This window comes from Symphalangus syndactylus, chromosome 18 (assembly GCF_028878055.3).
Source record: "Symphalangus syndactylus isolate Jambi chromosome 18, NHGRI_mSymSyn1-v2.1_pri, whole genome shotgun sequence".
NCBI classification, from domain to species: Eukaryota; Metazoa; Chordata; class Mammalia; order Primates; family Hylobatidae; genus Symphalangus; species Symphalangus syndactylus.
In genome coordinates this window covers 68,194,679-68,307,333 of record NC_072440.2, presented here as the reverse complement: position 1 = coordinate 68,307,333, position 112,655 = coordinate 68,194,679, and the positions used below count along the sequence as shown (strand labels likewise).

The 112,655-nt window shown below is 54.2% G+C and overlaps 5 protein-coding genes across 13 annotated transcripts; 1 reads left to right on the top strand and 4 right to left on the bottom strand.

The window, feature by feature from the left end:
* Nucleotides 1-23,225: 23,225 nt before the first annotated feature.
* LIF (LIF interleukin 6 family cytokine) lies at nucleotides 23,226-29,539 on the bottom strand. Its single transcript, XM_055253236.2, has 3 exons — nucleotides 29,449-29,539; nucleotides 27,517-27,695; nucleotides 23,226-26,825 (listed from the first exon to the last, which is right to left on the bottom strand). Exons 1-3 carry the CDS (start codon nucleotides 29,465-29,467, stop codon nucleotides 26,415-26,417), a joined length of 609 nt encoding a protein of 202 aa, XP_055109211.2. The 5' UTR covers nucleotides 29,468-29,539; the 3' UTR covers nucleotides 23,226-26,414.
* On the top strand, nucleotides 28,749-29,765 carry LOC129468112 (uncharacterized). The gene has a single exon (XM_055253235.2). The coding sequence runs from the start codon at nucleotides 28,974-28,976 to the stop codon at nucleotides 29,688-29,690; it is 717 nt and encodes a 238-aa protein (XP_055109210.2). The 5' UTR covers nucleotides 28,749-28,973; the 3' UTR covers nucleotides 29,691-29,765.
* Nucleotides 29,766-45,635: 15,870 nt separating this feature from the next.
* Nucleotides 45,636-50,118, bottom strand: OSM (oncostatin M). Its single transcript, XM_055253800.2, has 3 exons — nucleotides 49,568-50,118; nucleotides 47,805-47,947; nucleotides 45,636-47,269 (listed from the first exon to the last, which is right to left on the bottom strand). The coding sequence occupies exons 1-3, from the start codon at nucleotides 49,599-49,601 to the stop codon at nucleotides 46,688-46,690; spliced, it is 759 nt and encodes a 252-aa protein (XP_055109775.1). The 5' UTR covers nucleotides 49,602-50,118; the 3' UTR covers nucleotides 45,636-46,687.
* A 17,906-nt stretch (nucleotides 50,119-68,024) lies between these two features.
* On the bottom strand, nucleotides 68,025-72,633 carry CASTOR1 (cytosolic arginine sensor for mTORC1 subunit 1). 6 transcript variants are annotated; one of them, XM_055253300.2, is made up of 9 exons: nucleotides 72,334-72,633; nucleotides 71,654-71,724; nucleotides 70,306-70,493; nucleotides 70,088-70,220; nucleotides 69,757-69,883; nucleotides 69,195-69,308; nucleotides 68,948-69,030; nucleotides 68,764-68,858; nucleotides 68,025-68,608 (listed from the first exon to the last, which is right to left on the bottom strand). In XM_055253300.2, the coding sequence occupies exons 1-9, from the start codon at nucleotides 72,444-72,446 to the stop codon at nucleotides 68,540-68,542; spliced, it is 993 nt and encodes a 330-aa protein (XP_055109275.2). In that variant the 5' UTR covers nucleotides 72,447-72,633; the 3' UTR covers nucleotides 68,025-68,539. The 6 variants fall into 6 exon arrangements, with proteins under 6 accessions (XP_055109275.2, XP_055109276.2, XP_055109280.1 ...); XM_055253301.2 differs by having other exon boundaries at nucleotides 69,757-69,880; XM_055253305.2 differs by having other exon boundaries at nucleotides 72,420-72,574.
* Nucleotides 72,634-74,955: 2,322 nt separating this feature from the next.
* Nucleotides 74,956-110,700, bottom strand: TBC1D10A (TBC1 domain family member 10A). 4 transcript variants are annotated; one of them, XM_055252516.2, is made up of 9 exons: nucleotides 110,412-110,700; nucleotides 87,765-87,864; nucleotides 82,647-82,754; nucleotides 78,657-78,763; nucleotides 77,867-77,981; nucleotides 77,723-77,788; nucleotides 76,866-77,055; nucleotides 76,596-76,750; nucleotides 74,956-75,794 (listed from the first exon to the last, which is right to left on the bottom strand). In XM_055252516.2, exons 1-9 carry the CDS (start codon nucleotides 110,618-110,620, stop codon nucleotides 75,318-75,320), a joined length of 1,527 nt encoding a protein of 508 aa, XP_055108491.1. In that variant the 5' UTR covers nucleotides 110,621-110,700; the 3' UTR covers nucleotides 74,956-75,317. The 4 variants fall into 4 exon arrangements, with proteins under 4 accessions (XP_055108491.1, XP_055108494.1, XP_055108492.1 ...); XM_055252519.2 differs by having other exon boundaries at nucleotides 87,765-87,885; nucleotides 110,412-110,699; XM_055252517.2 differs by lacking the exon at nucleotides 110,412-110,700 and adding an exon at nucleotides 88,127-88,179.
* Nucleotides 110,701-112,655: the final 1,955 nt, after the last annotated feature.

Genomic DNA, 112,655 nt, shown 5'->3' with positions numbered 1-112,655 from the left:
CCAGGCCCTTGCCAGGCCAAGAGTTGAGTCAGACTTCAGTTCACCAACATGCTGCTGGGGTGGAAGAGCCTGGAGAGCCAGAGGGATCTTGTCCCGGCTCCCATACGGCAGCCAGTGCTTTGTCAGGCCCAGGGTGGGTGGGTGAGAGGGAGAGAGGGAGGGGAGGAGGGGGGCCCCCGACGGGAAGGCTCTGATTCTGCCAGCGAAGGTTTTTGTTCTCTGGAATGCCAGGCCAGGGCAGTCAGCTTTGCCAACAAGAAGACTGGCCTCCAACAATAATGTTTTTCCCTGGGTTTTCTAGAATGCATCAGCTGCTTTCTAATTTGAACCATCAGGAGAAAGCTCATATGTGCTGAGTCTCAGAACAACCGTATAAAGAAAACTGCTCCCCAGGCTTAACAAGAGCTGGCCTCTGAGGGGCTTTGGCCAAAGGGCCCCTGAACAGAAGGCTGGGAGTGCCTCCCCGAGTACCTTCCCGTCCAGCCCAGGCCCTCGGTTGGCACCCTCCCCGCGGCACACCAGCCACTGTTCTCTCCAACTACACCCAGGAGCGCCGGCTGGGCACCAGAGCCCATGCGAGGCTCTCGGAGTGATCATTGTCACTGTTACTGAGGTTCACGTGGATGATCACGTGCTGCAGGCCAGCAACATGCTGAGTACTTCACATTTCATATCCATCTACCAGGGTCCCGTTCCACAGAAGAGAGTGGCAAGACCCGCAGAGAGGAAAGGACCTTGTCCAAAGTCCCCCGGCACTGAAGAGTTGGGCTTCCAGCCCCAGGTCTGCACTGACAGTTCCATAGCCAGGCCTCACCCCCTGCAAATAAAAGAATTAAGACTCACCACTTCTAGGCCAGGCACAGTGGCTCACACCTGTAATCCCAGCACTTTCAGAGGCTGAGGAGGGTGAGGAGGTCACCTGAGGTCAGAAGTTCAAGACCAGCCTGGCCAACATGGTGAAATCTCGTCTTTACTAAAAATACAAAAATTAGCCAGGTGTGGTGGCACACCTCTGTAATCCCAGCTACTCGGGAGACTGAGGCAGGAGAATCACTTGAACCTGGGAGGCAGAGGTTGCAGTGAGCCGAGGTCGCACCATTGCACTCCAGCCTGGGTGACAGAGAGAGATTCCATCTCAAAAAAATAAATAAATAAAAAGACTCACCACTTTATACCTACTAGGTGTGGCTAGAATCAAAAAATCACATAAGGCCAGGCATGGTAGTATATGCCTGTAATCCCAGCAGTTTGAGAGGCTGAGGCAGAAGGATGTCTTGAGGCCAGGAGTTCAAGACCACCCTGGGAAACGTAGCAAGACTCCGTCTCTAAAAAATAAAAATAAAAATAAAAATAAAATAATAAAGTCACATAATGCAAGAGACAGCCAGAATGTGGAAAAACCAGAACCTCTGTCCACTGCTGGCGGGAATGTGGAATGGCACAGCCACTGCAGAACAGCCTGTCAGTTCCTCAAGTAATTAGACAGAGTTGCCACGTGACCCAGAAATCTCACTCCTCCATATGCACCTGAGAGAAAGGAAAACACAGGCGCACACAAAGACAGGAACACGAATGTTCATAGCAGCATTATTCATAACAGGCAAAATGTGGAAACAACCCACATGGAAAAACAAAATGTAGAATATCCATACAGTGTAATGTTATTCAGCCATAAAATGGAATGAAGTCCCACCCATGCTACAACATGCATGAACTTTGCAAACACTATGCAGGTGAAAGAAGCCAGTCCCCACAGGCCACATGTTGTAATTCCATATAGACATTCCGTGTATGAAATATCTAGGATAGGAAAATTCATAGAAACAGAAAGATCAGTGGTTGCTCGTGGTTGGGGGTGAGCATGGGGGGTGATTACCAAAGGGTATAGGTTCTTTCCTTCTTTCTGTCTGTCTTCCTTTCTTCCTTCTTTTCTTCCTTTCTTTTTTTCTTTTTCTTTCTTTCTTCTTTCTTCCTTCCTCTCTCTCTTTCTTTCCCTCTCTCTTCTTTCTCTCTTTTTCTTTCTCTCTTTCCCTCTCTCTCTTTCTTCTTTCTTTCTTCCTTCCATCCTTCCTTCCTCTCTCTTTCTTTCCCTCTCTCTCTTTCTTTCTTCCCCCCCTCCTTTCCTTCCTTCCTTCCTCTTTCTTTCTCTCTTTCCCTCTCTCTCTTTCTCCTTTCTTTCTTTTTCTCTTTCTTTTTCTTTCTTTTTCTTTGTCTCTCTCTCTCTCCTTCCTCCCTCCCTTCCTCCCTTCCTTCCTTCCTTCTTTCCTTCCTTCCTTCCTTCTTTCCTCTCTCTCTCTCTCTGTCTGTCTGTCTGTCTCTCTCTCTCTTTCTTTCTTTCTTTCTTCCTTCCAGGACCTTATTCTATCACCCAGGCTGAGTGCAGTGGTGCAATCATAGCTCACTGCAGCCTCCAACTCCTAGCCTTAAGACATCCTCCCACCTCAGCCTCCTGAGTAGCTGGAGTCACAGGAACACACCACCATGCCAGGCTGGTTTTTTTTTTTCTTTTTGTAGAGATGGGGGTCTTCATATGTTGCCCAGGCTGGTCTTGAACTCCTGGGCTAAAGCAGTCCTCTTCCTTAGCCTCCCAAAGTGTTGGGAGTACAGGCGTGAGCACCTGGCCCAAGATCTCTTTTTGCAGTGGTAAGAATGTTCTAAAATTGACTGTGGTTGCACATATCAGTGATTACACTAAAAACCACTGAATTCTGCACTTTAAATGGGTGAATTTTACAGTGTGTGAATTCTCTCTCAATAAAGCTGTTGAAAAAAGAAAAGGGTGAAGGTGCAGGCTTTGAGAAACTCACAGGTTGGGGAGGACAGAGAAGTAAACGATTCCTGTCATAATACAGCAGGCACAGGTGGGGTGCAGGGAGACGACCTGGTGAGCAGGGCTGGCTGAGGACAGGTGTCTGAGCTCAGGAGTGAAAATAAGTTTTCCACAAGAGGTCATGTTAGTACAGTGCTATGGGAAGAGAGGGGGACACCTCTCAGTCTAGCGAGCTTGGGTGAAGGGAAAGGCAATCCAGGAAGGCTTCCTGGAGCAGGTGCCATTGGGCTGAGTCCTGAAAAATGAGTCAGGCAAGAAAGCAAGAGGCAGAAGAAGATGTCACAGGTGAAAATGGTGGAAGCCTACTCAGGGAATGTTCTGGGTGGAGGTGGGGGAGTGACAGGGAGGAGAATCCTACCTGCTGTGCTGGGAAGGACAGTCCCCCGACATCTACCTCTACCCCCTGTGTTTCTTCAAACAAGCCCTTGCACCTCTCTGGGCCTGGGTTCTAACAAAAGCCCTTCCATCTCTGAGGCTGAGAGTCTCTGGGGCTCAGGTTGGAGTGAGGGGGGCAAACGGAGGGCGGACAGGGAATCAGTTGGAGGGGACGTCATCAGGTGTCAGGGCCTGGAGACAGAGGGGCGGAGGCCTCTATGGCCTTCGTGGCCATAGAGCCGGACCTGCTGCCCAGGGGCCACGTCCCCGCTACCCCCAGGCCTCCCCAGGAAACACAAGTGCCTGGGGAGGAATCGAAACAGAAACACAGGTGTCTCTCCCTGGGCAGATTCCAAGAAAAAAAAAGAAAGTGGCCTCTAGAGAAGAGAACTTGTGAGCTTTGAAGGGAGGAAGGAAACCCAAGCCGCGAGAGGAAGTGAGAGAGGAGGGTAGGTGTGAGAGAGAAGCAGGTGCCCCGGGTGCGGGCCACACCGGCCACGGCCCACGGCCATGCCACCCGTCAGGCTGGCGGAACCCAACCGCAGGCAGCTTCGAGGGGGCACAAGAAGTGTGTGTGGAGGAGGAGCAGGCCCTGGTGACGGTCCCCAGTGGTGCCACCAGCCTCCTGTCTCCTCGGCCCTAATACTCTCTTGGCTTCCCCAAGTCACCATGGCCCTGGCACTAATGGGTCCTGAATTTGGAGTCATGGGGTCTCCTTTTGGCTTTTTGGAGAGTTCAGCCTTTTACTCCACCATGTGTGATTTGCAGTCTCTGAGCCTCAGTTTGCTCATCTGTAAAATGGGGACCGCCAGTGCTGCTCTCCCTCTGCCATCAGGGAGCACAGAGTGTGCACTGGAGGAAGACAAAGCAATGTGCATGAAAACACCTGGCCGTGCAGACCTAAGGGATGGGAGGATCGTGGGCATGATGATATTAACCTCTTGTATGGTGATGTATCCACCTCTTGGATGGTGAGGATATCAACCTCTTTGTGCAGTGTTTTCACCTTTCTGAAGCACCTTCTCATTACTTACCTCCTCTGAGCCTCACAGCGCTGAGTGCAAAAGGCCAGGTGGGTGTCCTTATACCCATTTGACAGGAAATAAAACTGAGGCTTGGAGAAGCAGCATCACGGAGCAGGCAGGAGAACCATGGGGATGTTGGGCTCCTGGGGCCTGGACATCACCACCCACCTCTTTGCTTTCCTCTGGCCCCGTTGGCTGCCAAGCTGGGGTAATTGGGGTCCCTGTGCTTTTCACACAGGTAGAGACCACCCTGACACCCCAAGCCAAACCTCCTGGGTCACATGGAGGGTGTTCAGGCTGGAGCAGGAAAGATTCACAAACACACCATCAAATATTTGAAAGCCTTTTAGGTAGAAACTGAATTAGGCTAGTTCTGGGTGGTCCCGAGGGTAGAACAAGGACAAATGCCCTAGGAGCTTATAGGAACATGGAGAAGGGATTCAGTTCATTATGGAAAGGAGCATTCTGAATACACTGAGCCAGTTACAGATAGAATGCGTTGCCTGCGGGCTGGTGAGCTCCCCATCACTGGGGGCATTCAAGTGCAGGCCTGACAACCAGGTGGTAGAAGAGGTAGTGCAGAGGGGAGCAGATTCTATAAGGGAGGTTACCCTAGCACTGGGCTTCTCAACCTCAGCATGATCCACGCTCTTGGAGATGGGGGCTGCCCTTGGCATTGTAGGATATTCAGCCGCATCCCTGCTGTCTACAGCCAGGTGCCAGCAGCATCCCCAACTGTGACAGCCAAAAATGTTTCCAGACATTGTCAAGTGTGCCCTGGGGCAGAATCGCCCCCAGTTAAGAAGTTCTGGCTTAGATGACTTTTAAGACCCCCTGAGATCCTAGGATTCTGTCATTCTACACAAGGAACCACAAGAGTCACTGTCATTTTTTGAGCCCTTGTGGACTGCACACTGCTAAGAGTCTTGGACACATCACGCCCTTTAATGTTGTAACTGCCTGGGTTGGTACCTCTTCTTACGTAACCCTCTCCCACTCCTCGGCCGTGTTTATTCCAACTCCTTACATCCTGGATGGCATCCCTCCCACCCGCTGCAGGCCCTCCCTGCATCCTTCCCCCACCCATCCCATTCACACCCCATCTTTTATTATATTCCAGCACCCCTGTGCTCCCCTAAACAGCACAGTGTCTAAGGTCTCCATGTCCGTCTTCCCACTGGACGCTGGGCTCCTGGAGGGCCACTTGGCTCTTGTTCAACTCTGGATCCCCACATAGCAGGGATTCAACACACATGTACTAAGGGACCGAGGCAGACACATCAGCTCAGGGGTATCAGTGAACCAGCCCCGGTCAGCTGAGGCTGCCTGACTCTGCAGCCCTCGAGTCCCCTGAATGCACCCCTGGGAAGCAGCCTGCTGTCCGGCTCCTCCGTGCACAGGTCTCTAACCCAGAGGCCCACAGGGTCCACCGGAAGGACGAGGGGTAGGACGTGTGGGCAGGACCCTCCCCTGTAGGAGGAAATGACCTGGATAATGAGGGTGACCACAACCTCATTCATCAAACCCCAGATACCCGACCTGGTCTCTGTCTTCAAAGCCAGAAGGAGGATGCTTTAGGTGAAACAAGGGAAGTCCCACGGGGAAATGGTCAGGCGGAGGGCGTTCCTGTTAACTGAATATTCTGATTAAGTGGGAGCCATAGCATGGGCTGGCAGGAAGCCCACCGCTGTTTGTGGGGCTGTCTTTGTGGGGTTTCTTTTGTAGAGTGATGAAGATCTGAACTATGTTGGCGGTTTCCAAGCTTTTTGGGTGTTTTTATTTTGGTTTTAGCAGAAGAAGTCCCTGCTTTTTAAAGGAAAATCTCATGTAATATCCCATATGTAAAACCCCATCCCAAGGCCAGGAGTGGTGGCTCATGTCTGTAATCCCAGCACTTTGGGAGGCCACAGCACGTGGATCACTTGAGTCCAAGAGTTCGAGACCAGCCATGGGTAGCATGGTGAGACTCCATCTATACAAAAAATAAATACGAAAATTAGCAGAGTGCAGTGGTGTGTGCCTATATAGTCCCAGTTACTCGGAAGGCTCAGGCGGGAGGATCGTTTGAGCCCAGGAGGCAGAGTTTGCTGAGATTGCGGCACTGCACTCCAGCCTGGGTGACAGAGCAATTCTCTGTCCCAAAGAACAACAACAACAAAAAAAAACCCTTCCCAAAGTGGCCCTGAGTCACCTGCCAGCCCCACAGAGATCCTCAGAGCCTGGTTAGAATCTCCCAAGGTTTCGCTGAGGTCCTCCTGGCTGCCGTGATCCGCGATTATGTAACTGACCCCACCTAACGGTGAGGCGCATCCCAGCTTTACAGGATGCCCTCAGGGCTCTGCAAGGTTGCGGGCGAGAGCTGTGACTCGGGCTATCCTCGAACATGCTGAGATGGAAAATTCTGGTCATCCGAGTATTCTGTTTATTTCTGTGGATCCCTTGGTAAACAGGAATTTACAGTACCCAGCAAAGATAAACTTATGGAACTCATTATCCCAGAAAGGGTTACAGACCAGGGACATGAGCACACCCGGTCAGACCCTGCGGTGTTTGGATGACAGAGCCCTGAGTGGAGACACCCCAGGTCTGGTCCCAGCCTGACAGCAGTGGCCACAGCCTCAGGAGAGCTACTGTGGCAAGGCCGGAGCTCTGAAAAGACTCACAAGCACTTTCTCATCGCTTTGAGGTTTACCATGCATTCCTTTCCTTTTTTTACTGATTGAGGAACTGAGGCTCAGAGAGGTGGAGTCACTTGCAAGTGGCTGAGGCCAGAGTTCTCAACTTCACTATCAGGGGCTCCCACGCTATCCACTGAGTAGACAGAGCAAAGCTGAGCTTGCCCTTTTAACCTGGAAACTGGGGCTTTTCGATGGGAGCCCACATTCCCGTGAACATGCGTGGGTTGAGTGAGTGCCCTCGGGTCAGGATTGAATTAGACTGTGATAATAGAAAGATGAGCCAGGCACAGTGGCTCATGCCTATAACCCCCAGCCCTTGGAAGGCCAAGGCAAGAGGATCGCTTGAGACTAGGAGTTTGAGACCAGCCCGGGCAACAGAGCGAGACCTTGTCTCTAAAATAATTAGCCAGGCATGTGGCACATGCCTGTAGTCCCGACTGCTGGGGAGGCTGAGATGGGAGGATTGCTTGAGCCCAGGAGTTTGAGATTATAGTGAGCTATGATCATTGTACCACTGCACTCCAGCCTGGGCAACAGAGCAAGACTCTATCTCAAAACGAAAAGAAAAATGAATAAAGACATAGCCCTTAGGACCAAGGGCCAAGAGTTAACTTTACCAGGCAGCTGGAGAGGGGGCAAACGGAAGTTTTGCTGAGAAGGAAGTGTCTGGGCTGATCTGGAGGCTGAGTAGTCAAGTAACAGATGGAGGCAGCAGGGAACAGCATTTCCTCATAGGGAACAGCCTGAGCTAAGGGGAAGAGGCATGAGGAAACATCCCAAAAGATTCCTCCAGCTAACTGCCAAGAGCACTTGTGGGTCATTATAGAATGATGAAGAAGGGAGGGCTGGTGTCCCAGGATCAATATCCCAGAGAAGGAATAAGGGTTCTCCTTCCAGAGCCCGATTTCTAGGTTTCGGGAGCCCTGAGGCTGGCCACGGGAAACGTTTCTGATATTTGTGAGAATCTCTGAATCAGTTCTTGTTGGAGCTGGCAGAGCCCTTTAGGGGTTGTATTAGTTTCCTGTGGTTGCCATAATAAATTACCACAAACTGGGTGGCTTGAAATAACAGACATTTATTCACTCACAGTTCTGGAGGCCAGAAGTCTGAAATCAAGGTGCCAGCAGGGCCGCACCCATCTCAAGGCTGTAGGGAAGAATCCTTGCCTGCTTCTTCTAGGTGGTTTCTGGAGGGTGGCTCCAGGTGCCCCGGAGCTTGTGGCTGCCTCACCCCAGCCTCTGCCTCTGTCCTCACCTGGCCTTCTCCCCTGCGTGCCTCGAGCCTCTCTCTCCCTTTCTCTTGTAAGGACACTTGTCATTGTCTTATAAGGACACTGCTGTGGGTTGAGGACCCACATAGATATTCCAGGATGATCTCATCTAGAGATCCTTAACTTAGTTACATCTACAAAGACCCTTTTTCCAAATAAGGTCACATTCACGGGTTCCAGGAGGTAGGTGTATCTTGGAGGCTGGAGAGGGGACACGATTAGAACCTACACGGGGATCAGCCATTCAACAACCTTATTTTGCAGTTGAGGATGCTGAGGCTCAGGTGGACAAAGGCTCTTGCCCAAAGCTAGCCAGTCAGTGACACAGGGATCCTCAGGTGCCCCAAGATTCTTGTGCCAACGCCACCATTGTCATCATAGCACAATACGTGCATTGTTTCATACAGGCCAGACATTGTTCTGTGCCGAACCTCTCTCAACTCACAGTAAGCCTGTTCCTCAGAGGAGGAAGACAGGCACAGAGAGCTCTAGGAACTTGCCCAAGGTCACACAGTCTATCTGTGGGCTTATGGTGTCCCCGTGGGAGCCCATGTGTCCAGAACAGTCTTGACACATAGGGGTCAGTATATGTTTGTGAGCGCCAGTGTGGCTCTGAGGCCTGGCGGAGAAGAACGGAAGTCTATAGTCCTGCTGGAGAGGCGGACACTCACAAGATCACTTCCTAGACTGTCGGGGAGAGGCCAGCCTGGCAGTGCCTGGGGGATTTTCCCAAGAAAGAGACCTGAGTTGAGTCACATCTAAGGAAGAATAAAACCAGTGAGAGGGAATGCCTGGGATGGGAAGGACTTCCCAGGAAAGCTGGAATGAGCATAGCATGTCCCAGGGACACAATCAGTTCCGTTTTGCTGGAGCAGAAAGCAGGAAGCCAGGGGAAAATGAGGCTGAGGTTCAAACTTGGTCCTGAAGGTACTAGGGAGCCACAGTTGGTTTAAGCAGGAGCTATGTCAGCTGCTTTGTGTTTTAGAAAGATTGCTCTGGGAGGCCAGGAGTGGGGGAGGCCTCTGCAGGGACCCCTCTGAAGGTGCACCCTGAGTTTAGCTCCAACCCTTTGCTTGGCAGGTGTGGGATGAAGCTGCAATTTAGGGCAGGAGGAGCAGTGCCTGGTCAACTCCCCTTCTGTTCCAGAACCCCAAGTCACAGGGGAGAACTGGGGGGATGGAGGAGAAAGGTCTGCAGTCACAATCTAGCCAGCGTCTGCTAGGCAGGTGGCGGCCTGTGAGAAAGCTGCTGAAGATGTTAAAGGAGTCCTGGCACAGTGGCTCACACCTGTAATCCCAGCACTTTTGGAGGCCAAGACGGGCGGATCACTTGAGGCCAGGAGTTCAAGACCAGCCTGGCCAACATGGTGAAACGCTGTCTCTACTTTAAAAAAAAAAATACTGGCCGGGCGCGGTGGCTCACGCTTGTAATCCCAGCACTTTGGGAGGCCGAGGCGGGCGGATCACGAGGTCAGGAGATCGAGACCACAGTGAAACCCCGTCTCTATTAAAAATACAAAAAAAAAATTAGCCGGGCGTGGTGGCGGGCGCCTATAGTCCCAGCTACTCAGAGAGGCTGAGGCAGGAGAATGGCGTGAACCCGGGAGGTGGAGCTTGCAGTGAGCCGAGATTGCGCCACTGCACTCCAGCCTGGGCGACAGAGAGAGACTCCGTCTCAAAAAAAAAAAAAAAAAAAAAAATACAAAAATTAGCCTGGCATGATGGTGCATGCCTGTAGTCCCAGCTACTCGTGAGGCTGAGGCTAGAGAATCACTTGAATCTGGGAGGTGGAGGCTGCAGTGAGCGCAGATAGCACCACTGCCCTCCAGCCTGGGAGATAGAGCGAGATTCTGTCTCAAAAAAAGGAAAAAAGATGTTAAAGGAGGTGGTTGGGTCAGCTTTTCCCAGTGTCCATGGAATGTGGTCCTGAAAGAGCTGCTGGCAAAGAATCCACAGACATGCTGCATACTCCGTCCCCACCTGACTGCCCTTAAGGCTCTGATAAGTCCTGCAACAAACACTTCTTTTTCATTTTGTTTAATCCACTGTTTCCCAAACTTTTTTGATGCAAAGTCAGGTTTTCTTCTTTGAATGCTGGTGCACTGCCTTGTGAATGGAGAGCAACACAACTCACTTTGGGCAATGCTAGTACAGAGGAAGTACTTTGGGCAATGCTAGTATAGACCAGGAGTGAGAAGGCTTGGGTAGGGAGGTATGATCTTTGCCAGAGCACCCACCACTTCTCTGGGCCTCCATTTCCTCCTTGCTGCCTCCTAGTCAATAGTTATCTTATGTATTACAGTAACCACATAGCCTCTCTGTAGAAGGAATCTTGTGTTTCCACCCTGGGGGTTCAGTACCTGGCACAGAGCCAGATGCTGAATGAATACATAAATGAAAGTCTAAAATAAGAACTGCCTGGCCTGGGCAACATAGTGAGGCCCCATCTCTACAAATTAAAAAAAAATAGCTGTGTGGTACCTGCTTGTGATCTCAGCTACTGGGGAGGCTAAGGCAGGAGGATTGCTTGAGCCTGGAAGATCAAGACTGCAATGAGTTGTGGCGGGTGTGGTGGCTCACACCTGTAATCTCAGCACTTTAGTGGGGCAAGGTGGGCAAATCACTTGAGGTCAGGAGTTTGAGACCAGCCTGGCTGATGTGGTGAAACCTCATCTCTACTAAAAATACAAAATTAGCTGGGTGTGGTGGCACATACCCGTAATCCCAGCTACTTGGGAAGCTGAGGCAGGAGAATTGCTTGAACATGGGAGGTGGAGGTTGCAGTGAGCAGAAATTGAGCCACTGCACTCCAGCCTGGGCGCCAGGAGCGAGACTCCATCTCAAAAAAAAAAAAAAAAAGAAGACAGGCTGCAGTGAGTTGTGATGGTGCCACTGTATTCTAGCCTGGGCATCAGAGTAAGATCCTGCTCCAAAAAAAAAAGAAAAAAAAACCAGAACTGCCTTTCCAGTAGAGCTATTACAGAATTAAGTCAGTGAATGCCAAGGAGATGAGATGAGTTTTATGTTAGTAAATGCCAAAGCCCTATTCACCTGTAAGGGATGATTTTTTAAATACGTGCTGTATTTCAAGGCGCCTTACTCCCCATGTTCCCCGGTGCCTAAAATTCCATTAGTCACTCCTTTGCCATAGGGCACTGAAGGCCCCAATTAAAATGTAAATGTGTGACCTAGTGGTGTTTCCATGGAGCCACCAGCACCCCTGACAGGGCCTCATGTCATCATTGTTGGCAATTTGTTCACCAGATTAGTCCAGCAGAAAATTGCTGTCGATGAAGGGACTCATCTACAGAGAACCAGAGAACTCCTATGCAGAAGAGAAAATATGGAGCAGGAAATGATGCTGGCCAGCATTCAGGGGGGCCTCAGGGGCCATGCATTGACCGCTGTCACCCCACCAGCCTCCACCACACGCCTGGGCTGTCACCTACCTCCAAGGGCACCCAGGTCAGGGGCTTGGAGGGGCCCGCCAAGGCCATTCCCTAAGGCTGGGAGGGAAACTCTGGCCCATTTTGCCAAGGGCAACCAGCTATCCAGGGGGTCCGAGCTACACCCTGCAGGAAGCCCACGCAGCACAGCCCTCTGGCTGGGGTCAGGTCTGCCTGGCCAGCTGTGGGTTCGGGACAGGATGCCCCTTCTGGGAACACAGGAAGGAAGGGAGGGCGCTGCTGACCACTGTCAGGACGAGTCCCTTCCTCCCTGCCCCTTTCCTCACCCCTTACCTCCATGGCCCCACCCTCTTCCCCACCAGGTGTCAGCCCCTCTGAGGCCCAGAGGGTGAGATGGGAGGCCCCTCTGCGTTTGGGAGAAACGCAGTCTCTTGGCCAGAGCCAACCTATTCCTGCCATAAGCAGCCCTGGAAGCCCTGAGGAGACAGCAGATGGGGAAACTGAGGCTCCTCCATCAGGTATCTGCTCAAATGTCACTTTCCCGCCCACCCATTTAAATCAGCCCCTCCCCAGGCTCTGCGATAGCGTCCTCTTCCAGGGCATTCTGTCACCCACTGATACCATCCTGTGTACATAAGGACTGAGACCTGCATCCAGCCGTCATCTAGAACATAGTAGGTGGTTCATAAATATTTGTGGAACAGGCTGGGCGCGGTGGCTCACGCCTGTAATCCCAGCACTTTGGGAGGCCGAGGCGGGTGGATCACGAGGTCAAGAGATCGAGACCATCCTGGCCAACATGGTGAAACCCTGTCTCTACTAAAAATACAAAAATTAGCTGAGCATGGTGGCAGGTGCCTGTAGTCCCAGCTACTCAGGAGTCTGAGGCAGGAGAATCACTTGAACTCAGGAGGCAGAAGTTGCAGTGAGCCAAGATCGTGCCACTGCACTCCCAGCCTGGTGACAGAGCGAGACTCGGTCTCAAAAAAAAAAAATTATATATATATATTTGTTGAACAAACAAAGGAAGTAAGAACTAGGGAAAAGGCTGGGCGCAGTGGCTTACACCTATAACCCCAGCACTTTGGGAGGCCGAGGTGGCCAGATCACTTGAGGCCAGGAGTTTGAGACCAGCCTGGCCAACATGGTGAAACCTCATCTCTACTAAAATACTAAAAATACAATAATAATAATAATAATAACCAGGCATGGTGGTGGACACCTGTAATCCCAGCTACTTAGGGGGCTGAGGCACGAGAATCGCTCGAACCCAGGAGGCAGAGGTTGCGGTGAGCCAAGATCGCACTGCTGCACTCCAGCCTGGGCGAGAGAGCAAGATTCCATCTCAAAAAAAAAAAAAAACTGCAGAAAAGACTGTCAGAGTCATTTGAAAGTCAGCACAGGAGCTGGGCGCGGTGGCTCAAGCCTGTAATCCCAGCACTTTGGGAGGCCGAGGCGGGCGGATCACGAGGTCAGGAGATCGAGACCATGGTGAAACCCCGTTTCTACTAAAAATACAAAAAATTAGCTGGGCGTGGTGGCGGGCACCTGTAGTCCCAGCTACTCGGAGAGGCTGAGGCAGGAGAATGGCGTGAACCCGGGAGGCAGAGCTTGCAGTGAGCCAAGATCGCGCCACTGCACTCCAGCCTGGGTGATAGAGCGAGACTCCGTCTCAAAAAAAAAAAAAAAAAAAAAAAAAAAAAGTCAGCAAAGGATTAGCTCAAGAACCCAGGCCCTGGAGAATTGCTTGAGCCCAGGAGGTCTAGGCTGCAATAAGCTGTGATGGTGCCACTGCACTTCAGCCTGGGCAACAGAGCAAGACCCAATCTCAAAAAAAAGGAAAAAAAAGAAAGAACCCATGCCCCTGGACCCCCAGGCCTGGTCACCTGCAGGCTGTGTTCCTAAAGTGACTCAGAGTGCCCACCTTCCTCTGCATACCTCTCTTCTACCCACCACCCAAAAGAGGGGACACTTACTCCATGGGACCCAGACACACACCCCACCACCCTCAGGCAATTATTTCCAGACATAGACCAGGGCTCAGCAACCTGTCTGTAAAGGGTCAGATACTAACTATTTTAGCCTTCATGGACCATCAAGGTCTCTGTCATGACTACTTGATTCTATTATAACACACACAAAAATAACCAAGACAATATGTAAATGAATGGGCGTGGCTGTGTTCCAATAAAGCTTTGTTTACAAAAACAGGCAGCTGGATGGATTTAGCAAATCAAAATTCAGGACATCCAGTTAAACTTGAACTTTAGTGTCCTGTATTTTATCTGCAACCGTAGCCTGGTGGGTAGTGGTGTGCAGACCCCTGGGCATAACTGGATTGCTGTGAACCTCGCAGTAACAAGAAAGAAAGCTGCCATTATGGAATGCTCTACAGTACGAGAACACCGGGCAGAGTGCCTTCCTTGTATTAGCCCATCTGTCTTCCCAGAAGCCCTGTGAGATGAGACACAGGGTCCGCACTTTGCATACGAGGAAATGGGGACTCAGAAAAGAAAAATCAGGAGTCCTGGTTCCCATAGCCGGTCAGGGACAGAACCAGGACCCACACCCCGGGCAGTCTGGCTCTAAAGCCTGCATCCTCTTACACCAGCTTCACTTCACGAAAACCAAGGCTCAGAGAGGTGAAGGGCTGTGTCCAGAGAGCACAGCAAGGGGGAGGCTGCCTGAGACCAGGAGGAAAGGCCTCCTAGCTTCCTACCCCCTGAGCTTTCCAGGGGCTGCCCAAGGCTTCTGTGTGTGAACTTGCAGTTGTCATTGGCCTCTTGGGCTGTCCCGCGAGCGTGTGCAAGTGTGTTTGCACGCCTATATGCACACAAACAGGATCAGAGGCCGAGGAGCCCCACAGTCAGTTTCAAGGGAGATGGCTCTTGTTCTTGTCTTCTTCTTCTTTTTTTTTTTTTTTTTTTTTGAGACGGAGTCTCGCTCTGTCACTAGGCTGGAGTACAGTGGCATGATCTCAGTTCACTGCAACCCCCGCCTGCCGGGTTCAAGCGATTCTCCTGTCTCAGCCTCCCGAGTAGCTGGGACTACAGGTACATGCCACCACACCCAGCTAATTTTTGTATTTTTAGTAGAGATGGGGCTTCACCATGTTGGCCAGGATGGTCTCGATCTCTTGACCTCGTGATCCCCCGCCTCGGCCTCCCAAAGTGCTGGGATTACAGGCATGAGCCACCGGGCCAGCCGTCTTCTTTATCACCATAGTCAGAGAGCAGGTGAGATGCAGAGAGGTGGTAGGTTAATTGATGGATTCCTTTGACCAGGGCTTCTCAGCCTTGGCACAGCTGACATTTTGGGCCAAATGATTCTTGGCGGCGGGGGAGCTGTCCTGTGCATTGAGGCATGTTTAGCAGCACCCCTGACCTCCACTCTCTAGATGCCAGCAGCACCTCACAGTTATGCAAGACAACCAAAACTGTCTCGGGGCATCGCAAAATGTCCCCTGGAGGCAAGATCACCTCTGACCGAGAACTATTGATTTTGACTCCCTGAAGTTTGAACATCCTCAAGGACTCACCAGGGAATCTGCATTCATCCTCCGCTCTGGAGGCCACGAACCTCCCCAGGCCTTTGGCAAAGACATTCTGGGCACCCAAAATGGTACCAGGCATTATCGGGAAAGCCTAAAAAGCAGAAGGAAGGGTTAGTCTTGGCCGAGCCGGGATAAAACTCTCTGTGAGCACAGAATGAACACCAGCTGATGCAGCCTGCTGTTCCGTAGACAGCAAACGATGCTCGAAGCGAGAGGTCCCCGAACTGCCTGTGCACGTGGTCACCCTGGGAGCTTGTTCTTTTCATGGACCCAAGTGGACTCTGGAGGGTGGTCCTGGAATCTGTCTTTTCCATGTTTCTTCCTTCCCCCACTCAGTTCTGTTTCCCCCCAGCAGGTGCTTGGGGTCAATTCCTGAAGACCCCTTGGAGGGAACCAAGTGGGGGCCCCAGAGCTGCCAGCAGGGGAGGTGGTTTGGAGAAAGGACTTGGGGTGCATGAATCCTGCCACGTGGGTGGCTGACTTCCTTGTGTCAGGCTGGTCTGGTGGAGACAATGACCTCACCTGCTTGGAAGAGCCCTTGGCGGCTGCTTGGATCTGGGGTCGGGGAGGGGTCCCGAGGGCCAGACAGAGAGGAGCTTGGGGGCTGAGTACACCTCCCCCCGGCCTGGCTGCAGCCCAGTGTGGCTGCCTGTGGTCTGGCCCGGGAGCGAGGGACAGACCTCCCCTATGGCTGGCACCGGCTCAGCGGCCTCTTCCCAATCACTGTGGGGAAAGGGAAAGGGGCTGACGTGGGGCTGACCTCACGCCCAGCTCCCCCTCCTCCAGTGCCTCCCTCGGGGGTTCCCTGCTGCTGGGAAGCTGGACCTCCTGTGGGAGCAATGGGGGAGGGGAGGCAAGCAGAGAACGCGGGAGGCTGAACTGAGTGGGGGGCTCTGGAGGCTGGGGTCGAGGAGACAGAAAGATCCCCAACACATCTCTGCACTTTCTCTGCAGCCTCCAAGAGATCTGGGGTTCGCCTTACTCCATGTGGAAGGGCTTACGAGAGTTTTAGAGGTGATCAAGAATGGACAGCCCTGTGGGCAGCATAGGAGGAGGCAGACTGGGAACTGACATTCAGCCGCTGCCCGGCCTGCTTACCCAGCCTGGCGGGCATCATCTCATCTGCTTCTTACAATGGCTATCATGTGACAGATGAGGAAACTGAGGCACTGAGAATTTCAGAAACTTGCCTAAGCTCCCACAGCTGGAAAAGATAAAGCCAGGATTCAAATCCAAGCGTGTCAGAGCCCTGGCCCTGTGCTGGGTGCTGCACACCAGCTCTCGTCTGATGAAATGAACAATGTCCTGAGAATCGCAGTGAAACGCAGATTCCAAACCAGCAGTCTGAAGCGGGGCCAAGATTCCGTATTTTGGCCAGGCGTGGTGGCTCGCGCCTCTTATCCCAGCATTTTGGGATGTCATGGTGGGAGGATCACTTGATGCCAGGAGTTTGAGAGCAGCCTGGGCAACATAGTGAGACCCCATCTCTACAAAAATAAGTTAGCCCGGCTCAGTGGTGTGCACCTATAGTCCTAGGTACTCGGAAGGCTGAGGTGGGAAGATCACCTGAGCTCAGGAGTTCAAGGCTGCAGTGAGCTATAATTGTGTCACTGCACTCCAGCCTGGATGACAGAGCGAGACCCAGTCTCTAAAATAACAAAAAACAAAAAATGTTCTGCATCTCTAAGCTCCCAGAGGTGTAGACACAGCTGGCCTGTGCTGCGTTCATTTTACCTAGTGTAGCCTGGCACAGGCATTTACTACATGGAAGCTGTTATTGCTGTTTCCTACATAAAGTATATATCATGTGCTCTGTGCATAGTAGGGGCCAATAAACAGTAGGTCCTTGTGAAACATGATCCTATAAAGAGAGTCTGGTGAATTCTAGAGCCCAGTAGAAACCTGCGATTAGCTGGGTAAAGTGGCTCACGCCTGTAATCCCGGCGCTTTGGGAGGCCAGTGGCAGGCGGATCACTCGAGGTCAGGAGTTTGAGACCAGCCTAGCCAACATGGCAAAACCCCTTCTCTATTAAAAATACAAAATTAGCCAGGGGTGGTGGTGCATGCCTGTACTCCCAGCTACTTGGGAGGCTGAGGCATGAGAATCACTTGAACCCAGGAGGTGGAGGTTGCAGTGAGCCAAGATCACGCCATTGCACTCCAGCCTGGGCAACACAGTGAGACCCTTGTCTTCAAAAAAAAAAAGAAAGAAACCTACAATTGGAGTTCAGATGGACTTAGGAGAGTCAAACCTGAAAGAGGCAAAGAGCACTTGATGGATGAGGTGACATTTGAACAGGACCTTGAAGCATCAGAATTTTCTACATAGCAAAGGAAAAAGGGCAGTCTAGACAAAAGTTCTGTGACATTTAACAGACCTCCAAGCTACCACTACGGCCTGAGGGAAGTGGTTGTGAGGGGCGTGAGCCCAGAGGTTCCGTTGGACAGAACAGGCTACATACTTTGTAAAATGGAAATGCCAGGTCGCTGGTTGAAAAACCATTAAGAATTCCTGCATGAGGGCTCTGGGCAGCTGCCCAGGCTGTGCACACAGGAACTTAGCCTTGAAGCTGGGAACTAGGTCCACAAGGAGGAGTTGGCCTTACCCCATCAGCAGCTTAAGCAGGAATTTTAAAGGCTTTTGAAGTGAGGAGATGGTTCGGTCAGACTGGAAGGCTCAAGGCAGTGGGATGGGTCTGAAGGCTGTTGCAGCAGCACAAGCTGAGTCCAGGACACAGAGGAGGGAATAGCCAGAGCCACATGGAGGCTGATTTGGACACATTTGGTGCAGGTGGCATATAGGCCTTGGAAAGATATGGGTGTGTTCATGTCCCAAGGCTGCCTAACACATTACCACAAACCGAGTGGCTTAAAACAATAGACATTTATTCTCTCATAGTTCTAGAGGCCAAAAGTCAAAAATCAAAGGGTCAGTAGGGCCGTGCTCCCTCCAAGGCTCTGAGGGAGGAGCCTTCCCTGTCTCTTCCAGGTTTTGGTGGCCCTAAGCCTTCCTTGACTTGCTGCTGATCACTCCAATCTCAGCCTCTGTCTTCACGTGGCCTTCTCCTCTTCTCTCCTTTCTTCGTCTCTTATGACACTTGTCCTTGCATTTAGGGCTCACCCAGAAATCCAGGATGATCTCACTTCGAGATCCTTGACTGAATTACATCTGCAAAGATTCTTTTTCCAAATAAGGTCACGTTCTGGGGATTAAGACTCAGCTATATCTTTTCTGGGGGGCCACCATTCAACCCCCCACAGTGGGAGGTGCAGGTGAGGCTCCTGTCTGAGACAGGGCAGGGAAAGCAGGGAGGGGAGGAGGCCGAGAGTTCTGGACCTACGGGCTGTCGGTGCCTGGGCCTTGCCTATGGCATGCTTCTCAGCTATCTGCAAAGGACGGTCCTTCAGGGAAATGAGGAGTGTTCCAGCTGGCTCACCGGGAGGTGGGGCCTGAGTGAGTGGGCCAGGAAAGAGCCTGCTGACAGGTAGGGCCCATCCCGGCTTTGATTCATTGACCGTCTGGGCAGGAGCTGGACCGATCAGCTAGGAATTACAAAAATGCTTCGCACATATTTTCCTCTTGCTGGTGGTTTTCTGCTTGGTTAACCCCCGCTGGGCCCCCAATCCCATTGCTCTGTGTCTGCAGCTGTGGCTCTTTCTCTGCATCTCACCCACCCCCCAGCCCCAGACACTCTCTCTTCACATTTTCCCCCAGTCATTGACTCTTGGCTGGAGTGGGCAGGGCTTGACCAAGTCCTCATAATTGAAATTTTTGGCCTCCAAAGCAGGGTGGTGCTTCCCCAAGTCAAAGGGACGGATTCAAGCTGAGGCCTCTGCTAGGGCAGGAGGAGGCTTGAGAAATGTCCTGGATGCCAAAGCCAGTGACCAGGAAAAGACTTTTTGCCTGGGTCCCAGAGGACCCAAGTGGCCTTGTAATGAGGCAGATTTAAGGCCACTGATCCCCAATTTCCTGCCCCAATCATGTTGCCTTCCTTCCTGCCCCCACCTCATGGCATTCGCCGACTCTTCCCGGAGGGAGGAAGTCCTTCATCAATAAAAAGGGTGTTAAAGTACTGGAGTCAAGGCAGAAGTTTCTGAGGCTTCTACTCCACCTTCAAAATCCACCCTCAGTCAGGCTAAAGCCCCAGTTTGTGCCTGTGTCATCCTGGCCCCTTGTAGGACCCCGTTCATTGGACTGTGTCTTAGCCATTTCGGTTGCTGTAACAGAATATCACAGACTGGATAATTTAAAGAAAAGAAGTTTATTTCACTCACGGTTCTGGAGGCTGGGAAGTGCAAAAACATGGCACCAGCATCTGGTAAGAAACTTTTTGCTGCGTCATAACATGGCAGAAGACGTCACACAATGAGAGCTGGTGTGCACGTTAGGGCTGGCCTTTCTTCCTTTTCTTCTAGCCACCAGTCCCCATCATGAGGGCCCCACACTGATGATCTTATCTAATCCCAACTCTCTCCCAAAGGGCCTACCACCAATCAACACATGGATTTGGGGATTAGGTTTCCAACACATGAAATTTGGGGGACACGTTCAAATCATAGCAAGCTTCACTGGATGTCGGGCACCAGCTTTTGCAAAGATGGCTGCAGAAACAGCACTCCAAAAATCCACATGCCTGTGCAGAAGGCTGTGGCTGGAGGAGAGGGCATCACATCACCCCTGTCCCACCATGAGTCTCCAGGGAGAAATTCCCTTTCAAAACCAGTCCCAGGACAGGCTCTGTTTTCCCTGAGACTCCTCTTTTTTGATTATGAGAATCACATAACAAGATCACATTTCCATTTTCCTTTCGGCTGCCAGGAATCTCAGATCCAACTTTGAAGCTCAGCCGTGGCAATTTTGTGGCCCCTTGTGATCTGAAACATTTATTTTCTTTCTTTCTGTGGTCTTAGTTTTCTCACTCTGTTTATATCTTCTCTCATCCTGATTCTCTATTTTATCAGCATTTTCATTAGGTACCTTCTGCTATAAGCTGCTTTACATGCTGTTTGCAATAAAGAGGATTGTAAATAGGGAAATAAATACATCGTGGTTCCATTATGATGTTAATATTTATTGCTGAAAATGTGATTGTTTAGCAAAATAAATGAATTCCCATTCTGCATTGTCTTTGAATTTCGAACAGAGGTTACCCGGGAGACTCTCTTTCTTCTGCTAGTAACCCTTGAGCTCCTGTAGATCTAACACCTGGTGCACAGAAGGCCTTGCCAGTCTTGACCAGGCGAGTGGATGGTGTTGACCATAAAGGTGAGAAAACATCAACAGCATCTCTCACAAGCTGAGTGATGTCAGGGTACCCTCTGCCTCCCTGGGCCTCAGTTTCCTTATGTGAAATAGAGGGAGTAACCCAGCCAAAGCCTCACTGAGTGGTGGGGAGGATCTCGTGATGGGTGAGAAGATGCTTTGTGAACTGTAAGATGTAGGGCCTCACAGAGCCCATGGGCATACGTATCCTATGGGTAGCTGTTGGCAATTGTTCTCTTGGGATTGGGGGAAGGGTGGTGCCATGTCCTGTTGAACTCCTGAGAGCTGGCTGGGCAGGAGGGCTGCCCCGCTGGCTCTACCACATGCCTGGGGTCAGGGAGCCTCTTGTTCCAGGCGTCCTCTGGACCTGAGACTCAAGTTACCATGAGGGGATCAGTCAGCTACTAGGACTTTTGTCTGCCAGGCTCGCCCCCTCCCCATCCACCTGGCCCTGGCCTTGAACTCAGGGCTGTCAGAATCCTCCCTTCCACATTCACTGGGAGAGAGTGGCCCCTTCCCCTGCAAAGAGGGCACCAGGTGTCTGAGAGACATTCCGCTTGGACCATCTCCACCCTTGGAGGAGCGGGATTCACAAGGCATTTCTATGTCCCTACTTGTAATTCCTTCGGACAACCTTGTGAAGTAGATAAGATGGCATTCGTCACTGATGATTCTTGCAATTTTCAAGATAAGACGGCTGAGCTCACTAAAAGGGTCACAGGACTGCACTGGGGAGCGCCAGGCCCAGGATCCCGGCCGGCCGCAGGGGCAGGGCCTTCCCAGCAAAGCAAACACCTCCCTTCTTCCACTTTTTCCCACAAAGTGATTACTTTTGCCTCTTTTTTGGAGGGTGACCCAATAACCAACTAACAGTCCTTTGTTCTATTTTGCCAGGGCAGGGCCCTCTCCCAGGCTGAGAGAGGCAGGGAGCATCCCCAGGCCCTGGCGTCCCCAGCCAGCCACCCAGGACTTCGCTGTCATTCTCTACCTTTCTGTGCTTTGCCGTTTGTTTTGTTTTCCTCTAGTTTCCTAGTAAAGGTTGCTTTTGAAAAGCTTCAACCTTGTCTCCCTGAGCAGAGGGGAGGGGTGCTTCCACCCCTGGGCGGCGGGGGAGGACGTTGTGGGGTGTGGCCCAGGGCCTGAGCCAGCCTCCCGAAGACTGGGCGGGAGACTTCAGGGGAAGACTCAGAAACAGCTGTGGGCCTGCCGGCCTCTCCCTCCCGAGCAGCTGCCTTCCCGGCCCTTGGCCATTTGCAGTTGGCGTGGGGGACTCCTGAGGAATGAGATGAAAGCGCAGGGTGGCCTTTCTCTGACTTTAATGTGTACACGAGTCTCCTGGGATCTTGCTAATGTGCACGTTCTGATTCTGTAGGTTTGGGAGTGAGGCCAAGATTCTGCACTGCCAATCAGCTTCCAGGTGAGGCCAAGGTCGCGCCATGTTGTTGAGTGCAGTCCCTTCATGGCACAGAGAGCAGAGGGGACCACAGCCCGAGCCCCCTGCTGCCTCTCAGAGAGAGGCTCTCCCCAGCGTGGACTCACTGCCCTCTATGTGCCTCATCCATCTCATACATCCTAAGTGTCCCTCCCAGCCTGTGAGCTTCTAGAAGGCATTGCAACCCGGCACAGGAGCTGACACTTACAAATATTCAGGAACAAGCAAGTAGGTGACTCTCAGAAACACTGCCCAGACCCCCAAAATAAATCTCGGCTCAGGGAGCCCCAGACCCAAACCCTAGAGCAAAGAGCAGGGAGACACTCGGGGCCGCTTCAGAGTCTCAGTGTCTGTGGCTTCCCAGTTCTGACCTCGAATTCCCCAAGGAAGGGATTGCAGAAGGCTGGGAAGAAGGTTGCAGTGGAAGGGGATTCGGTTCCCAAATGGGCAGCGGAGGAGGGACAGAATCAGGGCGGGCAGAGTCCTCCTTGGTTCTGGCCCCAGTGTCCTGTGTGATTCTGAGTAGGACCACCTGTCCCCTCCCACTCTGGAGCCATTCTGTTGTCCTGTTATGTCCCTCTGAATGGTCAACAGGCCATTCCTGGGCAACAGAGACCTTGGCAGCTGGTATCTTCCAGGTCCTCGAAGTCTCATGTAGGGGAAAGACCATGAGATCTGGAGGTGAAGGAGTGGCCCTAACTGGCCCTAAACACTTCGGGTGCCCCTGGGCACGTGGTTTCATGGTTCTGAGCCTCAATTTCCTCCTCTGGTATGTGGGAATGGCAACTCCTGGAGATCCCATGAGATTAAGTGAGGAGTTGGGAGGGAACGAGCTGAGTTATCACACAGCACCCCCTTTACTTCTTTTTTTTTTTTTTTTTGAGACAAGGTCTTCCTCTGTCACCCAGGCTGCAGTGCAGTGGCGCAATCACAGCTTATTGCAGCCTCAACCTCCTGGGATCAAGGGATCCTCCCACCTCAGCACCCCGAGTAGCTGGGACCACAGGTGCATGCCACAGCATCTGGCTGTTTGTATATTTTGTAGACAGGGTTTCACCATGTTGGCCAGGCTGGTCTCGAATTCCTGGGCTCAAATGATCCACCTGCCTTAGCCTCCCAAAGTGCTAGGATTACAGGAGTGACCCACAGTGCCCGGCACCCCCTTTACCTCTGAGCAATCCATCTCTTTCCTTGGGGCACCCCATGATCTAGACACCACCCACCTTGTTCTGCCTTGGCCAAAATACCACCTAACTGCCCCCACCTATGCCAGGTGCCCCTCCCCCACCCTCCTCCACCCTTCGCTGAGTCCTACTTGGCTGGTGCCCCAGACAGGGACAGTCCCAGCCCTTCCAGCCCATCTCCCCACATCAGTACACTCCAGAGAGCCAGCCAAGAGTAGATTCTTTATTCATTTCTCTTTTTTTTCTTAAAAAAAAGTATTCATTTGGTATAAAAAATAAATATTTTAAATATGACATTGAATAAATAAAAATAATCTGTCAGTATGAAACATCCCCACAGGGTACATTCATCAAAGAGAAATTTGTCACCCAAGGCCATGTGCTTTTCAGTGGAAAGGAAGGAGGGAAACCTCTAAGGCCACACGGTGGGCCCACGGAGCTAGCACGTGGGTGGGACTGAAGGCTGGATGCCGGGATTGGGGTGGGGAACTAGAGATGATTCTAAGGCAGGAACATCTGTACCATCTGCAGGGAAACGCTACCTCCCTGGGTGCCAGAGCTCCAACCCCACACACTGTGTCTACTCTGGAAAGCAGGCAAGGCAGAGCTGGACTGGCTGGGTCAGGGTGGAAGTGCCCCAAGTCAGGGACAAGGAGGACGATGGGGACGATGGGGAGGACAGACAAGTAAACTAGCAGTGCTTTTTAAAAAAATGTTTAAATAATAAATAAGGGCCCGGAGACATCTCTCTTGGTAAACTCTCTCTTCCTCCGGCCAGGCCCAGGTGTGGTCCACACCAGCAGATAAAAAGCGAAGAGAAACCCAGCTCCCGGCCCGGCAGAGCTGTTTCACGCAAAGGCTCTGTGATTCAGTGATGCTGTGCAGAGTGGACGCCGAGCTGCCGGACAGGATCTGGAGGGAGCACTGAGGATGGGTCTCACGGGGCCGAGTCCAGGCTGGGCAGGAGAGCGACTCAGAGCCAGGGCCGCCAGGTGGGCCCGGCACAGAACACCCAAGTCCACAGGGAGATGAGGTGATGGGCGAGTCAGCCGGGCCCCCTGGGTGGAATCAGCAACTCTGGTTTCCAGACAAGTTTGTCTTTCTTGAAGCCCATCTTGGGGGAATGCAGCCAGCCCCAAGCTAAGCTGGATGAAGCAGGAAGGGGAAGGCAGTCCCTGCGTCCTGGACAAGGGTGCACGTGGCCCACATCTCAACAGCCACATCCTCGTCTTGCTGTTGGGATGGACAGATGGACAACTCCCGGCCGCACCCTCCACCCCAAACCCAGGCCTCAGGACCTGCCTGCAGGCTGCCCACGCTCCATCCAGGTAAAGTGCTTAGAGAGCGACAGGGAAAGGTGCAAAGTGAGTGAAAAGTACCATCATTAGTACCATCATCTTGTCAGAGGAACTTGGAGGCCGGCAGCCCACTCAGGGTTTGAGGAGAAGCCAGAACACTGCTCTGAGCAGCTGCCCCAACTCGGCTGCCTCCCTCCCTCCCCTGCTCTCAGACTGGAGGGCGTTTCTCCACTCGCCTGGCCCCAGCACAAAGGAAGAGATCGGGTTCCCTGCCTGGGAGCCCAGACATGGGTGGGAGTGGGATGGGGGTGGAGCAGGAGGGCCCACAGCTTCCTGGTCTGAGTCGCAGGCGTCTGCAGCCTCCCTCTCCTCCTCTTGGGAGCAGTGGGCAGCTGATCCCCCCAGGCTACCCCACCTTCCTGGGGTCTGGCCCAGCCAGGCCCCCCCGCACCCTCTATGGGTGTCCGGGCCACCGGAGGAGCTTCCCTGCTGTGTGGGAGCAGGCTGGGTGCCGGGGCAGGGTTGTTCCAGGGTACTATTTCAGAGGCAGCATGGGGACACAGAAACAGGGACAGGGTGGGCCACAGGACTATCTTGCCCACTGCTCCAGGGGGCACAATTTCAGCCAGGAGCAGTGCCCCTCACAACACAATGCTGGGGCACCCGAGAACAGTGTGAACCAGCCCCCTGGAACCAAGACAGAAAGGCACCCAGCCTCTCCACAAACCGGCCAGCCCCTGCAGCCTGGACCCTGACACCCCAAAGCAAGTCACAGTAGGGGATGGGGGTGGAGCCAGGCCCCCCACTTCCACGCAGGCCTCCCCATTCTCTCAGATCCGACCCTTCTCTGAGCTTCACCCGTAAGGCTTATTCCACTTGTAACATTGTCGACTTCCAGACCAGGCCCTGCTAAGCCTTGGCCCTGGTGCTCGTGTCGGGAGCCATCATCATATTTTGTTGAGTAGGGACCAGGGAAAGGGGAATTAACTTTGCCACTGAAAGCACCAATAAGTTAATATAAATAGGATATCATAATAAATAGAAATCATGCCAGGTCAGACGCACAGCACGCTTGGAGCTCAGGGTTCCCTGAGACCCCGACCCCAAGTTCTGCTGTCCCCTTGCCCTGGGGACCAGAGATGGCCTCCAGTCCCCCTCAAGTACCTCTGTGTGACCTCACAAGGCCTCCCGGGGCCTCAGATGTGAGCTGCTACTCTGAGCTACCCCAGCTCCTCCTTACAGACCCTTACCCAGAGGAAGAGCCTGGGTCCCTCAGAACCTCTGCACCTGACTTAGCAACCTGCCCCTGCCCTACCCACCTCCACAAACCCCTGCTGCAGGTCCAGCCATCAGACCCTGGCCATCCCAGGCTGCAGGAAAGATCACGGGGAAGAGAAGGAAGAACCTACCAAAGCTTTCCGGGCCTCTCCTCCTCCCAGCGTCTTCCTTCCAAGGCCTGAAGGTGGCTTCTCTGCCTCCCCAAGAGCCTGAATGCCAAGTGACCTCCTTCTGGAAACTTCTGCCTGACTGTTCCTATTGCCCAAGTTCTCTGCTCATCCTCAAAAGAAGACAGCCTCCCATCACAGAGGCCCCTCTCTATCTTCCACTCATCAAACTTCTAGGGGACAAGGAGTCCTTTGGGATCCTAGCCCCTGTGGCCCACCTAAGTCCCAACCTAAGGGGCAGCAAAGGCACAGATGGTGATAATTTGCTGGGGGCTGGTCCACTCCTCTGGGCCCTGCTGTCTCGCCCTGTGGTCAGGGCTCTTGTAGATGACTTGTGTAGTTTGCTCACTGCACAAAGTGAGCAAGGGGCCAAAGGGACAAGTAGAGGCAGAAGTCCAGCCCACGCTCGCCAGTCCACAATCTCCCAGAGGAAGGGACACCTTCTAGCTCCCTCCCTATGGAAGTTTCCACTCTGCTCAGCTTCATCACAGCCCAGCCCAGAGTGGAGTGGACTGGCCAAGCACCCTCGGGGTCTGCCAGCAGCCCCCATTTGGGTTTAGCGATGCCCTGGGCCCCAGCCACCCTAGGACAGGCCCCCACATCTGGACCCAACTCCTGAGATCCCTCGGTTCACAGCACTCTTCAAGACCTCCTGCTAGAAGGCCTGGGCCAACACGGCGATGATCTGCTTATACTTCCCCAGGAGTTGACAGCCCAGCTTCTTCTTCTGGAAGACGTCCTTACCCGAGGTGTCAGGGCCGTAGGTCACGTCCACGTGGCCCACGTGGTACTTGCTGCACAGGCGGCATAGCACATTGCTAAGGAGGCCTCGCAGGATGTCGGCGGTGGCGTTGAGCTTGCTATGGAGGCTGAGGGCACTGGGGTTGAGGATTTTCTGGTCCCGGGTGATGTTGCCCAGGGAGGTGCCAAGGTACACGACTATGCGGTACAGCTCCACCAGCTTGGCCTTCTCCGTGCCGTTGGCGTGGAAGGGCGGGAAGTCCGTCACGTTGGGGCCACATAGCTTGTCCAGGTTGTTGGGGAACGGCTCCCCCTGGGCTGTGTACTGAGAGGCAGAAGGGAGGTGACGTGGGAGTCAGGGGTCAGTGTCCCAGCCCTGCCGCCAACCCTTTGGGCAAGCTCTTGAGTCTCAGTTTCCCCATCTAGCGCATGAGGACCCAACTCCTTGCCCTGTAAGCATCTGGAATTGTCATGAGAGCCAAAACTAATTGTAGTGTGAGTGCCCTTGCTAAAGATCAAAGCCTAAGCCATGCACGCAGTCATCGTCATCATCATCATCATCGCCACCCTAAGGGGACAGAAGGGAAAACTCGGTGTCTAGCCCCAGCTGGGGCACCACACACAAGTACTTCCCTCCCTGCACTCACAATGTTCCAGGACGCCCCTCCATGCCCAGTACCCACAGCCCGCTGCCTCTCAACCACATCTCCCTGGTGCCTCACGCCCATTTCCACTCCATCCCTCGCTCCCTACAGCAGGACAATCACAAGACAAGAAGTGCCAGGTCCCCACCTTTGCACCCAGCTCTCCCCTTGCTAACTGGGCACCCTGGGGAAGCTTCCCTGGGGAAGCTTGGGCAGGAAGTGGTGGGAGTCTGGGGTTGGTTTAATCAAGCCCTCTCCCCATTCTCTCCTTCCAGCCCCAAATGTCCCCTCAACCCAGATCAGGACAGCCCCTAATGATATTTACAAGCCCCCTCCCTGCCATCTCCTGTCAGTATCCCAGGGGTAACTTACATAGAGAATAAAGAGGGCATTGGCACTGCCATTGAGCTGTGCCAGTTGGCTCCTGATCTGGTTCATGAGGTTGTTGTGACATGGGTGGCGTATGGCACAGGTGGCGTTGACAGGGGTGATGGGGAGGGGGCTCCCCACCCCATGTTTCCAGTGCAGAACCAACAGCAGGGGCACAACTCCTGGGGACAGTCAGGAAGAAGCCATGAGTAGAAAGGCAGGAAAGGGTGGCCTGGGGTCATGGCACACTGGATGGGGGTCTGGCAATGGCCGCATGGGAGAGGACTCCTGGTTCCCTCTCACCACCTGCAGCTGTCTTCCTGGGGCCTAGTCTTCACTCTGCCACTGCTTGTGTTTCTCTGTCTCCCTCTCTCTCTGCCTTAGCTCTCCCTGCTCTCTTCTGGGATGACGGAAAGGCAAGGGCAAGACACAAGCCATTTCCACCACAAGGGTGCAGGGTCCAGGAGGGACTCCCAGCCATCCCACCCTTTCCCTCAGGAAGGCAAAGGCCCTAAGGCCTCCTGGCCCTCTGGCTGGAAGGCCCCAGGCCCCAGGCCCAGTAGGCACCAGGAGAAAGGAGACCCCTCTCTTCCCGCCTCCCAGGGTGGCCCAGGTTCCTCAGCGGCGCTTCCCACTCACTGGCCTATTGCAGCCCAAATCTCCGAAGCCAGGCACCCATGGGGGGGGGGGGGCCACGGGGCATGGGGGAGTGGGGAGGAGTCCTCGGCTGACCCTCGTCTCCCTCCCAAACCTGCCATTTGATTCTGGCTCCCTGGGCCAATTGCCCCCAATTCTGCCCCCGCCTCCATCATCCTCTATCTCTTCCTTCCCTAGTGTCCCCTATCTCACTCAAGTTCACCCCATTTCTGCCTAGCTGTCTCCACTCTCCATCCCCAAATCATCGTTCAAAACTCTCTGTTTCCCCAGCTCCGGACAGCCCCTGACTCCATGCCTTCTCCCGACTCATCTGCTGTCCCTTGTCCCAGGGGTTCCCCGCCCCCTAACACACGCACACACCGGCTCAGGGAGGGAGAGGAAATGGTGCACCAGGAAAGAGAAAAGGCAAAAGGTCATAGGCAGTCGGGTGGGCGGGGAGGAAGGAAAGTGAAAGGTGACAGGAGAGCTGGGAGCTGTCCCGACATGTCCTGGTTTGCCCCTCCCCCAGGGGGGCCTGTTCTCCCCACTCCCCCCAGGCCCCCTTAGACGCCTTTCCAGGGCTCCGCAGAAGGGCACCTAAAGATGGTGGGGCCGGGGTCAGCGGGCGAGTGAGGCTGGAGACCTCCCCCGGATCCCCCATGCTGGGACACGGGGGACGGGGGCCTCCTCAAGTTCACTTCTCCTGGGTCCCCTGTTCGTCCCAGCATCCCCAGGCAGTGCTGAGGCCCCGGGGTGGCTGCGGGAGGGGGGCCACACCCCTGTATCTCACCTAGCGCAGACCACACGCTTCCAGACACCAGCAGATGGAGGCGGCACCTGCTCCCGTCCCAGGCCGGAGTTTGCAAGCTGCTCGCCGCCCGCGCCCCTCCCTGGGAGCAGCCCGGGACCGCGGTTGGAAAGGAGAAAGCGGAAAGAAAGAAAGAAAAGAAAAAGAGAGAGGGAGAGTGAATCTGGGAGAAAGCGCAGAGGGAAGAGCAGCCAGCGAGTGTCCGGAGCGAGGAGGAGGAGGAGGAGAAGGAGAGGGGGAGGAAGAGGAGGAGGAGGAAGGCTCGGCGCCCCCTCCCTCGCCGCCAACCTGCCGCGGGGCGTGCGGTGCTTGGGACCATGTGCCCGCGCTCGCTCCGGGCCGCCACCCAGCGCCTCCGGTGGCTGCGCGGGCGCCCCAAGTGTCCGTGTGTCTGCGGCGGGTGGGCGTCCGGCTCGCGCTGCCAAGCGCCCCAAGTTGCCGCCGCGCCCCGCAGCGGGAACGCGAAGCCGGCGCGGGGCGGGTGTATTTACCTGCCGCCAAGACCTTCATTATGGGCTGCACTTCAGAGGGCCTTGGAGGAAACCTCAGATGCCGGCAGTTTTCAGAGGTTCATGCTCAAATGGGGAATTTGCCTGATTTATATACTGGAGCCTGTGTTGTAAGACAGAAACAGCTATATTTAGCCGGGATCCCCAGTCCAGGAAGTTGTTTGAGGTGCATCATAGGAAATTATGAATGGAAGAAAGTGAGAGTGGGGGGGGGGGACGAGTGAGGGGGGAGGGTGGGGAGAACAGACTTTTTCCCTCTTCTAAGAATTTGATTGATAAAATTATAATGAAGCCTTCGACAAAACGCCCTGCGGTTTTCCTGCCTGGCTTGTCCCGGGAGTTGTCTGAAGATGGGCATCGCCAGGAGGGGGCCCCTGGCCGAGTCAGCAGGGGTCCCAGCAGTGGGCGCCCCAGACGGCCCTGACTCACCTGGGTTTGGGGAGGTAGCGAGTCTGGACTAGCAGATGGAGACTGGCCCCTGTGCCCCCTGGTTGGGGGGCTTTAGGGGGGCAGTGGGAGAAGGAGGGCTGGGGCTTGGCTGAGGAGGAGGCTCCAGGAGGAGGGGCCGAGGCCGGCGTGGACTTTAGACGGTCATAAAGTGGAACTGAACATGGGCGCTGGAAGCCACCCCAGAAGTGGCCTCCTCCAGTCTATGCATTGCCACTGGGCTCCAAGGGGCTCCGAGGGGAACGCGTTGCCCAGGGCCCCAGAGGGTCAGGCCTCCAGACACCACCATTGCGCTCGCCCTGCTGACCACTGTCCCTGTGAGGCTGGGGAAAGGGCTAGGAAGACATGGGGGTAGGGGTGGCTGTGACTCGGTTCTGTCGGGACACTCTGGGTGCTTCTAAGAAGGTGGTCCAGCATTTCCATTCTGAAGTGGGACTGAGAGAGGCTTGGCGAAATCGTACCCCAGTTTCCTCCTCCGGGTGCTGATTGATGGTTGGGGAAACTGAGAAGTGGCTGGTCCCTTCCAGACCTGCCTTGGAAGCCCCTTGGAGCTCAGCCTCAGAGAATGATGGAGGTCCCCAAAAAGTGCTTTTGGAGGCTCTAAGGCAGTGTCACATGTTCTGGCGTCTTCTGAGGCCAGGTGATTTGTGAATGAGGAAGGGCAGGAAGGAGTAGTGGGGAGCCTGGCAAAATGAGCACAGGGACACCTCCAAGAAAGGCAACAGAAAAGTGAAAATAAATACACCCTATGAGATGCGGGAATGCTGGCCAGACAGCATGCCGTGCATCTGGAGCCATGCCGTCCCTAAAGCTGCCAGGGGACTCCCAGTACCAGGAGATGATTTAGTCCCCTGCGGCCCCTTCCCAGCCCTTCCAACTGACCCTGACCTGAGATCAAGGTGTGTGAGTTTGTTTTCCAAGGCCAGGGAGCTCCTGCAGCCTCTCCCGGGCCCCCACCGCCCCCTCGCCCATCCTCCATGCCCCCAGCTCCTGCCTCTTACCACATCCCAGACCTGCCCAGCCACGCGTTCCTCCTTCATCGTGCCAGGACGAGCCCTGGTGCTTGCTGCCGTTCCCCACCACACACACACCCTGCCCTATCTAGGCTCTTGCCCCCCCATTCTCTCCCGGCAGGGCCTCGGATGTGAGGCGATAAAACTGCCCATCCCAGCTGGCACTTCCCGAACTGGCTCTCCTTCCTCCTTCCTGCCTCTCACCCCACACCTTGTCTCTTCTTTGAGGGACCATGGAGGGCCCCACTTGGCACTTACTGCTCCTATACACTTGCTGTGGGGTCAGTGTACACTACTAGGAGACTCACCTGCCCTGGCCTGGCTCAGGTAACCCCACATCCCAGGACACCCCAGCTCAACCCTTCTTCTTACCCCTCCCCCAGCATCTCCTGCACAAGGACCTGACCACTCAGAGCACGTGAGCTCTGGACCAATCCCCAGTCCCATCCCACATCACCCAGAACCCTGCCACCTGACTCAGCCTGGCTCTCCTGACATGGACCGCAAATCCATGTGACCAGGGGTTCACTGTGGCCTCCACCTATCAAACCCCTGTCGCCCGGCCTGAGTCTCTCATTAGGCTCAAGAGTTCTGCGGCCGCCCCTACATCTACCATTCTGCCCAGTGTCTCCCCTGTATCCTTCCAAGCGGACCTCCAGGTCCTTGCATGCCTTCTGGCAAGCCAGACCCCACATCAGCCCTATAATCCACCCCCAATCGCTGTTTAATCTCAGCCCCACCCCACAGGAAACAGGAAGTGAGGACAGGGTCTAGAAGACACTGACACTAAGGCCCCTTAACCCCAGACCTGACTGGCCCCTCCAGTGCCTCAGTTTCCCCTCCTGTCACGGTACCTGACTTGGTTTGTGCTCCCCGAGTGCTCTGGGCCCCTCGGCGCCCCAAGCCCAGCCTCCCCCTCCTGTCCATGTCCAGGCACCACCTGCTCTGGGCCTCTGGAGGGAAGGCCGGGCAGGGTCTCGGAGCCGCAAGTCTGTGTGCCGCCTGCAACGTGGCTGCGGCCCCCAGGAATCGGCCGCCCAGGCTATGCTCCAGGCCCACTTTGGTCTCTGGGAGTTTGTTTTCTTCCCTCCCTCTCTATGCTGTGTGTGTGTTCCCCGCCCCCGGCCGGCTCCCTCATGGAAGGCACCCTCCCTTCTTGGCTGCCGGCTCCCAGGGTCACGACCCCAGGCCCCACCCTGGAGTGGCAGCCCCAGCTTGGCCCCTTCCAGCTGTGACTTCATCCACAGCCTGTCCTGTTCCTGCAGATGGGGCCTGCTGGGGATTTGATCGGTCTCAGGGTGAGCGGGACAGGCCCGGCCGCATGGGACCCCCTGACACTGAGCAGGGGTTACTAGGCCAGAACCCAGGAGTGCTGTCTCCAGGTGGCTGTGCCATCCAACTCATCACTGCTCTCCAGGAAGGGAGTGCACTCTCTAGCACGTACAGCTACCCAGCTGCTCGTCTTCTGCTGATTGTTACCTGCCATCCACAAGTCTCTCCTGGGATGTCACAGCTGCTTAATTTCCAGATGGGGAAACTGAGGCTCAGAGAGGTGAAGATACTATGTGTGGCTCACACAAAGAGTTAAGAACAGAGCCAGGTCTGGAACCGGGGCTTCTGTCTTGCAGGCCACAACAATCCCTGCAGCACCTCTTGCTCCAAGAGGGCAAAGGGCATGGCAGGTGCGCTCGGGCTGCCTTCCTCCAGGAAGCCTCCCCTGCCTTCCATAGCCCCGACCAGTTCACATCGGCCTTGTCCTGCCTGCTCTTGTTTCAAGTGGGGATGAGTCTCCTCAACCTTTGAGAGTTTGAATGGGGTCTGAGACTCACTTGTACTCTTGACAGCACCTGGCTCAGGGCTATACTCTGACATGAATATAGGTTAAGTATTTTTTGAGGAAGCATTTTATAGTTTCCAAAAACTGTCAGTGCCAAGTCTCTTGTGGAAAGGAGATGGAGAGGTCTGAAGGTTTGAAGAATGGACTCTGGCCTCATTCAGAACCAGGCTGGAGGTTTGGTTCTGCCAGTTATGAACTGAGTGACTTTGGGGAAGGGACTACCACCTCCTGGCCTCAGTTTCTTCAACTATAAAATGGGAATAATGGTACTGCCATTGTGGGTTTGCTGTGAGGGCTCAGGGCTCAGCATGGTTCTGGGCACCCAGCAAGCCACCTGTCCGCATATCACCATCCATTGTGCTGACCTCCCTGTGAAGCAGGGGTTCTTGTCCCCGTTTGACAGATGGGGAAACTTGGGTCCACGCCAGGGTGCTGAGCAGGGAAGGCTGGGCAGGAGCAAGACCTCTCAAGCCTCTGCTGATGGTAAATCGAGGCAAGATACCCACGTAGCCTCCAGCTTCAAGGGTGCCCCAGAAAGATCAGACAGGTTGTGGGAGGGGGCTGGCAGGGCAGTATGCTCACTCCCCCAGAGCCCCCTTCCTGGCCCCTCACCACCCCCACCCCAAGCCTGATCCCAGGACAGCAGCTGACCTGGCCTTACCGCCCCCAGAAGCTGATTCACCCCCAGGCCCCATCTGAGAAGGAAGGAGACAAACTCAGCTCTGAGGGGCTTGAATCACCAGCCGCCCCCTGCAAAGCCCCGGGGTGGGAGGGAGGGATGTGGGGGTGGGGGCCAGCCCCCTGCCTGTCTGTCTCTTTCCTGGACCCCGGGGCTCTCAGGAGAGAGGGCAGTATGGCAGTGGCATGGGCAGGGGTGAGATGGGAGGTCCCCTCACAGTCAGGCATTCTGTGTGGGCAGCCAGCAGCAGTTACTCACCAGGTAAGCAGCTCTCCGGGCATTGGGGAATTCCCCAAGACCAGCGACCCAGAAACAGAGCTCCGGGCACCCCCGGCTGCCCAGGCTGGCCTCCCTCCTTCCTTCCCCATCCCCTCTGGCCCTGGTACCTGGAAAATGAGCAGGGTCCTCAGGTGGGCCTAGGAAGGAAGCGGGGGGCCAGAGGGTGGGTCCCAGGTCCAGGGCTGGTGAGGGGTGGCCGGAGGAGATGGTGAAACTCAGGAATGCCTGGCACAGCCCAGCCAATTGGGCATCCTGGCCAAAAAGGCAAGAGCACCGCACTCTTTAGTGCTTGAGGAGTGACAGTGTGATGCCACCAGCGGACCGTGCCTCCACTGTTCTCACCCCAGTGGTGTGGGTTCAAATCCCTCTTGCCCCAACCACCAGCTATGTGGCCCAGGGGCAACGGGCTTCCTTTCTCACACCCTCAGTTTCCCCTCTGCAAATGAGGATGCTGTTGTAACAGCCTCGTGGGGTCATCATGGGGATGTTTCTTGGGAAATGTGGATAAACACCTAACACGTGGCAGCCCTTCTAATAAGATCTCATTGTGGCCGCAGAAGGAGCTCAAACTCCAGACCAAGTCAGGGGCTTGGGTTAGGGCTAGGTCCCGTGGTCAGCGCACTGGAGTCTGAGAGTCAGGGCAGGAGGTGGCTCCTGGGTCCTCTCAGTTCATGGAGCCTGGTGTGGGTTTTGGGAGAGTTGGTAGCATCTCAGAGCCTTGTGGGGGACATAAGCAGTACTTCCCCCATCTCTGGGCCCCGGAGAACCCAGCTGTCTTCTGGGAGCTCTTGAAGTCCAGACGCCGGACCTATCGCCTGCCCCTTCTCACCCTTACCGGATCCACTCTCTGGCAGTGACCAGCAGTATCCCCTCAGGGCCAAGGAGAAGCCAGAAGCCACCCTGGCCTTCTGCCAACTGCTCCCATCATCACCCTGACATTTCCCGACCGACTGTGTCAGGAATCAACCCCCTGGAGATGAATCAGAGTGACTGCATTTTTTTTCTTCATTTCTGATAGAAATTGCAAGGGAAGCAGCAGCCCCTGATCATTGGCAGGGCCAGCCAGAGGCCTGGCCATGGCATTGCGTGGGGCCGGTCCCCCCCAGGGCTCTGTAGAATGGGTTGCTGTCTACCCCAGCCATCAGCATTTAGTGAGCGTGGCCTTTGACACTCTGCAAGCACTTTTACCTCCCCCAGGATCTCCCTGAATCTGGAACTAGCCTGAGACCATTGCAGGCAGATGTAGAGAGAGCAATGTTTTCACACTGCAGGCCTCTGCCTCTTTGTGGGTCATGGATTCAATTAGAGGGTTGCCAACAACACTTTCAAAAAGGAAAAGGAATAGCGAAATCAACTGGCATCGCCCAGAGCCAGGGCGAGGATTGCTCCATGAAACTTTTTTTTCGGTTGTCTGTGTGTCAGTATCTGCATCCTCATCTGGTTGCAAGGTGCAATGTATTTCTTACTGTGGGTGGCAGTCAAAAACATTTGCAAGCTGCTGGTATCGATGTTGAAAGCAGGCCCAGAGGGGCTGAGGAGTGACTTGCCCAAGGTCACTCAGCAGTGTCTCACGGGGCTCCTGACTTCCCTTCCAGCTCAGGAATGGGCCAGAGGTGCCGCAGGGCAGGGCGGGGCAGGGCTGAGCAGGTGCCCAACGTGGGGAACCTGGAGGCACCCTGTGCCATGCCGTGACAAAGGCCTTCCAGAGCCCAACCTCTCACTGTCCACTCCCTTCCGCAGCCTCGGACCCCTGGGCTCTCTGCCCTGCCCCGCCCCACCTGGGTGGAGCCCAGGACAGTCACAGGCCTTTCTTTCCTACTCCACCAGGGAGCCTTTCATCCTCACCACAGGGTTCGGGAAGAGGAAGTGGCCACAGCCATCTTCCCAGGGCAGCCTGAGGCCAAGAGCCACAGCCTGCAGTAGAGGGCGCACACTTGGGCTCCCTATGGCCCTGGGATGTGGCTGAGTCTGTTTGTCCGTCTGAGTCTGAGCGGGCATTTGCCTGAGCATGTGTGTGTAGTGAGTGCCTCTGTGTCTGTGCATGCCTGTATCTGGTCCTGTGTGTGCGTGTGTGGTGTGTGCACGTATGTGCATGTGTGTGGATCTGCTTGTACTGTTTGCTTTGTGTGACTGAGAGCGAGCTAGACAGTGCACATCTCTGGCTGCTATTGTGAGTTCTCCGTGTGGTTGTGTGAGTGTGTGTGTGCGCGCGCGTGCACGCGCGTGCCCATGGGCATGAAGCCAGTGCGACTGTGTGTCTGGCCTTGTGTCTGCATGAGTTTGTGTAGGACTGTGGATCCCTGGGCACGAGGGCTCGGAGAGCAGGGAGGCCTAACACTGGGTGTGCACGCATGCGTTTCTGAGCCTCCAGGCCTGCGTGTGCCCCGGCGTGTGTCTCCAACAATCCCTGCTCCTCGCCCTCCAGCCCCCGCCCCTGGGAACCATGTGGCAGCCTCACGTCACAGGGGCCACCAGCAGCTGGCTTCCTCCCTCCCCCGCCCCAGCCCCCCCTCCCCACAACGCCCTGGCCACCCTGACTCTTGGCACAGGGACAAAGCTGATGTCAGAGGCGAGCTGACAGCTTTCTTCTCCCACTGGATTTTCCAAAAGAGAGAGACCACAGCGGCCCCTATTAAATAATCGCGGGGCTGGGGGGTAAAGGAGGGACGTGTCACTCAATGATTTCCTGGACTCAGAGGCCATAAACAGAACAGGAAGCAGCCCGAGGACCTATTCAGCCTGAAACTGGCCGTGCAGAGGTGTGGGCCTGGCCTCCTCTCCTTCCCCTCCCCCAGCCAAGCTCACTGGGGCCACCCTGACCCGACCCAGCACCCAGGGGAGCCTGAGGATTGTTCTGAGGATGGTGGGTGGGAGAGTGATGGGAGCCTCTGGTCTGGCAACGGTGATGACATGGAAAGAATAAAGTTGTCCCATCCCACTGGGTGGGGAGGATGGAGGGGCGAGACCTGGCTGAGGTTGGACTATCCTTTTCCCTGGGAAGAGAAGGAAGAGTGAGCTTCCTGGGGTGAGGGGAGGGATGGGGCCAGGTGGGGGAGCCGTTGGTGGAACCTGGGATTGGAGGGGCCAGGGCTCCCTCTGTGTCTTGCAACGGGGGCGTAATACCTGTCCCCCACCAGTCCTGCACTCTTGGGTCCCCCTAGACCTCCAGGACCCTCTGCTCGTAGTAGTGCCCTTCCTGGGGCACAGGACCCCAAGGCTTTCATAAGCCTTCTCCCACCCCCTCCCCACAAAACCGAGCATTACCAAGTGCTCACCAGAACCCGCTATGGGGGTTCTCTGAGGGAGGCATTTTAATCCTCATTTGACAGACTCGGAAACTGAGGCTCACAGAGTGGAATGCTTTGTCCCAGGTCACACAGTGTGTAATGCAGCCAGGTCTCCACCCCAGCCCCCTACCCCCAGCCTCCCTAAAACAGGACCCGGGAGGCTCAGGTGTGGTCTGAGCAGCCAGGCCCAGGGGGGTCCCCGCAGAGTCACTCCCCGGGGAGCCCCTCCTTCTGCCTGGACCAGGCTGCCCAGTGGCTGATAAGCCACAGGACTGCATGACACAATCCCGCTCTGATCTTCTGCCCAGCCGAGCCTCCGCCCCCACCCTACCCCAGACCCTGTTTCCATCTCCTCCCTTTCTGGGTGGGACCAACGCCCGGGCCTGGTGTCATTCATGGTGGGCTGTCCAGAGAGCCAGCTTCTCTGTGAACCTCTTGGCTATTGAGGTCTCCCCTAAGTCCACCCTAGCCAGAGGGCTGGCAGCAGGGGGCCGTTGCAGAGGGAGGACAGTGGCCTGTGCCTCCCCACCCTCAGAGGGCCCACCTGCCGGGTGGGGGTGGGGGACTTAGGGCCCATCTTGGCCCCTGCTGGCCTCAGCGTCCCCACTTGGTAAAGGAAAAGCTCAGCAAAGAGATGAGGCTGTGCTATGAAGGCGAGGAGGCTAAGTGGGCTCTGGAATCAGCCAGACCCCAGGTCCAGGTCCACCTCGGCCACTTACGAACTGTGCAACCTCGGGCAGGTGGCCTCATCGCTCAGGCCTCAGTTCCAGCGTCTACAAAATGGGGTAACAGTGTTGTCAACCTGTGAGGTCAGCAATGTCCTCTGCAAAGGCTAGCCAGCATGGAAAACATGCCTTGGTTATTGATATTGCTATTGTTTGAGACAGGGTCTCATTCTGTTGCCCAGGCTGGAGAGCAGTAGTGCCACCATAGCTCATTGCAGCCTCAATCACCCCCCGCTCAAGCAATCCTCCTGCCTCAGCCTCCCAAAGTGCTGGGATTAGAGGCCTGAGCCACTGCACCATGCTGTGTTATTGATATTATCTTAGCTGTGGGGCCCAGAGAGGGGAAGTCACTTTTCCAAGGCCACACAGCAAATTAGTGGCACATTCCCAATAGTATGTGGACTGGTGGCCTTTCTTGAACTCCCAGACAGGGAGCTAGGAACCCTGGGTTTCAGTCCTGATTTGCTTGTGAGAATTCTAGAAGGAAGCTTCTCAGAGTCTCAGTTTCCCTTTTAGATAAGTCCATGAGTCCCAAAGGGTCTAGAAAAGGTTCTTTGGGGCCAGGCACGGTGGCTTACGCCTGTAATCCCAGCACTTTGGGAAGCCGAGGTGGGCAGATCACCTGAAGTCGGGAGTTGGAGACCAGCCTGACCAACATGGAGAAACCCCGTCTCTACTAAAAATACAAAATCAGCCGGGCATGGTGGTACATGCCTGTAATCTCAGCTACTCGGGAGGCTGAGGCAGGAGAATCGCTTGAACCCAGGAGGCAGAGGTTGCAGTGAGCCGAGATCACACCATTGCACTCCAGCCTGGGCAACAAGAGCGAAACTCCGTCTCAAAAAAAAAAAAAAAAAAGAGGGAAAAGAAAGAAAGAAAAGAGAAAAAGAAAAGGTTCTTTGAAGAGTGGCTTGTGGGGAGCAGTGGTGGGGGATAGAGAGACCCAGGTCCCCAGGAAAGCTGGGCCCAAGGCTAGGGGAGAGTCCCGGTCCAGGGTTCCCAGACCAGCATATGACAGACACCCAATCAATTAGCCCGGCTCCAAACCACGGGCTGCAGCGCCCCCCACTGCTCAGCGGACGGCAGGCCCCATGGCCATGGCCCCGCCAGCCTCAGGCCAGCCTGCAGCCGGGGCCTCCCCTAGAGCTGGGCAGGATGGCATTTAGGGATTCGAGGAAGTGAGCGGGGATGCCTGAGGCTCAGAATGGAGAGTGGGCAGATACAGGCCAAGGCTGGAGAAGGGGTCACCACTGAGGGGGTCTTGGAGGAGCCTATGCCGTGTCCAGCACCTCCTGGGGAAGCCCTGAGGACTGGCCACAAGAGGGGTCCAGGAACATTTGCCTCTGCCTGGCGGAGGCTCTGGGAGGAGGAAGAGGAGGAGGGGGAGAAGAATTTCTCTCCTGGCCCTGCTGCTGCTTCCCACTCTCCTCAGACTTCCAGGATGTCCTCTCTCCCCAGCTCCCATTTACAGGTCGCCACGACAATTCTTCCAAATGGGAATTACAATCACCGTTTTATAGAGGAGACAATTAAGACCCACAGAGGTAAAATAAACCAGGGACACATGGGGCAGAGCCAAGGCCCCCACCCTGCCCCAGCATGCCAGGGAACCCCAGCATCCAGACCCAGGACTTGCCCACCCCGGAGACAGTTTCCCTATCCCCTCGGAAGCCTCTCTCCAGGCCTCGAGAGCTGCTGATGGCAAGATTGGGGTCGAGCCCCTTCCATTCTCATGCCAGGCTCCCTGCAAGGATTTTACCTATATTTTTCCTTTCTCGCCACAGTGATCCCATAATTAGATCCATTTTACATAGTGAGTGAGGCACAGTGCAGTCAAGTCCTGCACTGGCCCAAGGCCAAAGGCACAGGGGCCTTGAACTTGACTGACCACACACGCTGGAGCCTCCTATACAGGAACCACCTCTCCATCAGAAGGAAACCGAGGTCTTCATGGGCTTGGCCCCTTGCACTGCTCTGGGGAAAAGAGAACTTGAGGGTCCCTTGGGAATCCAGGACTCAAAACTCCCAGATGACTGACCCCTCCAGGGTCCCAAACAGCCAGGATTCAAATCCAGGCCTGCTTCCAGCCACCGTGTCCAGAGCTCTCTCCTCTGCTGCTCTTTAAACCCTCACATGTCCACATGACACTTTCGCATCCGTTCGCTCCTGTTTAGCCCCGGCATCCTCAGAGAGATGTTTGGGGCGTATCTTACCATGCCCATTGCATAGAAGGGGAAACCGAGGCCTGGAGCGTGTGTGGGCCACCAGATACCCCCTGACCCACAAGGGAGTGAGGGATGTTTGCTTTGGTGGAGGATAAATTTGGAGGCTGGCCTCTACCCCCAGCCCTGCCCCTGGGAGAAGCCTACCGTGGTCTGTGCCTGCACACACCGCTCCGGATCTGGAAGGTTTGCCAGGTCTTCAGTGGGACACCATCGTCTTCCGGGCCAGGCCCCCTCTGCTTCCCTCTCCTGCTGGATCTTCTCTGGAGTCGGCTCCTCACCCCGCCCCCAACTTGACTTCCCGTCCAGAGCTGGGTGGCCCTGACACTACCCCCACTTCCACCCCCCACCCCCAGCTGAAGGGCTGGGGGCAGTAGGTGCAGAGGGCCCTGGGTTCCCACCCAGTCTGTGCCTGACACAGGTGGGGGCAGGGTCTTGGGAGGCAAGGGGAGAAGCAGGGCCGGGGTGTGGGGAGGGGGCGTCCTTGTGCCTGATGCCCCTGCCCAGTGCTGCGTGGCGAGGCCGCTGGGGCCTGAGTCACAGCTGACGGGGCCACGCCCAGCCTCCCTGAGTGACCCAGGCCGGCATAAGGCGATGACTGGGCAGCCCTCCGCATGACCGCAGGGGTCGGCCTTAGGTGTTTTGACTCAGACCTGCCACCGGCCGTGTGCAGCACATCCAGCCTCCCCTTGTCCCTGTCCCCAGAAGAGTCACAGGGCTACAGCTCCCCCCACAAGACACTGGACCCCCTCCCAGGCCACCACTCCCTGCCCCAGCACCCACCTCCAAACCTGGGGCGCCACCTGGCCCATCTGATCCACCCTTGCCACAAGCTCCAGGGCCCCGCCTGCCCAACCCCCTCCCTCAGAGACCTTCGCCCCTCCCCGAGCCCAGCCCTCCGACGTCCTGAGACGTAGGGAGCCGGGCCGGCCTTGGGAGGGCCTCCCCACTCCAAAGGAGCATGGACTGTGACCCTTCCTCGGCACTGAAAAAGGGCTTTTGTGGGCACCCCATGTCCCAGCCCCTGGGTGGAGGGTGGGAGGCAGGCAGGGCAGGTGACAGGACAGGGACAAAGAGAAAAGAGCCGAGAAGAAAGAAAACCACTAAGGAGGGAAAGAGGAAATAAGAGAGAGAGCCTTAGCCACACTGGCTCAGGGACGGCCCTGCCAATAACGTCGTGTCTGTGCTGTCTCCCAGGGAATCTTTGTCTCAGCTGGGAGGTGGGCCAAGTTGGCTCCATTGTACAGAGGAGAAACTGAGGCTCAACCCCGGGCAGAGTACCCAGCTAGGGGGCTGAGGTCTAACTCGTTTTGTGTAACTCTAAAATATTTTAAACTCATCCCTGGGAGGAAAAAAAATCACTTGAAAACCTGCAGCAAAGAGTCTAAGACCACAGAGGCCCAAGGAAGGCCCGGGTTCACATCCTGGCTCTGCTGTTTCTATGCTGAGTTTGTTCTGTAGATTAACAAAATGTGCCAGGACCCCTCCCCGCCTTTTCCTGTAGTTTTACTGTCCTAGGGAACTTTTAACCCATGTGTGTGATGTGCAGCATTGACTGAGAGTCCCGGACCACCGCCCTGAAAAACTTAAAAAAGAAAAAGAGAACCCAGCTTCGAGTGGATTCAGTGGCTGGACTGCACCAGGATCTCTTTATCTTTCTTAGCCCGGTGCCAGCAGACAGCTGCTCGTGACGCCTTTGTCCCTTATGTGAGTCAGTGCAGGGAGCACACACTTCTTTGCAGGTGCTGAAGGCTCCGTCCCTCTAGGGAAAATGTGCTTAGCAGAGCATCAGCTCTTGCACACTGTGGCAACAAAGTGGTTGCTCAGAGGGCCCCATCCTGCTGCCTCTCACGGTAGATGGTCATGGGGACCCATCACACAGCAGTCTATGCTGTGGAGTCGGCAGGATGATTTGACAAGGCCCCGTTCTGCCTCTGTCTGATGGAAACTCCACAGTGGCACTCTGCAAGCCATCCACAGCACCGAGGCAGCCCCACAAGCCCCTCTGGGTGGGGGAATCACAGATGTGGGGGGCATCTGTGCTTGGCCTCAAGGGCAGGAGGATGTAAGAAATAGGGAGGGGGGCCAGGAACAGAAGCTGATGCCTGTAATTCCAGCACTTTGGGAGACTGAGGTGGGAGGGTTACGTGAGGCCAGGAGTTCGAGACCTGCCTGGGCAAAATAGCAAGATCCCATCTCTACAAAAAATAAAAATTTAGCCAAGCATGATGGTGGCCTGTAGTTCCAGCTACCCAGGAGGCTTAGGTGGGAGGATTGTTTGAGCCCGGGAGGTCGAGGCTGCATTGAGCCACAATCGTGCCACTGCCCTGCAGCCTGGGCGAGAGAGCAAGACCCTGTTTCTCCAAAGGAAAAAAAAAAAAAAAAAAGAAGAAGAGCTGAGGGGGAATAGGGAGCTCAGGCTGCATGCAGGGGTGGGAGCAGCTGAGTGGATAGAATGTAGAGATGACTGGCAGAATGGGTCGTGCCTGAGAGCTGGGGGCCTCGGATGCTGCAGCCAGGAGTTAGGAATGGATGCTCTGTGCACTAGGATAAAAGGGAGTTCCGAAAGCTCTGTGAGCAGGAGAAAATAGGACGATAGAGATAATTTTAGGCTGTGTCCAGGGAGCCAGACCCTGGCAGGCGATGGGGAGAGGAGTCGCCTGCAAGAGACAGGTATGGGAGAGACCACAGGACCGAGTGATGGAGGGGAGAGAAGGGGCCAAGGGAGAGAAAGGCAATGGGCTGGGATTCTGGAACTCTAGTAGGGGCAAATGAGAAGCAGAAAGCAAGTGCAAGGTTTGGGGGCAGAACGGTGAGTTTGGCTTTAAGGCACCCACTAAGTCAGGAGACTATCCTGGTAGCTGGGTGTGTAGGATCTGGCCTTGGGAGGGATCAGACTGCAGGTGGTAGTTTGGGGTTACCTGCAACTGTGACTCCTCAGGAGATGTTACAGGGGTGACAAGTCCTCACAGACAGTGTACTTGAGACTTTCCCAGAGACAAGCTCCCCCATCTGTGTCCTGTGGGGTGGGTGTGCTCTAGTTCAAAGTCAGCCTCAGACACCTCTCCTGGGCAGTGAGAGGTGGGGGACGGCCGGGGGTCAGGCAGCCATGCTGGGCTTCCCAGCTTTTCCTCCACAGGCCAACCTCTGCCCTCCTGGAGAGCAACTCCAGCATCAGCCGCAGCGCCTGCTCCCCTTCCGCTCCGGGAACCAGAGTGTGCCTGGCTTTTGGTGTCTGCCACGTCCCACCCACAGCTTCCCAGCAGCTGAGAAGAGGAAACCCCCTTCCCCCAGCTGGGGCAGGGAGACACAAGTGAGGGCCCCCACTCTGCTGTTGGTGGGGCCTGGAGCCAGGGCAGGCCGGGCGTGGGAGTGGCACCTGTCTAGGATGGGCTCCCTGGTGCACGCCTCGGTGCCTCTGCTTCCCCCAGCAACACATTTGCCTCTGTCTTCTCCTTGGGGCTGGGAGGCGGGGCCCCACCTGCCCTGCTCTTCCTTGAGCGCCTACTGTATGCCAGGCACCATGTGGATGCAGGGACAGCATCAAGCCAAGCAGACTCGGTCTCCGTCCTCCATGCTAATAGGAGACGCAGTTGGCAATGTGAACACAACACAGAGTGCGTGCTGCAGGAAGGGACGGCGCAACCAAGTTCCTGGACCCAGACTCTGGACAGGTGAGGAAGAATTGCTAAGGATGCATCCTCCAGCTGAGATCTGACAAGGAAGGAGCTAACTTGACAAACAGGATGGGGAACAGCATTCCAGGCAGAGGGAACAGCATAGGAAGAATCCCTGTGGTAGGAAGGAGCCCCAGGCATTTTGGGAGCCAAAAGATGGCCATTATGGTAGGACCCCTGAGGGCAAGGGGGAGCCCAGTGGGGGCCGCAGGAGGCTCTTGCTAGGTACTTGGTAAATAGGCTGGAATATGTCAGGGAGCTTCCCAGGAAGACTGCTGGTTGGGAGTTAGGGGCCTGGAGTTCTAGCCTTAGCCCTGCACTACTTTGCTCTGTAACCTTAAGCAAGATGCTTCCCCTCTCTGGGCCTTTGGGTAAATCCTGATGCCCTGACTCATGATACTCGGATCCCTGAACGCTCAGAGCCTTTGCCCTAGATCTTCCCGCCTCCCCATCTGCACGTCACTCAGACCACAGTGTGGACGTCACCTCTCCAGATGCTACTCTGACCACTCTCAGCGCCTGGCTCTCCCGCTGCTGTTACATCACCCTGCTTTATTTTTGCTGAGCTCATCCTGCAATCTCAGATGCTCCTGTTGGTCCTTGTGCCTGTCTATTGTCTGTCTGCCCCTTGCCCTGGAGTTCTGTGCCTTCAGGAACTATGAAATTGTCAGCCAAGTTACAGAAAGATGCACCCTCCCGGGAGTCCTACGGCTCTGAATTCGAACTGTGCCTATCCCCAGTTAATTTGGTCTGAGGATGTGGGCAGGCCACTCAAACTTTCTGAGCCTCAGTCTTCTCATCTGCAAAATGTATCATGTCTATTGCAGGGAGTTCTGCACTGGTTCTCCACCACCCTGATGTAAAGTCCTCCTGTTGCCATCCCATCCCCAGCTCTATTTGCCATTTCAGGAAGTGGGGGTAGCCAGGGACCTATCCAAGTCAAGCTCACCTGCCTCTGGGAGCCCTTGCCTCAGCATGTTTTCGGCCTATATGTTCTCGCCTGGGCATTCAGGAGGAGCCCAGTTTTCTGCGAGTCAGATGGCAACCCTAACCCCTTGGGCTCTTCAGGAAGCAGTTTTAAGCACAAACCAGGTCACTGGCCTTGTCTGAGGCAGGATCTGTTATTCTTTATTCATTCCACAGATGAGGAAACAAAGGCTCAGAGACATTAAAGAATTTTCCCAAGGTCACCCAGAGAGATGGAACGGGGCTGAGACAGGATTTCAAGCCCAGCCAGGTCTCTTCATTCCTCTGCACACAGCCATTCCTCGTGTCTGCTACATGCTCACTCCACATCAGGCGGGATGCTGGTGGCAGGGGTGTAGCTGTGAACTCACTCTTTGATTCATGCCACAAATGCCTAGAGCACCTTCCATGTTCCAGGCACCAGATATGCCCGTGACCCCCAGGGTGATCCAGGAACATACACACATATGAGAGGACACGCTGGCACATACCTAAGCTTGCACATGCACAGACACGCATGCAGAGACGCACCCAGATATCCATGCCTACAAGCACTCATAAATACAGATACAGACATAAGCCTCCATTAGGACACTGACATCCAGGCTTCAAAATGAGGTAAGAGAAATACACATGCAACACACATGGGTATATAACACCCATCAGCATGCAACGTCCATCAGCACACAGACCTCAGCCACACACCCGTGGGGGCTCAGAAGCAGCCCACACACTCAAGCCTTTCTTCCTCCCCTCTTGCTACCACGTCTTGACACCCCTCATCCCCAGTGTGTCAAGGGAGCCCCATTTGGCCATAACCAATGCCTCATCTGAGTTTGACACCCCACCCCACCACAGTCACAGCCCCCGGCGGCTGGGGCATGTGACTTCCCTTCCTGGGCAGCGCAAGGACCTCCAGCCCATCCCCAGAGTGTGGACGCTTTTGGCCTTGCCACCAAGGTCCCTCCCCTCTCTAAGAGGCTGCCCTTCCACCACCCCAAATCCTTCCCCCAAAGACAACTGAGAGACACAGAGGCTTTAGAAACCAGACAAGTTTTAAATATATGTTTGCACAATATTAACATTAAATATACATCATAAATAAGCCTTATAAATATAAAACTGATAAAAATTGATAAAAATCGATAAATTAGTCATGTCCCTCCAAGGAATTGGCCTCGCAGCTTCTGAGACCGCCCCTAGGAGGGCAATGGCTCTTGGGTGAGAAAATTCCAGGATCCACCACCAGGGGGAGCAGCCAGCAGCGAGGCCCCAAGACTGGGGCTTCCCGGCGCTGGGAGGTGGGTCTGCTTTTACAGAGACCTCAGTGTACACCTCCCAGCGCCATTTGCACCACATGTCCTGATTTACAGATTTTAATATCCACCTTACATCAGGGAGTCCAAGCAACCGACAGGCAGTGGGGGCCTTGTACAGACTCTAACTCCCTAGCTTCACAAAGAGAAAACAGGTCCAGAGAGGTAAAGTGACCTGCCCCAGGCCACATGACGACTTCGGGGCTGGGCTGGGACCTGAGCTCCATTCCCTGGACCCCCGGATCAGGGCTCCTGGGACACCCTGTCCCTGTTACAGCTGCCTAAAGTGAGGTCACCCAGACATCCAGGTGTCTGGCTTGGGATGTGATGAGGCATAGGAGGCCAGCTCAGGCTGTGACCTCCCCTTCAGAACCACGGAAAGGAGGAAGTCTGGGGGCAACGGCCCTGCAAGTCATGAGAGGGAAGGACTGGCAGGCCTCGGGGAGCAAGGCAGGGGGGCAGTCAGCCCAGCCATGAGTCAGCCTGTGTCATCAGACCCCTGAATCAATGGAAAGTCGGCCCCGCGTGGCCTGCCCGGCCACCCCACTGGGCCTGGGGAACTTGGGGCTGAGGGGGTGGTGCAACAGCCTGACTCTGACCCCTCTACCAGGAGGTAGAGGGGTCTGCCCAGCTCCCACCTCTTAAAGTGCACTTCTCAGTGGCTAGTAGCAGAGGGGAACAGGTTTGGGGACCTGGGAGGTGCATCCTGCGATGGTTCCTCTCATCCACAGAGCACCTGCCGCATCCTTCACCAGCAAGGGGTGCTCCTGAGGCTACCGGGGCAGCTGTCCCCTGGGCATGAGTCTCTTGCCTTTCCTGGAGGGTCTGATCCTGTGCATCCCCTTCTGCAGGGCCTGGTGGGGGCTGTGTCTCCGGCTCCGGTTCGGGCTCTCCCCCCACTTGATGAAGACCCGCCCCACTGAGTGCATGAAGCGATGGTAGCCACGCAGGAAACTGCAGCCCTCCAGCTTGCGCTGAAAAGCATCCGAGGCAGGGGTGGGGGTGGGCGGCTGAGAGGCCCCCCGGCCAGCCTTCGTGGGCTCAGCCGTGTCTGAGTTGTCCAGCAGCTGGGCCATGCAGTAGATGTTGTTCCTAAGCCCAAGGACGTTCGGCCTCGCCATCTGCAGTTTCTCCAAGTCCTCGATGTTCAGCCCAGACCTCTCCAAATCCTGGGCCTTGGGGAGGTGCTGCTCTAAGTCGGCCAGTCTGTGCAGGACGCGACCCAGTGTGGCATTGAGGGTCTGCAGGAAGCCCCGCCTGCCCAGCCCCCTCAGGGTCTCCTCCCTGGGGAAGGCCCCGGGGCGCTCCCTGCAGTGCTCTCTCAGTTTGGGAACATCTAGGCCTTGGATACGTATCTGTGGGGAACAGGAGGATCTTAGGGTGAATGCTGAGGATCTGGACCACACTCACAGACAAGTCAGCCTTGAAATGCTAGACCTCATGCACCCCTATCCAATCTCCCACTGGACGGATCCGGAAACTGAGGCCCGAGAGGGAAGAGGACCCCAAGATCACTGCAGGCAAGGTCGGAATGATGTTGCAGAGCTGGTGGGATGCCCGTGGGGAATGTGGAGCTTCAAGAGGGCTGGACTCTGTCTTGCTCACTGCTACGTCCCAGTGCCTAGACCAGAGCCTGGCAGGTGTGCAGTGTACACTGAGTAAGCAGATGAGCGCGGTGATGGTGTCTGGAGTCCCGCCCTGGGACCACAGAGCTAGGGAAGCTGGAGGGCCAGCCTTAGCTCCTCAGGGTTAAGGCTGGAATAACACAGCGACTCAGTTCCCCCACCTGGCCATATGGAGTGGGGCTGGGCCTGTCCTGCCTGCTTCTCACTCCCTTCCTAACCCCATAGTTCTCTGAGACTCAGATGCCACAAGGGCCCACGTGCTTACATAGGGGTCCAGGAGTCTGCTGGTGTCCTGCATGAGATCTGTCTGCTTCTGGAGCTGGCCAAGGAGCACATGGTACTCTTTCGAGCAGCTGCCTATAGCCGCCATGCTCGCCATGCTTGGAAACAGGAGTGCAAGGACCAGACCTAGGGCAGAGAAGAGGGGTGTCACCTGACTTGGCGAGGAAAGCCACAGATGGGAGCCTCGGGGAGGGGGTCAAGAGGGCCTTGAAAGTTGCCTCCTTCATCCCAGACTTTGTGTAGTGGAGGGCGGGGGCTGGGCACTGTGTGGCACGGTGTGTGCACAGGTGTGCCCACCAAGGCCACCATCATCTCCCCAGTAAGTCACTGCCCAGGGCCTGACACAGCAAGCAGTGGGAGGGACTGAGACAGTGGCTGCGATTTACCAAGTAGGTCTTTGAGCAAAGGCTGCAGTGCCCGGCTGGATCCCAATCTTGCCTACAGCACGGTTCTAACCTCGGGAGCTGACTCTCTGCAAGGTGGGACTGGCTCCCTGCAAGACCACTGGGCTAAAGACCAGCCACTGTCCTAGGACCTGCCTTGTCAGCTGCTCTGGCCATCCAGGTAGATGGGCCTGAGAGGGCTTCAGGGCAGGCAGCCCGGGAGCAGCTTGTGCCCTCAGCTCTGTCTAGAACCAGGAGAGTCTGCCTTTTCAACCAGAGGCGCAGCCTGGAACAGATGTGGAAGACCTTCCAGTCCATGTCCCCACTTTCCTGACAGGTAAACCAAGTCTCAGCAGAAGGTCCTGCTCAGGTCACACAAGGCCAGGGCTCTCCCCTGACCTCTCATGCCTCCCTCCTCTCTCCATAAGTGGCTCCTTCTGTCAGGCCCACCAGGGATGCTGTGAGCCTGTCAGAAGGTGTTGGGGGCGGGTACAGTTACCGCTCACCACCACCCCCAGCGGGGCACCCGCAGCCACGTGGTCGGAAGGGGCCTGTGGCGCAATGGCCCGGAAGGCAGTGACACCATCGTTCCCGTCCTAAGAACCATCCGGCCCTTTGGGGAAGACTGGCTGCTGGGGAGGGCCGAGGGGCCGGGCACCCAGGCATAGCGACCCCAGGGCACCCTCGCCGCCTCCCCAGGTATCTGCTGCCGGGCTCTGGCAAGGGCCAGTGCCTGTGGCAGCGCACGTGGGACTGGGGTTTCTGTATGGCTGTGCATCTGAGTCTGTGTGCCGCGTGAGGGATACCTGTTCCATTCACCGTGGGGACTCTGGTCTGCATGTGGGGGTTCCTGGGCTGGTGAGATCCAGGGCTGCGGATGACGTCATATGGCTGTGTGCTCATGTGGCCATGTGGGTGTGGCTGTGTGTGCTGTGTGATTGTATGGGCTCTGGGGCCCCCAGGCCCGGCTGACTTTCTATTCATCCTGGGCAAGCTGGAGGCCCCACAACCCCTCCACACCTCACACCACTTCCCTGACCAGCTTCTGAGCCTCCCTCTCCTGCCCAGCCTCTTCGCCCATCCTATTCTCTCACCGCCTGGTTCCCAGAGTTGCCTCTACATCTTGACATCACCTCCCCCTGGAAGCCTTCCAGGGATGCCCCTTCTCTACCTGTGGAGAGGCCAGGTTCTCAGTGGACCGCTCTCTCTGCCTGACCTCCTGGCTCTCTCCCCTTCTCAGCATCCTTCTGCCTGGCACCCAGCCTCCCCAGGTCCCGGAGGGCAGAGGGTGCCTCTGCTCCCCACCGGCGCCCGTGGACAGACCCAGCAGGCGGGTTCTGGCGGGGAGGAAGGAAGTACTTACTGAGCAGCGTCCTCTGTGTGAGTGGTACCCCCATGCTGGGTGCCCGTGCTCCGGCCCGCGCCCGCTGGGGGTGACACCTCTCGGCTAGGAGCCCTGCAGGCTGGCAGCCACTTTATGCACGCTGGGGCGATTGGCCAACACCTCATGAGGTGGGTGGGGATGGGGAGGGGGGAGGGCAGGCCTTCTGGGAACATGACTCCAAAAACCAAAATTTCCACGGGCGGCCAATGGGTGCAGGGCGAGTGGTATGCCCGCTCCTCCTCCTGTTTTCTTCGAATTCGTTCTTCGAGGTCAGCCCTACGCCCAAGGATGATGTAAACCGTAGCCTCAGCCTTCCTGGGGTGAGTGGGGAGGAAAAGGGTCCATGCCATCTTCGGGGAACTGGGCCAGGGATGGCCAGGAGGGACTTCGAGCTGGACCTCTGGAGGCCCCAGGCCAGTCTCGGCCCAGGAGCCATTGGTCTCGCAGGACACGGTGGTTGGGGGCTGAGGGGAGCGAGACATCTTCCTTCTTGAGTGCCCTTCCTGCCCTCTCGCTGGGGCTGTTGGGACATCTGTGAGCGGAAACCACCGGGCTCTGGGCACAGAGCCAGACGCAGGCTGGCAGCCCCGAGATTGTGGTTCAGGCCCCAGGACCAGCATCCCCCAGCCCGGCTCCCGACGGTCTCCTTTCCCACATCGTGCACCCTCTGCCAGGCCCACTCCCCAAAGCCAGGCCTTGTCTCTGTAGACAGGCACCACTGAGGAGAACTGGACACTTGGAGCAAGAGAAACAGGAGGCCAGGGTTCAAGCCTGCTGAGGTGCTGTGTGACCTGAGACAAGTCACTTAACCTCTCTGGGCCTCAGAGATCCACAAATATAAAATGAGGAGGAGAAAAGCCTTTCCCAGCCCACCTCACAGGGTTGCTGCCATCATGGACATAAAAGGAAAAGACCTCTGAAGGAAAAAGCAAAGATGAAGGTCTGATTCCAAGTATTAGCTGTCGAGGGGGCGGGATGGGGGAAGGAGGAGATGGGGAAGCTGTGAGCTCAGAGGGGAAGCCGGGGAGGGGGAGTTGCCGCCTTGACAGTTGGGGATCAGGTTTCACTTTCTCTGAAAGATAGCAATCTTAGGTTGGTCCTCTGCGAAAGAGCCCTGGAAACAGCGCCTCCCTAGTCAACCTGCTACTTTACTGTGGGGTAAACTGAGGCCCGGATGAAGGCAGACAGGGAGGCCAAGAGGCTGGCCCAGGCCTACAGACCCTGCCTGGTCAGCACATCTCCCAGGCCCAGAGGAGGGTCCTTGGCCTGCACCCTAAGAAGCCCCAGTGGGAGGAGGCCCTCAGGAGTCTGGGGAGTCAGGGTGGGACTCCTGGAGGCTGCCAGGGAGGCCTGAGCTGCTCCAGCTGGAGGGAGCATGGGGTCTGGGGCACCTAAGCAAGGAGAGCTGGGGCAGCCAGAAAGGAGGAGGTTGGATACACCCCTGTCCATGCCTGCTCCCGATGCCCAGTGTGGCCACCAAGGCTGTTGCCACTCATTCCTCCCATCACTCACTTATTCATTCGACAAACCTTTATTTGGCTCCATGCTGCACCAGCCACTCCCAGGTCTGAGGATCACGTAGTAGGCAAAAATAGGCGACCCCACGCCCAGGAGGCTGCTCTTCAGCCCCTACCCACTCCCCGGCACCCAGGCTGGGACTCACCACACCAGGCCCCGTACCTCCCCCTCACCACCCCCAGGGGCCAGTTCTGGATTCTCATCCTGAGAATGTCGCTTCCGCTGAAGTCCTCATCTCTGTGCCCACCCCCACAATGCCGTTTCCTGGGGCCATGCCAAGAGGGGATCCTTCTCCATTTCACACCCCTGATCTCATCTTTTTTTCTCTTTTTTTAAATGCAGGATCTTGCTCTGTCACCCAGGCTGGAGTGCAGTGGCGCCGTCGTAGGTAGCTCACTGTGGCCTCCAGCTCCTAAGCTGAAGCAAGGCTCCCCGCCTCAGTCTCCTGAGTAGCTGAGACCACAGGCATGCGTCACCATGCCCAGCTAATTTTTTTATTTTTTGTAGAGACAGGGTGTCACTATGTTGCCCAGGCTGATAACAAACTACTGGGTTCAAATGACCCTCCTGCCTTGGCCTCCCAAAGCGCTGGGATTACAAGTGTGAGCCACAGCACCCAGCCACCAATCTCATCCTGCAACAGCCAGGGGAGAGACAGCTGCTGGGCAGAGACGCCTCAGCTCACTTCAGTGAGGAGCTCGAAGCTCTGAGAAGTTTTGGGGCTGGCTCAAGGAAGGAGTGCCAGATCTGAGCAGAGGGCTCCAGGCCATTCTCAGCTATGGCTGACCGACCACCACACTTGGCGAGAAACAGCCACATGCCTTTATCTTATTCTATCTACCCTGTGGTCCAGGGAGGCCGTGCTGTCTCCTCATGGCAGAGAGAGGAGGTTGCTTTGTCTGAGGTCACCTACGAACAGTTAAGAGGAGAGGGGCATTTGTCCATGCATGGTGGCTCACGCCTGTAATCCCAGCACTTTGGGAGGCCGAGGCGGGAGGGTCATTTGAGCCCAGGACTTTGAGACTGTGTCTTTACAGAAAATTTAAAAATAAATTATCCAGACATCGTGGTGCATACCTGAAGTCCCAGCTACCAGGGAGGTTGAAGCAGGAGGATCACTCAAGCCTCGAAGGTTGAGGCTGCAGTGAGCCATGATCATACCACAGCACACCAGCCTGGGTGACAGAGCAAGGCCCTGTCTAAAAAACAAAAACAAAAACAAAAACAAAAAAACCCACCAAGAAAAGAAGGCATTCAAATGAGGCCTAAAGACCATACTCTTTGCACATAGCTAATGAGAGTGTCAGGCCCAGGGCCCAGGGTCCAGAGTCACCGAAGGTAAGGAGAGCATGTAGATTACATTGCTAGGGCTGCCATAACAAAGTACCACAGATTGAGGGGCTTAAGTAACAGAGATTTATTTTCTCACAGTTCTAGAGGCTGAAGTCTGAAATCAAGGGCTGTTTCCCAAGGCCTCTCTCCTTGACTTGTAGATGACTGTCTCTCCCTGTATCTCCACATCATGTTTCTTCTGCTTGTCCGTGGCCTAATCACCATTTTTTTTTTTTTTTTTTGAGACAGAGTCTAGCTCTGTCACCCAGGCTGGAGTGCAGTGGCACGATCTCAGCTCACTACAACCTCTGCCTCCTGGGTTCAAGCGATTCTCCTGCCTCAGCCTCCTGAGTAGCTGGGATTACAGGCGTGTGCCACCACGCCAAGCTCATTTTTGTATTTTTAGTAGAGACGGGGTTTCGCCATGTTGTCCAGGCTGATCTCAAACTCCTAACATCAGGTGATCCACCTGCCTCAGCCTCCCAAAGTGCTGGGACTACAGGAGTGAGCCACTGCGCTCGGCCTTGCCTCTTCTTATGAGGACACCATTCACATTGGATTAGGACCCACTCTGACTTTGTTTTACCTTAATTATTCCTTTTTTTTTCTTTTTCGAGACAAGGTCTTACTCTGTTGCCCAGGCTTAAGTGTACAGTGGTGCTTTCATAGCTCACTGCAGCCTTGAACTCCTGGCCTTAAGCGATCCTCCTGCCTCAGCCTCCAGAGTAGCTGGGATTACAGGTATGTGCCACCACACCTGGCCAATTTTACCTTAATTACTTCTTTTTTTTTGAGATGGACTCTCACTCTGTCACCCACACTGGAGTGCAGTGGCACCAGCTCGGCTCACTGCAACCTCTGCCTCCCAGGTTCAAGCAATTCTCCTGCCTCAGCCTCCCGAGTAGCTGGGACTACAAGTGCCCACCACCACGCCTGGCTAATTTTTGTATTTTTTAGTAGAGACGGGGTTTCACCATGTAGGCCAGGCTGGTCTCGAACTCCTGGCCTCAAGTGATCTGCCCGCCGCGGCCTCCCAAAGTGCTGGGATTACAGGCGTGAGCTACTGCATCCGGCCCATAATTACTTCTTTAAAGGCTCGACTTCCAAATACAGTCACGTTCTGACACCCTATGGTTAGGACTTCAACACATGAGTTGAGGGAAGACACCATTCAGTCCATGCAGCCTGCAAGTAGAGGGCATGGCTGGAGGGCACAGGGGTTGGGGCCACTGTCGGAGCATCCAGAGTGAAGTGATATACAGGAGGACAGGGAGTGGCTCGGAGGTGAGGAGGCCTGGCCGCTGACCATCCCAGCCAAGCGTGAGGAAAGATGCGTCAGCGTTTCTGGTGAGGTCAGCAATCAGTGACGTCCCTCTCACCAGCAGGAAAAGCTTGCAACATGGCCCAGCCAGTATAAATAGGCTCCCCAGCCACAGGACCCGGGCTGTCCCCTCTTGCCGGGCCACGTCAGCCAGGCCCGCGTGATTTGGAGAGGAAGAGAGGACCAGCTTGTTTCCTCAGAACTGCTGCTTCCTCGCTTTCCGGCTTACCCTCCGGCTGTGGGGGCCCTACGCCTTTAAATGCAAGGATAGGACCTGAGATGGCCTGGCAGGGCCAGGTCAAAACTGGAGGCTGGGGAGAGGTGCTCCAGTGGGGAGAGAAGGTGGCCCCCAATCTGCTGGTGGGAGGTGGAGACCAACCCAAGTTCCATCTCAATCTGCCTGTGAGCCCAGTGTCCCTGGACCAGTCATGTCCCCCTTCTGAGCCTCGTTTTCCTCTTTTTAAACTGCAATGACAGAACCGAACAACAATGAAAAAGACAAGCAATCCAATTTAAAAATGGGTAAAGGATTTTAATAGACATTTCTCCAAAAAAAAAAAAAAAAAAAAAAAAAAAAGATATACAAATGGCCAAGAAGCACGTGAAAAGATGCTGAACACCAGGGAAATGCAAATCAAAACCATGATGAGAAGCCATTCCACATTCACTAGGGTGGCTATAATCAAAGGTAGACAATTACAAGTGCTAACGAGGAGATGGAGAGATGAGAACCCTGGGACATTGCTGGTGGGAATCTACAATGAATGGTGCCGATAAATTGGAAAACAGTTTGGCAGTTCCGCAAATGGTTAAACACAGAGGCCGGGGCAGTGGCTCACGCCTGTAATCCCAGTACTTTGGGAGGCTGAGGCGGGCAGATCACTTGAGGCCAGGAGTTTAAGACCAGCCTGGCCGAAACCCCATCTCTACTAAAAGTACAAAAAATTACGCAGGCATGGTAGCACTCACCGGTAGTCCCAGCTACTCGGGAGGCTGAGGCAGGAGAATTGCTTGAACCTGGGAGGCAGAGGTTAGGGTGAGCCAAGATTGTGCCACTACTCTCCAGTCTGGGTGATAGAGTGAAACACTGTCTCAAAAAAAAAAAAAAATAGAGATATCATATAGCCAACAATTCCACTCCTATATATACACCCAAGAGAACTGAAAACGTAGGCCAGGTGCAGTGGCTCACACCTGTAATCCCAGCACTTTGGGAGGCCAAGATGGGAGGATCACTTAAGCCCAGGAGTTTAAGACCAGCCTGGACAAAAAAGTGAGACCCCATCTCTACAAAACATTTAAAAATTAGCTGAGCATGGTGGCTTGCGCCTGTGTGGTCCCAGCTACTCAGGAAGCTGAGACCGAAAGATCACTTGAGCCTGGGAGGTCAAGGCTGCAGTGAGTCATATTCATACCACTGCACTCCAGCCTGAGTGACAGAGTGAGACTCTGTCTCTGGACAAAAAAAAAAAAAAAAAAAAAAAAAGAGGCTGAGCATGGTGGTTCACACCTTTAATCCCAGCACTTTGGGAGGCCAAGGCAGGTGGATCACCTGAGGTCAGGAGTTCAAGACCAGCCTGACCAACATGGTGAAACTCCATCTCTACTAAAGATACAAAAATTAGCTGGGCGTGGTGGCACACGCCTGTAATCCCACCTATTCAGGAGGCTGAGGCAGGAGAATCACTTGAATCTGGGAAGTGGAGGCTGCAGTGAGCCGAGATCACGCCTTTGCACGCCAGCCTGGCAACAAGAGCGAAATGCTGAAAAAAATAAGAAGAAGAAAGAAAGAGAAAGAAAGAAAGAAAGAAAGAAAGAAAGAAAGAAAGAAAGAAAGAAAGAAAGAAAGAAAGAAAGAAAGAAAGGAAGGAAGGAAGGAAGAAAGAAAGAGAAAGAGAGAGAGAGAGAGGGAGAGAGGGAGGAAGGAAGGAAACGTACATCCACACAAAAACTTGCAAATATTCACAGAAGTAATTATTCGGCATAGCCAAAAAGCGGAAGCAACCCAAATGTCTGTCAATAGAAAATGGATAAACAAAATGCGTTCTATCCATACAAAGGAATATTAAGTGACAAAAAGGAAGGAAGCATTGCCATGTGCCACAACATGCCTGAACCTTGAAACCATGATGCTGCATGAAAGAAGCCAGACACAAAAGGCCACATGTTGTATGATTCTGCTATGGGAAATGTCGGGAATAGGCACATGGAGAGACACAGAGAATACACCAGTGGCTGCTGGAGGCTGGGGCATCCAGGGCTGGGGAGAGACTGCTAATGGGCACGAGGTTTCTTTGGAGGTGATGAAGATATTCTGGAATTACATAGTGGCGATGGTTGCACAACCATGTGAAAATACCCAAAACCCCCAAATCATACACTTTGAAATGATACAATTGATGGTAGGTGAGTTGTATCTGAATGTTTTAAAATGCAGTAGCAAATGCACCTTGTAGGACAGTCAGCAAAATGCCGTGAGGTGAGCACGTGAGCGCCTGGCACATTGGAGCAGGTGCTCAGTCACACTTACCCGCCAGCCGCCGGGGCAGACGAAGGCGGGCATTTGCTCATGTCACACGGTGGCTTTGAGGGAGATTGGGAAAGGCGGTGTTACATAAACCCCAGGGTGAACGAGGAGCCACCAAGCACCCTCCCCAGAAGGTCATCGAGGTCACATTGGGATGGGGGGCGGGGATCCCTTGGCTTGCAACCTCCACGGAGTTCTTCTGGGACCTGGAGTGTCCACCCACAGGTGTAGGAGAAGGAACCCCGTTCTGTGCAGTAACCTCCAACTGTCTGCCTCATGGCAACCGAATCCATAGATCCTCAGACAAGGCCCCACCACTGTCCACTCTCTGGCTGGCCTGGAACCCCCCCCCCCACTGCTGCTCTCTTTGAGCCCAGGAGCCTGTCCTGAGATGAGGGGACATGTGAGATGACCACAGAGTGCCCACAACCCTACAGAGCCAGGCGGAGCCCCTTAGCGGCTCTAAGCACTAAAACACTATGCTAACTAAAAACAACCCTCAGCATCAAACAAGGATAAGGAAGTCTAGTCTGACTTTTCTCATGATGACAACATACTATGCCTATTTTGAAACGTCAGAGTCTGGCCAAAAATGTTTGGGTGAATGGGGTACCAGTCATCGTTATCGGGAACATTTCTGGAGCAACCTCTGTGTACTGGTCCCAGTCCTGAGCATTGAATCCTTGCAACCATTTTAGGAGGCAAGTATCATTATTTTGTCCTGCAGATGGTGAAGCTGAGGCCTGAGAGGCAGAGACCTGGGAGGGAGCAAAGGCACACTGGAGCCCAGGCACCCCCCTAGAGCCACAAGATCGACCCGCATGCCCAATGGGTTGTCCAGAACTGATGTTGCCAAGTGGCTTGAGGAAAGCAAAAACAACAGCTTGGGGAAGGAGCCAGGAGAGGGAGGAGGTTCCCTGTCACAGTGGGAGGCCAGCCTGGGCGCAGGACGGCACAGGCCTAGTTTAGAGAATAGCAGGTGTGGCTGGAAGTCTGACAGGGAGGGAGGAAGATGAGGAGTGAGGGGTGATGGCATCCCACTAGGCTTTGTTGCTCTTGCGGCCCCTACGGAGGGGCTCATACAACACAGCCGGGTTGAGTCCTTCTGCTTAAACAGTCCCTGTCTTCCCATTGCCATTCTGATAAAGCCAAAGTCATTACCACAGCCACCAGGTCCTGCCCACCTCCCAGCCTCACTAGTACCTTTCTTTTGCCTGCCTCTTTCTCTGGCCTTCCTCAGTCCTTCCAGGAGCAGCTCTCACCTCGGGGCCTTTGCACATGCCGTTCCCACTTCCTGAGCACTCTACCTGTGACCTGCCACCTAGACATCAACGTCCAGTCCACGCTGCACCTTTTCAGGGAAGCCCTCCCTGACCTTCCTCACCCCAGGCTGGTCCCAATCTGCCTCCTGGGACCCTCCCAGAGTACCACGTATCCCTCCACACCACGCTCTTCAGAGGTGTACGTTTTTAAAACTATGAGGTTGTCTCTCCAGCCAGACTGGAAACTCTCAGTGGGTGTACACTGTGGTTGTGGCCCCTGCCCCCATTGCCTCTCCACAGCACAGCAAAGCCCCCAGAATGTAATAGGCTCTCCATGAATTCTTGGTGAACCAATGAATGCACAGCCATATAGGTGGAGCCATCTTCAGAAGCCTGGGGAAAGGTGAGCTGTGGCTCCCAGGCTGCAGGACCCTGAGGCGTCCCTGTCCCACATCTGGTGAACCCAGAGCCAGGCCTCTGGAAGTGAAAGGCCATCTCGCTGTGGGCAGGAACAAGTTTCTCAGGCCCTTTTCCATGCATTCTCCCAGTCCCCTCTCCTAAAGAAATCAGAACTCTATCAATCACAATCCATCAGAGCATGTGATTCTGTTTCTGGGAAGCTTCAATTTCGAAGACGCTGAGTTTCTCTTTTATGATAATTTTTTTAAAGGGAAATCAAAATCTGCTCTTTCACTCACTGCAGATTTCAGCACTTTCCCGGAAAATTGACTAAAAAAGAAAAAGCCACTGGTGCTTCTTTTAAAGGGTTCACTTCAGAATGAATTCCACATGAGTGGCACCTGATGGTCTCATAGAAAGAGATTGGTCTTCATGGAAGGGGGCAGTCCTACCTTTTGCAAAAACAGACAAATCACAGTGGGTTCTCAGTCTGTCATTTGACCTATATTTAAGTACCCACTGTGTGTGTTGGGCACAGGCTAGGTGTGGAGGATAAATCAGAGAGAAGGAAAAGGCTTCAGGTCAAATGAATCTGCACCGAATGTCTTTTTATAGCCAGGTTTTGAAGGGTGAGTAAACGCACACGCTCACACATGTGCATACAAGGGCCAACACCCGGCACATGGAAGGGTCTGGAAAACCCATTGATGGACCACTCATTTCTCACCCCAGGCCACAGAAGGGAGCACCTGACTCACCCTCGCTTTTGTGGTGTGGCAATGCATCTGTGTCCTGAACAGGACCGATCAGAATCCTTCCCTGGGATGACGTCAGACTTAGGAAGCATACCTCTGTCACATGGCTGGGATAACACTAATCTGCTGCTATGGAAAACCACCTTCCCCAGCCTCACAGGCGGAGGTGGGGGGTCCTGCAGAGTGGACAAGAATGTGTCCAGCGCAGCCAGGGAGGCTGAAGGGTCTCCCTGAGCCCTGATCCCTGTTGAAGCCAGGGACATACACGTGGTGTGTCCCAGCCACATGGGACAAGACACAGGTACCCTCTTTGCTAGCTGCACTGGTTTTCTGGCACTTGGAGCTGGGAGTCCTTCGTCCCACACAAGCATGAAGATAGAGGCAGGAGGCACGGAGGACAGGGAGGAAGGAAGTTGGTCAGACTCAGAACCTTCTCTTGGTGCCAGCTGCACGGGCACAGCAAGTGCTGCAAAACCTTAGAGTCTTTGCCCAACAAAAAGGCAACTGCAGAAGATGGTGGGAAGAGGCCAGGGTCCCAGTGGGGCTGTCTACAAATGACAGCCCTGATCCCAAAAGGAAGTCTGGGACACAGAGGTGGGGCTCCCAGGGATGTTGATCCCCACCTGGAGGAAGCACCCTGGGACAGGGGCTGTGGAAGGGTGGCTTTCCTCCCCATCTCGTTCTCGGAGAGACACCAAGGAAACTCTGGGTGTTTATTCTGATACGAAAAAGAGAAACAAATCTGGTAGTTCTGAGGGGAGAGAAGGCCATCAGTCCTTGCTCCATCCAAGGGCCTGCTGGTGGCCATTCAATGGGTGATAGAGGGTGACTGGCCAGGGCCAGGTCACTCTGTCCACAGAACAAGGATATAGAGAAGGAAGGCAGAACATTGTGTCATTAAACACAAGTGCTGGGCACCTCCACAGTCAAGAAGGCAGACCTTAGTAACCGAAAGGTGAAAACAACCCAAATGTCCTTTAACAGATAATACAGCTGGGCGTGGTGGCTCATGCCTGTAATCCCAGCACTTTGGGAGGCCGAGGCAGGTGGATCACCTGAAGTCAGGAGTTCAAAATCAGCCTGGCCAACATGGTGAAACCCCATCTCTACTAAAAATACAAAAATTAGCCGGGCGTGGTGGCGGGTGCCTGCAGTCCCAGCTACTCGGGAGGCTAAGACAAGAGAATCTCTTGAACCGGGAGGTGGAGGTTGCAATGAGCCGAGATCGCGCCATTGCACTCCAGCCTGGGCGACAAGAGTGAAACTCTGTCTCAAAAAAAAGAGAAAAGAAACAAAATGTGGTCTACCCAAACCATGGACTATTATTCAGCCACAAAAAAGAGTGAAGCACTGACACACACTGCAATGTGGATGAACCCCAAAGACGTTATGCTGAACCAAAGAATCTAGATGCAAAAAGCCACCTATTACACACAATTCCACTGCAAGAAATATCCACCATAGGCAAATCCATAGAGACAGAATGCAGACTGGTGGTCGCCAGGGGCTGGGGGAGAGAGGAATGGGGAGTGGCTATTAATGAATATGGGGTTTCCTTTTGGATTCATGGAAATGTTTCAGAACTAGATAGACAGTTGTGCAACATTGTGAATGTACTAAAGGGCCCCGAATTCATTTTTCTTTTTTTTTTTTTTTGAGACATGGTCTGGCTCCTTTGCCCAGGCTGGAGTGCAATGGCATGATCTCAGCTCACTGCAACCTCCATCTCCTGGGCTGAAGTCACCTGAAGCCACCCCCTGCAGCTGGGACTACAGGCACGTGCCAACACGCCTGGCTAGCTTTGGGTAGAGATGGGGTTTTGCCATGTTGCCCAGGCTGGTCTCAAACTCCTGAGCGCAAGTGATCCGCCCACCTCAGCCTTCCAAAGTGCTGGGATTACAGGCATGGCACCCAGCCCAATTAGTCATTTATAAAATGGCTGGTTTTATATATTATGTGAAGCTCACTGCAATTAAAAAAAATTTTTTTAAGGCAGAGCTGAAAAACACAACCACCCCAGGAAAGCCAAGGGGGCTGGAAGACAGTGAGTCAGACGTCAAGGGGGCAGGAGAAAGTCCAAGGGCCTCCCCGGCTCTTCCTGTTTTATTGCCTATTGTGCACTTATCTCAGAGCTCTTATTCGTAGACACAGAAAAGCCTCACTTAAGTTGCAAAGGCTGAGGCATGCTGGCCTAGGATATGGCCTGATGGCAGCTGGGAAGCCTTTCCTCTTTGGGAGAGAGCAAGCATGGGGAGGCGCCAACCGGAAAGCTGGTGCAGGCTGGGAGGTCTCAAAGGCAGGTCTCGTGAGCAGGGGGCTGTGATCAGGGAGGGAGAGGACACACTAGGGTTGAGACTGAGGCAGGCAGGCCGTGGGGAATCTAAGACAGCAACAGAGGAGAGGACATCCGTGGCTGAATCCGGTCCCTGGAAAGCATGGGGTGCCGACTGGGGAGGAGCACTGGGCTGGAGAGCTGGCAGGGTCGGGGGGCTCTGTGTCAGGGCAGGCTGGCTGAGCAGAGTCCAGGCTGAGCAGCTCTGGGCACAGTGGGCAGAAAGGAGGGGCAGTCGTGCTTCGGGCTGCAGACAGAAGAAGGGGACAGAGAAGGAGAGGAGGGAGCGGGTAGGAGGGAAACTGGAGAGGCCAAGGCTGAGGGAGCCAGGGCAAGAAGGTGGAAGGTGGAGGGTACTGGTGACTGCACGGGAGCTGGGCCTTCTGAGAGCTGGGCACTGGAACCAGCACTGGGGGAGGTGGCAGTGAAGCAGCAAATGTCCCCTGATCAGGGAGAGGCAGGGAGGCCTGAGGGCATGTGGGTTCAGGGTAGAGAAGTAGACAAGAGGGTACACACGGCACATGTGTGAACACAAAAACATGAAAGACGGCTGGGCGCTGTGGCTCATGCCTGTAATCCTAGCACTTTGGGAGGCCAAGTGTGGATCACCTGAGGTCAGGAGTTCAAGACCAGCCTGACTAACATGATGACTAACTTGACTAAAAATACAAAAATTAGCCGGGCATGGTGGCACATGCCTGTAATCCCAGCTACTTGGGAGGCTGAGGCAGGAGAAGCGGTTGAGCCTGGGAGGCAGAGGTTGCAGTGAGCTGAGATTGTGCTACTGCATTCCAGCCTGGGTGACAGAGTGAGACCCTGTCTCAAAAAACAAAACAAAAAAAACGTGGAAGATGCCTCCATGCGCACCTACTCTCACAAACATACAAAACCAGCCCTGACACATAGAAAAACAGACTTGTAGAAACACAGACCCCCCCAACACTCACATGTGTACACACATGCACAGATGCACAGACACATACAGCCATATACATGCAGGCAGGCACACGTGCAGAAAGGGAGCCAGTGTTCTTATGTAAGCAGATACATGTACAGCCACAGACAGACCTCCAACAGAGGTCCAAGTACACACCCACACCAGGACACACCGTCACTTCTACATGGTGTAAACTATCTCACATACATGCGCACCTTCCTGCCAAAACAGACTCATCTGTAGAGACGTATACACAGAGGTCTGCACTCACTGCAAAGGCAATGCTGTCCACACACACCCAAGCAGCATGCACCCATGCAGTACACACACCCATGCAGCTTGCAGACACCCCTGCAGCACAGTCACCCATGCAGCACACACATCCACATGGCACCATGACCAACCCCCGGGAAGGCAGCTCTGGGTACCCCATAAGAGGCAGCCTGGCTCTGGAACCCCAGTACCGGGGCTTGCCTGGGAAAGTGAGATGCAAACCGCGGCCATTGCCCAACACACCCACCCTGCCAGCCCTGGGTCAAGAAGGAGCCAGGGCCAGGCCTCGCGTGCCCGCCCACACATCCGTTGCCACCAGCAGCAGACACCCGGCCACCGACGCAGACAGCTGGGATTGCAAGGGATCTTGCAAAATCTCCTGTCCCTCAGGGTTCAGCTAAATTATCTCTTTGCCCAAGGAAACTCCCCAGGCTCCTGTGGGGACTCCTAAACTTCTTTTGGAATTCTGGTTCCGCATTGCCCAGCTGTGTGACATTGGGCAAGGCACTTCACCTCTCTGTGCTTCATGTCCACCTGGGTAAAATAGGGATAACAAGCGCATGCATTGAATATACGGTCATGCACCGCATAGCATTTTCATCAATGATGAACCACATATGTGATGGTAGTCCTGTAAGATTATAATAGAGCTCAAAGGTTCCTGTCATCTAGTGATGTCTGGATGATCTGACCTTGTATAGACCGAGGCTAGTGTGTTAGTGTGTGCGTGTTGGTCATAGTTTTGGTGGGTTTTTGTTTTTGTTTTTTGACAGGGTCTTGCTCTGTTGCCCAGGCTAGAGTGCAGTGGCACAAACAGAGTTCACTGCAGCCTTGACCTCCCGAGCCCAAGCAATCCTCCCACTCCCGCCTCCTGAGTAGCTGGGAGCACAGGGGCGTACCACTACGCCCAGCTAATTTTTATTTTTTGTAGAGAAAGGGTCTTGCCATGTTGCCCATGCTGGTCTCGAATTCCTGGGCTCATGTAGTCCTTCTGCCTTGGCCTCCCAAAGTGCTAGGATTATAGGCATGACTCACTGTGCCTGGCTTGGTCTTAGTTTTTTAACAAAAATGTTTAAGAAGTTAAAAAATTTTTAATTTTAAAATAGAAAAAAGCTTATGCAGTAAGGATATAAAGAAAATATTTTTGTTTAGCTGTACAATGTGTTTTAAGCTGAGTGTTAATACAAAAGAGTTAAAAATTAAAAAAATAAAAGTTTACAAAGTACAACGTCATAGTAAGTGAAAGTTCATTTCTCATTGAAGAAAGAAAAATATTTTTAATAAATTTAGTGTAGCCTAAGTATACAGTGTTTATCAAGTCTACAGTAATGTACGGTAACGTCCTAAGCCTTCACATTCACTCACACTCACTCACTGACTCACCCCAAGCAACTTCTAGTCTTGCAAGCTTTATTCATGGTAAATGTCCTATTCGGGTATTTTTTATTTTGTTTCGTTTTGTTTCTGAGATGGAGTCTCGCTCTGTCCCCCAGGCGGGAGTCCAGTGGTGCGATCTCAGCTCACTGCAACCTCCACCTTCTGGGTTCAAGCAATTGTCCTGCCTCAGCCTCCCAAGTAGCTAGGATTACAGGCGTGCACCACCATGCCTGGCTAATTTTTGTATTTTTAGTAGAGACGGGGTTTCACCATGTTGGCCAGGTTAGTCTCAAACCCCTGACCTCGTGATCCGCCCACCTCGGCCTCCCAAAGTGTTGGGATTACAAGCGTGAGCCACCACGCCCGGTGGGTGTAATGTTTTTATAATTAATTAATTTATTGAGAGACAGAGTCTTGCTCTGTCACTCAGGCTGGAGTGCAGTGGCATGATCATAACTCACTGTAGCCTTCAACTCCTGGGCTCAAGTGATCCTCCCTCCTCACAGCCTCTTGAGTAGCTGAGTAGCTAGGACTACAGGCACACACCACCATGCCCAGCTTTTTTTTTTTATTTTTTGAGACAGGTGTCGCTCTGTCGCCCAGGCTGGAGTGCAGTGGCGCGATCTTGGCTCACTGCAAGCTCTGCCTCCCAGATTCACGCCATTCTCCTGCCTCAGCCTCCCAAGTAGCTGGTACTACAGGTGCCCGCCACCACGCCCAGCTAATTTTTTTTTTTTTTTTGTATTTTTACTACAGACGGGGTTTCACCGTGTTAGCCAGGATGGTCTTGATCTCCTGACCTCGTGATCTGCCCACCTCGGCCTCCCAAAGTGCTGGGATTACAGGGTGAGTGACCATGCCTGGCCCCAGCTTTTTTTTTTTTTTTTTTAGAGTCTTGTTCTGTCGCCCAGGCTGGGTGCAGTGGCGCAATCTCGGCTCACTGCAAACTCCGCCTCCCAGATTCATGCCATTCTCCTGCCTCAGTCTCCTGAGTAGCTAGGACTACAGGCACGCGCCACCATGCCCAGCTAATTTTTTTGGTATTTTTAGTAGATAAGGGGTTTCGCCATGTTGGTCAGGATGGTCTCAATCTCTTGACCTCGTGATCCACCCGCCTCGGCCTCCCAAACTGCTGGGATTACAGGCGTGAGCCACACACCCAGTGATTTTAAAATAATTATTATTATTGTACAGATGGGCTTTCGCCATGTTGTCCAGACTGGTCTCCACCTGGGTAAAACTCCCAGGCTGAAGTGATTCTCCTGCCTCAACCTCCCAAAGTGCTGGGGTTACAGGTGTGAGCCACCACACCTGGCTATGCTTTTTTTATACCGCATTTTTACTGTGCCTTGTCTATGTTTAGGTATACAAGCACTCGCCATTGCATTATAACTGCCTACAGTGTTCAGCACAGAAACATGCTGTACAGGTTTGTAGCCCAGGAGCAACAGGCTAGCCCAGCTAGCCCAGGTGTGTAGCAGGCTATCCCAACTAGGTTTGTGTGAGTTCACTCTATGATGTTCATACAACAACCAAATCGCCTAATGATGCATTTCTCAGAGCGTATCCCCTCTCCTTAAGCAACACACAGACTGTATAGATGTACATTAACCAAGCATAACACCTGCCCTCCCATACAGGCGAATGAGGGAAGTGGCTTCCCTGTGCTCGCTCAGTAAGCCAGCTGCAGACGGCTTAGCGTCCCCCGCTACTCCTTTCTCCTGCCTCCTGCTCAGGCCCTTCCCGCCAGGCAGGATCCTGGGTCCCAGAGGAAGATGAAGAGCACATACAGTTTCTTCTCACCTCTACAGAGGACCAAAAAGCCAGCTGTGGAAACATTTGGCAAGCATGGGACCCAATGGCCTTGCCCACCTGGGAGGGAGATGAGGACTTTAAATCCTAAATCTCTGCTCCGGTATTTCGGAGAGGGGAATTTAGGAGTTCACTTCCTCTGTCTAGGCATGAAGATGAGAAAGGGTGGAAGTAAGCCGCTGACTCTGCCTGGCTGAGGTTTCCTCATCTCCCGTCCCCACCCACCCAGGCCCACATCCTCCCTGCAGATGCTGGGCATCAGGCTGGCAGTTGGAGGGCAGAGAGCCCCCTCCCTCCCCCCGAGGGACCGTGGGCAGGCCCCTCCCTGGGACCTGCTGCCATCTTTATGAAGACAGGCGCTTCGGCTCCCCAGCCTGTGCTGATGTGGACAGGCGACCAAGAGCTCCCAAGGTGAAGGATGTGGGCTGCGTGCCAGTAAGTGCCCCCAACCTCGGTTATGAATGACCCACATGGAGCTCAACCCCGGACTCAGGCTGACCAGACCAGCTTCCTGTGCCCCAGGACCTTCTGGGGGCCTGGATGGGACAAGGAGGTGGCTCTGTGAGTCTCCACCTTAACCTGAGATCTCAAGGTCAGCCTGTCTGACCTGACACACAGCATCAGCTGCATGTGAGATTCAGGGTCACGTTCCCGGAAGATGCCCCCCGCTTTCTCATCTGTGTGTCCCTGGGGCACCTCCCAAGCTCTGTGCCCCTGAGCCCAGCTTGGTCTCATGATCTCCCCAGCACTCCTAGGAAGGTGGCCCTATCTGTAGCCTGCTGGAGGCGAAGAGCTGGCCCAGTGACCCCTAAGGACCCTATCATCTAGGAGCTAAAAATCCTCCACACAGACACACGGCTATGTGGCAGAGACACACACAGGCACACTGACCTCAGGCCTGTGTGTGAGTCAGAGCAGCCCGCAGTGGTGCACCTGTGGCCCCTCACCCAGGCCAGCCTCGTGGACAACCCCAAGAACTAGCAGAGGCCAGGTTGGGACTTGGTATGAGGGACCCAAGAGAGGCCTGAGAGGCCCTTGGTGGGCAGGGATGACAGGAACACCAAACCAGGCAATTTATCACAGGCAGACAGACAGATGGTGAGACCCCCAGGGCTGGATATGGGGCCGGGAGCCCGCTAGCTATAGGTTAAGCAGCCCCAAGAATCCAAGAATCCTGACTCTGAAGCCCCCACCTCAAGCCCAGACATCCCCCAAGCCAGGGCCCACACCAGGCCCTCAAAAGAGAGGAACTGGGACTCCCACCCCCCCAACCCCCCCAATCCCCACCCCTCAACAAAAGACAAACTCGGCCTGGCGTGGCACTTTGGGAGGCCAAGGCAGGCGGATCACTTGAGGTCAGGAGTCTAAGACCACCCTGGCCAATATGATGAAACCCTGTCTCTACTAAAAATACAAAAATTAGCTGGCATCGTGGTAGCCCTCTGTAATCCCAGCTATTCAGGAGGTTGAGGCAGGAGAATCTCTTGAACCTGGGAGGTGGAGGTTGCAGTGAGCTGAGATTGTGCCACTGCACTCCAGCCTGGGTGACAGAGTGAGACTCTATCAAAAAAAAAAAAAAGTCAAACTCCAAAGAAATGCCCTCTTCCCATGTTCCTGAAGGAGCTGTCTCCTAGGTCTCCATGCACATGGGGAAACTGAGGCTGAAGCAAAGGGCTGGCCCGGGGGGCCCCTGCTGCTCACTCACCAGGCTGTGCTGTGCTCTTGGCTCCTGTGATCTGCAGCCTGAGGCCCCAGACCCCTGGTCCCCAGGAGCAGGGCGGGCGCATTGCCAGAGGCCTGTCCCTGTTCTGGCTTTTCTGAGGAGCCACCACGACCTCTGAGTACACAGAAGTCACACCCTTCTTCCCTGCCTAAGCATGGGCGGGTCTGGGCTGAGGGTACCCGATAGTCTCCCTGGGGCATCTGTGGGGCCCCATCAGGCCATAGCAGGATCCCAGCCTCACCAAGCAGGGAGGCAGCCCCCGAGGACAGAGCAGGCTCCAGGTGGCCTCCAGGTCCCTGTCCCATCCTCCTGGCCCTGAACTTTAGGAATGACTCCAGGAGAGCCCTGGTGTTAAGAACCAACTGATCTCTTAGCCAACAAGAGGGACGGCCAGAACTCAGGCAAGACCCAGAAAAAAGCAGGCTGTGGGCTGGAAGAAAGAAAAGTGCTCTTGGGCCCTCCTTGGTGGGTTTCGTAGCAGGCCGGCCATATCCACAGTGACAGGGAAGGCTGGGAGATTCCCCAGACAGGAGGGGCTGGGAGTCTCTGCCCAGGTTCAGAACCCTCTGGGCTATTTGGAAGCTATTCTGAAATCTGGGAACACCCCAGATTTCAAAGGCAGGCATGGGAATGGGAATCATGTGACCTTGGCTAAGTCATGTCACCTCTCAAAGCTTCGGTTCCTCGTCTGGAAAATGGTGATGGTTTACTGAGCTGTGGTGAGAGGTGAATGAGGCAAAGCCAGGTGAGCCCAGCCCCCAGCCAGCTACACAGAGAGAGACCAAGACCTCAGATCGAGGGGACCATGAGGTGGAGCCATGGCTGAGACTCAGACCCAGAGGACCCCCAAGGACCGTAGCCCAACCCAGTCACTACAAAGTCCTTTATTAACAAGTCAATAAAAACAGAAGAGAGAGAGAGATGTCAAAATACTTTCCTTGGAGGCCCCAGGAGGGAGAGGCACTGTCAGGACTCACCTGGCCAGGGGAGGCAACCCCACCAGAGGCAGAACAGAGGTCAGGGCCCTGTCTAGAGGGCAGCTGGCCCAGGAAGGTGGGGGGGATGGCTCAGGCCTCAGGCAGGGACTGTGCAAATGCTGAGGCCGCGCAGGGAGTGATGGGTTGGGGGCTTAAGCCCCGAGCACCGTGTTCCCCTGCGTGGGCAGACATGCAGTCAGGCTAGCACCTGCCCACTCCACCTGTGAGTGTACACAGGTGTCCGCATAAAAGCCGGTGCCTGCACGCAGCTTACATACAGAGAGCGGAACGAGGGTCCCCGGCAGAACAGGGGGCTCATTCCAGAGCTTAAGGAAATAGCTTAGAGAAGTCTTTGGAAGCCTGGGTCAAGGGGAGAGCAGGGAGGCTGCTCTGTTCCCCATGGTCCTCAGGAAGCCAGGCCTTCCTGCCGCCGCTGGAGGACCTCGATGACGCTGCCGATACCATCCTCGGGCACCTGAGGGCGGGTGGGCAGGAGGGAAGGGTCAAGGTGGAAGCTGGCCAGGGCCACCCCTGACTTTCTGGCCCAACCGAGACTACCTCCTGTCGCCCACATTTCTGGGCCTCACTATCCCCTTAGGAGCTCCCCCTGCCCCAGCCCTTGGTGCTCACCAGGGCGTGGTCGAAGTTGAAGGTGCTGATGTAGTAGGCAGAGATGTCAGCGGCAGCCAGGGGACCCGCGATCTGTGCCACGATGCCACATTCATCTGAGGGTGGTGGAGGAGGGCCACATGTGGCACATGCCAGTTGCTCCCCAGACACTCCCCAAACCCCCAACACCGGGAACGGCCCTCACCAAAGCCCAGGGGCTGTCCACCGATGCGCACCATCCTCCACAGCTCCCCCGAGGAGCTGGTCAGCAGGAGGTCACTGGGGAACCTGGGGAGGGAGACGGGTGATGGGCAGGGCACCCCCATCCACCCCTGCCTGACCGTGAGCTCTGGGACAGGTACACCTGCTGACCTCAGAGTCTGATGGCCCACCTCCTCCCTGCCTGGGACTGGCTGGGGCCTGGGGCCCACCCAGGGTCAGGGGTCACCTACTTTTTCTGTGTTTCAGCATCCATGACAATGGAGATATAACCCTCGATGAGGGAGAAGGCAAAGAACGTGATGGAGCTGGGTTCAGGACTGCTAGAGGCTGCCTCCTTGGGGGTGCTGGGGAGGGATGGGAGGTTTAGGGGTTCTGCCAGGCACCCAGCCTACTGCCCCTGCTCCCGATCAGCCTCCAGAACCCTGGGAAGGAGCTGGCATGGTGGCCTGGGGAGGCTCTGCCATCTCTGCTACCCGCCCAAGGGTCCAGCCCTCTGGAAGGTGTGGGTGGGGATGGGGGAGGACAATGAACCCAGCCTGTGCCAAAAACAAAGGATTCCATGGTGAGAGGGCCAGACCAGGGCATGGCTCAGAGGACCTCGCTGGAAAGGGATCCAGCTTTGGGGCGAGAACCTTCCCCGAACATCAGTGAAGCACAAGTGAGCATCATGGGCTGCCAGGAACCCCAAGAGAGGACAAGGGAGAGGTGCAAAACTGATAGATGGGCGGAAGGTGGTGGGACAGAGTGTAGGGAACAGTGGTGTGAGGACAAAGACGAAGTTCCAAGGTCCACCTGTGCGAGTAGAAGAGGACATCTATGAGGGTGGTGGCGATGGCTGGAAGCGTCTCAGGGTCCAGTGTGAGGACACAGAAGCGGTTCTGTGGGCTCTGGATGGGATGCACCGTGGGGCTGGGCCCTGCTGGAGGACAGCAGCAGGTGAAAAGGTGTCCGTGGGCTGGGGCGCCCCCTGGTGGCCAGTCAGGGAGAGGCGTGGGCCACGGGCGGGTCTTTGCTATCCAGGAACTGGCCAGGGTCCTCCTGCCCCACTGGGGCCCAAAAGGGAAGGGACCCAGTGGTAGTAGGAGGCCCTGCCCAAGTCCAAGTTTCAGGGGGCCGCCCTCACCATGCTGAGTGCGGGGAAAGCCATTGCTGGAATCATCCCTCGTCACAGGCACAGGCTCTCCGCCCACCTCGCGGTAAATGTCGAACTCCTGGGCCAGCGTGTGGATCACCACGGACAGGTCCTGCTCCCGCACCTGGGCCACAGCAGATGGCACATCACATGGGCTCCCAGGTACCTATATCCACCCTGCTCTGCACCAGCACTAGCAGGAAACTCACCAGGATGAAGTCCGTCTGGTAAGTGGACAGCATCAGCACAGACACGTGGTGCTCGGCCAGTGGCGCGATGACCGAGCGGGCGATCTTGGTGACCCCAGCAGCCTGCACAGCCGCACCGCTGTGAGACGACACGTTCAGCACCAGCCATGTGGCCTCAGCTACTTGCAGGAACTCAGAAGGGGGCAGCTCTGTGGGCAGGGGACATGTCAGGTCAGGGTCTACAAAGGCTGGCCCCTGCCCCTCTCTGAGCCTCAGTTTCCCTTTCTGTGCCTTGGATCCATCAAGGTAAGGGCAGGTCTGGAGGGTGGGGCTGTCTCCCCCCAGTTCTGCTCCTGAAGTTCCTATGTGTGCAAAGACTGAGAAAAGCTTCAAGTGCTGGCCTGGTGGCATTGAAACTTCCCACTTAAGATCAGAGGTCCAGATTCAAACAGAACTGGGTTCAAATTCCAGCTTTGTTAATTTGTCTTGTGACCTGGGGCAGGTGATTTGAGTCTCAGTTTCCCCATCTGTAAAATGGGACGACAATATCTACCTCACTACGGTGTCTTCTGTGGGTTAGCAGAAGCTTTATACCACATGGCACCACCAGGGGGCATTCGCAGATTAGATTGGCTGAGGGATTGCCTTCCCCTTTTGCAGACCTAGACTTCTGAAGTAAAAACAGGGAAACTAAGGCCTGCAGTGGAGCATGGGGACAGGCTAAGCTCCAGCTAGCTGGCCTGAGACTCCAAGCCTGTGAGGATGGGCCGGGCCAGCAGCAGGAGGAGGAGCTAGGCGTCAACTCCAGGCCCCAGGGAGGGCCCAGGCTGGCGTCCAGTCCTGAGCAGGGGCCAGGGCCTGGGTGGCTGCTATTCACCCCAGCACAGCCAGGAGGCCTCCAGGACCCTCCCCTGAGATGGCTGCCTGCTCCTGCATTCCTTCCCTCAGACTCCTGGAGTTCCCAGACCAGCAGGGGAGGAGGTGACCCAAACCAGGGAGTAAGACCAGGAGGAAATAATACCCAGGGACTTCTAACAGCAGCACTTGACTGGAATCGTAACAGAGGCCCTTCTGCAGGCCTAAGACTGCTAAGTGCCCCTCAGCGGTTTTAAGTTTATAAAGCCCTCATGGGACCCTATGTATCAGAATCATAACTATACCCATTTTACATAAGAGAAAACAGCTCAGAGAGGGAAAGTGATTTGCTCAAGGGCACACAGCCAGGGAGTGGTGGAGTAGGGTTCGAACCCTGACCATCTGCTTTTAAGGCTTAAGCTCTTGGGACGGATCCCAGGAACTGGTGAGAACCCTACAGAAGGGGAGCGCGACAAGCCCCTCCCGTACTCCCGTTCCCCAGACCAGCCCCCACCTTTAAAGCCCTCCTCGTCCACCATAAGCGTGTAATCCTCAGGGGTCTCCGTCAGGCTGAAGAACTTGCACCTGGTTGGGGGTGGGAAGCATCTTCAGCTTGGTGTGGAGAACTGGGGGTCGGGAGTGGATTTCTCTCCATCTGCCCCGAGGCACCCCCGCGACCCCGGGCCGGGCGCCTTCCTGCCCCCCGGCCTTTAATTTCCAGGGCAATGGGATGTTAGCCCCATCTCCGGGGTTGGGGGCTACTTTCCGGCCTCCCTACCTCTCCAGGAGCTCTCCACCCCTCCACTCCTAGAGGGAGGAGAGGTTCACACTTGCAGCGACAGCCCCAGGGGCGTCGGACCTTGGACCCCCTAGTCCAGCCCCTCTGACCTGAAGGGAGGCGTCCTGGAAGGAGCTCCCCGCAGTGACCAGGTAGGAATACCCCCATTTGACACTACTGAGTTAAGCATTGCCCATCCCAGGCTGTTTGCGCTTTGCCCCTGGGAGGGGGCCTCACCGGGCCGGATAGGCGGCGGTCCCCCAGGCCGGATGGCGGCCGGAGGGGGCGAGTCCTCCCCACCCGCTCCCGCCCGCCTGCCTGCCTGCCTTACGAAGCGATCCTAATCCTCCGACCCTGGCCCGGAGCGACAGCAGAGCCCCCAGCCCCCATCTGCTCTCCTGAACCCCGGCGCGCACCGGCTGCGGCGGGGCAGGAAGAGCAGCTTGATGAGCGGGTGGGTGTAGAGCCAGAGACCAGGACGGGCGACGCTCAGCACCCGCACCCGGTGTTCTAGGATGTGCAGCTCCATCGCGGCTCGCGCGGACCCGACCCCGCCGCCAACTAGACCTAGGCCGCGCGGGAGGCGGGGCGGCGGGGGTGTTGCCCCAGCCTTAAAGGAGCCGCTGCGCGGCCGCGTCCACGCCGCCCGCTACGCGGCTGACCGGCCCAGCCAGGCTCGGCGTCCGGCTCCTTGACGGCCACGCCCCGCGGGAAGAGAAGCCTATTGGGTGGTCACGCCTCCTCCTAAAGGCAGAACCTCATCCCGCTTTCCAGCCCACCGAGACCGCCCCGAACGGCTCCGCCTTTTTTAGCACTGGCTAGGGATAGACCCCACCCCGTCTGACTCCTCCAGGCCCCGCCCCTGACGCGCCCCCTCCCTGGGCTCCGCCCTTTCCGCGGAAAGCCAGCTGCGCAGCGGGTGGGCCATCCCGGAGGCTAGGGGACGTTTCTGTCCTTCTGGCACACACGTGGGTTTTATGATTGAGGTCCTTGAGACAGAAGGGCCTCGAAACAAACTGGAGCTCGGCTAGGACCAGAACGCTGCCCCCAAATTCCCGGAACGATGAGAGGCACAGGTCTGCTGTGCAGCGCTGTTCCCCGGGCGCCTTTCGCTTTCCTGCCTCTCGTGGCTGCAGGGGGCAGGGCCGCCAACACAGGATTGTAATTGATACCTACCCTTCCCCGCTTGCCAGGGGGCTGACAAATTGAAACCTGGCCTGGTAGCCCCGCTTGTTCCTTTCATCCAACTTTCAAAATAGAAGGCTCCCCACCAGGGGCACACAGAGGTAGAATCCTAGCCACCTCTGCCTGAGTGACATACTTTGGGTTAGGGGGCTGGAGGTGGCCAAGGCCTAAGGCTTGAGGTCCCTCGATACAAACAAAACCCAGAAGTGCTTGAGCCAGTAATGCCCAGTGCTCAGACTTCGGTGGGGGAGGCCCATGCAGTTGAGGTTCAGTGAGTACTCAGACCTCAAGCCTGAAACTTGAGCCCCAAAGCCTGCAGCCATTAGCTAGCCTGTGCACATCTAAACTTGCTTCAGGTTCAAGGAGGCCCCCAGCAATGGCAGACACCCCAGATCTTATCAGGCCTCCACAGGTCTAAGAAGACCCCAAGGCTGAGCAGGCATCAGCATGTCCATGTTGGCTCCATGCAGGGCCAAGAATGCTCCAGGGGACCCTTGTCTGGCCTGAGCACCCTGAGGCCTCAGATGTGAGGCTTTGAACCAAGTAGATTAAAGCAGGCCTCAGGCCTGATTGGGACCCAGCAGGCCTGAGCAGGCCCTCTGCCTGCTCTGGAGCCCCCACCATAGGCAGATGGAAGCCAAGCTAAGTCTCCACCCTGGACTCTCGGGCTTGACACATTCCTGTGAAACACTGTGTAGCCACCACATCCTGGCCTATCCCCTGGAGGACTAGGGGAAGGAGGAGCTTCTCAAAGGCTGAGCCCATCTCATCAATGGCAGGTGCAGATAGAGTGGGAAACCATAGGGCTGAGGGGAAGGAGGCAGGAAGTGGGGTGGCCTACCGTGATAGTCTCTTGAGACCCGTCACCTCCCTAGGCCTCAGTACCCCCAGCTGTACCAGGACAGGATGTTCCAGGCCCAGGCGAAGCCTGAAAGCTCCCAGGGAGGCTCTGCTCCTCCCTCTCCTGCCCCCTCCTGCTATGGCCTGGCCTGGCCCAGCTTGGTCATCTGCCAGGAACAGCGCTATTGTTTGACTGGAAAAGCTGCTTCCTCAGCAGAAGGGGGGCCTCTCCCAGGGACACCCTGTCCTTGCCCTCACCAGTCATCAGGTTGTGACCGCAGTGCCTGCCTGGGCCCTCAAGGGCACAGTTAGGTCTCCTGGAGCCCTGGTCAGGAGAGGAAGCTGAGTGAGGGGCTTTTGGTGCAAATCCAGCTGAGGCTGGGTGGTTCCTTTCCCATTCAGCTCCTGTTTCCTTGTCTGTAAAATGGGGCTAATCGAGCCTATTTGACCAGTCCAGCCTGGCACTTGGCAAGTGCTCAGTAAATTGAAGGCGGCATTTTATCAAAGAACCACAATTCGCCCCCCTCCCTGAGGGCCTGGGCTGAGCCTGTGAGGACATTCATGGTGCTCCACCCCAGGCCCCGTCCCTGACCCCAACCCAGAATGAGCTCTCAGAAACTTACTAGAGCCTGAGGTGGCATCCAGGCCAGGCCTTGAAGGAGGAAGACCCTGAAACGTCCTCCTTAGGAGTCCCTGCCCCTTGGTGGGTGGGTGAGGACGAAGGCCTAGGGAGCACACCCTGCTCTGCCCAGCACTGAGCTCCAGCCCTGGTGTCCCTCATCTGTGGCAGAAGGTAGACATAAGGCAGTGGGGATGGGGCAAGTGAAAATGGGGGTTAAGAATGGGGGCTGGCCAGGGACTTGGCATGTCCTCTGGCAAAGGTACCTCTCAGAGAGGCTCTGGTGCTGGGCTGGGGCCCAGGAGAAGGGGCTCTGTAGGGCAAAGAGAAGAGATGCTGAGCACCAAGGTGACCAAAGTGGTACCCCCTTCCCAGCCCCTAGCTGTACACGAGCTCTCTATACAAGGCTGTTTATTTCTGTACAAAACCATGTTTCTATTTTACACAAAGAACACCCCACCCTTTCCCCTCACACCAGCACCCTAACCCTGGGGAGCATCCCCCCAGGAGGGGGCTGAAGGAGGCCCCACCCCCTGGGCCCTAGCTTCTGCCTGCCCTGGCTGGGCCAGCCCGAGTGCCACTGTAAAGAAAATAAATAAGGAGGCTCAGCCAGAATCTGTGTTGGACCAGCCAGACTCCAGCCCAGCCCAGTGGCCAGGCAGCTTGGCCCTCAGAGGGTGGGCAGGCCGTGGAATGTCAGTTCATGAACCGTGTAGGTATGTGGAGACCCCGCCCTGGAGGCCTTAGCTGCCAGGGTTACAAGTAGGTGTCCTCACTCTCCTGGGACGTCAAGCTCTCCTGGGAGCGGTGGTGGGCTGAGACCTGGGGAGCCGAATCCTGAGGTGCTGAGTCCTGGGGGGCTGAGTCCTTCGGGGGCACATGCTGTGGGGGACATGCATCTCCTGCAGCGGCCACCACCATGGCTTGATTTGGGACTGGGGGCTTCTCCAGCTGCCCTCTCGCCTTCGTCTGTTTCCGCTGCTCCTTCTGGGCCTGCTTGGGTGGCTTGGGCTTGACTTTGGAGCCAGGGAGGGGGGCATCTAGGGGCAGGCGGATGGACGGCGAAGGTTGTAGGGCAGGCCGGGGACCAGGTTCTGCATCCAAGATAGCCTTGGCACCATGCAGCCTGGGCGGGGAGTGGCACTGCAGCTCACCCCGGGTCTCCTGCCAGCGCCGCAGCTGGATGAGGTGTTCGCGCTCAATCTGGCGCTCTGTCACGGGCAACTCCACCACCTGCAGGGGCAGTGTCACAGGCAAGTGGGCACCAAAAAGAAGCACCTTCCCCTTCTGCCTCCCAGCCTGGGCCCCCAGTCTTCCTCAGCATCCCCCAGCCTTGGCCACTAAACGCTGACCCCAGGAAGGATGAGGGTCTAGTCCCAAGCTGCAGTCACAAGCCCCAGAGCTGAGTGCCAGGTGAGCTGGACACTTGAGACCCACCGCCTCAGAGGAGAAAGCTGCCCACAGCTTCACGAGTCCACCTGCCTGACTATGGGGCTAAAGGGGTAAGACCCAGACAGACAAAAACCTGCTGTCTGCCAACCTGTCACCCACCGCTGCCCAGGGCAGCCTGGCTGCTTAGGCTCAAATTCCAGCTCCACCTGGGTGGGTGACTTTAAGGGGAGTTGCTTAGTGATTCTGCCTCTGTGAGCCTCCATTTCCTTATGTGTAAAAGCTGGCCATGCATGTTCCACCTAATTGCCCCTGAGAGACAAGTATCCATAAAGAAAGAAGAAAGGGAAATAAGAGCTAAGGCTGCGAAGCGGGTACCAGGGAGGAAGAGGGGGCCGTGGGTCAACACTCTTCTTCATTCCCAAGTGGCTCGGATCCAGAAGGCCCTGCAGAGCCAGGCCTCTCTGTGCCCCATGCTCCTCACCAGACAGAAGGATGAGGTCCACCCACATGTTCTGTGCCACCTAGCAATGGTCCTGGCATAGGTGATCCACCCTCAGGGGCTGAGGGTTAGCGGGACCCCCTTCAAAGGACCCCCACCTGTCTTCCTCCCTCCCCATGATAAGGGGCAGGCGTGGGCTGTACCTCCTGGACCAGGAAGGCCTCCTGCATGATCTTGGGGCTGAGGCTCCGCAGTTGCTCGATGGTCTCGTACTGGCCCTGGCAGGCTTTGACCTTCTCGGGAGAGCCCAGCGCGTGCTTCAGCAGCACCAACCCAACCCGGAAGATGATCTTGACTCCTGCATGGGGGATGGGCAGTAAGTACAAGGAGGCTTTTTGGGGTTTCTCTGCAAAGAGAAGCCACACTGTGGGCTGCTGGGGACAGGGGTGCTCCCCTCAAGCCCAGCCCAGTACCTTCGCAGAAGAACATGTCCCAGACACGCAGCACAGAGCTCCAGGGCAAGGTTCGGGAGAAGGCGCACATGAACCACTCTGTCATATAGAGGAGCGGGTCAATCTTCTGACGGCTGAGGTGCTTGTGGGCCACCGGCGATACCTTCTGCAACAGCGAGAAGAGGATCTCCCCATCCAGCTGGATTGCCTCCTAGGGAGACATCGAGGCCACGGGACCATGACCGTGGGCTGCAGGAGCCAGGGCAGAGACTACACCCAAGCACCCAGCACCAGGCTCAGGCAGCTACCGCCTGCATGGTGTCTGCCTCTGCCAGGTGCTAGGATACAATGATGAGCAGGCTGGAGCCAGCTGGTCCCCTGGGGGAGCTTATCCTGAGAAGGGTACATGAGCAAAAGAGGCTAGGGGAGGGGGAGGGGGCTGAATGCCCCTAACAAGGCTGGAGCAGGACTGCTCTCAAGCATGTGCTGGAGGGTCTCGCCTGTCAGGGTCAAGGAAGCTCCCTGAGGGCTAAAAGCTGAAGGAAAAGAGAAGTTTTTAGGGGACAGCACAGGGAAGGGAGCTTCCAGGCAGATTTTAGCCTAGGCCAAGGCCAAGGGAGGGAGGAACTTAGTGCCCTGGAAGAACTTCAATTCTGCAAAATGGTCAGAGCAGCTAGAGGCTGAGATGAAAGTCAATATAGAAGGGATAGCATCGCAGCCCAAGAGACCTAACCCTGGCAGGCCTTGGGACTTCAGTCTGAAGGCAACAGAAGGCCAGAAAGTTTTTAACCTGGGCAGGAGTTACTATGAAAGAAGGGCCTGGAGGGGTCACAGAGGGTGTCCAGCCCGGGGCAGGTCCCAGGCCAGGCTACACTCACCAGTTTCTCGCTGTAGTAGCCGGGCAGGTACTTCTCACAGATCTGTACCAGGCACCAGAAGGCTTGCTGTGGGCAAGAGAGACGTGAGGCCTTGCCGTTGGGGGTTCCCCACCCACCCCCCTGCCTGCCCGGGCCTGGTGGTACCTCAGCAGGCATATGCATGAGTAAGACAGCGGCAATGGGTGCTTGGGCCTGGCAGTAGCCCTCCTCGGGCCGGTACAGCGTGTAGGCCTTCAGCACACGGAATAGGTCCTGCTGGCTGTGGAGAGGCCAGGCAGAGCAGTGATGACCGGGGTGACTCTGCTACCCACGGCCTTCACCTACGCCCCACTAGACCAGCCTGCCTCAGAATCTGCCCCTCCCTTGAGAGGGAAGGTGATCTGCTGACCAAGGGGTCAGTCTCCTACTGGAGCACATGGAGTCTCACATGCCCAGAAGGAAGGAGGTGGGGAAGGTCTCCCCCATGACAGGGGAGGGCAGAGGCTCAAAGAGAAAACAGGGAGCAGGGCCAGGGCGGGATGAAAGGCTATGTCAGGGCTGGAAGTAGGGGCCCCTCACTCAGCAGCTATGGCCCCTTGGCCAGGCCAGCTTTGTCCCTGCATCTGTCTTGGTCCCCTTGCCTGCCCTATCTCTCCCCTGCATACCCTCCATTCACCCAATTCCCTCTATCCCTCTTTCTCCCCAACAAAACCTGTTTCCGGAAGAGGGCCAGGCCGGGCAAGCTCTAACACTCTGGAGTCAATGAGGAAAGCCCCCCCAGAGGTAAGAGGAGATGCTAAGAACACACATCAGACTCAAACCAAAAAAAGGGAAATGCTAAGAGTGGAGTTGGGGGCACCCAGCTTCTGAAGCCCTGAACTCACTGTACCTCCTTAGACCCCTTAGAGACAGGGCCTAGAGCCACCTCCCACCTCACAAGGCCCAGCCTGCTCACCCATGGCCCCCCCGGGACACAAACATCTCATGGAATGGGAACTGCCGGTGCAGGTCACGCTCAATCACGTCCAGCCACTTGGGGTCCCCAGGGGACATGTCCAGCTCCTAGAAGCAAGGGCACAAATTAGGGGCTGGGGAGGATGATGGTGGGCATTGCTGACAGGACATGGCTGCCCAGGGATTAGGGGAGGGGGCCCTCCACCAGGGGCAGTGCCCACCCAAGCCCATCACAGACTGGGCCTTCCCAAGGACAGGAAGAGAAGCTCAGGTAAGGATGCCTGGGCAGGGGCAAAGGGGCAAGGAGGGAAGGGCCCTGGAAACCTTAAACCTGGCTCTAGGAAGACTGATGCGGGCAAGACTGTCCACTCCAGCTGCGGTTGGAAGGACTCTAGACATTTCATTCAGGAGTCAGTTAGATACATTATGTCACATCCTTAAAACAGAAGGCTGCTTCTCTGAGTAATAGCTACCAACTGTTCCCACTTCTCTGAGCCAGGTGCTAAGCTGGACACAGGGTACCTGTGGGCCTCATTGATCCTGCTCCCCAACCTCCAGAGATAGGACCTATCATTACACCCTGTTCAAAGATGAGAAAACTGAGTGTCAAGACCTCATGGCTAGAAAAATGGTGGAGCTGGGACTGGAAGCCAGGTCTGATTCAGAGCCATCCATCTCAGCTCCTCAGCTACGTGCCTCCCTGTGCAGGTGGCGTCACCTATCCAGGAAGCCGGGTGTGTGTGAGATCTGCACAGAGCTCTTTCTGGAAGGACATGACATCTGTCAAACCATTAACCTCAGATACTTCTCTGGGTGCCGAGTTTTCAACAAAGTTTTACTCTTTTCTTTGAACTTCCATGAACATTTTAGTATATGCACCTTTAAAAAACAACAGAGCCATTACGAAAAGGAACATCTTTTCTTGGTCGTTTGAAATGTTCTCTACCTTGATTTGCATGTTGGTTACATAGATGTGTATTATTTATCAAAACTCACTGAACTGCATGCACATTCAAGATCTATGCATTTTACTGTATGTAAATTCATACCTCAATTTTTAAAAAAGAAAGAAAAAATAAATAAGGAGGAAGCCCAGAGGGCTGAGCAGGGAAGCAAGAGTATTCACCAGAGGAACCAGAATGTGCTCAAAGGCATGGCCCAGGCACTTTCATGGGAGTGTTGGTTTAAGTACAAGTTGCCTGCAGGGCAGGGGCAGCATCAGGGAAGGCCCTCAGGAGGGAGGCCAGGTCCTCAGCAAACATACCCAGTGGGCGCAGACCCAGGCCCTGCCCTGACGAGCAGGTGACTTCATACAAGCCCCTTTCCCTCTCTGGCCCTCAGTGGGAGTGTCCTAGCATTAAGCTCAAGAACCTAGGGTGCCAGGAACTTGACTAGAGGGTAAGGACTGAGAGGAGCGGCTGACAGAGTGTTCAGGGCTGGAGGGGACAGGGAGGGGCTGGGGCCTCCACACAGAGCCCTAGAGCAGGCACATAGCGGAGAGGTGGATGCGTGCCTCTGGGGCCCCACACACCCTTGTGATGGGGGTCTGTGTACTGTGCACCTCTAGGTACTGTCTGAGCGCCGTGCAGGTTTGCTTTTGTCAGAAACGGGAAGAGGGCCCCACAAATTCTCCTAGCAGTTCCCATGAGGTAGGAACCCGAAAACCCCAAGTCAGTTCCTAGGATGTGTTCATCTGGCACTTCAGCAGCCTAAGGCACTTGGCCACACATGGCTGGTGAGAAAGGAAAAGGGGGTAGCTGCAGATAGGGCACTGGCAGACAAGCAGGTACCATGGTCACAGGGCCTATAGCCTCCACCAGCCTGAGGGGTACTGGCGCCATCATAAGGTGAAGCCAGAGAAGAAAGCCAGGTAAAAAAGGACAGGGAGGTCCTGCCTGCCCAAGGAAGGAGTAAGAAATAGCACGTGCAGGAGAAGAAGGAGCCACCAGGGCCTGCAGAGCCTGCCCTGAATGCTGAGGTTGGGATGGGCCACCTGGACTGGGTATTAAATGGAGGGCCCTGTGGGGAGAGAGCACAGAAACAGGTGCATGCTGCCATCACAGACCCCCACTATGCCCTGCCTCGGCACAAGACCCACAGCAACCAGGGGAAGCTCCCCATGCTTCCTCTGGGTCACCCCACAGGCAAAGTCCTTCCAGGTGTGCTCACAAACCATTCTTCCAGCCCCCAGGACTGTGCAGGAACCCATCACTCAGCTTCAGTGCAAGAAGGCCTTCTCTGCAAATCCACCTCCTCACACGAGCAACCTTCCAGACCCCCTGGGGGTGGCTGATTCTTCTCTGGAAGCACAGCTCTGCACACACATGCACACAGCTCTGCGTTCTGCTGCACACGTGCTCACACTTGCTGAACCACACAGCCAGGAGGCTGACCAGGCTGCCCACGCTCTTGGCTCTCATGCCTGGCTCTGGCAGCCTGATGTTAACTATAGACTTGGACTGGGGCTCCCACCCCTGAGCCTTCCGCTTTGCCCAGGATGCAGCCCCTCGAAATGGAAGAGATGTGGCCACTAGGAGGAAGACTCTGGAGTCAAGAGGCTGCTCCAGTGGGGCCTGGTATTGGTGCTCTGGGGAATAATCCAGTCAGCCAGATTCAGACCTACCCCAGCCAGACACTCTACCAGCTTCCCTGCCCCTGCAAGTCCACATGTTGCCAGCAAAAAGCTCTCGCCCTTGGGCCGGGCGCGGTGGCTCACGCTTCTAATCCCAGCACTTTGGGAGGCCGAGGCGGGCGGATCACAAGGTCAGGAGATCGAGACCATGGTGAAACCCCGTCTCTACTAAAAATACAAAAAATTAGCCGGGCGTGGTGGCGAGCGCCTGTAGTCCCAGCTACTCGGAGAGGCTGAGGCAGGAGAATGGCGTGAACCCGGGAGACGGAGCTTGCAGTGAGCCGAGATTGCGCCACTGCACTCCAGCCTGGGCGACAGAGCAAGACTCCATCTCAAAAAAAAAAAAAAAAAAAAAGCTCTCGCCCTCTCCAGGTCAACAGCAGAAACTCTAGGCTACTTTGCCCTGCTCCTGCCCAGTCATCTCAAGGAACAGGTTTGGCAAGACAGGAGAGTTCACTGAAGAAGCATGAGATATGTCAACAAAGAGCTGGTGGTAGGCAGCTCTGCCCTGTCTCACTGTCTGCCTGTCACCAGTCCCAAGGACCTTCGAGAAACCCCGATGCCGGGGGCCAGATCTGGCACGTAAGCCAGGGCAACCCCAGGGAATCCAACTGCTTCCCCATAGTTCCCTAGGGGAGCAGACTGGAGGAGCTGCCCAGCTCTGAATGGAGAGGTATTTTACTCTGGCCAGCCATGGGGCAGGGAGCAGCAGGAGGGATATCGGGACAGGAGGAGGGATGACAACAGAGGGCACCCTCTCTGGCCACTGACTGGCGTCTGACCCCTTGAGATACTTGGGCAGTTCCCTTCAGCCCCCTTGGGTTTGGCTCTGCTACTCCCAGGGCTGATGACCCCACAAGACACACAGCTGGGCTGTGCTGGCCAGGCTTGGACAAGGCAGGAGAAAGTAGAGGATGGGAGGCCAGGAGGCACTGAAGGACCTGTGGTCCTGCTGGTCAAGCCCCCATAGGCCCAGAGCACAGGGCCCAAGGCAGTCAGGGAAATGGTCTGAGTGTCCCCTCCTGATGACCAAGAGCAGGGAGGTAGCCTACTGAGCCCAGGAAAGCAAAACCTGAGTGGTCATCAAGAGAAAGAGCTGGAATAGGGGGTACCAAATCTGGCTATTCCACTGAGGGCTGCTCAGGGCTGGAGCCTCAGTTGTACAGAGCCTCCAGGAGACACAGGTACCCAGGACTGGGCCGGTCTGGTCTGCTGGGGCCTGGGCAGTTGGGCACATGACTGGAGGTTTCATGGACTGCTCATCCTGTGAGGTTCAGGTGAGCATATGGAGGACTGCTGCCATGGGGAGGATGCCAAGAGATGCGGAAGGGAGGGCAGGGCAAAGGAGGGGAAACTTACATCAAACTTTCCAGGGTTCTGCTGTAACTTCACCTTGCCTCCCGACAGGTACTGCCAAGCACGGCCCCGCAGAGAAGGTGGGATGCCCTTTTGGCACCGCAGACGAATCTGAAAATCAAAAGGACAGCTGAGCCCATGCAGCCACCCAGGCAGCTCCCCCAGCCCAGCCCCTCTGCCAGTGCGTGGTGGGCCCTCAGTGCACACAGCATCGAGAGCAGAAGCAGGGAGAAAAGAGGACTTTCACCGGGCAAGGTGGCTCATGCCTGTAATCCCAGCACTTTGGGAGGCTGAGGCGGGTGCATCACCTGAGGTCAGGAGTTCGAGACCAGCCTGGCCAACATGGTGAAACCCCGTCTCTACTAAAAATACAAAAATTAGCTGGGCGTGGTGGCGGGCGCCTGTAATCCTAGCTACTTGGGAGGCTGAGGCAGGAGAATCATTTGAACCCGGGAGGCAGAGTTGCAGTGAGCCAAGATCGCACCATTGCCCTCCAGCTGGGCGACAAGAGCAAAACTCTGTCTCAAAAAAAAAAAAAAGGACTTTCCTACTGTTGCTACCATGCAGAGCCTATGGTGCAGGGAGAGGAGGTGACTGCAATTAGATATGCTAACACCAGGTGATGGCAGGGTCCCACATCCCTGGTGACGACACAGGCATTCCTGAGGTCTACCATGGAATTCCAGACCCTCGTAACTATCTTCTGAATCAAAATGGAACCCTATACGCGGGCACGCTGGCTCACACCTGTAATCCCAGCACTCTGGGGAGCCGAGAAGGGCAGATCACTTAAGGTCAGGAGTTCGAGACCAGCCTGGCCAACATGGTGAAACCCCGTCTCTACTAAAAATACAAAAAATTAACCAGGCATGGTGGTGGGTGCCTGTAATCCTAGCTACTTGGGAGGCTGAGGCACAAGAATCGCTTGAACCCAGGAGGTGGAGGTTGCAGTGAGCTAAGATTGTGCCATTGCACTCCAGCCTGGGCGATAGAGCGAGACTCTGTTTCAGGGAAAAAAAAAAAAAAAAAAAAAAGGAAAAGGAACCATTACAAGTTGGGTGAACCCCATAGTCTGTCACCAGGGAGGGCATTGCACTGTGTGCGGCTCAGCTGCAGCCACAGGGAAGGTAGGTCATGAGATGAACCAGAATGTGCCCAGAGGTGTGGCCCGGACACTTCCATGCAGGTATGTTGATTTCAGCAGACATGTGGCAGGACACCGCCAGCCTAGAGGGGAGAAATCTCAGCAGAACTCAGAAGGAAGATGGGAGCTGCTCAAATGGCTCCCTCTTTGTTTTGGTCAAGAATCCCGTCTCTCTTCTCGTTGACCCTGAGCTCCCAACATCAACAGCCTGGGGCATAGGCAGCTGGCCTGAGTGTGAGTCCTGACCTCAGCCCTTGCTAAAATGGCCCAGGTCTTCCCTGCCACTCATAGAATGGGAGAAGTGAGGGAGGAAGTGTTTGAGGCAGCTCATGACCCAGAGCTAGTGCTCAATTCTGGCTAGCTGTTTTTATCAGGAAGTTTTCACTGGCAAAACTCAATTTGAAAAACTATCAAAACGATCATGTCTTTTACAAATGGGGCATTGAGGGTAGGGGAAAATTTGTGTGGTAAATTTCATCACACAAGCAGAGTGGGGGTAAATTTTTCATACAATCAGAAACCCTACTACCTCCTAGCTGCACCGCACAGGCTGGAGGGATCCAGCCCTGTGTACTTTCTACATCACCAGTGGGCTCCTCCTGGGCTTGGGACCAGAATGAGGCTCTGAAGGCAGTTGCCCTGACCCGTCAAGGTGGGCAAGGAAAAAGGCAGAGGCATCACTCCTGTTAAATGCTGTGGTGGGGGAGGGGTGAGATGGCCAATGATACTCCCTCAACCCCTGCACTAAGCAGCCTGACCTGGGATAAAGGGGATGGGCACTCAGGGCATGAGAAGAACATCTGGATGTGGGTTTGAATCTAGCGCTGACCTTGAGCCAACCACTTCTCAACTGTAAGATCTGAATAATACCTACTACTGTGCAGAGTTGTCCAAGGAGTCCATTAGAGAGGGAAACTGTGCTTAGTGTGGGGCCTGACACAGTCTATGTTCAGTAAGCAATGGCTTCCTCTCTGCCCCTCCATCCCAGGAGGATGCTTGACACAGAAGCCCAGGACCTTAGCTCGCACCTAACTTCCCCTCACCTAGAAACCCCCTTCAACAGTCCCACTGGAAGCTCTCAGAGGAGGGAGTACAGAAGCCCTGGCCTTCCTGGTGACCAGTGCAAACAAGAGAAAACTTTCCAAGGGTCAGAGAGAGTCAAGAACCAGGAAGGAGCCAGGCAGACAGGCTGAGGGTGGTGGGGGAAGAGTAGCAGTGGCTGGTCACAGGTGCCAAGTGAGAGCTTCTGGGACTGCCTAGAAAGGAGGCAGAGGAAGGGGGCTGAAGGGAACTGCCCTAGACGCAAGGAAGAGTTTCCTGCGCCTATGGGACAGGGGTCTCCTTAAGGAAGCCAACTTGGGCAGGCTTTGGCAAAGGGATGTTCTTTACCCCAAAGTCACAGGCCCTTCAGGGTCTCCCACAGAGCTAAGCTCAGCAAGAGGCAGCCCCACATCATCACAGCCCCCATCATACTTGGCCTTCTCCAGGAGAGCCCTGGAACACTTCGGGGGGAGCAAAGAGCTGGGAGTACAGCCAGCCTTTCCCACTCTGGCCTCCTCAGCATAAAGGTGCTGGAGGGGGTCATCCCTACCCTGCCTGCCTTAGGGAGGATGGTAGGGACCAGTAAGGATAAAGCATGGGAAAGTATTCCCAGAAACCACAGAGGATTACCATTCTCTGAGGCCAGGCCTTGGGAAAGGAGGTCTCTGATGAAAGCTGAGTGAGGCCACACCCTTGCCTGCTGAACTCTGTGAGGGCAGGGCCATTGCTTAAGCCTACCCCAGGGCAGGGCCCTGCGGGAAGACAGCATTCCAGCCCCGGCTCTGCCTCCCTGCAGGAACAGAATTCTGTCCTAGACATGGCTGGGAGTCCCAGAAAGGAAGGCACCCTCCCAGCAGGACTACGTATGAGTCCAGGAGAAGTGTTGAGTCTGAGCCCACTTCCTGAAACAGGTATTATACTTCCTGTGCCACGACTTCCTGACCAGAGGGAGAACTCAAGCCTCCACAGGCAGGCTGGAAGAGCCCCGAGGGCAGGGCCCAGTATGGCCACAGCTGAGGTGGCAGGAGGGACACCCAGTGGGTGGTTCCGGGCTGGAGAGAAGCAGTGGATTAGGGCCTCTGGGCACGGTAGATTGAAGCACTTCCTGTGGAGGCCTCAGCTGAGCAGGGGCAGGGGCAGGTCTCGGGCTCTAACCACAGTGCCAGGAGAGAAAAGGGGAAGTGTCAGCTGCTACTCTGCTGAGAGGTGCTCCCCAAAGCTCCCCTCTGGAATCCCTATTTTCAAGAACACGGAAGGTCCCTGCCAACCCCCAGTCACCATAACAGATTGCTGGAGAGCAAGCTACAGCTCACAGTGAGAGCCAGAGGAACGATGAGGCAGGGAAACAGAGCCAGAGTCAGGCAGGAAGCAGCTGAGGAATAACTGTCTTAACATTGTTTTTTAAAAAAAGAGATAGGCTGGGTGCGGTGGCCCATGCCTGTAATTCCAGCACTTTGGGAGGCCGACGCACATGGATTGCTTGAGCTCAGGAGTTCCAGACCGGCCTGGGCAACATGGTGAAACCCCATCTCTACAAAAAATATAAAAATTCGCCAGGTGTGGTGACATGTGCCTGTGGTCCCAGCTACTTGGGAGGCTGAGGTGGGAGGATCACTTAACTCCAGGAGTTCGAGGCTGCAGTGAGCCAAGATCATGCTGCTGTACTCCAGCCTGGGTGACAGAGTGAGACCCTGTCTCAAATAGATAGGTAGATTAGATTAGATTAGATTAGATAGATAGATAGATAGATAGATAGATAGATAGAGAGAACAAGCAAGAGCCCAGGTCTGGGTGAGCCTCTCCTCTCATAGCACAGGGCTTCACCATCTATGATACAGTCTACAAAGCACTTACCACCACTTCGTGGGGAGCAACAGGATTATCACTCCCACTTGGCCAAAGAAACTGAGGCTGAGAGGGTGAAGTGACTTGCCCAGAAGTTCCACAGTTAGCCACAGGTGTGAAGAGAGGAAAGGAGTGGGGCTGGGCCCAAGTCTATATGCCTGACTGTCAGTCCTGAGCTTTCTGTGAGGCCCTGCAGCCAGCTGTGCCAGCCTGGACCAGACCAGAGTGTCAGCTGATGAGAGTGGGCAATAGGGTTCATTCTGTGCATTAGGAACTTGTACAGAGAGACCCTAGCTGTAAGGCTCAGAACAGGCCTCCTCTAGGCCAAGTGGTAACACCATGCTGAGGGCAGCCAAGGACATCAACACACACACACACACTTAAGAGTGGTGGGCAAGAATGTTCCCACAGGGCAATAGAGCTAGTGTCTAAAGACAGCCTAACTTGAAAGGGACTACTGGGTGATTTCATTTTCGTAAGACTGTTATTAAAGTGTGAGGTTACTTTCTTCTTTCTTTGGCCAGGAGTCAAGAGGGAAGTCATCAAATTAATCTAGAGGGTAAAGAAGGCCTCGTATTGTAGTGGCTAAGAGGGCAGGTGCTAAAGGTACACTGCTTGGGTTCAAATCTTGATGACCAGGTCATCAGTAAAGTGGGGATACTACTATTACTAACCTCACACTAGGGTGCTGTAAGGAATTATCCCAGGCAAGTGCCAAGCACAAAGCAAATGTTCTATACATGCTAGTTACTGGCAGTATTGTAAAGTCCTCCTTGATAGCTGGTAAGCAGCACTTAAGTCCTTCTCCTGGGAAGGCTAGAGGAAAGCTGTGTTATGGCTGTTGGCTAAGAGTGGCTTTGAGGTTTAGCTCCAGGACAATGTTCTGCATGAATCTGAAGTCATTGTGTGAGGGCCCAACCTTCCCCCTGCCTTCAAGCCAGCTTCTGTCTTGCACTGGCAGCTGGAGGACGCCTAAGGCATCTGGCAATTAGAGAAGCCCCTGCTTTCCTAAGCTGATGAAGTTCCTCCTTCCTCCTCCTCCTCCCCAAACTGCCAACTCCCAGCCCAAGACCTGAGGCCAGGCCCCTCACCTTTTTGTGCTTCTTGGCCATCCATTTGTCCCAGTTGTTGAGCATGTCCAGCCACTTGGACTCCCTCTGCCTCAGCACCTCCAGGGGGACTTCCTCCAGCCTGTGGAGCAGAGGGCAGGGCCTGTGAGAGGTGCCAAGGGAAGCAAAGGCCCTGGCTTCGTTCCCAGCCGCCAGCCTGGTCAGACCTCCATTCTTCCTGCCTACCATCCCTGCTGTTCCCTTCAGGACTGCTACCTCGGACCATCCTATTACAGATGAGAAGGAACACGCCACCTCCCCACCCACTGCCTCAAGGCATAAGCTAGAGAGACAGCAGGTGGTTCAAGTGCCTACTTCCCTAATGTGGCCAGGACCCACAGTACCTCTCTGAGGCAGAGGCTGAGTGAGTGTCTGCATCTGTGCAGCAAAGCAAAGCATTCCTGTCCTGGGTCTGCCTTAGTCAATAAGCCTCTTCAGAGGGCCAGTGTACAAGGTGCAGAGTTGAACACAAAAACTAGTCAAACGAGTACAGAAATAATATGCTCACCTCTTTACTTGAGCCAAACTCATTACTCAGAGTTTCCCCAATTATGCCCTGGCCCTTTCCCACCTCTCAGCCTTTACTCATGCCAGTCCCTTTGCTGGAATGCTTCCCAAATTGTCTCCACCCATCAAAATCCTACACATACTTCAAAGCCCCATCAAACACCACTTCTTCTATCTGTAGATCTACCGACTGGGCAGCTAGCACAACTGTGTTGCACTGTTCTAGGGCAAGGGCCTTTGGGTGGGTTATGGGGATGCTGTCCCATAATTAAAACAAAGTCTTGACCCTCATGGAGTTGATATTCTGGTGGGCACTGAATGTGGGGAAAACACCTCAGCACCAAGGTGCTTTTTTCTGCTTTCTTAACAGAATAAGGTATTAATGACAGACGAGGAAACAGGCTCAGAGAGGTAAGATACCCAGGCAAGGTATCTTGCTCAGCGTCCAACAGCAAATCAGTGGAAAAACCCAGACTCAAATCCAAGTCAGGTCCCAACCAAGAGCCAGCACACAGTGCTGCCTGACCTCTCGGAAAGGAGCACAGGGTCGGAGGCAGCTCAGAGGAGGTTCTCAGGAACAGCACACGGTGGGGCTGGGGCTTGGCCCAGGCCTGAGTCTCTGATCCTCTCTCTGCCGGAAGGAAATGTGCTACTGTGACTTTTACTGGTTGGAAGAGCAGAGGGAGGGGCCCTGGCAGAGCTGAGGCCTCTAAGACACAAAAGGGAAGGTCTTCTTCAGTGCATTTTATCTGGGGAAGTGCCCAGGCCTGAGAGCAGCCTTGGAACTGAACGTCTGAGGAAGGACTACAGCCTAGGCAAAGGAGGCCCCCTCAACGCACTGATACAAGGCACCCCACCTTGAACTGCTGCCCCTCTCACCACCTAGAGGCAGAACTAGGGCATGAGTTACTCCTTTCCTTGCTTTTCCTGAGCAAAGCAAGGACCACGCCTTTACAAAAGGTCAGGTAATTTACAAAGGGATATATATCTCCGGGCAACCCCCAAACATCCCAGGAGCAGAAACTAAGGGCCCACACCTCCCAGGCCATGATACCTTCCATCACCCATAATGCACTGCTTATGCAACAAGTCAGGGAAACAGCCTTCTAGTTAACCAGTCAGAAGGGTGCCCAAACTGAGTCAACAGGAAGTTCTGGCAGTTATGGATGTAGATAATGGCTGATCCAATATCCCCACTGCACAGATGAAGAAACTGAGGGCAAGGTTTTCACTTGAGATTACCAGTTTCCAAAGAACTTACAGGTGATTAAATATGTCTATTTGATACCTCAACCCTCAGTCTGGCTTTATTGATAAAATCTAACTGCAGGGACTCAGAGACGCCCATTCTCCCAACTGCAGATACACAGAGGAACATGTTAAATTCAGAGTTCTTTTAACTGATGCCAGATAACAGCTTTGGCAGTTTCAAACCCCCAATGTCAAACCTCAAACCGGAATTTCAAAAGAATACAAAACAAACTACCATATTTCCTGGATTCTAAGACACCACTGATTTTAAGCTACACCACTGATTTGGCAAGATCTTCTCAGAAACAAAAAACCCACTACTACTTAAACTGTGCATGTCAATTGAAAGATCTGTTTTGATTTTTTAAATCCTAAATTAGGAAAATTTTGAGGCAATATGGCCATCTGAATGGCTTTTCCTTTAACAGAAGAGGAGTTTAATCTACCTGGAGATGGTGAGAAGGAAGACACTGGAGGTCTGCCTGTACCCAGCACTCAGCGTACCACGTGCTCTCTAACTGCAGGTAGATGTCTCTAGGTACAGGATATGCTCCTGAAACATTGCAGGCTATTTTTTTTTTTTTTTAAATCAGAAGGTTCACATATCCTTCAATTAACTCAGTCAGGATCTTAGAAAACATCTGATCCAACTGCTGTATGATATAGAAATCCTTTCTACAATAGGCAGGTCCCCTTCCTTCTCTGATCCTCAGTTTCGCTATATGCTAGTACAGTCTATCTTATGAATTTGACCCTCTAAGGAGGCCCACAGAGGAGCTGTGAGATGAAGCTGGGGCCAGAGGGGTCCCTGAAAATAGTATGACAGTGTAGAAGCCCTGAGGAGGCTTCCTCTTGACAGTGGAGAGGGCAGGAACCAATTGCTAGTGAGAGAGAAGCTGGCCCAGTATAAGGGACCACAAATGGCCTATGGGGGATGTCGCAAATCTGGAGGCCTCACTCATCCTCCAGAAAACCCCTCCTTCCTTAAGGTAGCCTGAGGGAGTCTCTGAAGCCAAAAGAGACAAGTGAGACCAGTTTCTTGTGGCTCAGCCACTGCTGGAACTGCTCCATGGATGGGCCTTCCTTACCTCGAGGTGAAGTCACCCTGTTGTTAAACAGTTTCCACTGCTAAAGCTTTCTTCTCCACGTTATGCCAAAATTGTCCTAGTAAATTCCACCCGTAATCTCAACATCCCTTTTGAGGCCACACAATTCTAGACCCCTCCCATACCAGGCACACACATGTTTATCCCTCATCATCCACTCATCCCTACCTGAATGTCCTTTCTTCTTCCTTCTCCAAGTGACAGTAACCCTTCAGAGCCCAATATTACATTAAAAACCACCATAATAATATCAACAACAGTAGTTACCATTTGTAGATTATTTACTACTTACAATTTTCTTCTCAATGCTTCACATACCTTTATCACATGTACCTTTTGTAATAACCCTATTATAACATCATTCTCCCCTTTTTATTTTGTTTTTTTTGAGACGGAGTTTTACGCTTGTTGCCCAAGCTGGAGTGCAATGGCGCGATCTCGGCTCACTGCAACCTCCACCTTCCAGGTTCAAGTGATTCTCGTGCCTCAGCCTCCCAAGTAGCTGGGATTACAGGCGCCCGCCACCACACCTGGCTATTTTTTTGCATTTTTAGTAGAGACAGGGTTTCACTATGTTGACCAGGCTGGTCTTAAACTCCTCACCTCAGGTGATCCACCCGCCTCGGCCTCCTGAAGTGTTGGGATTACAGGCGTGAGCCACCGCGCCCAGCCCATTCTCCCCATTTTAAAGTAGAATCTAAGGCTTAGTAATGTTAAGAGTGTTCCTTAAGACCATGTAGCTATAAGTGGCAGAGCTGGGACTCAAACCCAGGCCTGACTGACACTACAGCTCATGCTCTTGACCTTTGTCTTGACACTTCTCTGCCTCCACAGGCCAAGCCCTCAGCCTCCACACAGCCTGCATGCCTGCCTGCCTGCCTGCCCAGATCTCGTAAAATGTCCTCCAACCTGAAGATCTTCATCCTGGCTCAGAACACCATGTCTCACGCTTTTTAAACTGAGACCCACACAAACACACATACACACACACAACCAGAGTACATTTTAGGAAAGAGTTGCCCTTACATGTACTAATGTACTCTGATATTTCCAGATTGATTTTATATTTTTCTATTCTATTGTTTTAAATGCTGGTCACAAGCCCCTAAAACTGATTTCAGCACCAACTGATAAATGAGTCAAGTCATTAAGTGTGAAATACACACTTCATTACCACTTGCTTATATTACTCAGCACTGTCCCTCCCTAGCTGGACCAGGTCTTGAACTTCTGTGACTCCTACTGCACACGCCCCAGGTGTTCAACAGCTGCCTGCCTGGCTTTCTCCATGACATCATTACCCTCATCTGCACTGCATCAGGGCTACAAGCTACTTCTGCCTTAGAAATTGTACATGTCCCTCTAATAGCCCAGTGAAGTGGGGCCCTCACAGATTAATTACTATTTCCATTTGGCCCATGACAGACTTGGCCTGATCAGAAAGGTTGTATGACTTGGACAAAGTCACAAAGCTAATAAGTAAGTGGCTGACCCAGGGCTTCCCCTCTGTCACAGCGGCCTATATGCTACTTCCAGCTCCCTGGGGAAGGCTGTGGGGAAATCAGGCCCTTCTCCAGATGCTTCTGTATGGCTCCATCTCTGGCCCCCAAGCCAATGAAGACAGTCTAACCCCCTCCTCCAGTGTTCTGACTGCCCCAGTGAGTGGCCTGCCCGTACCTAGCAATGCTCAGAGACACCAATACATACTGGATGGGATGGTTTGCCAGCACAACCTCAGGTGCAGATGGTAAGCCTGGGTAATCCGCCTTTTTCTTTTCTTTTTTTTTTTTTTTTTTTTGAGACGGAGTCTTGCTCTGTCGCCCAGGCTGGAGTGCAGTGGCATGATCTCGGCTCACTGCAACCTCCGCCTCCAGGATTTAAGCAATTCTCTTGCCTCAGCATCCCAAGTAGCTGGGGCACCACCACACCCAGCTAATTTTTGTATTTTTAGTAGAGACGGGGTTTCACCATGTTGGCCAGGATGGTCTCAATCTCTTGACCATGTGATCCACCCACCTCAGCCTCCCAAAGTGCTGGGATGACAGGCATGAGCCACTGCACCCAGCCAGGGCAATCTGCCATTTGCTGGCAGCCCCAGCTTCTGAGGAGGAAAGGCTCAGAGGAGACAGAGGTGGCACCTAATCACAGATCTTGTCAGGCTCCTGGACTGGAACAGGCTTAGCCATGCTGTGCCATGTCATGGTCCAAGGCAGCAGTGACACTCTGCTGACCCCATTCTCTGCAGGTTCCCAGTTTCCTAGCGTTCTCCCAAAACCCAGAGGCTCGAGGCTTCCAAAAGTCCAGAAGGACAAGACTGTTTCCCAGGCTGCTGAGACCAAGGGCTGGGGTTCTCTCTTCCCTTGTCCTTCTAGACATCTGCTTTCTGCCCAAGCACATCTCAGCACCTCTGGCTAGGCAGGCTCAGCAAGGGCAGTGCCCATGCCCATCACCTCCTTATCCTAGCCTGTCCTGGGAGATGAATCTTGATACCAAGGAACCCGTCTAAACCCTCCTCCAAGCCTCACTCCCTGAACCAGGCCAAACAAAGAGAAATACACCCTAAGCAGAAAGTCTGAGGTCACAGACCACAGGACTGATCCTCCTTTCACCCATAGGGGAAACCAGGTGGGGTGTAGGGGAGAATAAATAGAGTGGGGACTTGAAGTCAGCTGAGCTAGGTACTCCAGGTCTGCCGTCTACTAACTGGGAGACCATGTGCAAAACATGTGACAACTTCTTCATCTTTAAGTGGGGTCATAACGCACACCTCATCTCTTATAGGGCTGCAGAGTACAAGGGCCCAGCCTGGTGGGTGGCCAGAAAATGGTAGCTATTAGGTGACTGGTATTTGCAGCTTAACTAGCACTTTCACATCTCTTTTCTCATCTGACTGGTCCCTACACATAGGCCTTTGAGGAAGGCAGGGCATGATTACCACCATTTTACTCATGAAGAATTGAGACTCTGAGAGATTACTTAATTTGCTCAATGGTAGGCCGGGCGCGGTGGCTCAAGCCTGTAATCCCAGCACTTTGGGAGGCCGAGGCGGGTGGATCACGAGGTCAGGAGATCGAGACCATCCTGGCTAACACAGTGAAACCCCATCTCTACTAAAAATACAAAAAATTAGCCGGACGTGTTGGCGGGCGCCTGTAGTCCCAGCTACTCGGGAGGCTGAGGCAGGAGAATGGCATGAACCCGGGAGGCGGAGCTTGCAGTGAGCCGAGATCGCGCCACTGCACTCCCGCCTGGGAGACAGAGCAAGACTCCGTCTCAAAAAAAAAAAAAAAATTTGCTCAATGGTAAACAAATTCCAACTCCTGGCTGCTGATCCCAGCTCTGTCGCTTTACAGCTGTGTGAAACAGGGCTGGCTGCTTTGCTCGGAGCTTCCAGTTCCTCATCTATAACCCAGGAGGAATGCCACCTCCTCGGAGAACACTGGTAAACATGATGTGAGGCAATAAGAGCTGACATATTTCATGGGCTGGCTGTGTACTAGCTCTGCCAAGCACTACAGAGGCACACAATCCCCCAAGGAAATAGCTTTAATTATCTCCACTTAATAGACAAGAGCACTAAGATTCAGCACAGTGGAGTAATATGCCCAAGGTTACATAGCCTGGAAGTAGAGGCTGCCACCTGAGCACTAAACTACCCAAGACATATAAAGTCCCCCGCTCATACCACAGCTTCAATCCCTGTCACATTCCCTTCCCTCTTCTTATCACCCTCTGTGCCGAGAAAGGCAGGAGTGAATAACGTGAAAAAAAACCCTCACACTTGGGTCTCCAGGATGGAGAGAAGGCAGCTGGAGGAAGTCCCACCAAAGTGTGGAAAATTGGGAAGTGGATGTGCAGGGAGAGCATGGCCAATCACCAATCCAGAGGGCTTCCCTCTCCACCCAGAGCCTGAAAGTGAAGTGAGGAAAAACAAAAGGCTGACCTGTTTTGCATACGAGGCAACAACCTCTGGAGTTCACTACCCTAAGAGGTGGTAATGAATGAAGGTATAAATGGCTTTTAGACCAGTTCCATAGGAAGTGATGATGAGAAACCAAAGTGCAGGAGAGGGTAGGCTGGTGGTGTGTAAATGGCTGTCAGGACTGGGAAACCTATGAGATCATGCAGTGAGGCCATCCCCTCCCCAGAAGGTAAGCGGTCTGCCTGATGCCACGCATGCTGTGAGTTGGTAGGAAAAAGGAAGAGGGTCTGCAGCAGCCTGGCACTCCCTTCTGGGGCCCGGCCACCCCTGCCTGGGAGCCGGCTGGCAGTGTCCCGGCTCCCTGTCTGAGTGAGAGAGTCTGGCTTGCTTCACTCTCCCTCCTTCCCAATGCAGGCTAATTCTAGGGCTGCCTCTCTTTCCCATGAGGAATTCCCTGGCTCTGCTCCTTCCAGTGCTGGGTCAGTGCACAATGGTAAACAGGTTCTCTCCACCCTTCACTGGCCTTGGTGCCCTGGACCTCTGCCCAGCTCTCCACTCTGCTCAGCTCCACCCTACTCAGTGTGAGAAATGGTTCCTTTAGCACTAGCCTTGCTGGCTCCCAAAAAGAAAAATCAAGGAATCCACTTTCCTCTGATGTACTCATCTAGGGAAGGGCACAGACCACAGAGAAACCCCCAAGCAGCTCTCCCTGACAACTGCAGAAAGGTATTAGGGTCTCGCTCTATCACCCGAGATGGAGTACAGTGGCATGATCTCGGCTCACTGCAGCCTCTGCCTCCTGGGCTTAAGCCATCCTCCCACCTCAGCCTCTTGAGTAGCTGGGACCATAGGTTCATGCTACCATGCCCCACTAAGTTTTGTATTTTTTGTAGAGACAAGGTTTCGCCGTGTTGCCCAGGCTAGTCTCAAACTCCTGGGCTCAAGTGATCTGCCTGCATCAGCCTCCCAAAGTGTTGGGATTACAGGTATTAGTCACTGCGTGCTGCCTGAGACTATTCTCAACAGAAGACATCCCTTCTCCAAATCCCAGCTCCTACCAGGCAGAGTGCTGCTTGAAATTCCCTTGCTGGTGACTGAGTCCTTTGATCACAATCTCACTGCAGGCACCCAGGGGCCACCCTGACTCATCCTTACCAAACTGCTAGATCTCATTGATAGATCTTACCAAGATTAGTCTTGACTCACTGTTTATATAAGGCCCCTCCTCTGCCCAGACTCGTCCATGGCTCCCTACTGCCCTCATTATCCAACAGAAACGTCAGGCCCTGTAGCTGAGCATTACAGCACATGCCCTGTTGTCCCAGCTGCTCGGGAGACTGAAGTGGGAGGATCACTTGAGCTCAGGAGTTTGAAGCTGCAGTGAACCATAACTGTGCCACTGCACCCTAGACTGGGCCACTAGGTCACAGGGCAAGACCTTTTCTCAAAACAAACAAACAAAAAAACAAAGAACAACAATAACAACAACAACACAAAAAACAAAGAAACTTCAGACCCTGGCTCTCAAGGCCCTCCTGTTCCCCTGCACATCCCTTTCTCCCCTAGTCCCATCTCTAGAGGCCCCTACCCCTGAGCCATCTTCCTTCAACCCCCATTCAATTTTGGTGCCATCATCTTGGGAAGCCTCATTCCGAACTCCTTCTCATCTCTACAAAGCCTCTCCTAACTACTCCAGGGACAGAACACAATCAGCCCCTCATTATATTCCATGCACACCTTTCTAGAGCCTGTGTTCCAGGCCCTGAATCTACAAAGATGAATAAAATGTGGTCCCTGCCCTTGAGGAGGTCAATCTGGCAGCGACAAACAGGTAGGTAAATAACTAGCACACAGAGAAGAAGTGCCATCACAGGAGCATGTAGAAGGGGCTAGGGGACTGCAAAAAGACCCCAGGGTGAGGACGGGCTATTTAGAGAAAGCTTTGAAGGGGAGTTGACTTTTGAATTGGGGTTTGAAGGGTGACAGGAAGTAGCTAGGCTGAGAAAGGGGAAAGGACACACCAGGCAAAACACTCAGTATGTTCAAATGCAAGTTAATAGGAAAGGGAATGGCTTGTTTGGGGATTGTGAGCAGTCCAGTGGGACAGGTGGAACTTCTCCACCTAAGGGCTGTTCTGCAGAGGCAGCATTTCATGAGAAGGGGTGTTCCTGGAGGGCAGGGGCTCTCTTGGCCTCATTCTCTGCAGTGTGTCCCAAGCCTGATACCTAGCTGGTGCTCAATAAATGTGTGTGTGTGTGTGTGTGTGTGTGTGTGTGTGTGTGTGTGTGTTGTTGTTGTTGTTTTGAGACGGAGTCTTGCTCTGTCGCCCAGGCTGGAGTGCAGTGGCGCAATCTCGGCTCACTGCAACCTCCGCCTCCCGGGTTCAAGCGATTCTCCTGCCTCAGCCTCCTGAGTAGCTGGGACTACAGGTGTGTGCCACCACGCCCAGCTAATTTTTGTATTTTTTTTTTTTTTTTTTTTTTAAGGAGAGACGGGGTTTCATCATGTTGGCCAGGATGGTTTCGATCTCCTGACCTCATGATCCACCTGCCTCAGCCTCCCAAAGTGTGGGGATTACAGGCGTGAGCCACCGCGCCTGGTCAACAAATGTGTGTGTTGACTGATTCATGAGCTTGGTGACCTCAGACACTCTGAATTTCATTAAGTGTTGTCAGCAGTGAAAAGGGAATATGCTCCTCTACCTTGAGATCAGGTATGTAAAGCATAGTAAGAACTTGATAAAGAGCGTTCCCTCTCTGGCCTGGTACCAGCTCTAGATCTTCCTCAAAGCCCAGCACAGGGCTGAGCACAGATCTGCTTGATGATGGCATTTTATAACATTACAATTCTAATATTCAATTAACTTAACTGAATGTCTGTTATAACACTTACCAGACGTTTGCTATGCACCAGACACTGTGTTCAGCACTTAACTTACATTATTTCATTTAATCCTGACAAGCCCATGAGATAAGTCCTCTAATTATCAACTCCCTTTTGTGAATAAGGAAACTCAGGTTCTTCAGAAAGACAGTAACTGGCCAAAGTCCAAGTCAAGCAGAGGATGGCACTGGAAAGTGAATCCGGGCCCTGCTCATCTCTCCCTCTGTCACTCAACTCCACCACCAAGTGCTGTCCAGTAGGCTGGGTATACACAGCCTTGCTCCTGAGGAACTTGGAGCTCAATGGACTCAGAGACACAAGCTGTGTGATGCTTGGCAAGTCACTTTGCCTCTCTGGGACTTGGTTTCTGCTTCTTAAAATGGGGACTATGATGATAAATACTCTCACAGAATTAAACAAGGTGATGTAGGTGAAAACCTCGTCCACCATACAGGCTCCTCTGTGAAATGGCATTACTGTGACTATCCTGAGAGGATGGAGGGGGTCACTCAGAAGCAGAACAGGAAGCTCAGGATGAAAGTCTGCTTGGTGCCAGGCACAGTAGCTCATGCCTATAATCCCAACATTTTGGGAGGCAAAGGCCAGAGGATTGCTTGAGGCCAGGAGTTTGAGACCAGCCTGGGCAAGAGAGTGAGACCCTGTCTCTACAAAATTCTTTTAAAAATTAGCCAGGCATAGTGGTGCATGTCTGTAGTCATAGCTACTCAGGAGGCTGAGGTGGAAGATTGCTTGAGCCCAGGAGTTCAAGGCTGCAGTGAGCCATAATCATGCCACTGCACTCCAGCCTGGGTGACAGAGGGAGACCCTGACTCAAGAAAGAAAAAAAAAAAAAACCCACCAAAAAAACCACAGAGGAGGGTGGTGGTAATTATTAAGCAAACTCTGACTCCTTCCCCAAGTGATTACCACCACCCAGGAGGACAGAGGCCCTGGGCAGCACTCTGGTTGCAAGCCTTCAGTGGAATCTTTCCGGAGGCCCACCTTTGCTCTTACTTCTGCTTATCTTTACAGACCAAGGAAAGGGAAGGTCAGGCCCTCAGATCAGAGCCCTGCTCCAGATGACTCAGCGAGGAACTCATGGGGGGATTCCCAACCTGCCCTGGCAGGCCAGGAAGCCCCAGACCACAAGCTGAGTGGGACTGGCTCCTGCCTAACCTCCACGGTCATGGGGTAGGTTGGAAGAGCACGTGAGGGAAGCCAGATTTTCACCCCAAAGCTGCATTGCTCCCTTATCATTATGCTAAATGCCTGAGGCAAAATCTCAGAGGGTAATTTACACTCGAATTGTGAGAGCCGCCATGTTCCACAGAGCCCTTACTTTGTGACAGACACTGTGCTGGGTGCTTTACCAACAACATCTCCCTTAATCCTAATAATACTCCTGCTCCCAAGGCCACCGCCACACCCAGCTAATTTTTTTGTATTTTTAGTAGAGATACAGTTTCGCTATGTTGCCCAGGCTGGTCTTGAACTCCTGGACTGAAGTGATCTATCCACCTCGGCCTCTCAGAGTACTGGGATTATCGGCGTGAGCCACAGTGCCCAGCCTAGGTTCTCCTTTTTTGTGAAGCCAGGCAAAGATGAGAGGGAAAGCAACAGCATTCTCCAAAAGTGGCTGGCCAGGGAATATCACTTCTGGACTCACAGTGTCCAAGGCCCAAAGCACTGAGGAGGGACGGGAGTTCTCCAAACTTATGCTCCTTCACTGGGCCACTCACGACCCAGCTGCTCCTGCCTTGTCTTGGGGTACATATGAGGAGCTGTGTGTGGAGTCCTGGGACAGGAATTGTGTCATCCATCATGACAACCCAGCAACAAAAACAACCTGAAAAGCCTGGCAGGAGAAGTATAGACACTTGGGGCTGGGCTGAAGTCCTAAGACTGGGACAGGAAGGGGAGGAGGAGAGGCCACACAGTGGTCAGCAACTTTGGTAAGATGGGAAATTAAGAAGGAGGAGTGCTGGGTGCCAGGCCCTGTTCCATCACTTGCTCACCCTTGGTTTCCTTATCAGGAAACAGGGTAAAATAATAGCCTACCAATTTCCCATAGCTCCTATAAGGGTTACTGAGAGGCAGTGGAAATGAAAGCACTTTACAGACTAAAGAGCTAGATAAATCAAAGCATCCCTTGATTTGATTACATCCCCAAAGACCTGAGGCACACTGATCCTGCACACAAAGAGAAGTCCAGCCTGGTATGGTAGTTCATGCCTCTAATCCCAGCACTTTGGGAGGCAGAGGCAGGAAGATCACTTGAAGCCAGGAGTTTAAGACCAACCTGTGCAAAAAAGACCCTGTCTCAATCAGAGAGGTCCTCTCACAAGAGGAACAGAGCATGCTGGGAGCAGTGGCTTCTGTGGCATGTGCCATGGTAACCCCCCTGAACTTGCGTGGTACCACATAGAGAACTTCTCAAAGCACTATTTTTTTTTTTTTTTGAGATAGGGTCTCCATTGCCCAGGCTGGAGTGCAGTAGTGCAATAACGGCTCAGTGCAGCCTTGATTTCCCAGGCTCAAGTGATCCTCCTACCTCAGCCTCCTAAGTAGCTGGGACAACAGGTGTGCACCACTATGCCCAGCTAATTTTTAAATTATGGGATGTAGAGATGGGGTCTCCCTATGTTACTCAGGCTTCAAAGCACTTTTCATATACTCCACGGTCAGTCTCAGGATGTCAGATGTAGCTGTCTTCAACACCATCCCACTAAAACTGCCTTAGTTGGCTGGCACAGTGGCTCATGCCTACAATGTAAGCACTTTGGGAGGCTGAGGAGGGAGGATCGCTTGTGTCCAGGAGTTTGAAACCAGCCTGGGCAACATAGTGAGACTCTGTCTCTACGAAAAGTAAAAAAAGTAGCCAGGCAGGGTGGCTTCAGCCTGTAATCCCAGCTACTCAGGAGGCTGAGGTGGGAAGATCGCTTGTGCCTGGGAGGTTGAGGCTGCAGTGAGCTGTGATTGCACCACTGCATTCCAGCCTGGGTGACAGAGCCAGACCCTGTCTCTTAAAAACAAACACATGGCCGGGCGCGGTGGCTCACACTTGTAATCCCAGCACTTTGGGAGGCTGAGGCGGGTGGATCACGAGGTCAGGAGATCGAGACCACGGTGAAACCCCATCTCTACTAAAAATACAAAAAAAAAATTAGCCGGGCGTGGTGGCGGGCGCCTGTAGTCCCAGCTACTCGGAGAGGCTGAGGCAGGAGAATGGCGTGAACCCGGGAGGCGGAGCTTGCAGTGAGCCGAGATCGCGCCACTGCACTCCAGCCTGGGCGACAGAGCGAGACTCCGTCTCAAAAAAAAAAAAAAAAAAAAAAAACAAACACACATACACACACACATACTGCGTAATTTTTATGTGGGGAAAACTGAGGTTAAAAAGATTAAGCAACTTTTGCCCGGCATGGTGGCTCATGCCTGTAATCCCAGCACTTTGGGAGGCCGAGGTGGGTGGATCACCTGAGGTCAGGAGTTTGAGACCAACCTGGCCAACATGGCAAAACTCCATCTCTACTAAAAATGCAAAAATTAGCTGGGCATGGTGGTGGGCACTTAAAACCCCAGCTACTCAGGAGGCTGAGGCATGAGAATCACTTGAACCCGGGAGGCTGAGGCATGACAATCGCTTAAACCTGGGAGGCAGGGGTTGCAGTAAGCCGAGATCAATTGTGCCATTTCACTCCAGCCTGCACAAAAGAGCAAAACTCCATCTCAAAAAAACAAAACAAAACAAAACAAAACCAAGATTAAGCAACTTTCTCAAGGTCACACAGCTAGTTAGTGGCTCAGTAAGGCATAGGGCTAAGGTCTCCAGATCTCTGTTCAGCAGTATTTGTTTACACTATGCTCCTAATCCAATTATCTCATTTGATCCTCACAATCCTTTGTATACAACCACACCTGGTAACTTATTTCTCTTTTTAAAATTTTTTTTTAGAAATGGGGTCTCGCTCCGTCACCCAGGCTGGAATGCAGTGGCACAATCACAGCTCACTGCAGCCTCAAACTCCCAGGCTCAGCCTCAGCCTCAGCCTCCATAGTAGCTAGGGCTACCGGCACGTGCCACCCTGCCCAGCTAATTTATTTTTTAGAGACAGGGTCTCACTATGTTGCCCAAGCTGGTTGAAACTACTTGTTTAATGTCTGCTTTCCCTGTGAGGGCAAGATCAGGTCTATATCCTGAGCCTAGCACAGGGCTACACATATAGTAAGGTCTGGGTGAAAAAAACTGGAAGCATTAGCCCCATGGTTGGGTGAGGGATGTGCCTAGGTCACATATTACAAAGGTCAGTGGTGGAGCCATCACTGACACTCTGACCCCTGTGCCTGGTTCAGAGCCCTTTCTCAAACACTAACCTAAAATCCACATTTCCAGCCAGAATCTCTCATCTCCAGATGCCACTGGTGGTGCCCCTTGTAAGTGCTGAGGGGTTTGCCTTCTCACAGGTTTTGTCCCAGCCAAGGCACCACCTCTAAGAACAGAATAAAGGTGCTAGGTGAGGTCAAACAAGCCTCCAGTTGCCAACTGCCTCCCCTTGATCAGTTTATGCTGTGTCCAAAGGCCCAAACCCACTCTCCCCAGTTGCCATACCACCCTAAGGTAGGTTTTCCATGTCCTCAAGCCCCACTCCTCTCTTCTGGTTCTCCTTGCATCCTTCCTTATTATCCAATATGTCTGCCAGGCAGAGACCAGGAAGCTCAACACCGCTTATCCTATTCCTTCTCCAACCAGGTCAGCCAACCTACTCTCCTGCTGGAAGGAAATAAAGAACCCCTTGATGTGCCCTGGGCAAGCCAGCCATACCAGGCACCTTGGGGAGCCCAGAGCTGTGAAAACGTAGAGTCACTAGCAGCCCACTGCCCTCTTCAGAGGAAGGACACAGCTGGCCTTGCTTCCCTGTAGCCAGAGGGCTCCAGAATGGACTCTGTAAGAGGCCAAAGCCACTTCAGCTAGTCCAGAGTCTTCCTACCTCTCCATCAGCCCACATGGCAGTCATGAACCAAGCCCTAATGATTTGCCAGCCTCTTTATCCTCACTGCTCCAGACCTCTTCCAGGTCTCACTACAGCCCTTTTAGGCCATCCTTGATTCTCCCAACAGGTCTCACTGCCTGCAGTCCAGCTCCTCTTTATGCCATCTTCCATGCCAGACCTGGACTAACTTTTATGCAACACAGGAGACCTCAGCCTGACATTCAAGGCTGGACTCAGATCGCCCAACCCATTTCCTGGACTAACTTTTATGCAACACAGGAGGCCTCAGCCTGACATTCAAGGCTAGACTCGGACCGCCCAACCCATTTCCCTAACCTACCCTTGCTTCATATCATCCTACTGTCTCCCGTTCTTCTTGTCATCTCTGCTCTTGGTACACATGCTCAAACGACTGCTTTTGGGAGGGACTTTGCACATGGGCCCCCTCTCATCCAATTCACTGCCCAGCCTTGCCTCTTCTGAAGCCTGGATCAAATGCTACTACTCTCTAGGCTCCTGTAGGTGGGGCTGGCTGCTTTTTCCTCTGTACTCCCAGAGCAACTGCATGCCTCAATGACAGCCTTCATCACTCAACACTGGAAAGATTTGTCTGTGGTTCTATTTTTCAGCAAGTCTGTGAGTGCCTTGAGGGCAATAAAATACAGACATCTTGTTCAGTTCTGTATCTCTTGTCCAATCACAGGGTCTGACAGAGTAGGTGCTCAATAAATGTGTGGTAAATAAGCTCACTGCTAAGATGGTTAAGCTGGCAAAAGTAAACCTTGGTTTGCTCTCCCAGGCTGCTGGGTCTGCTGAGTATTTCTCTACCTGAAGAGGTGGTGAGTGCTAAGCTATGGCAGCCTCTGAAGACCTGGACAGGGCACAGAATGGAGTAGGGTAGGGTAGGGGGAGGAGAGATGGGAAATGGAAGGATGAGACAGAGAAAGCCAAAGTTGGCAGCTGTCCTGAAATCCTAGGAGGTGGCTTCTAAGCTGGTTAAGTATCAGGAGCATTGACTTGCCAGTGGGGTGGCCAGTACAGTGTTCTCCCTGCTGGAGAGGGTCTCTGGGCCCAGGATTGAGGCAATAGATTTACCAGGGGCAGACTAATCAGTTAAAGGAGGCCTCCTACCCCTCAAGTGTACTGTCTGCAGGATAAAGTGATCAGCTAGGACAATGGATGGATGATGGCAGGGCTCTACTCTGGTCGGCAATGCATCCTGAAGCTGCAGGCTCAATTACCTTGACTGAGGAGGAGAAAGGGGAAGAGAATGGTCAGTGCTATGTAGCTAGAGGAGCACTGGGTAACAGTCGGAGGACCTGGGATCCCTCTCTGATCTGGCTCCACAGTTCACTAACAGCAAGAGTTCTCCAACCTTCAGATTCCTCACCGGTACAAGCAACATAATCCCTGCCTCATCTACAAAGTAACACTTCTTCCAAAAAGCACAGACTAGATATCAAAGTCAAATGGCCATTATGCAGCATGTTGGGGTCAAGACCAGTGCAATCCAGACTCTGACCTATGGGAGGACTAGGCCAGGCCTGATCTGGCCATGCTTCCAGGACCTCTCCAAGGATTTTCCTCCCTGTGCCTTTCTCCTGCTTGATGGCCATGACCTTTCACTGTACTGAGACCTGCTTTGCCCTCCATACTGGGAGGGGGAGGCAGCCAGATTCCTGCTAACTTCTGCCCTGAGTGTGGGGACCTTAGGGACTGGTAAGTACCTGGCACCCTGCCTGCTGCCACCTTAGCAAGGCGTAGTCACTACTGGATGCAGTGTCAAGAAACAGATTCTAGTCCCAGTTCTGCCATTTACCAGCTGGCAAACCTTGGGCACTTTTTCCTCGGTCTTCAGTATGCTCATCCACAGAATGGGGATAATCACCCCTCTCAGGGGAAGTGAGGATTCACCATGGGTTAGGGTTCATTCCTGCCCACAGGGGCTGGGCCTCACTGACACTCATCATTATAGCCAAAGATGGGAAGTAGAAAATGAAAAGATAGAACCACAAGCTGCTCCAGTCTTTAAGAGGGAGAAGAACATTCACTGAGCACCTACCCTGTATTAGTTCACTTAAACCTCAAAATGATCCTGCAAAGTCAGTGTTATCATAACCATTCTGCAGGTGAGAAACTGAGGCTCAGAGAAGTGAAGCAACATGTCCAAGATCACATAGCCAGCCAGACTCTGGCGCTTGTGTGAGGAGGGAGCACACAGCACCTTCTCTCGCCCACCTCGATATAAACAGATTGGGTGGCTGGGCCAGAGCCAGGCCTCACTGACCCTTGGGAGGTCCTGTTTCAGGACCAGATGCTGGTAGGACAAAACATCAAGTAGGTGCTACCATCTTATCTCTTTCCCACAGCTTAGAGTTTCCCAGCAGGCGGACACTCAGGCACCTTCCCAGGGTAGCAGCTGGTGTGCCGGCTCCCTCCTTTGCCAAGTCAGGTCTTGTCTGAGGACCTAACACTCACAGGGCCACCAAACCGGATTTTCCTTTGAGGCTAAGAAGGGAAAAATGAGAGAAAATGGGAGGGCCTGCAGTCTAGAGTCACAGCCCAGGGCCCCATATGTACAAAGCCTCCTTCCAGATGGGTCACCCAAGGACCACCCCAATGCCAGCTCCATGCTCTCCTGGGATCTGTAACAGCTCAAGAAAGGTAGATGCTCTGAGTTTACAAACTAGAGAATAAGGCAAGGAGTCAGAATCTGGCCTGCCAGGAGGGCCCTGACCCCACTCCAATAAAAACTGGCACACAATAAACTATAAGGATGCCAATTAAGCCAGTTCTGTGATTTCCAAAGTTGGCTAGTAATGAAAGGCCCAGGGAATGAGAACTAAAGAAGGCAATACTGCTATTCCAGATGTTTCTCCCTGGGCCCAGCTCAGATCCCTTGCTCCCATAACAGGAAGCCAACACCCATGGGATCCCAAAGAGCATAGCTCCTCACCTCATCTGGCCTGCAGACTGGGCGGACTGAGGCTGGGTGGGAAGCTCTCAGCCTCAGGAGGCCAGACCTGACAATCACATAGGAAAAGGAGAAGAAGGTCAGGGACCACCTCTCTCAGGTCACCTCCCTCGGGCCAGGAGACCTGGTACACAACTTGTATCCTTCTTTCCCTTCCCGACCACTTCCTCTATGCTACAGAAGGGCCACCAAACAAGTCTGTTCTTCCTGCTCCAAAGTGACAGGAGGGGTATCATCACTCCTCCCACCCTTCCCTGCTGAAAACATGTCTTTTTCCTCAACTGGTCCTTCCTAGGCCTTTTTTTTTTTTTTTTTTTTTTTTTTTTTTTTTTTTTTTTTTTTTTTTTTGAGACATGATCTCACTGTCTCACCCAGACTGGAGTACAGTGGCATGATCTCAACTCATCGCAACCTCCGCCTCCCAAGCTCAAGCGATTCTCCTGTCTCAGCCTCCTGAGCAGCTGGGATTATGGGTGCAAGCCACTATTGCCTGGCTAATTTTTGTATTTTTAGTAGAGACGGGGTTTCACCATGCTGGCCAGGCTGGTCTCAAACTCCTGACCTCAAATGATCTACCCGCCTCGGCCTCCCAAAGTGCTGGGATTATGGCAGTGAACCACTGCGCCCGGCCCTTCCTGGGCTTCAATGCCCCACTCAGTCTCCAGCCAAGCCAGAAGAACTAATGCTGTCGGCACTCTGATCTATGCCTATGCCACCCACAGGATCATTTACTGGCTAGCTGCTTTCTTGCCTGTGGCTACTACTCGAAAACAGACAGGGACCATCTCAGTCTCACTAAAGGTTCCCTGCAGAGTAGGCTCAAAAGACAGACAAGGTGAAGAAATGGAAAGGCCTAGGACTGGGAATCAGGAATTCCAGGTTTCTCACAGGCCTCCAGTTTATCTATCTGTATGCTGATGGCCATCTCTAAGGTCACTTTCAGCATTTTTTTTTTTTTTTTTTTTTTAGGCAAGGTCTCCTGGGCTGGAGTGTAGTGGCATGATTTCGGCTCACTGCAACCTCCATCTCCCTGGACTCAAGCAGTCCTCCTACCTCAGCCTCCCGAGTGGCTAGGACTATAGGTGCATGCTACCATACCGAACTAATTTTTGTATTTTTTGTAGAGATGGGGTTTCACCATGTTGGCCAGGCTGGTCTTGAACTCCTGGGCTCAAGCGGTCTGCCTGCCTCAGCCTCCCAAAGTGCTGGAATTACAGGCGTGAGGCACAGCACCTCGCCTTTTTTTTTTTTTTTTTGAGACAGGATCATGTTCTGTCTCAAGAAAGAGCTGGGTGGAGCACAGTGGCACAATCTTGGCTTACTGCAACCTCCACCTCCTGAGCTCAAGAGATCCTCCCACCTCTCAGCCTCCCAAGTAGCTGGGATTACAGGTGCCCACCACAATGCCCAGCTAATTTTTTGTATTTTCTTGTAGAGATGGAGTTTCACCATGTTGCCCAGGCTGGTCTCGAATTCCTGAACTCAAGCGATCCACCCACCTCAGCCTCCCAAAGTGCTGGGATTATAGGCGTGAGCCACCATGCCCTGCCACTTTCAGCTTCCTGACTTGAAATGTCTCCCAGTAAATAAGTATTAATTACTCCACCGCAGGCCTGAGGAGAAAAAGGTGAATGAGCCTCTTCCCAGTCCTGAAGCTAATCAGTCTAATGAACTGGTAATGACAACATACTCTTATCCTTCTGGGCCACTTCTATTAGCCTCATATACTGCTGAGAGAGTCGAAAGTGCTGAGCAAAGCCAGGGAAGGTAAGAGCAGGCAGGTGACTGCTAAGACACTTCTGTTCTACCTGTCTGACACCTGATATCCTGCAGGGACGAAAGGCCATATTTATGGATGGTGAAGGCAGTGGAAACTGTACTGAGAGTCAGAAACCCTAAGTCCAAGTCCTAGTTCTGCCACTAATATGCTGTGATCTTAAGAAAGTTATTCTTCTCTCTGGGCCTCAGTTTCCTCATCTATGTAAGTAAGGGCTGAGCTGATCAATCTATTAAGATCCCTTACAGGCCAGGCATGGTGGCTCACGCCTGTAAACCCAGCACTTCAGGAGGCTGAGGCGGGTGCATCGCCTGAGGTCAGGAGTTCGAGACCAGCCTGGCCAACATGGTGAAACTCCATCTCTACTAAAAATATGAAAAATTAGCCAGGCGTGGTGATGGGTGCAACCTCTGCCTCCCAGCTACTCAGGAGGCTGAGACAGGAGAATCACTTGAACCCAGGAGACAGAGGCTGCAGTGAGTCGAGATTGCGCCATTGCACTCCAGCCTGGGTGACAGAGCGAGACTCTGTCTCACAAAAAAAAGATCCCGTACAGTGCAGTCTATGGTTTTTTTATCTACTCATGCCATGTAGCTAATAGTCACCTGAGTAAGGTAGCCTGTGACCTGCTTTCTTACCCCCAGGCCTGGCAACTTCCACAACCAAAATGTCTTGAGACAACCTTTGGCCCAGGGTAGCTGAAATGGACCTTTAATCTGGAGTCAGAGTCCCCACCATCTCCACAGTACCCACAAGTGCTAACGTTTCACTTCTCTAGCATAGAACATGGACTCCTAGCCTTCAACCACGAGACTGGGTTCAGGGCGGTCACCCTGAAACTTTCCATAACTTCCCCTCTATGGCCTTGGGCAGGGACTTACTCTTGGCTTTTTTGAAACCACAATATAAATTAAGTAGGGAACATCGAAGCCTTTCAGATACCAGAGATTTTAGGTTGAATGACAGGCTCCAGAAAGTGAGGGAAGGAGAGAGGACTGGAGCTGGGATCCCACCTCAGCCCCAGCCCTACAGACAGCAGCGATGTAGAGGGTGTCTGCAGAGCCACATCCCGGGTTTGTGGTTGTGGGGTAAGAAAGACATGTCTGGCTGCCTGGTTGGGGACTACAGCCAAAGGGAGGTGCTTCCACTGGGGCCTCACTCTGCCCACAAATACCAGAGATATGCCCTCATTTTTCTCTTCATTTCTCAGACCCTTAGAAGGAAAGAAAGAAAACTAACATTTTCTGGGCCACTACTTGTGCCAAGCGCTGTGCTAGGCACCTTCACATATCTGATCTCACTTAACCCCCAGAGTAATGCTGGGAAGTGGGTGTTACTGTTGCCCTTTACAGTGAGTAAACAGGCTCAGGGATTCAGGATCTTGCTCAAGGTCACAAAGCTAGCAAGTGTAATTCCTAAGTTTGGCCTTTTCCTAATATATCGCATTACTCTGCACCCCAAGATCTGGTGGACTGCCTGATAAGCATGTAGTAGGAATTCTCGTGCCCTAGAATTCTCCCACAAATCTGAGCTCTTCCTTCCAAGGTCCCATAAATGCAACTGGGAACTCCTTTCTCAGATCTCAAGACCACACCCCTCCCTGGGCCCTAATCCCAGGTGACTGCTCCTCAATTCAAAACACTCCAGGTCCCCACTAAGTTCTCACAAGTGAATCCCTAGGGAACTGTGACAAAGCATCAGTCAGGGTGAGGGTTCAGAATGAGGGGTGCTCTGAGTCCTGGACTAAGCCTAGCCTGCTGTGAGCCAGTAGGGAGGTACTGGAGGAGACAGATCCAGTGGGTGAGAGGGAACTCCCCTTAGGGGAGGGGCCTGGATTTCTCCAAGGAAGAAGGAGGCCTGGTAGATAAGAGGCTTTAGGGCTGGGGAAAATCCCGGAAGTGACAGGGGTTCTTAGACAGTTAAAGCGCTTCCATAAGTCATGAGAGAGTCTGGGGTGACCTTGGACAATCTCAATTGGTCGGAGAAGGGGAGAAAGGATATTCTCTGGAGTAGGGTCATGGCAGGGCCCCATGAGCTCCTACTGGTGATTGGGATGGAAAGCACACATCAGGAGGGAGCCTTGTCAGTTCTGTGCACAACACTGGTCTCACGTGACAGGACAGCTGGGATGGGAGTGGGGTATGGAGGCCATCTTTCCTAAGGGGACCGCCAGCCTGTACACATGATCTCTGAGGCCTGGGCTCGGGGGATTCTGTGGGGCCCAGCTTGGAGGCAAGGTGCTGTTCCACTGCCCCACATTTCCCTGTCTGCTAGCTGGGTGTCTGGGTGCTCTCGGGATAGGACATCGGGGGGTGCTAATATGAGCAGGGACCCTGCTGTCTCCCTGCCTGCCCCCGTCCCACGCCCAAGATCCGTCTTTGGGAGGAGGCGCATGCATATACAGGACATACACAGAGCCCATCTACTGGCTCCTGTGGCTGCTGGAGCTGACGGTCTGTCCTAGTGGTGGGGCTCCCTGTCGTCCTGTAGGTGCTGGGAAGGGGGAGTACCTGCCCACCTGTTGCCAATGCCAGTGGAGGAAGCTGTGTGTGAGGGGGTAGGGGGCCCTTCTCTGACCCTTCCATGAGGAGAAGGGACTGTCTGTCCCAGGATGGGGCTAAGGGGAGGGAGGTGACCAATGTCTGTCCATCCAGAAGTCTGTATGCCTAGAGGAAAGGGTCAGTCTGTTCTGGGAAGGGGTGGGGGCAGGGCAGTCAGTCCTGAAGTCGGTCTGAGGTCTCCTGGTGTGGGGGCAGTGAGGAGGGGAGACAAGGGCATCTGTAGGTTTGTGGGAGGGGGAAGATAGAGAATACGTGTCTATGGAGGGGGGCGCCAGCCATCCGGAAGCCTGTCGGGGTGGCAGAAACAATCATCCCTAAGGTCTTGGCGGCAGGGGTGGGTTTGGGGCAGTCTGTCATTCTGTTCCACGGCTGGAAGGAGGGCACAGTCGGTCCTTCCTGGGAGCGGGTCGGTCTGTCCGGAGGGTGGAGGTGGCGGGTGGAGGTGTGGGCCCGTCCGCCCCCTGGGTCGGAAGTAGGACTGCGAAGGGGGCGGGTCTAGGAAGGCAGGGGTGGTGGGGGTGGGGCAGGGGAGGGAAGGGGGATTAGTGGTCCCTGCTTGGGAGGGGGACGTGTCGGCAAGTCCCGAGGGCGCCTCCGTCCGTGTCGAGGCCCCCCGCGTGGGTACCGCGCTCAGTCCCGACCCCTGGCGCTACTCACGCGCCCTCGGCGCCCTGCGAGCCCACGATGAAGCCGAACTTGTCGATGCGGCGCTCGGCGAAGCCGTTGGCCTCCGAGTCGGACCCGAGAGAGCTGAGTTCGTCGGTGGTTGCGGCGTCGGGGCCCTGGGCCAGGCTCTCCCGGGTTCCAGACAGGCTTTCCCCGGCCGCGGGCGCGCGCGGCCCATTCTCTCCGCTGCTCTTCGCCATCCCGGCCGCGCCCGCCGCCTGAGCTCCAGCGGCCACCTCAGCCGCCCGGCTGCCGCCGACGCCCCGCCCACGCGCGGCGCCTATTGGCCGCCGCAAGGGCGGGGGCGGGGCTCCAGGCCCACCCGGGAGCTCTCCCCCCCACGCCCAATGGGCGCCGCGGACCCCGGGCCCCGCCCACCTTCCCCCGGAGGGCGCCAACAAGCCCGACGTGAGGGGGCGGGGCAGCCGTCACCGCAGCCCTCCCCGCCCTCCTCCGGGCTGCCAATCACAAGAACTCACCTGGACGAGCTCGGGCCTTTCCGGGTTGGCCGCAAGCGGGGCCTGTCACCTACTGCAGAGCGCGAGCCGGAGGCCCAGGGCTTCCTCCGTGGATTCCTCATCTGCCTCCTGAGTCCCGCTCCTTGCGATACCCCAAGGACGTGGTAGGGATTGTTTCCCCCATTCATTTATGAGGAACTCTGAGGAGGCCCAAGTGAGTTCAGTGACGCAGAGCGGCTTAAAGGCCCAGCCTGAGCCAGAAGTCTGGCAGTCCCATTGCACTCACTGCTTCTGGGGCTTTAAATTATCTCGTGAGACCTAATTATTAATAATCACCAGCGTTTACTGAGCCACGCACGCCCGAAGCTCTACCTACTTTCTCCTGCAGTCTTTTCCCCAGCAGTTTTATGGAACATAAACATACCATAAATTCACGTTTAAAGTGTACAATGATTTTTAGCATATTTACAGAGTTGTGCAGCCATCACAACATTCTAATTTTAGAACATTTTCATCACCCCAAAAAGAAACTCCTACCAATTAGCAGTGACTCCGCATACTGGCTCCCCCAGTCCCTGGCAACCACTAATCTGCTTTCTGTTTCTATACATTTCCCTCTTCTGGATATTTCATATAAATGGAATTATACAATATATGGCCTTTTATGTCTGGATTCTTTTTCTTGAACATTTTCAAGGTTCATCCACATAGTGGCATGTATCAGTGCTTCTGGATTGACATCTGCCCCAGGTATGTCTGGCTCCGCCCCTCCCTTTCCTTGGATAGGCCCACACCGCCATGAAAGACCCATACTGCCCCTCCTGGGAGCTGGGATATACCAGATTTTGTTTTTCCATTTATCAGTGATGGTCATTCGCGTGTTTCTAGTTTTTAGCCATTATGAATAATGCTGCTCTGACCATTCAGGTAAAAGCTTTCGTGTGGGGGCCTATGTTTTCATTTCTCTTGGATAGATAAGGAAGAGTGGAATTGCTGGGTCACATGGCAACTGTTTAACCTTTTGAGGAACTGGCAAACTGTTTTCCAAATTGGTTGCAACATGTCTTGTAATCTCTTAGCAATGAGGTATACACCATTATTAGTCCCATTTTACAGTTAAGGAGACTGAGGTAAAGTCAGGTAAAGTCAGTTGCCTAAGGTCCCAGAATTAGCTGTGAATAGAGCCGGGATTCGAACTTAGTTCTTACCAACTGCTTATATTTGGAGGGATGGGCCGATTTTATCTATATGGGCTTAGCCCCAAGCAGCTGATTTCTGACCCTAGAGATTGTCCACTCTTGGATCTATAATATAATGATAGCTCCTCACTTATGTCTAGTACTTTATGGTTTACAAGTCACAGTATATTGTCATCTGACACTCCCTGCAGACCTGTGGGAGAGACAGGCCTAGAGAGGGGAAAGGACTGGAAGAGTCAGACCTGGCTGCAGGGCCTAGGACAGACTATTCAGGGCCCCAAGGCAAGCCCCAAGAGGGGGTCTTGAGCCTTGAGTGATTTCACCTTGATGCCATGTGGCCCGGACATTCTTGATGGCGTCATTGTACAATCCTCACATTCCATGAGCTTCTGGCTTTCCATAAACAAGGCAAGAACAGACATGGGAGTGGGCACAGGCTATTTTGGTCTTAAACTCTCAGTCTAGGAGGATGTTCCTTCTCTTCAGTAACTCCAGACACAGTGGTGGGCTCCTGGACCCAGCTCCCAGGAGGGGCAGTATGAGTCTTTCATGGTGGTGTGGGCCTATCCCAGGAAAGG

Excerpts from the sequence above, each read along its gene's own strand:
- LOC129468112 (XM_055253235.2), top strand. The coding sequence starts at position 28,974 with ATGGAGGCGGCACCTGCTCCCGTCCCAGGCCGGAGTTTGCAAGCTGCT.
- LIF (XM_055253236.2), bottom strand. Across the intron at positions 26,826-27,516 it reads ATGCCCTCTTTATTCTCTAT|TACACAGCCCAGGGGGAGCC; the intron begins GTAAGTTACCCC and ends TCTGCCTCTCAG.
- OSM (XM_055253800.2), bottom strand. The coding sequence starts at position 49,601 with ATGGGGGTACCACTCACACAGAGGACGCTGCTCA. Across the intron at positions 47,948-49,567 it reads CACACAGAGGACGCTGCTCA|GTCTGGTCCTTGCACTCCTG; the intron begins GTAAGTACTTCC and ends TCTCTGCCCTAG. Across the intron at positions 47,270-47,804 it reads GCAGACTCCTGGACCCCTAT|ATACGTATCCAAGGCCTAGA; the intron begins GTAAGCACGTGG and ends TGTTCCCCACAG.
- CASTOR1 (XM_055253300.2), bottom strand. The coding sequence starts at position 72,446 with ATGGAGCTGCACATCCTAGAACACCGGGTGCGGGTGCTGAGCGTCGCC. Across the intron at positions 71,725-72,333 it reads TTCCTGCCCCGCCGCAGCCG|GTGCAAGTTCTTCAGCCTGA; the intron begins GTGCGCGCCGGG and ends ACCCCCAACCAG. Across the intron at positions 70,494-71,653 it reads GGACGAGGAGGGCTTTAAAG|AGCTGCCCCCTTCTGAGTTC; the intron begins GTGGGGGCTGGT and ends CCCTGCCCACAG.
- TBC1D10A (XM_055252519.2), bottom strand. The coding sequence starts at position 110,620 with ATGGCGAAGAGCAGCGGAGAGAATGGGCCGCGCGCGCCCGCGGCCGGG. Across the intron at positions 78,764-82,646 it reads AGAACCCTGGAAAGTTTGAT|GAGCTGGACATGTCCCCTGG; the intron begins GTAAGTTTCCCC and ends CCTTGCTTCTAG. Across the intron at positions 76,751-76,865 it reads GGACATGTTCTTCTGCGAAG|GAGTCAAGATCATCTTCCGG; the intron begins GTACTGGGCTGG and ends TCCCCCATGCAG.